This window comes from Saccopteryx bilineata, chromosome 2 (genome assembly GCF_036850765.1).
Source record: "Saccopteryx bilineata isolate mSacBil1 chromosome 2, mSacBil1_pri_phased_curated, whole genome shotgun sequence".
NCBI lineage: Eukaryota > Metazoa > Chordata > Mammalia > Chiroptera > Emballonuridae > Saccopteryx > Saccopteryx bilineata.
This window is the reverse complement of record NC_089491.1, coordinates 388,378,891-388,496,903: the sequence shown is the minus strand read 5'-3', so window position 1 is coordinate 388,496,903 and position 118,013 is coordinate 388,378,891. Positions and strand designations below refer to the sequence as shown.

At 45.7% G+C, this 118,013-nt stretch overlaps 2 protein-coding genes across 2 annotated transcripts; both read left to right on the top strand.

The window, feature by feature from the left end:
• The first annotated feature begins 15,883 nt into the window (after positions 1 to 15,883).
• Positions 15,884 to 50,427, top strand: LOC136327243 (myosin-8). Its single transcript, XM_066264241.1, has 40 exons — positions 15,884 to 15,905; positions 16,007 to 16,050; positions 17,502 to 17,735; positions 18,400 to 18,543; positions 18,628 to 18,784; positions 21,713 to 21,740; positions 21,837 to 21,951; positions 22,040 to 22,132; positions 22,233 to 22,296; positions 22,951 to 23,049; positions 23,147 to 23,250; positions 23,397 to 23,535; positions 24,699 to 24,817; positions 24,931 to 25,080; positions 26,368 to 26,538; positions 28,282 to 28,591; positions 28,700 to 28,767; positions 30,774 to 30,861; positions 30,947 to 31,064; positions 31,430 to 31,553; positions 31,655 to 31,791; positions 33,450 to 33,705; positions 35,375 to 35,617; positions 35,929 to 36,105; positions 36,185 to 36,330; positions 36,412 to 36,502; positions 36,588 to 36,977; positions 37,383 to 37,509; positions 37,873 to 37,991; positions 38,113 to 38,309; positions 39,383 to 39,566; positions 39,651 to 39,816; positions 39,911 to 40,035; positions 41,601 to 41,909; positions 43,728 to 43,931; positions 47,933 to 48,058; positions 48,148 to 48,318; positions 48,507 to 48,611; positions 49,173 to 49,268; positions 50,196 to 50,427. Exons 3-40 carry the CDS (start codon positions 17,532 to 17,534, stop codon positions 50,346 to 50,348), a joined length of 5,817 nt encoding a protein of 1,938 aa, XP_066120338.1. The 5' UTR covers positions 15,884 to 15,905; positions 16,007 to 16,050; positions 17,502 to 17,531; the 3' UTR covers positions 50,349 to 50,427.
• Positions 50,428 to 63,592: 13,165 nt separating this feature from the next.
• Positions 63,593 to 115,019, top strand: LOC136327245 (myosin-13). Its single transcript, XM_066264244.1, has 40 exons — positions 63,593 to 63,640; positions 67,555 to 67,770; positions 70,456 to 70,599; positions 70,987 to 71,143; positions 72,120 to 72,147; positions 72,238 to 72,349; positions 73,359 to 73,451; positions 77,664 to 77,727; positions 77,819 to 77,917; positions 78,037 to 78,140; positions 80,963 to 81,101; positions 84,123 to 84,241; positions 84,945 to 85,094; positions 85,262 to 85,432; positions 85,774 to 86,083; positions 88,321 to 88,394; positions 88,514 to 88,601; positions 89,537 to 89,654; positions 90,004 to 90,127; positions 91,389 to 91,525; positions 93,134 to 93,389; positions 94,865 to 95,107; positions 96,680 to 96,856; positions 98,594 to 98,739; positions 98,839 to 98,929; positions 100,524 to 100,913; positions 102,080 to 102,206; positions 102,338 to 102,456; positions 103,938 to 104,134; positions 104,501 to 104,684; positions 105,467 to 105,632; positions 106,208 to 106,332; positions 107,394 to 107,702; positions 107,783 to 107,986; positions 109,361 to 109,486; positions 109,789 to 109,959; positions 112,156 to 112,260; positions 112,361 to 112,456; positions 114,043 to 114,177; positions 114,960 to 115,019. Exons 2-40 carry the CDS (start codon positions 67,567 to 67,569, stop codon positions 114,972 to 114,974), a joined length of 5,817 nt encoding a protein of 1,938 aa, XP_066120341.1. The 5' UTR covers positions 63,593 to 63,640; positions 67,555 to 67,566; the 3' UTR covers positions 114,975 to 115,019.
• Positions 115,020 to 118,013: the final 2,994 nt, after the last annotated feature.

Here is a 118,013-nt window from a genome sequence, read left to right as displayed (position 1 = left end):
CCATTCTGACAGGTGAGTTGATATCTCATTGCGGTTTAAATTTGTATTTCTCTGAGTTTAGTGACATTGAACACCTTTTCATATGTCTACTGATCATCTGTATGTCCTCTTAAGAAAAGTGACTATTCAGGTCTTTTGCCCATTTTTTAATTGGATTGTATGATATTGGCTGGGGGTTTGTCATATATGGCCTTTATAATGTTGAGGTATGTTCCTTCTATTTTTATTTTGCTGAAGAGGTTTTAGCAAAAATGAGCACTGAATTTTATCAAATACTTTATCTTTCATTTTGTTTATGTGGTGTATCATGTTAATTGATTTGTGGGTGTTGTTTCAACCTTGCATCCCAGAATAAATCACATTCAATCATGATGCATGATCTTTTAAATATATTGCAGGATCCGGTTTGCTAATATTTTGTTGAGGATTTTAGCCTATATGTTCATCAGGATTATTGGCCTATATTTTTCTTTCTTTGTAGTGTCTTTATTTGGATTTGAAGTTAAGATAATACTGGCCTCATAAAATGAGCTTTTTCTTCCCATTTGGCTGACTCTTTGGGTCTGTTTCTATGTATTAGATAGATCTGTTATGATGCCCAGTCTTCATGAGGTGGCATTAGGTAGTAGGTGCTCTGTTGGGTCCAGTAGTGCAGTCTCCTAGATCACCTGAGCTGGGTGCTCCAGGAATGTCTCTTGTGTGAGTTATGTGGGCCCTCCTGTTGTAATTGAGTCTTGATTGCTATTGGCTTGTTATGCATGGGATCAACCTTCAGGTCAAGGTTGAAGGATCTACCCCAGCAAAAGCACGCTAGCTGCTGTGCAGGTTTCAACCACAGGAAGCTGAATTTGCCTTAGCTGGGTTGCTGCCTGTTGAGCTCTCCCTTTGGCTATGCTGCTGTGAAGCTAACTGGATCCTGCTCTGGTGCTGTCTGAGGTTGGCCACTGGGTGTATTGGTTCTGGGCCTCCTGGGAAGAAACCTGTTATTGGCCAATGTAAGACACTGGCCCTCAACAACCTGTTTAGAGCTACAAGCAACCCACAGTTTGCTATTACCTATATTGAACTAGGGGCATGCAGGATGGACCAAGCTGCACAGCAAGGTTGGCTCTTACCAGCACCAGGCCCAGGGGCAGGTCAGCAAAAGTTCCAGGCACCCTGAGATCTGCCACCAGCTGGCTCAGCCAGCTCTTGTGGAATTGGGATAATGGTTAGTCTATCTCCCCTGAGGATGAGATGCCAGTCAGGCTTCAGGAAAGGTGGCAGGTGTGACACAGGTCTCAGTCTGTCTTAGAGTTTTCCCTGATCTCAGCAGGGTGGAGCCACTAGGGGTCGTGCTGTTGGAGCCTCTGGAATCCACAGGGTGGGTCTACCAGCAGCCAAGAGAGTGGTTCTACTAACTCTCCTATGAGGGGGGAAGCACCAGTTCAATTCACAGGAAAAATGGGGTTAATGGCCCCCCACTCAAAGCCATACAACTGAGTCAATGTCATCCCCTTAGTCTGTCTAGGCCTCTGCTCCCTGGCCATGGCCACTGACTCCTAGCAGGGCTTAATTTCTGCAAGGTCGGGCAAGAAGGAGCCTAGCAAGTGGGGTGATTGCTTTCCCCCAGGATGATGCCAAACTGAAGGGACTGCTCCACCCAAAAAAGATGCCACTGCAGTACTAGAGAATGACTCAGCACAGAGCCTGGGGGCTGTTGCCCCCATGTTTCTGCCCAGAGTCACAAACCTCAGACTCTCCTCATGCAATTCTAGTCAGCACATCCCTCCCTCTGCCACAGGTAAAGGTAAGCGGCTTCAGTTGAGATTCTGTGAATGGGCCCTTTAAGAGGGTGGGTGCCTGTGTCTCTGTGGACTCGTCTCTTTCTGACAGAAACCTTGCTGCTTTTCACAACCTAATGCTATGTGGGCACCTCTTCCTAACTCTGGTGCTCTCGGCTGAGGAGCCTGGCTTGGGGTTTAGGCCCCACACCTCTCAGAGGAAATCCCCTGATGCTGAGATATCCCTCTGGAACTTTAGCTGCTGCTTGAGTGATTGGAGCCAGTCATTTTCAAGTCTTTACCCTTCCTACCAGTGTCAGTGAAGCTTCTCTGTGAGTCCTTGTTTATAAGACTCCTCTTCATTTAGTCTTGAGTTAGTTTTTCAGGATGATTGTTCTTAAATTTAGTTATAAGACCACTTTGGTCCTGGGAGGAAGTGAGTGTAACATCCACCCACTCTACCACCATCTTGGATCATTCTTCTATATATGATATCCTATAGCCCCATGTTGACACCAAAAATTCAGCCAAATCCCTCAGGACCTCAGTTTCTTTATCCATAAAATGAAGAAGTTGAGTTAAATAATTGCTAAGATCCAAATTAAAAGCCTTGGAGTCCAAGTTGGGCAGTACTGTCTGCAATTATATAATTTAATATGTTAAATTGTAAGACCCTTTGTTTTATTTACAAAATGTTTCAATGTACAGTTTCCCAGTCACTGGACACTCACAATGATGTGAAACAAACAGAATCTTCTAGGAAAGACTTAGATATAAAAACAATAGTGGTTTGTCAACTGTTGTATAACTAATAAATGATAAGCCAAGACCCAGACCAAGATCGTCTGATTCTTCATCTTGAAAACAAGGTATTGTCCAGGACTTCTGGAGTAACCTGACCAGTGAAAGGTTCTGATCATATTCTTCCCCTAGACGCAAGGTCAGTATTCTGTCATTTTTGTAGAAGAGAAGAGCCCATACTCTTCACCTGGATATCCATATGGCTTGCTTCTTACTATGCACAGGATTCTGGTCATATTACATCTTAATAGAGAGTCCTTCCCTGACTACTCAATATCTAAAGGCAATCCTTTATCCCTGCCCTGATAAGTATACTTCTTATCTCCTTGATTTGCTTTAAATCTTTCTATGCAACTGATCACCAATTGATCATTAATTTATTTAATGTCCATCTCCCTCTGTAAAATATAAGCTCCACAAAGGGCAGGACTTTGTTTTGTTCACCGTTGAATGTACAATGAGTTGAACATTGCTTGTCATTTAACAAGTATTCAAGAAATATTTGTGGAATGCATAATGAATAAGAATTTAATATGTGCCACATTAAGTTCTAGGTATTTTACATGTATTATCCAAAATTATTGTGTAACTGACAGAGCTAAAAATATTCAGTAAGGAGAATTCTGTTTCCAGGAAGATCAAGTTTTCCTTATTCTTTCCACTAAGAACAACTAAACTCCTGGACATTATAAATGTAACAAAAGTATATATGTATCAAATAACTTTGTTGTATATGAAAAATAAATATAAAACAATAAAAGAAAACAATACAGTCTAAGGGAGCAAAAGACTGATAGACACTTCCAAAAGAAAGTATGTGAAGGTCCAATAACCAGATTAAAATATGCTCAAGATCACTGTTCTAGAGGATTAAGATTAAAACCAGAAGGAGATTCCACTACACATCCATAAAAATGGCTAAAATTGTTAAAAACTGACGACAGATGTTTACAAGGATGCTAGGCAACTACAGTGTGTGTGTAAAGTCATGGTGCACTTTTGACTGGTCACAGGAAAGAAACAAAAGACGATAGAAATGTGAAATCTGCACCAAATGAAAGGAAAACTCTCCCAGTTTCATACCTATTCAGTGCAGTTCGATGTGGGCTCACGCACAGATTTTTTAGGGCTCCTTAGGTAGCTATCCCGTAGAGCCTCTACAGACTCGTCTCGTCACTGACTGATGGCCTACCAGAACGGGGTTTCTCCACCAAACTGCTGGTTTCCTTCAACTGCTTATCCCACCGAGTAATGTGATTCCTATGTGGTGGCACTTTGTTATAAACGCGCCGATATTCACATTGCACTTTGGTCACGGATTCGAATTTAGCGAGCCACAGAACACACTGAACTTTTTCCTCTGTACCGTCCACATCTCCACTGGCATGGCCGTGGGCTGCTCCGCTGTATACATGGTATTACGTCATCATCTGCGCATGCGCACATGCTGCCACATCATCCTACAGAAACTGGGAGGGTTTTCCTTTTATTTGGTGCAGATTTCACATTTCTATCGTCTTTTGTTGCTTTCCTGTGACTGGTCAAAAGTGCACCATGACTTTACGGACACACTGTGTATTTTACACACATTGCTGGTAAGGATATAAAATGCTTCAACTCTGGTTTTTAAAGTGTTTTGACCATTTCTTACAAATTAAATACACACCTAAATACCGTCTGACATAGCAATTCTACTCCTTTGGAATTTAACCAAAAGAAATGAAAGTTATGTCCACAAAAGAAGAATATCAGCAAAATAGTAGATGAATGCAACATGGTATATTCTCACAATGGAATACTATACTATTAAGCAACAATAAGAGGAAATGAACTATGAGAAATAACATGGATACATCTAAATACCATTCCTCTTTGGTATCTTATGAAAGGCAAGTTGTTTCCTTTGGCTGAGAATGAGATAATTACAGAGTTTCATATTAGTAAAGGTAGGGATGCCTTAAGTGGCTATTATTCCTCTGCTATTCCTCACTGGAGAGAGAAAACAGGGACATTGTTAGGCCAAAGGAAATCTTAGGAATTGTAAGCTAATTTTTGGCAAGAACTCACAGAGCAAAGGATCATTAGAAACAGTAACTTAATGCTGCCCTGAGCTTAATTGTAAGTAGATACTAGCAAGAAGATCATGGACAAGGGATATAAACCTGACCTTGGAAGAGCTTGACTCTAAATTAAAAGAAATGTGTTATCACTCAAGAATTGTGTAAGAGATCTGCACATTGGAAAAGGGTTGGAATATACCAATAAATAAACTTTAGCAGAATATATTTCACAGTTTAGTTCCCTTATTTATTTATCTGTACTTCATTGTTGCTATTTTAAATAAGGTTTTTTATTTTTCTTTGAGGGTTATACCTCAAATAAAACAAGTAGAAAATGCGTTATGTTGATCCTAATCTCAGATTAAGGTGAGTCTCAGGTTTCAGCCACTGACCTATAACCAGATCACCACCACAGTTAACAGGTGGCCACTTAATACAAGTTAACTGTGAATAGACATTTAAGTTGTTTCCAAAGTTTTGCTATTAGGATAGTGCTAAATGCACAGCCTTGGCATACCTTCTTGTTCTTTTGTGCTTCTCTAGGAAAGACAGTAAGAAGGGAAATTACTGAAATTTTATATTTCAAAAAATGCAATTTCCCTGTAATTTTACACCCTTATCCATAACATATCAGAGCATCTACTCCCCCACACCACTACCTATAATCTATCAAAATTTTTTATGTCAACCTGATAAGTGAGGTATACAAGTTGTATTTGATCTTGCACCTCCTGAAGTTGGGTATGTTTTGAAATTTATTGGCTATTTGTATTGCCTTTCCCACAAATTATTTTTGGGTTATTTTTTTCTATTTACATGTATCTCCTTTTATTCTTGATTTGAGGGGTACACACACACACATTAAAGTTTTGTTTTGTCATAAGACTTCAATTGATCTAGAACTTCTCTTTACAAATGTTTTCAGGCCAAAACCCAATTTAATAGTTTTTCAAAAGATAATTCTCATTCATTCATTGAATAGTCCTTTCTTTTCCCAGTGATTTGAAATGCTACCATTCTAATATACTAAACTTCTATCCTTGCAAAAACCCATTTTGATCTACTTGTCTTCATCTACACTAATTTTACACTGTGTTAATCACCATATTTCTAAAACATGTTTGCTATCAAGTAGCCTATTATTTCATTATCTGGTAAAAGCTTATTATTCCTGGAAATGAGTGTTCTTTTCCTACAAATTCTAATATTGTCATTCTCCATCATGTTATGTCTCTAACCTTTCTATTACTTCCAAGTCTATTCCCTTTCCGTGAAAAAATTACTTTGAGAAATTCAGTTTATTTTTAGCTGTCTTGGAGTACAATAAATTTAAATGATCCTTGAACATCTGAAAATATTCTTATCTTACCAGCAGCAAGCAGAGTCAAATCTACAACCTAAATACCTCCTGATCTCACCCCCTCTTTTCTTTTCCAAGAGCTGTTGGCTTGGTTCAGGTCCTCAACTCTTCCCTAAAATAGCACAACAACTGCTTGAGTGGGTTCCTTATCTCTGTCTCAGCCCTCCAATTCATCTTCCATGCTGCTGCCATAGTTGTGTTTAAAGCACAGATCTTATGATATCAGTTCCTTGTTTAAAAGACTCTAGTAATATCCCATGACTCACAGTGATAGAGCCCTACCCCTTACATAAGTTTAAATAGAGTGATAATAGCCAATGTTTAACAAATACTTTTTACATTGCCAGATAACTATGCTAGATGCTTTACATATGTTTCTCAGTGAATACTCACATTAATTCTGTGAAGCGGTGAAGAATTATCATTTTCCTTTTTAACAGAAGAACAAACTGAAACTTACAGATGTTAGGTGACTTGCCTAAAATCATATAATATAACATCTGGCTAGTTACAGTGATATTTAAAACATTGTGCACACCATAAAAAATATGCCAAGCAGTTTTCTGCTTCTAATATTTACCTACTAAAAAATGACCTCATAATAGGTTTTAAAAATACTTACATTTTCAAAGTTTGATGCAAAATAAAATAACTTAAAATGATTGAAAATAAAAGTTTGGAAAAAGATAAATTGCATATATTCTACCAAAAAGTAAAAGCAAATACAGAAAAATATTAGAAATATAATTCAAGGTCAAACAATTCAAAAAGTGGCAGAGACAATTCCTATGCTAATTTCAAAAGATATAATCTATGAGAATGATACAATGATCACAATTTCTATGGAATTCACAAAAATATTTGAATTATGCAAACAAAAATCTGACAAATCTGAAAACCATCACAGTAGAGGATTTTAACTTACAGATATAGAAAAATAACAGATCAAGTAGACAAAATTAAAAGCATCAATAAACAAGTTCAATTGTAAAGATAAATATAAAATTTTATTGTCAACTTTGAGTGACTGCAAATGCTTTTTCAAACATTTAACATATGCTTTTTCAAGGGAGATAATATCACTCTTTTGACAGGTAAAAATTAGGTCTCAGGAGTGCAATAAGAATCCTGAGATAGCCTGACCCGGCAATGGCGCAGTGGATAGAACATCAGACTGGGATGCCGAGGAACCAGGTTCGAGACCACAAGGTAGCCAGCTTGAGCATGGGCTCATCTGGTGTGAGCAAAACTCACCAGCTTGGACCCAAGGTTGCTGGCTCGAGCAAGGGGTTACTCGGTCTGCTGAAGGCCCGTGGTCAAGGCACATGTGAGAAAGCAATCAATGAACAACTAAGGTCTCACAATGAAAAACTGATGATTGATGCTTCTCATCTCTCTCCATTCCTGTCTGTCCCTATCTATCCCTCTTTCTGACTCGCGCTCTGTCTCTGTAGAAAAAAAAAAGAACCCTGAGATATTATAATAGCTTTTGACTCCCTAAGCTCAACTCTACCTTTTAAAAATATCTCATTACTTTTCTTATTAGAGAGAAATTAAATTAAATGAAAATTTATGTAATTAAAATCTTATTGCTTAATATTTCATTTCTTAGAGAGAAATTAAACTTAACTAATAAATTTAAGTATTTTTTTTTTCTCCTCAGAGAGCAGTAATGAAAATACAGTAAGAAAGACAATGATCTAAAGCCTTCATGGCCCTGGCCAGTTGGTCAGTGGTAGAGCGTTGGCCCAGCGTACAGACATCCCAGCTTCACTTCCCAGTCAGGGCACACAAGACAAACAACCATCTGCTTCTCTCCCCCTCCCTCTCTCCCTTCTCTCCTTCTTCCCCACCTGCAGCCAGTGGCTCCAATGCTTCGAGTGTCATCCCTGGGCACTGAGGATAGATTGTTTGGTCTGAGCATCAACCTCAGGTACTGAGGATAGGTTGGTTGATTTGAGCATCAGCCCCAGACTGAGGTTGCTGGGTAGATCCTGGTTGGGTACCATGTGGGAGTCTGTCTCTATCTCCCCTCCTCTCACTTAAAAAATATTAAAACTATAGCAAAAAACTGAGACCAGCAATTTGTCTATAGAGGAATAAAAAGCCATATAACCATATAAGGTAATAACGTACAATAATGAAAATAAATAGTTATACACAACTTCATGGGAAAATCTTATAATAGTAATGCTGGGCAAAAGAGGTGAGATACTGAAAAAAATGAAGTTGTATTTATATGAAGCTCAAAAACAAGCAAAAATAGTATCCATTGTTCATGGATGCAGACATAAATAATAAAACTATAAAGAAAAGCTGAGAAATTATCCTAAGAGTAAAAATCATAGTTACCTTCAAGCAAGTAAACTAAAAGTTATAATGAGGGAGATCATGAGAAATTTATGGGATGCTGATAATATTCATATCTGGATGTTATTAAATTGTTTTAGTACCTACACACTTGCATACATAGACCCATAACTACATCTCCTAATCCCATTGGGACTGCTAGGGAACAAACTGCGTGCGCGCGCGCACACACACACGCACACTAAAAGAAATAACAGCAAAAAGAGAACCCTCTTTTGAAATAGAAATTTTAAAAGAATTATACTTGAAGGACTATCAGAGAATTACATTTTAACCTGTGGGAATCAGCCAAAGTAGTAAATAAAAAAAAAAATTATAACCTTGTGAAACCATAAGAAAGAATGAAAATAATTGAAGATTTCAATTCAAGAAGCTAGACATAGACCAAGGAAATAAACCTAAAGAAATAAAATGAAGAAATCAAAAAGATTAAAAGAAGAATACAATAAAATTAAGTTATATAAAGAATAAAAAGAGAGGATGAGTAAACAAGAGTTTTTCATTGTAAAATTATGCATAAAAATGTCAAAAATTCTAAAATCCTACATGAAACGGGCAATTTTCTAGGAATAGAAATTTTCCAAATGGGCCACAAAAAAGAAAATACAAATAGGAACTCTGAACAGACTAATAGACGGTCATGAAAAGAAGGAGATAATAGTAAAACGTTTATCCTCCAAAGAGGCGAGAGGCCAAAACCGTCCGTGAAGGAACGCTACCACACTGTCATGGAACAGATTATTCACGTCCTAAACACACTGTTGTAGAAAATAGAAACAAATGGGAAGCTACTCATTTTACAAGATTAGCATGATCCTGATATCAAAACCAGAAAAGGATAGCAGAAGAAAACTATGGCCTGGTCACATATGAACTCAGATGCAGAAATTCCACATAAACATGAGTAAACTTAAAGCAGTAGAGAATTAACAATATTACATTAATAGGTTTTATTTCATGAACTCCATAACGGTAAAAGTGAGAAAAACCTATCACAAAATTCACACTAACAAATAAGAGGAGAAAACATAGTAATCTCAATAGAGGCAGTAAACATTGATAAAGTCCAGTGCATTTTTAGATATAATTCATATACCATAAATGTCACCATTTAAATGTACAATCCAGTGGTGATTCACAGAGTTGTGAAAATTAGATTACAAACTAACTCCAAAAGAGTTCATCGCCTCAAAATAAAAACACTCATTAGCATTCACTATCCATTCTCTCCTCGCTCCATCCTCTGACTACTATTAATCTACTCTACGTCTCTATGAGTTTGCCTAGTCTTAACATTTTTTTTTTTTTTGTATTTTTCTGAAGTTGAAACAGGGAGGCAGTCAGACAGACTCCCACATGTGCCGGACTGGGATCCACCCGGCATGCCCACCAGGGGGCGATGCTCTGCCCATCTGGGGCATTGCTCTGTTGCAACCAGAGCCATTCTAGTGCCTGAGGCAGAGGCCACAGAGCCATCCTCAGTGCCCGGGACAAATTTTTGCTCCAATGGAGCCTTGGCTGCGGGAGGGGAAGAGAGAGACAGAGAGGAAGGAGAGGGGGAGGGATGGAGAAGCAGATGGGCACTTCTCCTGTGTGCCCTGGCCGGGAATCGAACCTGGGACTCCTGCACGCCAGGCTGACGCTCTACCACTGAGCCAACCAGCCAGGGCCTTAACATTTTATATAGATGAAATTGTCAACTATGATTACATTATGCCTGTGTTCTTTTACTTAGCACAGTGTTTTAAAGGTTAATTCATGGTGTATCATGTATCAGTACTTCATTCCTTTTTATGGTTGAATAGTTTTTCGTTGCATGAATGTATCACATTTTGTTGATCAATTTGTCAACTGATGGACATTTAGGTTGCTTTCACTTTTGGCTATTATGCATAATACTGCAAAAAATCTGTTTACAAGTTTTTGTGAAAGCATGTATTTTCAATTTTCTTGGGTAATATACTTAGAAATGGAACAGTTTAATTCATTTTTATAATCCAAATTGACAAACTAGATATAAAGTACATAGCAAATATCATACTTGAAAAACCATTAGATGTGCTCCAATTAATGTCAAGAATAAGATAAGGATCTCATATCTTGTATAGCAGGGGTCCCCAAAATGCGGCCCCCTGAGGCCATTTATCTGGCCCCGCCGCACTTCGGAAGGGGCACCTCTTTCATTGGTGGTCAGTGAGAGGAGCACATTGACCATCTCATTAGCCAAAAGCAGGCCCATAGTCCCCATTGAAATACTGGTCAGTTTGTTGATTTAAATTTACTTGTTCTTTACTTTAAATATTGTATTTGTTCCTGTTTTGTTTTTTTACTTTAAAATAAGATATGTGCAATGTGCATAAGGATTTGTTCATAGTTATTTTATAGTCTGACCCTCCAACAGTCTGAGGAACAGTGAACTGGCCCCCTGTGTAAAAAGTTTGGGGACCCCTGTTGTATAGAGTATGTATAGAAGTAGTCTAGTGTCAATAATATACTAATACTATTCAACATTGTCCTAGGTGTCTTAGACAATATATTCACAGAAGGAAAAAGAATGTATAAATTATCCAAAAAAAAAAAAGAAAGAAAATACAGAATTGTTATTATTTGTGCATAATACATCACAGACCCAAGACAATCAAATCAATTATTAGAAGTGATAACAAAGTTCACTGAGGGAGCCAGATAAAAGAGAGTAGAATTGTTACTAACTTTTGGAAAGACCACACATCTGTTAGGAACTATGTTTGTATATAACAGAAAATCTGAGTAAATAGTGCCTTATAAATATTAGTTTTTTGTCTTCACATACAAAATTCAGCTCACAAATATCAAATCTAAGGTCTGAAATTTTCTTGCTCTTTCTTTCAAGGCTATAGCTCTGCCATTAGACCTGTATTCTACACAGAAGAAAAGGATTAGAGAGAAAAGGGAAAGGTAGTACCAGAGTCTGCTCTTTTTTATAAAAGAGCTTCTCTGGAAGCCCACGCCTGCAACTCCTGCTTGCATTTCATTGGGCAAGACAGTGGCACATGATTACTCTATGTAAAGAAACTTGGGGAATAAGGTTTAGTTGGCATATTGTTGCCACAAACAACACTGAGGTTCTGAGGAAATGAACTAATCTGCCGCATGTCAGTAATACCAAGTAGAAAGTATAATAGGAAAAATAATTCTGTTCACCAGAGCAACAAAAACTATAAATTCCTAACAAATAAACCTAATAAAAATATATAAGACCTTCATGAAAAAAACTATGATCTTAACATTATTATGCTAAGTGAAATAAGTCAGACAGAAAAGGAAAAGAGCCCTATAATTTCACTTATATGTGAGCGATAAAACAAAAAGCAGCAAACAAAACACATAAAAAAACAAACTCATAGATGCACACAACAGAATAGTGGTCATCACTAGAGAAGGAAGGTGGGGGGAAGAAAAAGGGGACAAAACTGTGAAATATAAGATGACAAAGAGGGACTTGACTTCAGGTGGTAAACACGCAGTGGAACACACAGAGGTCGTAACAGAAAGTTGTACAACTAAAATTTACACGACATTATTAACCAATGTGACACCAATAAATTTAATAAAATTTAAAAACTAAAATAATGTCTGAAGAATATTTTTTTAAAGACTTGGACTAAAGAGAAAAATATACTTGTGAATTGAAAGACTCACTATTATAAAGGTTATCATCAAATTTATTCAATTTACTCATAGAATCTGATTCTAAACTTCATACAGTAGACTGTAAGAGTTGTCAAGACTACTTTGGAATAATTAGGGAAAATCTGGCCTATCAGATATCAAAACATATGTGCTATTGGTATAAAGATATAGTACAAAATATGGAATCCAGAAACTGATTATATATAGTCTCTCTCTCTCTCTCTCTCTCTCTCTCTCTCTCACACACACACACACACACACACACACACCCCACACAGAGCTAGATTACAAATCTCAATATTTTCTTTAAAAAATTTGCTTGAAACTACACAACATATTTATGACCCTGTTTTAGGGAAGGCCTTCTTTTAAAATACACACTAAAAAAGCAAAAATATAAAGAAAATGTTTTTTATAACTTTAGTAGATAACACCCTATCCTATCTTTGGTGATGGTTAAAGAAACTGATGTACATGTAAAAAACCATAGAACTAGACAACAAAAAAAGTAAATGTTATTTCAAAGTTTAAATTTTCTTTTAAATAGAAGCCAAAAACCCACACACAAATGTCACTTGAAAATGGTGATTTGGCCAGTGTACAAATTATAGCTCAATATGCCTGACCTTAGAAAAAAAGATTTTATAAGGTACCTAGAAATAAATTTAACCAAGAAGGTAAAAGACCTGTACTCCAAAATTATAAAATACTAAAGAAAGAAAAGAGGAAGATAAAATTAATGCAAGTATATACCATGTTCATGGATAAGAATTAACATCAGTGAAATCTCCATACTACCCCAAACAATCAATAGATTCAGCACAATTTCTATCAAGATGTTAATGGCATATTTCACAGAACTAGAATATTCCAAAAAATTGTTTTCATTGTTTAAATTTATTTAAGAGAAACATCAATTTGTTGCTCCACTTGTCTATGCATTCATTGGTCGACTCCTGTATATACACTGGCAGGGGATCAAACTTGCAACCATGGTATATCAGAACAACGCTCTAACCAAATTTATATGGAAGCACAAAGATGGCAAATGGCCCTAGCAACCTTAACAAAAAATATTAATAAAGTTATTGGGTGATGGGAATGCAGCGTAATCAAATGTCAAAATAACCTGGAGATGTTTTCTCTGAACATATGTACCCTGATTTATCAATGTCACCCCATTAAAATTAATTAAAAAAAACAAAGTTAGAAGAATTGTGCCACCTGATATCAAACTATACTACAAGGCCATCGAAATCAAAATCGCATGGAACTGGTATAAAAAAGACATATCAATTGAACAAAATAGCCCAGAAATAAACCCATGCCTTTATGGGAAATCAGTATTTGACAAAGGAGGAGATAACATACAATGGGGTAACGACTGTAGTCTATTCAATACATGCTGTTGAGAAATTCGAATAAATATATGCAAAGAATGAAACTAGATCACTTCTTACATGATACATAAGAATAAACTCAAAATAAGTTAAAGACTTAAATGCAAACCTCAAAACCATAAAAACCCTACAACAAAATATAGGAGAAAAATCTCAAACATTTCTCACGCTAACATTTTTCTGATACATCTCACTGGACCAGGGAAACAAAGAAAAAAATAAACAAATGGGACTACATCAAACTAACAAGTTTTTGCACAGCAAAGGAAACCATCAACAAAGGAAAAGACAACCTATTGAATAGGAGAACATATATGCCAATGATACATCTGATAAGGGGTTAATATCCAAAATTGATAAAGAATTCAAACAACTCAAAAGCAAAAATACAAACTATCCAATTAAAAAACGGGCAAGGGACATGAATAGATACTTCTCCAAAGAGTACATACAGATGGCCAGTAGACATGAAAAGATGCTTAAGGTCACTAATCATAAGAAAAATGCAAATTAAAACCACAAAGAGATATCACCTCACATCTGTCAGAAAGGCTATCATCAATAAATCCACAAATGTCAAGTGTCGGCAGGACTGGAGTAAAGGGAACCCTCGTGCGCTGTTAGTGGGAATGCAGATTGGTGCAGCCTTGTGGAAAACAGTATGGAGTTTCTTCCAAAAATTAGAAAAGGAACTTCCTTATGACCCAGTGATTCTACTTCAGGGAATATATTTGAGGAAATGAGAAACACTGATTTGAAGGAATATATGCACCTCCATATTCACTGCAGCGCTATTTAAAACAGCCAAGATTGGGAAGCAGCCCAAGTGCCCATCAGTAGAGGAGTCAATAAAAAAGTTGTGGTACATTTACACAATAGAATACTATTCAGTCATAAATAAGAAGGAAATCTGACCTTTCATGCAGCATGGATGGATGGATCTAGAAGGTATTATGCTAAGTGAAACAAGCCGGTCAGAGAAAGACAAATACCAAATAATTTCACTGATCTGTGGACTCCAATGAACAAAAGAAACAAAATGGAAACAGACACGTAGATGCAGAGAACAGACTGACAGCTGTCAGAAAGGAGTGGTACTGGAGGGCTGGGTGAAATAGGTTAAGGAAGAAAGCCAAAAACAAAACAAAAACTCACGGACACAAACAACAGTGTGGTAATCACTAGATTGAGGGGAGGTAGGGGCAGGTGGAAGAGGGTAAACAGAATGAACAGTGATTGAGACTAGACTTTGTATGAGGAGCACACAACGCATTGACAATATATCACAGAGTTGTACACTTGAAACATAATTTTACTGACCAATGTAGCCCCAATAAATTCAATAAAAATATTTTTTAATTTAAAAAGAATGATTATGATATGATTTGTTTAAAAAGAAAAGAGGGGTGAGGGAGGGGCATAAAGAGGAACAAATATGGGGTGACGGAGGAAGATCTGACTTTGGGTGATGGGTATACAGCATAATCAGTGTCCAGATGATGTGGAGATGTTTTCTCTAAATCTGTGTACTCTGGTTGACCAATGTCATCTTGTTAAATTTAATTAATTAAATAAAAAAATTAAAGAAGAATAAGGTATAAATTATAATACATTGATAGTATGTTAATTTAAGAAGATTACAAGACATACATATATAATATATATCACATGTGTATACAGTATGACCTTACTTATATGTCTATACATTATTTTATTGCTGCATATTGGGAGTATAGACATTTTCTTTTTGCTTTGCTTTTCTACCATGAATATATATTATTTTCTAATTAAATAATATTTTTTTTCAGTGTTGAGTATGTAGGCACAGGCCCAACGGTGGAGACTCAGTGCAGGATCTCTCCTCACACTGGCCCTGCCGTCCAAGTCCAGACTCCCAGGGTGAGCCTTGGCAGTGAGCCATGAAGATGAGCCGGGGGGCTCCTGTGGTGTCAAATAAGGAAGAGTGGTCAGGGCCCTGACAGTGATGTGTCGCTGAGTATCTGATCACTGAGTTACTGCAGGCATGCGTGAAAGAATTTGCCAAAACGAATATAGCTCTCAGGAACTTTCTTTGAGGCCCCACCAGGCACTGTCAAAGATTACCTTCCCAGCATACTAGAAAGCATTCCCTGCCAGCAGATTGGCTCTTGTCGCATTATTTATAGGAGATTGGTTCACATACCCAAAATGATATGAATACTTCTAATTATATCCAAACATGCCAAATGTCAGTACAAATTATGCGGAGGGTTCAGGCTGCCAAATGTTTTGCCCTAACAAAGAGAAGATAGCTGCAGCATCAGCACGTTTGTTCCTATATAAGCCCAACAGATCCCAACCGCCTTATTGCCAAGAGCCCAGAGGTAAGTGATGGGGACCTTGGGACATGAACGACCCCAGGAGGCAGGAAGACCTAATCCCGTGACTCATCTCTGAGCAGGAGACGGTTCTTCCCACCTTTGACTTTTATTTCCATAGAGTTAAGTTTTGGATCAGGGAAATTTTTAATTCCGTACCTATTTTACTGGAATTTCAAAGCTTAGCTAATTTAAAAAATAAATAAAATTTGTTGTTTTACAGTGTTAGACACTTCTGATCCTGAATTTTCATCTGTACCTCCAGAGGTAAGTTTATTTATGACATAGGGAATGTAGTCTAATGAAGCTGGATACCTCTCTTAATTATACATCATTTCTATGTTTTTGCAACTATGTTAAATGGTGCTTCTGAATGAATGACTGATTATAAATGCTAGCAGGTCATTTGTTCAGAACGTCTTATTCTCAGAGACTACCCTCGTTTGAGTTCCAGGATCTGACCATTTAGGCCAGAATGAATTTTGACAGTGAACTCTCAGCTGCACTTAGACCAGTCCAGGGACAATGGTCCATTCCATGTCAATTTCCCTCCACTGCCAAGTGTTTAACTCTTAAACACTTTACCAAGATATTTTAAACACTTTGGAAAAAATCTTATCAAAAAATTTAACAAATACCTTGTTAAAATCATAATATCTCAGCTACTTTCTAATGATGTACTGTTATTTGTTTTTAGAAAGATTATTGTTCATTAAAAAGTTGCAAGTATTACATCCACAGAGTGCTAAATATAACACCTAAATGGGAAGAGCGCCTGGCCCTTCCAAAGTAATGGATACTTGAAATAAAGGAAAGCCTCAATCGAGCACACCAATGGCGTAGGATCAAAGGGCAACTGCTTGCATGCATGTGATGAACTCTTAAATTTGTCTCTTTTCTTTTTCTTGACAAGAAGAAAAGCAGCTGAGGAATTTATGTGGGAAGAAGGGGACTTATTCATGTTTGAAGCTCTCATTTCTCTGTGGTTGGATCTGTTAACTAACAGTTGAAATATCTCATGCCAAAAAAAAAAAAAAAAGAGTGTCAAAGAGATTTTGGAGTTAAGGCGATGCTAACTCTTTTAGTAACAAACCAAATTACAACAAATCCAGAGTACTGACAATTTATTGTGAGGTCCTTTTAATGACCCACTGAGAGATATAGCACCAAATATTAACACAAAGCAGAAGTCAAAAGTAACTATTTGGCTTATGAGTTTAAAAAGGGCCATCTAAAAAGGCAAGGGTGTTTGGATAGCTTTGAAACCATCAACTTTCAATTGCACAAGACAAACTTTCCTTCCCAACTCTATGATTGACGGAGCGTATGGCAGATGGAAACACTATGCAGGACAAAGGTGGGGATTAAGGTTTAACAGTTGCTACAAAACAATCCACCTACCGTTTTAGCTATGGATACTGTTACAGTTTAGAGATAAAAACATGCAATGATTCCATTATTGTTCAACTGTAAGTACCCTAGCCCTAAGGATCAATATACATACAATCTGGGAAGGGTTTTTCCAAGTCCTAAAACCAAAGACTCAAATGACAATCTCATTCCAAACCTGTCCGGTGTTAGTGTCTCTGTGTTAGAACACTGAGAACAACAGTTTGAGAGAATAGTTACAGTTGAGGCAATAGAGGCTCAACATCTTCTTCATTTCAAATCCTAAGTGACTTGTGTTATTTTGCCTGCTCTCCCATTTCTTCCCCAAGGCTGCATCCCCTGCTAAATAAACTGCAGCCATGAGTTCGGATGCAGAGATGGCTGTTTTTGGGGAAGCTGCTCCCTATCTTCGAAAATCGGAAAAGGAGCGGATTGAGGCCCAGAACAAGCCCTTTGATGCTAAAACGTCAGTCTTCGTCGTGGAGCCCAAGGAGTCCTACGTGAAGAGCATCATACAGAGCAAGGAGGGAGGGAAAATAACTGTAAAGACAGAAAGCGGGGCAGTAAGTACAGACATAGGAGAAAATACTTCCCGTTTCACTTCCCTAGCTCCTCACTTCAAATTGCAGCCTCACTTGCTGGCAATCGCTGAGCCCATTGCCCATGCAAGCCCCCTTCTAGTCCATGCATGAGCACGAGATTTGGAAGGCAAATGAAATGCTCAGCAGCAACCGCACTGTGCCTTCCCAACTCCCACAGGACTCGACTCCCTCAGTATCGGCCTCCACCATTGCCCTTCCATGCCCCAGTTCCCGGTCTAAGTCTCCACACTGGGGGAATAAAACGAACTTCTACTATCAGAAGAAGTATTACTTACTAAGTTAAATGATGTGTGAATATCTCCATTACTTCCTCCTCAAATTGAAGTTTATTGTAATGAATAGAAAGGAAAAATGAGAAAATCAGACAATTAGAAGAGTGAAAGGGATATAACCTGATAAACCTGGGATGGGTAATCTGGGAGGAAAAAACCTTTTTAAAAAGGTAGTGTCCAAGTTCATCAGAAGAAACAGACTTTCTTAGCAGCAACCCCTTAAATAAGTATGCTTTTATGAATTTATTTAAAGGCCAGTGTCTGTAAGCCTAGGTTATAACAAAAACAAACAGATAAACATAAACCCTACCTCCAACTACGAACACAAACGGGTCTCTTACTTTACTCGCCAGACTCTCACTGTCAAGGAAGACCAAGTCTTCCCCATGAACCCTCCGAAGTATGACAAGATCGAGGACATGGCCATGATGACCCACCTGCACGAGCCCGGAGTGCTGTACAACCTCAAAGAGCGTTACGCAGCCTGGATGATCTACGTGAGCACCCCCTTTGACATGTTTATTCCATTTAGTTCTCTGCCTAAAAACCTGACCCACATGTAGCTTTTCTGATTGTCTTAGACCTACTCGGGCCTGTTCTGTGTCACCGTCAACCCCTACAAGTGGCTGCCGGTGTACAACCCCGAGGTGGTGTCCGCCTACCGAGGCAAAAAGCGCCAGGAGGCCCCGCCCCACATCTTCTCCATCTCCGACAACGCCTATCAGTTCATGCTGACCGGTGAGTGAGTGCTTTATCTGTTAACAGAAATGTGGCAATAGGATCCTTAATGAGCAAACAGATTTTGTCTGGGCCTGATTGTGATCACACACTGTAGCCACATGGGGCTTCTCTGCTTTCAAAGAGCGTTCAGGGCAGTAATGTCACACATTCTTCCCAGCAGTCAGCCTCCTCCATTTTCCAGGTGCATAACGTGACACTCGTGGGCTGCACGGACCTTCCGAGGCTAACCCAGACAGTAACTGGAAGCCTCGTTGAAACCATTAACAAAACTCTGCAAACATATCTGTTGCTTTCCATATTTTTTTGTTTTCTGATTTCAATAGAAAAGTGTTCAAATAATTTTCTAAAATATTCACATCCACAGCAATCAGGGACATTAGTTACAATCTGGAAAGCTTTCTGAATTCTCATCTTTACATTTAAATGACACAGCTAATACTGCTAGACTTTGGGGTAGAACAAGAATAAATAAAATAAAAACAAACAAACAGAGCTATGACTTTCTTCCTAAAGATTTTGAGTTTTCTGTTAAAATGGAAAAATGAAAATCTTTCTTTGAAAATATTTTTTAAAAACTATTTCAAAGTCTGTTATTCCTGCCTTATTAAAATATAAACAAGAAGCTTAGATAAGTATAGGCCCGAATTCAGTGTTAAGAACTTATATCCTCACACAGCAAATTTTTTGCCTTTGGAAATAATGTAAATGCCTGCGTTTCCTGTTGGCCCATGGCGCTTTGGAAACTGAGAGGGTTTTGCTATTTTCCCTGTTTTGTGTTTGCTTTGTTGCACTCGTTTTTACATTGTCCTTTAAAGGAGAAGAGAAAGAAATTAAATAGGAGATCTTCTATTACAAACTGGCCAGCAGTTCCGTAACGATTTCATCCCAGCAAACCGTTCTTTGGTTGTCAACAGACACAAACTACCCTTCAGAAATTACCCAAATGCTGGCTCACTCCAGAGGATTTAATACTCAGCAGCTGCACTGACATGGCCACCACCCCTACCAGGGTTCCCCCCCCCCTGCTTTGGAAATACTCCACATTCATAATTATTTGTGGATTCCAAACATGATTTCCATGTAAAACCATGTAAAACGGTGGCGTTGGACCTCACTGATGTTATTTTAGCATTTCGGAAAGAGCCTGTGAAGTTCTTTCCTCATCTGTGCTCCTAATTGATGTGATAATGATCTTTCAGGATTTTTCTTCTACTGGAAAAAGAAATCAGTCTGAGTATGTTCCAAAATCTGCATATACGTCCCTAAATATTATAGGACTCTAAAACCTGTACCCACATCTCAAAATATCCAGCTTTATATCTATTCCTCTGAAAGGATTTTTAGATTTGAGAATTCCCTAAAATCCATAATCAGTACAGAATTAGAAATTTAACAAATCAGAAGATTGGAACAGGTTAACATATCCATCATATAACTAGTGACAATTTTTGTTTTTATTATTTAAAAATGTATATGAGAGCCTGACCAGGCAGTGGTGCAGTGGATAGAGCGTCGGACTGGGATGCTGAGACCCAGGTTTGAGACCCCAAGGTCGCCAGCTTGAGCGTGGGCTCACCTGGTTTGAGTAAAAAGCTCACCAGCTTTGACCCAAGGTCACTGACTTGAGCAAAGGGTTACTCGGTCTGCTGTAGCCCCATGGTCAAGGCACATATGAGAAAGCAATCAATGAACAACTAAAGTGCCACAACAAAAAACTGATGATTGATGTTTCTCATCTCTCTCCATTCCTGTCTGTCTGTCCCTATCTATCCCTCTCTCTGACTTTCTCTCTCTGTCTCTGTAAAAGAAAAAAAATAAAAATGTATATGAGATAAAAAGGGAAATAAAAATAAATGATAAGGCTTTGTATGAAGCATTTTTAGGATCCTTCAGTAGAGGAACAATTCTGAGCATTTTTATAGTAGCTTTATCAACCACAAATATGATATGCCCACATGTCCCTCTTACTCTCATTAGTCTATATGGTTCTCTCCAAGAGACCGAATGAATCCATTAGGCAAGTGGTGGATAACTAGCCACCACTTGAGAACAAAACTTGAGAATGCAGAAACTCATTGCCATAGAAACATACATAGGATATCTTTCCCGGATTGGGTGGAATTTTTCCCTTTTTATGTGGGATACTAGTTATTTGTAACCTAAGAAAAATTTCTGAATAATTCTACTAATATCAGCTCTGAAGCTAGTTGTACTGATTTGAGGTTGTGTTTATTCATAATAAAAGTGAAGTGAATCTCTAAAACAGGCCTTCAAAAAAAAAAGTAAATAAACACAAATATTTACAATTCTGGAACCCTTCATTATTTAATATTAACAAGCAGTCAAATTAATGATATCAAGAACTGGGAAGGGCCAGGTAGCAGAAAAATATATAAATTGAAAGTCAAAAGGCCTGAATATCTTAGACCTTAACAAGTTAGGTAATTATTAGAAATGTCATTTAATCTGCTCTGGGTCTCGTCTTCTTTATCTATTAGAACTTCAAAATTCTGATTCTTACTGAAGTACTTCCATACGAAATTACACGATGCCTGAGATTTTCTCTAAAATAACTGAGTGAGATTTGGGATGGCGGTACAGATTACATAAAACTGACCAAACGATACCTGTTGAAGCTGTACAATGGCAATATGTGGGTTCTTTATCGCCTCTACCTTCTATATGTTTGAAATTCCCAAAACAAAAGTTATAAAAATTAATAACATACAAAAAAATAGTTCTTTGTCTCTTATTTTTACAAACTTTACTCCAAGAGGCAAGTGCTATTTTGGAGGCTAAATACATCCTAAAGACAGGCAACTCTTCAAAATGTTAAAAAGGACAAGCTGTGTTTGATCTGACCTGATTCATAACCTTCATATTGACATTTATTTTTAACTGATGCTCTTGATTTTTCTTTCACAGATCGTGAGAACCAGTCCATCCTGATCACGTATGTGATATTTTTCTTCTCTGGTTTATGGTGATTGCTTAGATGTTGACCATGTGAGCTGTAATTCTGACCTCTTTTCTGGTTTCTGTTTGACAGCGGAGAATCCGGTGCCGGGAAGACTGTGAACACCAAGCGTGTCATCCAGTACTTTGCAACAATTGCAGTTACTGGAGACAAGAAGAAGGAGGAAGCTACTTCAGGCAAAATGAAGGTGAGTCTGAGGCCCAGCGTCAGAATCCAGACTGTCCGGGCTCTCAGGAAGCCTGGGCCCCGGATGAGCACTGCTCCTGTTTGTGCAGGGGACGCTGGAAGATCAAATCATCAGCGCCAACCCCCTCCTGGAGGCCTTTGGCAACGCCAAGACTGTGAGGAATGACAACTCCTCCCGCTTCGTAAGTCTCTTGTTCAGAGTAACCACGTCTGAATTATCATTTCAATTGCATCACTGTGTGCTTCAACTTTTTAATACTAAACCATCTGTCTTTTTTTAAGGGTAAATTCATTAGAATCCACTTCGGTACTACAGGGAAGCTGGCTTCTGCAGACATCGAAACATGTGAGTATTAGGGCCACTGAAAATCAAAACAAGACAAGTGGTTTCATTCCAGGAGTGTTTTGCAGCAGTTGGTGCACAGTAAGCCTCTGCCAGTGTGGTGTGAGCCATGCCAGGCCTACCTGTAATCTACCGTGTGCTCCGTTTACCTCAACCTCAGAAGGATGGTTCTGTAGCACATTCTGGAAGTTCTGCCTCAGAAACAACGATGACACCTTTTTTCCAGGACAAACACTAGGGTTATGTATGGATTCCTACAAGTTATCTCTAAGTTCATAATAGGTCTCTAATTTGTCCTTGATCTGAGCTTTGGTAGGTGTTTCCAAGGAAGCCCCTGACAGTAGAGTCGGAGGTGATTTAAGGAAGGAAGGGATGTTAAGGAACATTTCTAATACAGATGCCACAGGTCCCCATAGGAGAGTTATTTCTCTTAGCACGTATGCTTCGGTCCCTGCTCTTAGATGGTAGGACCTTGAGCGGCTGCCACGTGTATTTGAAACTCATATATGTAACACCAACAGGATCAGTCACCAAACTGAAATCTTAGTGCAGCATGTATAATGCCCCTATATGTAGCAAAGACACTGAAATCCATTTATTATCTCAGCCGTATTTATATTTTCTTCTAATTCAGTATCTATTGCCCTTTCTTTCCAGATCTTCTAGAAAAGTCTAGAGTCACTTTCCAGCTAAAAGCAGAAAGAAGTTATCATATTTTTTATCAGATTACTTCTAATAAGAAGCCAGATCTGATTGGTAAGAAAGAGCTTAAATTTACAGATGAAAGCTAGTATTTTTTAATTAACAACTTCTAATGCAAAACATATCCCCTGCCTGAATTCTGTGTACCCAGAAATGCTCCTGATCACCACCAACCCATACGACTATGCCTTCGTCAGTCAGGGGGAGATCACGGTCCCCAGCATCGATGACCAGGAGGAGCTGATGGCCACTGATGTAAGTCATGCACACACACACACACTTTTAAAATATCCATTATGTATGGGAGTGACAACAGCAAACTCGCTGCAGTGTGGCTACCTCAGGATATAGTACACATTCTCCTAAGTCAGTTACCTTTGTCCCCTCATTGCTTCTGGCAGAGCGCCATCGACATCCTGGGCTTTTCTCCTGAAGAGAAAGTGTCCATCTACAAGCTCACAGGGGCAGTGATGCATTATGGGAACATGAAATTCAAGCAGAAGCAGCGAGAGGAGCAGGCCGAGCCGGATGGCACTGAGGGTACGAAATGAACCCCCCCACACAACACACACTTGGGTTCAAACTCAAGAATATGGCAAGAAAAAAAAACCTTATTCTAAATCAAAACTCCTTTGTGGCTGGACTTCTGAAGGGCATATACACATTTATACACTCTGCATGCTTTTCTCACCCCCTCTCCTTCTTCACGTCTCCATATTTCCATCATCTCTCTCCAGCCCAAATTGAGTTAAAATGAACCCTAATAAGCCACAATGAGATATGTAAAAAAGCGCCATGAAGGGAAGATAATTAGATGCCACAGAGCTCCTGCTTTATCTTAGCAACGGCGGGTAGGTATGTAAGATAACTGATGTAGCGGGCTACCGCAGCACTGGATAGGTAAACCCGAGGGCCGGGAATCCAGGATCTGCCCAAACACAGCTGAGGGGGAAGGAAGTTCCTAGACATCTGTATGTGTGCGCACGTTGTCTACATAGAAACCTGTAGATAGTGTAGGCAGCAAATAAGGTTAAAAAAAGAAACTAAGACAGAAAATCATATAATCTACTATAGAAAGAGCATGGAACATACAGGAACTACCACGGAAGCTCAAGGTATCTGCTCCTTGAAGCCCTTTCTGACCTCCCAGTCTGACATTCTCGCTCCTTCTCTGAACTTTTTAGCAGCTACTTTAGCACCTAACATGTGGCATTTATATTATAGTCAATGACATTTTAGAGACTCTGTAGTGAAATGTAATTCCCACATTTTCAGATAAAGAAACGGATCCAATGAGATGAAATTGGGAAGAGCAAAACTAAGATAAGGATCCAGATATTCTTTGCCCACCTTAACAGGGAATATTAAGATGTACTTATCTTATCCTTCCAACTGTACCAAATGCATCTTAAGGACCATGGCTTGTGCCTTACATAAAAATCTCCATAAACACTGAACATACGCTTACTGTCGATGAATTTCTCAAAAGCTGCTTGCAGTTAATTACCAAAGACCAGTGTAACGGATTGATCACTTACTATCAAACACATCCTCTAATGTGCAGACAGCCTAATCTGATCTTCTATAGAATTATTTATAGATTTTATTTAAATAATAAAGAAATGGCCTGGAGAAAAATGGAAAGATTAGGTTAAAGAGGATATCTCCCATTAAACAACACTTCTTGAATTATGTCTCTGCAGTGGCTGACAAGGCAGCCTATCTCCAGAACCTGAACTCTGCCGACCTGCTCAAAGCCCTCTGCTACCCCAGGGTCAAGGTCGGCAATGAGTACGTCACCAAAGGCCAGACTGTGCAGCAGGTGAGTACACTACCTCAATGAATTACACGCATCTCATTCCTTTAATAATGCCAGAAAACATTTCCTTTAATAATGCCCTTAATAGCACTAGAAACATTACTTTGTCCCTGAAGGTGTATAACTCCGTGGGCGCACTGGCCAAAGCCGTCTACGAGAAGATGTTCCTGTGGATGGTCACCCGCATCAACCAGCAGCTGGACACCAAGCAGCCCAGGCAGTACTTCATCGGGGTCTTGGACATCGCGGGCTTTGAGATCTTTGATGTGAGTTATCTTCATATTAATTAGAAGTGAGAAGAAGGTAATGTGGACTTTGATATACTAGATGTTATCATTATTGACATTGGTAGTTTCTACATTGCTTTCGCCAACACTGCTTCTAGAGTTACCTTCAAAATATCTAGGAGGTAACAGAATGTAATAATAATAATAACTAACATTTATTGAAGTCAGTGTATTTATGAAACTATGAAACTATACTAAGCACTTCAAAATGTTACTTCAGCCCTGGCAGGGAACCTCAGTTGGTTAGAGCTCCTCCCAATATGCCAAAGTTATAGGTCGATCCCCCAGTAGAGCACATACAAGAAGCAACCAGTGAATGTATAACTAAATAGAACAAATCAATGACTCTCTCTCTCATTTCCTTCTCTCTCTGAAAATCAATAAATAAATTTTTAAAAATTAAAAAAATGTTACCTCATTTAATCTTCAGAACTCACCAAGAAATAATTAATATTACTGCTAATTACATGTGGAAAACTGAGATCAGGAACATCAAAACACTTGCTAAAGATCCTACAGTCATATAAGGCAAAGCCAGGTCAGGAACCCAACTCTGTAGCATTTGGTCCAAAAAGCATCTACCATAGAAGAATAAAAATCTAAAGTTAGAACCATAGAGTGTTCATAGTCTTTTCTCTCCCAGGTTCATGTAACACAAACTATTTCCTTTCTATGGGCATCAGCTTCAGCATCTATAAAATGAGAATGGAAATTGTAACAAAGATTTAGCTCTCCATTTTGTTATATGACATCAGGTCCCTACTTTCATAGACCTGACAGTGATGATTTGCTAAATTTTGATATGAAGAGAACAGAAATTAGATAAGCTTTCCTTAATATTGTTGACAGTCAAAAAGTGAAAATATGAACTTTGTCTTGAACTGAAGAGTGGGGGTGGTAAAAGAAGTGAGGTTTTCCAATACATTACTTTTACCCTTAAATCTGAACCACAACTCATAGGATCATGGTTGTACTTTTAATGAATATTATCATCCATACAATCTAAGAAGTAGAAGACAGATTTTACCAGAACTCTCGCTGTGTGACTGATATCTCTACACCTTTAAATAATGCCCAGAATTCATAGAAAGGATTCATGTCAAAAAATAATCATTTTTCTCCTTGGGATTTTTGAAGTATAAATAACAATTTATTTAAATTTTATTTTATTACTATCTTCCATGTGTTTTTCAATAAAATATTTTTTCATTAATAAATTTCACTATAATAAAATCCATTTAATGTTATAAATTTTGTTCTGTGCAGTACAACAGCCTGGAGCAGCTGTGCATCAACTTCACCAACGAGAAGCTGCAACAGTTTTTCAACCACCACATGTTTGTGCTGGAGCAGGAGGAGTACAAGAAGGAAGGCATCGAGTGGACGTTCATCGACTTCGGGATGGACCTGGCTGCCTGCATCGAGCTCATCGAGAAGGTCTGTTTGACCTCTAAAGAAAGGCTACATGATAAGGATAATTTTTTCAAGTGTCTTAAGCAACTCTTTAAAGCATTACTTAAAAAGACTGATTTCAGAACCAGTTAGAAATTACTATTTAGAAATAACTTCTTTTCAACTTTCACATAAGAGGGACCAGAGTGTTTAGTTTCATTTTGTTCCAACCAGTTTCATTCTAATACTGAATTAAATCCTGTTTTATAGCAGCACTGAAGACATCATTGATATGGTCTGCTTCACTAGAACTACCTCGTTCATTCTAAATCTATCATGACCTAATAGAAATTTCTTTTTCCTAAATAAAAATTAATGTACAGGCAACACAGGTAGGGCCTATATGAAAGTTAATCTGTTTGGAAGCCAAGAAGTCACATTGATTCCTCATAATCTATCTTTAAGGAGGTAAAGTATACAACCTGTCTTACATAACCGTTTGAGTTATTTATACTATTTAATAATTGCTTATAAAACAAACATCATTCTAAGTCAGTAAGTCCTTTTCATAGCAAAATAAAATATTGACAATAAATTAATTAACTCAATAGGGAAAAGAAGTATGATAAATACAGAACCTTTTAACAGATCACCCCCCACTCACATACTGTGCTGATATTTGGAGTTTGTATCCAGCTCTTATTTTAATAAAAATGTACTGTGCAAAAATAAAAAAAGAATCTCAAAAAAATGATGGTAGTATAAGGAGCCTCTGGGACTTTAAGCATACCAAAATTTGCATCATGAGGATGCTGAAAGGATAAGAGATAGAGCAAGAAATTAAGAATCTATGTGAAAAAATGACAGAAAACTTCCTTAACCTGGTATATAAAATAGACATACAAGTCTAGGAAGTATAGAGAATCCCAAATAAGATGAACTCAAAGAGACCCACACCAAGACACATCATAATTAAAATGTCAAAGGTTAAATACAGAGAATCTTAAAAGCAGACAGAGAAAAGTAGTTAGTTACCTACAAGGGAGCTCCCATAAGACTGTCAGCTGATTCTCAACAGAAACTTTGCAGTCCAGAAGGGCGTGGCAAGCAATATTCAAAGTGATGAAAAGCAAGGACCTACAACCGAGATTACTCTACCCAGCAAAGCTATCATTTAGAATCAAAGGGCACAGAAAGAGATTCCCAGAGAAAAAAAGCTAAAGGAGTTCATCACCACCAAACCAGTATAATGTGAAATGTTAAAGGGTCTTCTTTAAGAAAAAGGAGAAAAAAACAATTAAAAATATTAATAAAAATGGTAATGAGCACATATCTATCAACAACTGAGCCTTAATAAAAAAGAAAAACAAAATAAATGAACAGCAGAAAATAAACAGATTCACAGATACAGAGACATTTTGACAGTTGCCAGATGGTAGGGGGTTGGGGGAATGGGTAAGTATATTTGTTGATGATCAGTTTTTAAGTTATATAATGTCTAATCATTGGGGTGTGTACCTCAAACTAATATAATATTGTATGTCAACTGTAGTTTTAAAATAAAAAAATTGTTTAAAGTAAAATATATGATGATGTGGGTTGAATGTGAGAAAAAAATGGTGGACAAGTCATGTTAGTGATAACAAAAGGACTTAAGCTCTGACTCTGTTTTACTTCATAAATATAATTAGTTGGGGAATGGTCATAATTTGATCAAATGATAGCCAGTATCTATATCTTTCAAGAGAAGACAGATTGACACACCAATGTCTACTTTTTTGAATTCAGCCACTGGGCATCTTCTCCATCCTGGAGGAGGAGTGCATGTTCCCCAAGGCCACGGACACCTCCTTCAAGAACAAGCTGTATGACCAGCACCTGGGCAAGTCTGCCAATTTCCAGAAGCCCAAGGTCGTCAAAGGCAAGGCCGAGGCCCACTTCTCCCTGGTGCACTATGCGGGCACCGTGGACTACAACATTGCTGGCTGGCTTGACAAGAACAAGGACCCCCTGAACGAGACTGTGGTCGGGCTGTACCAGAAGTCTTCGATGAAGACTCTGGCCAGTCTCTTCTCCACGTATGCTGGTGCTGAAGCAGGTATTTTCTGCTCTTTAATCTAATTTGAACCTATTCCCACACAATGTTCACATACCATCCTAGCCTCTGGGATTCTACTTTAATTGACGGGTTTTCTTTTTACCTCAGACAGCGCTGGGAAGAAAGGGGCTAAGAAGAAGGGCTCCTCTTTCCAGACTGTGTCAGCTCTTTTCAGGGTAAAGTACAAATTTAATTCAAAAATCTATTAAGTTTCTATGAATTATCATAATTACAGGATTCAGAATAAATTAGGAGAAATAGAAAGTTAATAAAAATCACTTCAAATAAAATTCACTCTTGTCAGTGTAGAGCTGAAGCAATTATCCTGTCGAGTCAGCACCTTATCCATTATTCCTCATTATGAACACTGATGTATTCAAGAATGCCAGAAAGTCCATAGAGGCTTTCTTATTATACAATAAGGCTGATTTTTAAAAGAAGCACCGCTGAACTTCACTGCTATTCCTGTGGAAGACTGTATCTCTATTCCACTAACATTGCCCTTTAGAATATTCCTGAGTTCTTTATGAATGAGCCTGAGATACATTCTTTAAAACATTCTTCTACCAAAACATCTTTGTCCTTTAAGCTGAATTTAACTTTTTGTAATAGATAAAAATAACCAAAAGCCAAGCCTAGTGGTTTACACGGATGATGAAGCTGGAAAATATTTCTTGGTATTAAAATAGCAATAATAATAATGTGGCTTTCTTAGGAGGCTTAAAAAGGGGCTCTTCTAATTGGGAATGGGTTCAATACTGGTCTAATGGCTGCTCTGTAGGAATTTGTATGGCTAAGTTGCATGGCTGTTACAACTAGAACGCAGATCTAACCTGTGGCCTGAGCAGGAAAATGGCCCTGTTCTTTCTCTTTCTCAGTTCTGGTCTGCACTATCTCACCCAATAGACTCTTGTTTCATCAACTTATCCTTGAACCTGTTTTCAAGATTAGAAACTCAATACTTTTTTTAATTTCCTGATAGTAAACTGAGATGGTGGGTGGGAGCAACTCTGCCTTCTCAAATGGTATAGCTAAGAAATACTGAGAAATATTTACATGTGAGTTTTCTTGGGTTGAATAACACAACATCATCTGTCATAACTAATTACTCTATTTCTGGAATAATATACCCCCCCCCATATGCTTCAGACTGTGGATCATTTTCAGGTACCTAAGATCCACCTACACAAGGTCATATGGTCTCATGATTTTAGACTCCACAAAAGAAAAAAAATAGATGTTACAGGTCCAAGGGAGTAATAAACTCAAGGAAGGAATGGCAAAAGTTGAAACAATTGGCAACCTAGGTTTACCACTCTAAACCACTGCTGTGAGGACTATTAGCACTGAGAGAGATGAACAAGACCTTAGAGGCAACCTCAGTCATTTTTAGATGGGGTGCAGAGAGACAGAAAGAATTTGTAGCATTGAGCAAGCTAATTAGTGTCAGAGAAAAGCCATACTCTTTTGTCTCCTGGTTCCCAGTCAAGAACACTTCTTGCACATCAAGGTTATTGATCAAGTGTTAGAAATTAATACCTTGGGAAGCTGCATTTCTTCCCAGCATTTTGGCCTTTTGGTTACTTGGTAGGCTAGAATCTTTTTTTTTATTTTTAATATTTATTATTTTTATTTAATTAATTATTTACATAGATTCTAGGGTCACCCCAAATGCATCCCCCCTCCTCCATATTCCCTTCAACATCTCCCTTGCCCCCTTCCCTACAGCACCCTCCCCCCTTCCCTTCAGGTTTATCCCATCCTATCATCCCGTTTCCCTCTGTCCTCTTTTCCTCTGGTCCCTTTGATCCCTCATCTGTCTCAATTCTGTTCCTCGGTTCTCATTATTCCTTGGATTCCTCAAATGAGTGAGGACATATAATATTTTTCTTTCTCTGCCTGGCTTATTTCACTCAACATAATAGTTTCCAGGTCCTCCATATTGTTGCAAAGGGTAATATTTCCTTCTTTTTCATATACATATATGTACCTCAGCTTTTTAATCCACTCGTCCACTGACAGACACTTGGCTAGAATCTTGATACCTTCAAACTACAGAGCAACTGAAGCCTCACAGATTTATCCCTAATAGTTAAGAGAGTATATAAGGTAGCTCCATATAATTACAAAACAGAAATCTGAAACGACTTTCTCATCAAATATTTTCTATCTGGTTTTCTAGGAAAATTTAAATAAACTGATGACCAATCTGAGGAGCACGCACCCTCACTTCGTACGGTGCATCATCCCCAACGAGACCAAGACTCCTGGTGAGTTATGAGAACATGAAGTAATCAAACAGGCAAATGCTTGAAAACACAGTGCCCAATAGTAAGTGCTCTGATATACTTTCAGGGGCCATGGAGCACGAGCTTGTCCTGCACCAGCTGAGGTGTAACGGGGTGCTGGAGGGCATCCGCATCTGCAGGAAGGGCTTCCCCAGCAGAATCCTGTATGGAGACTTTAAACAAAGGCCAGTCTCTTTACTGTATTTCACTGAGTGCTGTGGATATTTAATCATCTTAATTGTTGTCCTCTGTTGATTTTATTTTGTGTATCCTGCTTAGTAAATATTATAAGATTAATAAGCCAAATACGATAGTCTCGTGGTGGTCTGACAGAATAACAGATCAGAAGAGGTGGCATTTCTTAAAATTAGGAAGGAAGCATGCGTCAGACAATGGGGAAATTGTATTGTATAACCCTCTGAACTTAAGACACAGCTGGATTTTCTAACTTCACCTTTTCTCTGATATTTTTATGGATGTTTCTTTTTGGTATAATTTGATTTCCATATATGATCACACCTTCCTAACCTTTCCTCCTCTGACTGAACAGATACAAAGTTCTAAATGCAAGTGCTATACCAGAGGGACAGTTCATTGACAGCAAGAAGGCTTCTGAGAAACTTCTAGGGTCTATTGACATTGACCACACCCAATACAAGTTTGGACATACAAAGGTATGGCTATTACTAGTCACACCTGACCCAATTTCCTTCTGCCATCTCTGTGTTTCCTGCAGTATGAGAGATGCTTTGTGACTCTTACTTTCTCTTCAAAGGTTTTCTTCAAAGCAGGCCTTCTGGGTCTTCTGGAAGAAATGAGAGATGACAAATTGGCCCAGATTATAACAAGGACTCAAGCTGTCTGTAGGGGATTCCTCATGAGGGTAGAATATCAGAAGATGCTTCAGAGGAGGTAAAACTATACAGACTACCAAAACTGTAAGGTCCCTTAGGGCAGCGGTTCTCAACCTGTGGGTCGCGACCCTGGTGGGGGTCTAACGACCAAAACACAGGGGTCGTCTAAAGCATCAGAAAATACATATTTATTATACAATACATTTTTAAATAAAATATGTATTTCCGATGGCTTTAGGCGACCCCTGTGTTTTGGTCGTTAGACCCCCGCCGGGGTTGCGACCCAAAGGTTGAGAACCGCTGCCTTAGGGGCTATCTATTGGCCTTCTTCACCCTTTCATTTTGTGGCTAATACATGCTTCTCGCCCAGTTCAAAGCTCACTCCTACAACCCATCAGCTTTCTTCCTCTTACCCTTGGATTCCCTCCAAAATGTCTCTCCTCCCTCGTTTCTTCCTTCCCCTCATCTCACATACAGCTGAGAAAGTGGCGTGTGGTGAGCGCGGTTTCCATCAGGCCCTATCTCAGCCTCTGCTTCCCCATAGTCTTCCACTCCAAATCCAGATTCCTCGTGTGGCTGTCGGGCCCTCTCCATACCCCCCTCATCCATCATTTCCAACCACGCCACCTTTCCAGCCAGGCTAAACAATTTGCTTATCTCTCATTTTCAGGTTTGCAGAAGCCCTCTCCCCTCATTTCAGTTTACCTCCTTATGAATTCAGACTTCCATTCCTCCTTTCTCTAATGAACCTCCTTCGGTCCTAGCTCCACAGCACTGTGTTCTCTGTGCTCACACACATTTTGCCTTCATTCTGTTCACTGGGTACTTACTTAGCTCAAGTTTTTTACATGTGTCTACATTACGAGTTGTGTCATAGTATCTGCCCTCTCAGCCTACTCTTATGAATTGGATCTATAAAAATAGAATTTCCATTTTAGAAAGCCTGAAGAAACATAGACTTTGCTACCAGGTAGTCAAACCTTGCCAGCCTACTGCTAGAGTTTGCAGAAGAGGTGTCTTTTATTACTACTTTACAATTTTATTTAAATAAAACAGAATTTGGACCTCAAGCTGTGCTCAATTCCCTGCCGATATTAAAAATATAATTGAAGCAAGTAAGCATGAGGCGTTTGCTAGAATTTGAGAAAAGCCAGTGTATCCTCTGAAGAAGCCAACAAGAGAAGGTTACAGAGTGGATAATTCAGTGGTGAGTTAAATAAGAGGAGACACTCCCAGGAAGACGTGGAAAACCATAAGCTCCATCTCGGTGGGGCGATTGGGAGAGCTGCTTGTGCTGTTTCATAGGTCACATCTATGTGCCATCGGACAAGCAGCACGATCAATTTACAACTGCCACACTCATTCCCAAAACACTGATGCTGCAATATCTCAAATAATCTTAAAATGGTACATGATGCTGATACATGTCAAGTATCCCCCTCTAAATTTAGTCAGCTTGTTAGTTTGACGGGAACTTGACAATCTAGGACCATACAGCCTCCTCAGCACACAGTAGCAAAGTGGTAATACTGAGGATCACTATGAGTGTGAGCGTGAAGATGTGCACATGCATGTGTAAAGTCTGCATAAAACATACAGAATTTGACATGTGATTTATATGTGGAAGGGGGTCTTTAAGGGGAGTTTGCATATACAAAAGAATACTAACACTGTCTCTGGTAGATCAGTCTACACTGATATGTCTATGTCATTCAGGGAGGCCCTCTTCTGCATCCAGTACAACGTCCGTGCCTTCATGAACGTCAAGCACTGGCCCTGGATGAAGCTCTTCTTCAAGATCAAGCCCCTGCTCAAGAGCGCGGAGACCGAGAAGGAGATGGCCACCATGAAGGAGGAGTTTCAGAAAACCAAAGATGAACTTGCCAAGTCGGAGGCAAAAAGGAAGGAATTGGAGGAAAAGATGGTCACTCTCTTAAAGGAGAAAAATGACCTGCAGCTCCAGGTTCAATCTGTGAGTACTCTGCATTCTGAATGCACCATGTTACTGGGGCTTTTCTGGGAGTCACACATACTTTGGGGTTACAAATGGCTTTTTCTTGAAAAAGAAAATCTCAACTGTTTATTTTTTAAGAATTTTATTTAACTTATGATATTCCTATGAGGAAGGCACAATTACTTCCAAATTACAAATGGAAAAGGAAAGATTTAAGAAATGTATTTAACGTATCACAAAGTTAACACAAAGAAAACAGTTTAAGGGCAAGCCCCAAATCCCATTTGCCTTGCCTGCTTCATCCCAACCTTAAAATAGTCTTATTTTCTGAATGCAAGCGTATGAAATTGTATTTAAATTCAGGAAGGAAAGTTAATTCTTATTCCTCCCTGTACCTCCTTCCTCAGCCCCCAGGGTTTAGCTAAATCAATTTATTTGCGGTTCTTGAGCTGAACGCCCGGAGAACAAGGCAGAACAACATGCCATCTAGGATTCCTGCTTTGACACAGAAGCCGAGTTCTTAAAGCCTCATCTGATCAGTTCAGAAAGGAGTTGTCATCGGAGTGGGAGGAGGCTGGGCACCTCCACTTCGGCTAAGCACAAATTTACTTCGTCCAATCAGTGCAATAATGTCGTGAAGAAATCTGAAAAAGGATAGTTTTCCTGAAATTTTTAAGCTATTTTCAATCTTTCCTCCTGGTAACTTTACTTCTATGATAGGTATAGTTTCCCAAAAGCATAGGATTACAGTCCTTTCATCTTAACTTTTTTGACAGGTATTATTATCAGTCAGTGAGTACATATTTATTGACTGTGTCACTGTTAAAAAGAGTTTCGCAGGAAGGAACCCTGGGATATCCTGTTACCGTCCAGTTAAGCATTTAAAAAACTTATGATGAGAATAAAACAAACAGAAGTTAAATATATTCTCCAGGCCAGTATAATCTAAGAAGTGAGTAGTGGAACTGATTTTTGAGTTCTTTAATAACTTATAAAAAGTTATTGAGCCCTATGGTTTCTCAAAATTACATATTCTTATGTATTCTAAAATTCACTTTGAGACTAAAGTAATTTATAAGATGGAAATAAATATTTGGGATAATTATAGCACTGTTATGGACTGTCAGGAAGGTTTTGAGTATATAAAAACATTGCATGGAAATGTATTTGTAAGCACAAAACAAGTGTTTTTGTCTCTTCTTTTTAAATCCAGTCTAGTAACCAGTTGCTTGAGGTGAGTAGGAACTGCTTAAAAACAAAACCAACTCATTTGACTTAGTCACACTCTTTGAACATTACAGTGCTCTTAGCAATCATTGATTGCACCCCCAGGTCACATATGAGACCACTGCACATAGGTGTAATAAAAGAGTAAAAGGTCAGACACATGGAGGCAAGGATGAGTCAAGAACACGCTGCCTCTGGTCCTTCCACTTTTCTCCACACTGCTTTGAACAAGAGTCAGTCACTTCAGTCTAGTCCTTTTTCAGACTAATTTGCTTTTAAATCTATAGTCTTACTTCTAATTAGCAGCATTTCTCTAGGCCATGTAATATTTAGTTAAGTTTTAATGTATGTATATTCAGGCTGCAAAATTCATCTAACTTCAGTGAATACTTATTATTTTGTGTCAAGAACAATCTCAAAAGAAGTAAGAGATTCTCTATCTTCCTGAATCTCCCAACAGGAAGCAGACAGCTTGGCTGATGCAGAGGAAAGGTGTGAGCAGCTGATCAAAAACAAAATCCAGCTGGAGGCCAAAGTCAAAGAGGTGACCGAGAGAGCGGAGGATGAGGAAGAGATCAACGCGGAGCTGACGGCCAAGAAGAGGAAGCTGGAGGACGAGTGTGCGGAGCTCAAAAAAGACATCGACGACCTCGAGCTGACCTTGGCCAAGGTTGAGAAGGAGAAGCATGCCACAGAGAACAAGGTACAAATCATGACCCATTTTAGAGTATTTACAAGTGCTAGGTTGTAACTAAAGTATTTTAATGGAAGGTTTATCATAAAATTATTGAATAGGAAATGATAACACTGTCATACTATGTCATCTACTTAGTCTTTACCATTCCTATGCATTCACCTTGACCTTGACCTGCCATACTTTTCAGCTACAGAGCCCTGGGTTAGCTTGTAGTTTCCCTGTTCCATCAGGCTGACGTTGTCCTAAGATACTACCATGGTTTTCATCAAGATGACAGGATGTCATTAACATTTCTGTAATTTCCTTCAAATCTAAAGGTGAAAAACCTCACAGAAGAGATGGCAGGCCTGGATGAAACCATCGCCAAGCTGACCAAGGAGAAGAAGGCCCTCCAAGAGGCCCATCAGCAGACGCTGGACGACCTGCAGGCAGAAGAGGACAAAGTCAACAACCTGACCAAAGCTAAAATTAAGCTAGAGCAGCAAGTGGATGATGTAAGTGTATTTTTAATACCCATGTGAAAGATTTTTTAAATATATTTTCAATTTTTAACAAATTGTATTTTCTCATTAGCTTGAAGGATCTCTGGAGCAAGAAAAGAAACTTCGAATGGATCTAGAAAGAGCAAAGAGGAAACTGGAGGGAGACCTAAAATTGGCCCAAGAATCCACAATGGATGTGGAAAATGACAGACAGCAACTTGATGAAAAACTTAAAAAGTAGGCACTCCAGAAAAAATTTTATTTGATATCATATTTAAATTCATACGGCTACTAATATGCCTTATTGTCCTTTAAAAGGAAAGAGTTTGAAATCAGCAATCTGCTAAGCAAAATTGAAGATGAGCAAGCAGTAGAAATCCAACTACAGAAGAAGATCAAAGAGTTGCAGGTGAGTCATCCATCTCCATTTTCCTCAACGCAGGAAAATCCCGAAATTGAGATGGATTTATGTTAACGTGTTTGTGTCACGCCAGGCCCGCATGGAGGAGCTGGAGGAGGAGATCGAGGCGGAGCGGGCCTCCCGGGCCAAAGCAGAGAAGCAGCGCTCCGACCTGTCCCGGGAGCTGGAGGAGATCAGCGAGCGGCTGGAGGAAGCCGGTGGAGCAACCTCCGCCCAGGTCGAGATGAACAAGAAGCGGGAGGCCGAGTTCCAGAAAATGCGCCGGGACCTGGAGGAGGCCACCCTGCACCATGAGGCCACCGTGGCCACTCTCCGGAAGAAGCACGCGGACAGCATGGCCGAGCTCGGGGAGCAGATCGACAACCTGCAGAGGGTCAAGCAGAAGCTGGAGAAGGAGAAGAGCGAGCTGAAGATGGAGATTGACGACTTGGCCAGTAACTCAGAGGCCATTTCCAAAGCCAAGGTGCCCAGCACTGTCTCATACTAAGGCTAACTGATAACCTCTGAGAGCTCTTATTGTTCCCTGTCATTGAACATTGTTTGCAGGCACTCATCTATTTTCCATTCCAATATATTCCATTCTATTTCATTTTTTAAATGCTGGAAATGACTTATTAAGATTACTTCAAAATCCACTTTAAGCAAGTGTCAGTCTTATTGGGATAAATGAATGGGCTCCAAAAACGGCCTCTTAGGGACACTACACTCTCACCATGCTTGAATCCCAGCATGTTCGATAGAATTGGTGCCATAACCTCCTATTCACACACAACATAAATGTATTCACTCTAAAAATATTTTAGGAATCAAGTTTTAACTGTATTTACTGCATGCAGTGTCTCATCCTTCACTGCCACACGTCCCACAGGGCAACCTGGAGAAGATGTGCCGTACACTGGAGGACCAGCTGAGTGAGCTGAAGTCCAAGGATGAGGAGCAGCAGCGGCTCATCAACGACCTCACGGCGCAGAGGGCCCGCCTGCAGACGGAAGCAGGTGGGACCTCTCTCTCGGGCGTGAAACTGTGCTCGATGAAAGCAACTCCAGGAGCCCTTAGTAAAGAGCAGTACTCCCCTGTCAGAGGGGGATAAACCAACCATAAGAATTGGCTGAGCAGGTCAGAAAGAAAAAAAATGAAGCAAGAATCAGTAAGCAAGTTTACTTGTTACACTCCTATGGCAACCCTGCTCTCTGTTCTGCAATTCTAGCCAGTTCTATAATACTCAGACGTGTGTGTGCGTGTGTGTGTGTGTGTGTCTGTATTGTGTGTGTGTTTATATATATATATAAAGCATATATATATGCTTTAGGCTAATTTTAAATGCCATTAACCAATTCCTTTACTTCTGTTGTTCTCAGGTGAATGTTCCCGACAATTAGATGAGAAAGATGCTTTAGTCTCTCAGCTCTCAAGGAGCAAACAAGCATCTACTCAGCAGATTGAGGAGCTGAAACGTCAGCTGGAAGAAGAAACTAAAGTGAGTTCCACCTAAGATCCTCTTGGCTAATCAAATAGAAACATGGCCCGTTAGCTTGGGATGTGCAAATTAAATGTCACTGAATAAATGAATTTATGTCACTGAACTGGTACTTCCCCAGGCCAAGAACGCGCTGGCCCACGCCCTGCAGTCCTCCCGCCACGACTGTGACCTGCTGCGGGAACAGTACGAGGAGGAGCAGGAAGGCAAGGCCGAGCTGCAGAGGGCGCTGTCCAAGGCCAACAGCGAGGTTGCCCAGTGGAGGACCAAGTACGAGACAGACGCCATCCAGCGCACGGAGGAGCTGGAGGAGGCCAAGTACGCACTGTGAACTCTGGGAACAAAAATGACACGATTTCTTAGCTGTCCAACTCAGCCACTCCCAGAAGCAGTTGTGGTGATATTGGGGAAGGTGGTCACATAATAGAAGCTAACGTTTACTGAGTATATACAATGCTTCAAATACTATATATATTATTAGCTCATTTAGTTTTCATAGTAACATTATTTTGGGATTATTATTCTTATTCCTATTTACAGATGAGGAAATTGAGGCCATGAGAAGTTAACCAACTAACCCAAGGGCCTTTGATTAATCCCAAGGATATATGGTAACCAGGCATTCTGAATCCAGAGCCTACCTTAAGCACTGCTATGGAAAGAGCTCTTCAAACCCATGTTAGAGGCCACTGAACAATAATGTCCAGGATTGGTGTAAATCAAGTAAAGGCTTAGTCCGTGTACAGACTAAAGCAGACTTTCAAGTAGATCTTCTTGGGTAACAGGGCTAAAGAACTGTCTGAACCTTAAAGATGTAGTGTTAGCACACTATTGGGAATTAAAACTGTAGGTGATTCAGAAGGAAAAAACAGTCCTGCCTTTGCTCAAACGGCATGAGATGTCCTTATTCATCAACTTCTTTCTCTGCTGAAATTGTTTAAATATATTTAGGAGAAAGTGGCTATTTTTCTTTAAAGATAAAGTACACAAAATGAAATGGAAACTTTGAGAAAGCAAACTAATGTGCTTAGTACATTTCTGTCCAATAAAACATCTAGTTAGCCTTAAATACTCTTTGGAATTAGAGATAAAATCAATAAACTTGTCCTAGCCACACATTTGCCCCCATCATACTCAACCAGAAGTCTTGAAACTTCTGAATTAGTTATGTAGTAAGATAGATGGAACACTAAGAATTCAACAGCATATCAAGGACTTGAATCCAATTTTTCACCACTTTGGATCTTTTCATATAGTTTAGCAATCTAGAAAGCAGTTCTGGCTACCAGCTTTGCCAACCATGCTATTTGTCATGGACACAGGACTGTTGAGAGGGACCGGAGAGCTTCCTGCTTGCCCAACTCTCCTTAAATGCCTGGTTCATTTGACAGGAAGAAGCTGGCCCAGCGTCTGCAGGATGCTGAGGAGCACGTGGAAGCCGTGAATGCCAAGTGCGCCTCCCTGGAGAAGACCAAGCAGCGGCTCCAGAACGAGGTGGAGGACCTCATGATTGACGTGGAGAGGTCCAACGCCGCCTGTGCCGCCCTGGACAAGAAGCAGAGGAACTTCGACAAGGTGGCCCAGCCTGCTGACACTTCAGCCGTGTGTCACTTGGTCTCCCTGTCTCCTTGCACTGGCTGATGATTTACTGCTTTTCAGGTCCTCTCAGAATGGAAGCAGAAGCAAGAGGAAACGCAGGCTGAGCTCGAGGCCTCCCAGAAGGAGTCCCGCTCTCTCAGCACTGAGCTGTTCAAGATCAAGAACGCCTACGAGGAGTCCCTGGATCACCTTGAAACCCTAAAGCGAGAGAATAAGAACCTGCAACGTGAGTCCTTTGAATGTCCCAACCCCATATTGCCCTGCTGGGTCCTTCCATGTTGCCATCACCTCACAACTTCTCCTTGACTGCTCACCCACAGAGGAGATCTCTGACCTCACTGAGCAGATTGCGGAGGGGGGGAAGCATATCCACGAGCTGGAGAAGATAAAGAAGCAAGTGGAACAAGAAAAATGTGACATCCAGGCTGCCCTAGAGGAAGCAGAGGTGAGTATTACTAGGATATAGGGAGGGAAATCAAAGACAAACATCAGTGAAACACTCCAAGGGAGCAATGACACTGAAACATATACCTTACACCAAGTTGGTGAGAAGTTGAACTTGTATAACCTCTATGAAGGGCAATCTGGCAATAATAATCAGAAACCTTAAAAATATATGACCCATCGGCCTGACCTGTGGTGGTGCAGTGGATAAAGCGTTGACCTGGAATGCTGAGGTCGCCAGTTTGAAACCCTGGGCTTGCCTGGTCAAGGCACATATGGGAGTTCATGCTTCCTGCTCCTCCCTTCTCTCTCTCTCTCTCTCTCTAGCTTTCTCTCTCTCTCTCCTCTCTCTAAAATGAAGTATTTAAAAATGTAAAAAAAAAAGTCTATTAAAAATTGTATGACCCATCAATTCTATTTTTAAGAAAAGACTCTTAAATGGAAGTAAAGCTTTGAGCACAGGACGTCTAATTCAAGAACAAGATGAAGAAAATGATGTGCTCTGACTGAAGAGCTCAGTTGGATAGAGCAGTGTTTTTCAATCCCCAGTCAATGAACGGGTCTGCGAGAAATCTCATGCTGTTCTGTGAAGGAGTTAACCACCCTGATGTTGTAAAAAGATTGTAGACTCAATGACCTTAGTCGAATTCACTTATGCTCAGTGTGATTTCTACCTTAGCGGTCCCCAAAATAATCTTCCTATTTTCACCGATCCCCAAGTATAAAAAGCACTTGTCCCCAAGTGGTTGAAAACCAGCAGGTTAGAGCACCATCATGGTATGCCAAAGTTGAGGGTATGATTCTCAGTTTGGGGCACATACAAGAATCAACCAATTAATGCACAAATAAGTGAAACAACAAATTGACGTTTCTTTCTTCCCCTCCCTCCTCTCCCTCCCCTCTTCCTCTTTCTAAAATCAATAAATTTAAAAAAAGAAAATTATGGAACATCCATATGATGCAATTTTATACTGAGGTTAAATACAATTAATACAGAGAAAGATTTATGACAGTTTTAAAAGTAACATATATGTGCATATATAGCATAAATTTATTTTGTAGAAATATATATAAATAGAAAAAAGACTAGGAAAAATGCGTAACATTAAAATGGTTACCTCTGAGTGGGGGCACAACATGAAGTTTTTTCCTTTGTTTTTATATATCGCCCCATGTTCTACAGTGAACATGTATTATGTAATCCGATTAAAAAACATTTTAAAATTGAGAATTTCTACAACAGAAATTAGAATATCACACATGAACATTTTAATTTATGAAACAAGTTGAGTTTACATAAGTTTAATTATATAATTTTTGATAGTATTTACATAAACATTTCTACATAAATATTTCTATATTTACAAAGCACCTTTATTACAGAGCTGCTGTGTACAATCCATGACTGTATAAACAAAAGAATGATTTACCTATCAGGTTCCTGGAACTATTGTAATGTACTTTTTAAAATTACATAAACTGGTATTAATAAGAGTTTGGCTTACAAGAAATATATGCCAAACATTCAAGTTCTTTTCCAGTATTAATGAATCACTTTTTTTTAAGGCATCTCTTGAGCACGAGGAAGGAAAGATCCTTCGCATCCAGCTGGAGTTGAACCAAGTCAAGTCTGAGATTGACAGGAAAATTGCTGAAAAGGACGAGGAAATTGACCAGCTGAAGAGAAACCACATCCGAGTGGTGGAGTCCATGCAGAGCATGCTGGACGCCGAGATCAGGAGCAGGAACGATGCTCTGAGAGTCAAGAAGAAGATGGAGGGGGACCTGAATGAGATGGAGATCCAGCTGAACCACGCCAACCGCTTGGCTGCAGAAAGCCTGAGGAACTACAGGAACACCCAGGGCATCCTGAAGGTAAACGTGTCCACATTTAACGGTCCAGATAAGTCAGACAAGTTACTGGTCTTCCATTTCCCAAAACACCTTCTGCCGCGGACCAGCACGGCTCCTAATAACGGTGCAGAATTAAGGAAACACACTTATTAAGAAAAAATGGGACCGGGAGGACTCTTCAAATACTGATGGCAATATCCGAGTGCCCCGTAGCCCCAGTTTGCTTTATTATATAGCCATATGCAAATCAAGGAAGTCCTTGATACAAAGTTACATATCCAGGCTAAAACAGGAATTCTCCCAAGGCATAAACAGGAATCCCCCTACCATACATAAGTGAAATCGACCAACATCTGAACAAAGAGTAAGAGGAAGGGCATGGAAATTGCTTCCAGCAACTTAAGAAAGCAAGTGAAGCAGGTGCAAATACTCAGCATCATAGCCAATATGGAGGTGAAGGGGGGAGAACTTAGCCTTTTGCTAAGCCTCGAATCTACAAAGGCTTTTTGCCATTTACGGTCCACAATAACCTTCTTGTTAAAACATCCTTTTTTTCTTTCTTTCTTTTAACAAATTATAGAGCTCATAGTATGGAGATAACTAAATTAAACACAGAGAATAAAATTTTTTATTTAGCAATTAAATTTAATGGGGTGACAGTCAATAAGAATACATAGATTTCAGATAAACATCTCTGTAGTTTGAATGTTTGTTGCGTTGTGTGCCCACCACTCCAAGTCAAATCATTAACCGCCACCGTATATTTGACCCTCTTTATCTCCCTCCCCCACCATCTTCCTCTGGTAACCATTTTACTTTTGTCTACAAAATAAGAGTGAGACTACCCCCTCATAGGGTTATTATGGGGGTCAAATGAGACAATAGATATCAAGTACTGGGTAGAGCAGGGGTCGGAAACCTATGGCTCATGAGCCAGATGTGGCTCTTTTGATGGCTGCATCTGACTCACAGACAAATCTTTAATAAAAAAATAACGTTAAAAATATAAAACATTCTCGCCTGACCAGGCAGTGGTGCAATGGATAGAGCATCGGATTGGGATGCGGAGGACCCAGGTTCGAGACCCCGAGTCGCCAGCTTGAGAGCGGGCTCATCTGGTTTGAGCAAAAGCTCACCAGCTTGGACCCAAGGTCGCTGGCTTGAGCAAGGGGTTACTCGGTCTGCTGAAGGCTTGTGATCAAGGCACATATGAGAAGGCAATCAATGAACAACTAAAGTGTCGCAATATGCAACGAAAAACTAATGATTGATGCTTCTCATCTCTCCGTTCCTGTCTGTCTGTCGCTATCTATCCCTCACTCTGACTCTGTCTCTATAAAATAAATAAATAAATAAAAATAAAACATTCTCATGTATTACAATCCATTCATTTCCTACCGCTCATGTTCATGGTTGCGGATGGCTAGAGCCAATCACAGCTGTCCTCCAGGACAATACCAAATTTTTATTGAATAATGTGTAACGTGCATGGGTCGTTGTATGGCTCTCACGGAATTTCATTTTAAAATATGTGGCGTTCATGGCTCTTTCAGCCATAAAGGTTCCTTACCCCTAGGGTTAGAGCATATGGAAAATGCTCCATAACTATAGACGTTAGGACTTGCAAGTGTAAAATGTAACCAGTTAATGTCATAAATAGAATAATCTGATTCCCAAAAAGTCTTTTTTATCCGAGTTAGTGGCATCACCATATTCGTGTTCTTTCCAGTGACAGGTCTGTTACTTCCTATTCCTGGTACCAGTACATTCTTCCAGTTCATCTCCAAGGATGTTCACATCCTCTTCACAGTATCTAAGGCCTTTTTTTTTCTTTAACAGGATACTCAGCTGCACCTGGATGACGCACTCCGGGGCCAGGAGGACCTGAAGGAGCAACTGATGATGGTGGAGCGCAGAGCCAACCTGATGCAGGCCGAGGTGGAGGAGCTGCGGGCCTCTCTGGAGCAGACGGAAAGAAGCCGGAAAATCACAGAGCAGGAGCTCCTGGATGCCAGTGAGCGCGTCCAGCTTCTGCACACCCAGGTGGGACTCTCACATCAAACAAATGCTGTTGTACTGTCAAGTGGTGAATGTGAATTATACATTGAAAGTATTGGGGGTTTTTTTGGGTTTTTTTTGCATTTTTCTGAAGCTGGAAACAGGGAGAGACAGTCAGACAGACTCCCGCATGCGCCCGACCGGGATCCACCCGACACGCCCACCATGGGGCGACGCTCTGCCCACCAGGGGGCGATGCTCTGCCCATCCTGGGCATCGCCATGTTGCGACCAGAGCCACTCTAGCGCCTGGGGCAGAGGCCACAGAACCATCCCCAGCACCCGGGCCATCTTTGCTCCAATGGAGCCTTGGCTGCGGGAGGGGAAGAGAGAGACAGAGAGGAAGGTGCGGCTGAGGGGTGGAGAAGCAAATGGGCGCTTCTCCTATGTGCCCTGGCCGGGAATCGAACCCGGGTCCTCCGCACGCTAGGCCAACGCTCTACCGCTGAGCCAACCGGCCAGGGCAGTATTCTGTTTTTATAAATAGGCTGTTCACAAAAATTAGGGGACATGTTATTGCTTCATATTCATTTTGAAATATCCCCTAATGTTTTTGAGCAGTATATATTTTTGAATTAGGGTTTTGCTTTTCTTCAGATAAACACCCGGAAGTGGAATTTCTGGGTCCTTCTTTGTCTCTTGTTATAGCCTTTGTTTTAAAGTCTATTTTGTCTGATTTAAATATTGCTATCCTAGCTTTTTTTGTTGTTTCCATTTTCATGAAATATCTTTTCCACCCCTTAATGTGTCTTTCCATCTAGGGTCTCATGTAAGGGCCTTGTTTCTTAATTCATTCAGTCACACTATGCTTTTTCAATAAAGCACTTAGCCAATTTACATTTAATGTAATTAATGATAGGTATGTGCTTATTGTTATTTTAATTATTTTCATACTATATTTATAAGTGGTTGGTCTACTATGTTTATTGTATGTTTGTCTTTACTAGTAAGAATTTTTTCTTTCATATAGTTTCTTCTAGTTTTAGACTTTTCTTTTCCACAAAAGAATTCTTTTGAAGATTTCTTGTAATGCTGGTTTAGTTGGGGATGAACTCCTTTAGCTTTTGCTTGTTTGGGAAAATCTTGATGTCTCCTTCAATTCTGAATGACAACCTGGCTTGGTAAAGTATTCTTGGTTGTAGGTTTTCTCCTCTCATCATGTAGAATACATCCTGCCACTCCCTTCTGACCTTCAAAGTTTCTTTTGAAAAGTCAGCTGATAGTGTTGCAGTCATTCCCTTCTATGTAACTAGTTGTTTTTTTTTTCTTGCTACAGTTAAGATTCTCTTTTTAACTTTTAAAAATTTAATTATTGTGTCTTGGTGTTGGTCTCTTTGGATTCATCTTATTTGGAACTCTCTAGGCTTCCTGGACTTGGATGTCTGTTTTATTCACCAGGTTAGAGAAATTTTCAACCATTATTTCTTCAAATAGGTTTCCATCCCTCTCTTTCTTTCTTTCTGTTCTTTCTGGAACTGTTACTATTTGAATGGTAGTATGCTTGATGTTGTCCCAAAGGTCCCTTATGCTATTCTCTTTCTTTTTAACTCTTTTTTGATCTTTCAATTAGGTATTTTCCACTATCCTGTATTCCTGATTGTTGATCCATTCTTCTGCATCATCTGATCTGTTTTTCTTACAGTGTATTTTTCATTTCAGTTGTCATCTTCTTCAGTTCTGCCAGGCGTCCCCAAACTACGGCCCGTGGGCCACATGCGGCCCCCTGAGGCCATTTATCTGGCCCCCTGCTGCACTTCTGGAAGGGGCACCTCTTTCATTGGTGGTCAGTGAGAGGAGCACTGTATGTGGTGGCCCTCCAACGGTCTGTGGGACAGTGAACTGGCCCCCTGTGTAAAAATTTTGGGGACCCCTGTCAGATAGGCCCTTTTTTTAAATCATATTTTATTTCACTGTCAAATTTTTCACTGAGTTTACCCATTTGTCCACAGAGTTCAGTGAGCATCTATCTTTAAAACTATTACTTTGAGCTCTTCATCTAATAGACAGCTTACCTCAGTTTCATTTAGTTCCTTTTCTGGGTTTTCAGCCTATTTTTTTGTTGATTTTGTTTGTTTGGAATGTATTCTTTTCTCACATTTTACCTGTTTTTATGTATTAGGTAGATCAGCTAAATCTCCTGCTGTTGAAAAAGTGCCATTATTTAGAAGGTTTCCTATGGGACCCAGTTGTGGAATCCCTCTTGCCACCAGAGTCAGGTGCTCCATAGGTATCCCCTCGTTGGACTAGTGTAGCCTTCTGTTGTATCTGGTCCACATCTTTTGTGGACACACTGGTAGGTGAGGCTGGTCCCTAGCCTACTGGCTGTGAGGCCAGGCCACAACTTTCTCAAGCTCAGTGGTATGCAAGTTAAGCCTTCGGTGTGGCTGGTTGTGAGGCCCAGCCACACTGTTGCAGACATACTGGTGTATACTGGTGCTGAAACTGTCCACTGAGTGTGGCAGGACAAGAGCCACTCTGGAGGGGTGTTAACCTCAGTAGGTCCTCAAGGAAATGTCAGGGGTGAACAGTGTTAGCAAAGTTACCAGAAAGCGTCAAAAATAGTGCCTTCCAGTTAGGTTAAAAAAGGGGAAGAGGGGAACAGCATCTGCCAGCACCTCTCAAAAGAAAGTTCCAACATATCTTCATCCTCCAGCACACACCCTAAAATTAGTCAATGTATCATCTTTGTGTATAGCCTACGTGCTTTTCATATTGCTGCCTCCATGCCAGGACTCAGAAAGAATGCAACCTGGGTTTCCTACAGCCCTTTGGCTCCCCCAGACGTAAGACCCACTGATTTTTAGAGCCATATATAAAGGGCTCCTTTTCCTGGTGCAGGTTTCCTAGGCTAGGGCCTTGACCCCTCACTCTTCGGGATAACCTCCATAGTTGTGATCCTTCTCACATGTGAGTCACTGCATGGGGAGTCTGGGATAGGAGAGGTCTTGACTAGACTCAGTCTCTACCTGTCTTACCTATGTCAATGTGCCTTTTTCTTTACATCCATCACAGAAAATCTGTTCTGCTAGTAGTCATGTCATTCTCAGAGACAGCTATTCTATATGTAGCTGTAGTTTTGGTATCAATGAGAGTAGATGAACTTGGGAACTTTCTACTTCACCATATTAAACTTGAAGCCATAGCCTCACTTTTGAATGTCAGTTTAGCTTGTCTGTAAAATGTTCCTGTGGTTGGTGCAGAGCCCCCACAAAAAACTAATTCCAAATAGGATTGCTGAGTCACTCTCTGTCTTTTTTAGATTTTCTACCCCCCCCCCCCAAAAAGAATATTACTTTTTTATTTAAAAATAAGATTTGGTTCTTTATTTTGAAAACCATGATGTGGAGTAAACATGGATAAAGATATCTGTTAACTCCAAAATCTGAAAATGTTCCATGAAACATTTCTTAGCATTGTTGTGTTTATTGTCCCTATGCCTTGCCCAGTCAGTAAATGCAGTAGCACCCTCTAATCATTTTGACAACCAAACATATCTATGCCCAAACATTTCCAAGAACCCTCTGAGGCAGTAGTGCTTCCCTTTGAGAACCACTGGGTTGAGATTTTAAGAAAATGTTTTTATAAGACTAATGTAGCATTTTTGAAAGGACCAAAGCATGAAAATACGCAGAGAATAGATTACTTCTAAGTGAGAATCTCCCAGTGCCGGGCACTTACAAAAGGATCTATTCTTTTCTAATATTTCCAACCTATAAAGATACAAGACTAGTGAGGTCCATTTGAAATAGAACTGAAAGAGCAATTAATTTAGATATTCTTATATCTCAGAAGTCCTTATGCATAAATCAGGTGACACTTGTGGCAGCAGTGAGGGGGGTTTACAACCTTGTAAATAATTACTTTGCACTGAATAAATATTTAAAGTTGAGTGAAATGTTGCCATTAGTCCCTTGTATGAGCAAATAAATAAGACATTTATAAAGTCCCAAAAGGGCATGCTAATTCACACTGACTGGTTTTTAACAGAACACTAGCCTGATCAACACCAAGAAGAAATTAGAAAATGATGTTTCACAACTCCAGAGTGAAGTGGAAGAAGTAATTCAAGAATCACGCAATGCAGAAGAGAAGGCCAAGAAGGCCATCACTGACGTGAGCAAGATGAGCATTTGCTTTACTAAAACACATGGCTACCTGCCAATGCCAGGCTTCCTTACTTTCTTGATCTCCTTACTAATCAGGCGGCCATGATGGCCGAGGAGCTGAAGAAGGAGCAGGACACCAGCGCCCACCTGGAGCGGATGAAGAAGAACCTGGAGCAGACGGTGAAGGACCTGCAGCACCGTCTGGACGAGGCGGAGCAGCTGGCCCTGAAGGGCGGGAGGAAGCAGATCCAGAAACTGGAGGCCAGAGTGGGTGTCTCAATCTCTCCAAGTCTGAGAAAAGAAAAAAAGGAACTCCCTCTACCCTTCTCTCTTCCTGCATATTTGACTTCCCTCCTTGTTCTGAGGCTGGGGACATCCACGTAATACCTTCAGTAGGTCCTGAGCTAATTATTATCCTCCAAGACTGACTCCATAAGTATCTTGCTTGGTTGCAGGTACGTGAACTTGAAGGAGAGGTTGAAAATGAACAGAAACGCAATGCTGAGGCTGTTAAAGGTTTGAGGAAACATGAGAGAAGAGTAAAGGAACTTTCTTACCAGGTAAGGAAATAGCTTCCTAGAATATCCGGACTTCCTGCCAGTGGAAAATTGGAAACCTGGTGGTGATTCATGTGTCACTCACAGATAGATATCACTAACTTTATATATATAAGAGGAAAATGACATAGTTGCCTATCACAGACCTATACTAAGCTTGAAAAATCAGGAAGGCCTTTAGCATAAGAGAGGAAAGAATACAGGTTTTAAAGCCAGATAAATGGGTATTAGCCCTCATCTGGCCTCTCTTATTTTTTAAACTTGGGTAGATTACTTAACACTCTAAACCTTAGCTTCATCACCTATGAAATAGAACAATAACATCTACTCTCCATGGTAGGAAGATAAGGGTTAGAAAGGTTGTGTACACACAGTTATCGAATACAGTGCCTGCACATAGTGGACATTTAATAAGAATGGTGATTGTTATTACTATGAAGAAAGCCTCGGAGTTGACCAACTTTACCCTAGGCCCACTGCCATCAAAGCAAAGTGACTTATTTTACTACCTCTAGCAGAGTTATTTTATTGGGTTGACTGCAGATCGTTTTTTCAAACTTCCAGACTGAGGAAGACCGCAAGAATGTTCTCAGACTGCAAGACTTGGTAGATAAATTACAGGCAAAGGTGAAATCATATAAAAGACAAGCAGAGGAGGCTGTAAGTATCTTTATGTCTTGGGGGTGGAGGGAGAAATCTTTTGGAGAGGTAGAAAATGTATAAAGAAATCATGTTAAATGAGAAAGGATATAAAGTAAGAATATATAACTCATTTTTAGAAGAGATGATTTTATAAATACAAATTTACCCCCAAATCCTAATTACAGAATAAGACTTTAAGAAGAGATATTTTATTATTAAACAATTTGTAAGGTTTGCAGGAAAAAGAAAGTTCTAACTAACTCACCTTATCTGACAGCTGAAAAGAATATATAGTAGAAACTAACCCCATAGTAAGTATTCCTCTCCCTCTAGAAATGAACAAACTCAAGTGTTTTTAAATGCCAAACTTACATCTTGTACCCCAACTGACCTATACATTCACTACCAGTATCATCCTCAGGGGCTCGTCTCTCCACATTAAGGACATGTTGGAAGCTTCTTCAGCTTCACTATTTCTAGTTTGTTCCAATTCTTCCAGACACATGAAGTAGGCAGGAAGCAAGGCAAGGAAAGGAGAAGCACAAACAGTAGGGAGTCCAAACAACAGACATACTTTCTTCCTAGCCCCATTTTCCCTTTTTCTGTATACCGGAGTAAAAATACATGGCCAAAAATAAAAATAAAAATGTTTTAAGTGGGATTTTCCCAAAGTTGTAGTTTGACCTTAGATTTACTTACTAAACTCTGTAACGGAGAGTACCTGGGTCCCTCCCTCCTTTCCACCCAGCCCATGCACTACAACTGGATTTCACGTTTGTATGAGTTTGGCATAATAACACTGTGACTTAAGTTCTGTCCTGACTTGAAGTCAGATACGGCAAACTGACCACAAGAAATATTTCAGTTGAAAAAATAATCCTGTTTGGTGACAAGTGCAATGAGAACCACAAAGTGTAATTCTTACATTTTTATCTCTCTTCCCAGGAGGAACAATCCAACGCCAATCTCGCTAAATTCCGCAAGCTCCAGCACGAGCTGGAGGAGGCGGAGGAGCGGGCCGACATCGCCGAGTCCCAGGTCAACAAGCTGCGGGTGAAGAGCCGCGAGGTGCACACAAAGGTCATGAGTGAAGAGTGATCAGGCCCTGATGCTGTGGAATGACTGAAGAGAGGCACAGAATGTGCTATTTTTGGTCACTTACTTTCCTACGTTTAATTTTCTCTTACTGTTGAGTAAATAAAAGTAAACTTATCAATTAAACCAACTGTCACTTTTATTTTCAGAATTACTTCCTTTAAAATGCAATTCTCACTTAGCTATTATTTTCAATAACATATATGGCTTTGCGGAGCCTTCAATATTCTTATCTCCGTCACCACCCAGCATCCCCTTTTCCAGACTCCTACCATACTATTCTCTTTTGCTGGTCTTTATGTTATTAAATCTTTCTAGATGGTTAAAAATTACAAGGAAAACACTCCCTGAGACTGCCTTTTCAGACAGGACACATTCATGTATACACTGCACAGAGTTATTGAGCATCTACTATGTGCCACTGGTCAACATCCTGAGTCATTAGCAAAGTAAGAATTAAAACATAATGAGCTATCACTACACACCTATTACAATGGCTAACAGTCCTAGTGCTGGCCAAGAGGTGGAGGAACTGGACCCCTCATATCTGCTAGTGATAATGTGAAATGGCACAACCATGTGGGAAAGTTTTACAGCTTCTTTAAACGTTAATTGTCCATTTGTTCCAGTCATTCTATTTCTGTTTACCCAAGAGAAATGAAAACATACATACATACAAAAACGTGTACACAAATAGTCACAGCGTATTTATCTGTAATAGCCAAAACTGAGCCCTGGCCGGTTAGCTCAGTGGTAGAGCGTCGGCCTGGCATGCAGGAGTCCCGGGTTTGATTCCAGGCCAGGGCACACAGGAGAAGCGCCCATCTGCTTCTCCACCCCTCCCCCTCTCCTTCCTCTCTCTCTCTCTCTCTCTTCCCCTCCTGCAGCCAAGGCTCCATTGGAGCAAAGTTTGCCCGGGCACTGAGGATGGCTCTGTGGCCTCTGTATCAGGTGCTAGAATGGCTCTGATTGTGGCAGAGCGACGCCCCAGATGGGCAGAGCATCGCCCCTGGCGGGCGTGCCGGGTGGATCCCAGTCGGGCGCATGTGGGAGTCTATCTGACTGCCTCCCCGTTTCCAACTTCAGAAAAATACCAAAAAAAACAAAAACAAAAACATATGCATAAACATTTATACACAAATGTTTACTAGACTATTAAAAAGAACAAAAAATTAGAGCACCCTAAATGCCTAACAAAGGAAAACTGGTTAAATAAATTACAGTACATTCATAGGATACAATGCTATGTAACTTTGACAATTCATGATGTAAAAGAAGAGTTAATACCATGAGGAAATTTTCATAATCTGTTAAGTTTTAAAGGCAGAACACTAAACCATGCTTATGAGCTGATACCCCAAGTGTGTGTTTAAAATAGATTGTGTATGTGTTTACGGAAACCTGGAAGGGTAGGCGTGAAAGGGCTTAAACCAAATTTAGGTAGAGATGACTTCCACGCTAAAATTTTAGGGGTGATCTTAAATTTTCCTTCAGCAGAGTTGAATATATTTTGTAATATTTCTACCAGATGTATATACTATTTTTGGAATTTTTTTTAAAAGGCTCATGATTTTTTTTTTAACTAACTCACTAAAAGTAAGCTGCTTAAGACTTCATAGACACTTCTCATCAAAGACAAGGATCTCCCTGACAACAGAAAAGCGAAGAAGAGGCAGCAAGGGTCATTTGATGGATGGGACCATTAGCGCAGCTGCTCAAAGCTGTTGCCTTTCATCCAAGCTTTCGGGAAGGATTAACATTCCAGGGCTAACCCAGCAGCTGTCCCCGCGCGAACGTCAATCAGCCTCCTGGCCGTGGCGGGGATCTGGGCACATGTTACCCACACCCGTGTCCCCAGGCACCTCCGCGGCAGACCTCCTAGGACCTAGGTCGTGCTTTTTCCTAAGTGGGAAGCAGAAGCATCAGCTGTGGGCAGACGGAAAGAACCTACCTCACTTACGAGTGGAATTCACCGACTTGTGTCCTCCCTGCCTGGTTCCAAAGGCCACCAAGAGGTGGCAGCTGCCCAAGCCCAGGAGGAAAAACAAAGCCTTGCCTGTCTGTGATGCAGGAGAGAAAAAAACAAACAAAAAACCAGTCCCCTTGGGGGGGGGGGACGCCCAAAGCAGGGCGAAGCTTCCATTACAGCAGCCTGACCTTCAGGACCATTTCCTCAGCTCCTCACAGACACTACTGGGGAAACTGAGGCATGACCCGGCGGGAGGGCTCGAAGGATGGGATACTTTGTTAAGGACATGGATGGGAAAGGTCATACCTTCTTTTTAGCAAAAGAATCGTAATGTTTTCTGGTAGTCTAAAAATAATAATAATAATTCAACGAAGACCCACAGACTGTATGTAGCACCCAAGATGAAGTCAGCACAGCAGAATGTACAGGAATATGTCTGTGCAAACCTAACAACACACTTCGAACTGCACGGAAAAACTGCAACTGCAGTTCCGCGACGGACGAGTTTCTCAAAACTGGCCTTGTGGCCCAGTCACGTCGAGGGCCCTGCATCCAAGATGTCCTCTCCCCCTTCAATTTCAGCCTCTCCGCCCTACAGCCTCACACAGCCACTGTCTGGAATCGACGGGCCTCCCCCAAAAAAGTCACGGGGATGGCCACGGCCTTTCTTACCCACAAACTGGCTACCCCGCACTTCCCGCTGGGTCACACAATCGCCGCCAGAGGGGGCCCAACATGGTGAGGCCACGTCCTGCCTTCCTTCCTCAGCAGCCTCGCTCTTCCCGTGATGCCCCGGGACACACCGGAAGTGACCCCTCTGTTCTCGCGAGAAGTTGAAGCCTCGTTTCTCTCCAGGAGTCAGAGCACAAGGTTACCTGAAGTCTTTTTCTGCGTGATCCACCCACCCACCCATCCCCAACTAAATCCTCAGCTCATTTTGGGAAAAACAACTTTTTATCCCCAATGCCCGGAAAAAGTGTCTTTAGAAGCTGTTTGTTATATGGAGAGCAGACACTCAATAAGTTACTTGTGTTGGAAGGTATGAAGCAGAAGGGAATAGAAAAACATAGCAGATAATAGGGCCAACACTTAGCGCGCGCACACACACACACACACACACAGAGAGAAAGCTGCCTTTATAATAATAGCTGACATTTAAACCTCCAAATCTTTATCTTACTTTTCCAGTCTCTAACCATTTGGCACCTAGCCTACCTGGGTCAGTTCATTCCTTCCTACTGTTTCTTCACCCCCTTTGCTCTGCCCTACTGGCTTCTGTTGTTGTTGTTCCTGTGCTGGTAAACTTACCTCCCAAAGCCTTCAGATTTGTTTCCGCTGCCTAGAACACTGTCCTCTGTTCATATTCTCATGGCTTGCTCCTTCACTTCACTAAAGTGTCCGTTTAAATATTATCTCTTCAGAGAAACTTTTCCTGATTTATCTACTTAAACACCACATAGCCATTATTGTCTTATCCTGATTTTCCATTCCTTCAAAGCATCTGTCACACACACACACACACACACACATACACACTACAATAGAATTTCCATGAGGACAGAGAAGTTGCTTGTTTTGTTCCCTAGTACTTAAAATCCTCCCGGGACAGAGTAGGCTCTCAATGGATATTTGATGAATAAACAGTTAAATGAGTGCATGCTTCCTATGTTGCTGGCTCTGTGCATTACAGTTTTAAAATTAGGACTAGGTGTGAATTTTTGTCATCATCCTGGCTTAGTGGGAGATCTCAAACTGGTCCCATTCAACCTCATGTTAGTCAAGCTTGAGGATTTTGCAATCATCCCCCCAACCGCCTTTCAGGTAGGGTGATGAACTTCTCTAGATTTGCCTGGGACTCTCCTGATTTTAAAATCGAAAGCCACAGGAACTTCTTCAATTCTACGCAAAGTAGCATGGTTGGTCCCCCTACTTCAGCTATCCATGATCCATCTTTTTTGTTTTGTTTAATTGTTGTTTGTGCAAGGGTGTGGGGGGGGAGTGAGGAGTTGCCTGAAGAGTGTTGTGAGCCATCTGAACAGGAAATTAGCCATATGCAGTGGGTAGGATAGGAGGATTGGATAGGCCAGTGGTTGAACTGTGGTCAGCTCGTGGGGCTCACCAAACAGCAACATTAAACACATGAAGGAGTGACACAGATGATGCTGTCCTGACTTCCAGAGCCCTCTGGCACTGGCAGTGGCAGGTGCTTTCTCTAGAGAAAGCCCCTGGTTGCCACACCTGAGGCTTTCTCCTGTCACCATGGCCCTTCCTGCTCTCCCTTCTTCCAAACCACCATGTCAACTCCAAATAGAACCCTTCCAGAATTTCACAAACTCAGTTGTCACAAGAACTCATGAGATAGGTATTGTTCTGAGCCCATGTCACTGATGAAGAAATTGAGGCTCAGGAAACTTACATAACTTGACCAAATTCACATTGCTTAGATGGTGGGTGGAGTCAGGATTTGAACCCCAACATTTTGAATCTCAAGGTCCATTCTGAGTTACTATATTAATCATGAAAATTCTAATAATATAAATGCATATTTTAGATGTTCTGTAATGAACATATATATACATTCAAGGTGAGGTAAAAGTAGGTTTACAGTCGTTTGTGTGGAAAATAATACAGTGATTAACAAATGAGAATACAAGATCAAACTCAGTGTTTCCCATGCTCACAACTGTAAACCTACTATTGTCCCACCCTGTATATATTTAGGATACATCATTTAAGACCCCAGTAATAGTAAATGAAAGGGATTGCTCATGCTTTTCTTAGTTCTAATGAGGTTTTAAGCAACCAAAGTAAACAATACAGGGCTAATAGACAGGAAAAAAACAAATTACAGAGGCCGTAAGTCTCACAGGAATCAGTCAAGGTTATGAAGTCGGGCAGGGAAGTATCCAGTTTACTGAGTGGACTTGGCTGGGATTTCTTCTCCGAACACAATGTTCCCCGGCCATCCAACCCCTCCACGTTGCTTTGGAGAAGGATGCCTGGTTTGTGTGTCATTTGGAGAAGCGTGTGTAATTCTGAGAGCATTAGTGTCTTACAGGATCTTGCAAAGCCTGAAGCAGCTGTCTTAAAGTGAAAAGACAAACCGGACTTGGAGTCAGAGATGTTTGTTTGATTCCCATTTTGCTACACACTAACTGTATGACTAGTCACTTAACCTTCCCAAGCATTGGTTCTCCCATCAGTAAAAATATCAGGCTATCTCTTCATTGAGGTTTAAAGAGAATCAATTTAAATAATTATCTTGATAGCCCCCTATCAACTCTGCCTTGCAAACTTTCAGTGGACAAATGCCAGCGGCGAAAAAGGTTATGTATTGCATTTGAAAGGGCTCTGAATGACTGGCCTTGGGTTTGAAACTAGAAGGGGAAGGGGTCTGTCTCTACCGTGGGCATAAATTAGGTTGTGTTTTACAGCCTCAATTTCTGATTCTGTGTGGCCAGCATTAGATTAGACAGTATTCAAGACCCCACTTTAGTTCTAAAGTCTAAGAGTCTCACTGAAATCTTAAATCTTTCATTCAGTTCATAGATGAATTAGTGTCATTCACTAATGTACCAGTCCTGTGACTTTCACCCAGAAATTTCTGTTGCTGGCGAGGAACTTCCTGCTACTTTCTGAAATTTCATCTGTTACATAAGCTCTTAGAGAGTTGTGAAGAGTCAGGTGTGATCCTGCCATCGGCACAGCTAATTGCCCTTTCTTCTCACGTAGCCCTCTGAGGAATGACCTTGCTCACACTTGTTTCCTAGTCCTCTCTTTGTCCCTGCCAGTGTCTTCTATTTTCTACATGGTCTGTATCTACATGTCCACGGAATGCATCATATACAGTCATCAGTGGAGAAATCTGTTCCTAGGAGAGTCAGGAAAATGTTTTTTTCCTCTTTAACACCTACTCAGTCCTAATCCCTTACCTTCAAAGCTTCCACCCCCACCATACTGCTGACATTTATGTCAGGGTCACCTCCCTGTGAATCAGTACCCTGTTCATGCCGCCTTCTCCTCCTCCTCCTCCTTCTCCCACTCTTCCTCTCCTTCTTCTTCTTCTTCTGTGTAGTGTTCTTCATTATGTCATCTCTCTTGCAAATATCACCTCCCTTGCCATCTCTTGACATGAAAGAGAAAGCTCCCTTCCCTTTAGAGTGGACAGAATGATTTTGTAACACTAATGGAGAAAACTTTCATTCATAGAACCCCTCTCAGGTTTGAGTTGGAATGGCGGTGTGGGCTGGGAGCTATAGACTCTGGGGCATCGTGCTGGGGTAAAAATAGGGTTCCCAAAAGGACATACGTAAGAAAAAATAGGCAGTTACCAAACTTACTAAGGATAAGGATGCAAGTGGTCTTCTTTACTTGAACACTTTTATTTTGCTGCATAACCAGATGAGCACAGCTAAATGACTCCCGTAATAGAGGAACAACTGAGTACCAGTAGGAGTATGAAAAACAACTCAGGGAAGGAATGGAAATGAACCACCAACGTCAGTGTGAAGAAAAATAGATTCTGTAGAACTGACGTTTCTGATAGAAACTGCGTACTTTACTCTAGGGTATGTAATATTTTCCTCTTCTACATCTTCCCCAACAAAATCTTCAGTGAAGTCCACATAGATCACTTATATTTTGGCGTTGATGGGTTATTTTCAGAAGTCTTCATCAAGGTTGATATCGATTCTAACATACTGTTTGGTATGGGCTAGACACCGCTGCATGCAGAGACAGCGACATCTAGATGGTGAAGATATTATCTCCTCTGATCTCCACACTATCCTCATGACTTGGACAGAAACAGAGTTATTTTCCTGATTTTTCAGCTGAAGGGAGAACACAGTTGCTGAGACAGATGACGTGACTTGCCACAGTTAGTGTGCGGAGACATAAAATTGGACCCGTTTGGCTCTGCTGGCTCCCACGAGATCCCACGCAAGTATTTCCTTGCCAAAAGAATGAACTTTTCCTTTCTTCACTCTTTGTATCTTCATTTACTCCTCCCACTTCTTTTTTTTTTTTTTTTTTTTTTCATTTTTCTGAAGCTGGAAACAGGGAGAGACAGTCAGACAGACTCCCGCATGCGCCCGACCGGGATCCACCCGGCACGTCCACCAGGGGGCGATGCTCTGCCCACCAGGGGGCGATGCTCTGCCCACCAGGGGGCGATGCTCTGCCCCTCCGGGGCGTCGCCATGTTGCATCCAGAGCCACTCTAGCACCTGGGGCAGAGGCCACAGAGCCATCCCCAGCGCCCGGGCCATCTTTGCTCCAATGGAGCCTTAGCTGCTGGAGGGGAAGAGAGAGACAGGGAGGAAAGCGCGGCGAGGGGTGGAGAAGCAAATGGGCGCTTCTCCTGTGTGCCCTGGCCGGGAATCGAACTGGGTCCTCCGCACGCTAGGCCGACGCTCTGCCACTGAACCAACCGGCCAGGGCACTCCTCCCACTTCTTAAACGTGCAGCCTTCCTCTGAGAACTCAGCCTCCCTAGGTTCAAGTGTTGCCTTCATACAGTCTCACACACACACACAAACACACACTCACACACACACACACACACACAGTGCGCGCGCGCGCACACACGAGCGCGCGCACATACACACACACATATGCGCGCGCACACACACACCCCTACAGCTCCAGCCTTGACCTCTGCTTTAAATTGCAGATCCTTATCTCTCCTGATAGCTGGACATCACCATCCTCTCAACCTCGATATGTCTAAACTCTAAACTCATCCTTCCCCCTTCGGGATTTCCTCCTGCCCGGTCACCTGTCCGAGACTCCCAGGCTGAACTGAGACCTCGCTAAAGGCGGAGTCTCTGACTCCTGCTCCGCCTCCAACCCAGCGGTCAGTCATCTAGCTCCATGGACCCCACTCTCTGCGCATTCCCTTTCTCTCTCTTTTTGAGTCTCATTCTATCCTACTGAATCAAGGCTCTCTTTGTCTTACACCATAATTATTATTTGTTATATTCAACGCAAGTAGATGTTAATATACATTGAGTGGATTTTTATATATTGATATAATGTGAGATGGGGCCTCAGAAAATAAGGCTACCGCTCACAGAGGGTATTTTCACCTCCTTGGATTTAAAAGCTCTCTTTTCTTACTGGGCCTAAACGGGAAGATGCAGAGGGCCGAGCGCACACCACACTTCCCTTTGAGTCTGCAGGGCGGACTTAGAGTCACCTGGGCACACCAGTGGAAAAGCCAGGAGTCTGCTGCTATGGGGCCTTTGAATACAGATCTAAATTCATAGGCGCATCTGGGGGTTCATTCAAACCATCTAACTATGGTCATCAGGGCCTGTGTAATCATCTTGGAATTTTATATCATATATATATATTTATTTTACCATGTGTATGTATATTTTTATATATTTATTTTATATATATATTTATTATATATATTTATTATATATATATTTATTATATATATTTATTATATATGAATTTATTTTACCGTGTGTATGTATATTTACATGTGTGTGTGTGTGTATGTATTTTACTATTGTGCTCAAACACCTCAGAAGATTCCCCAATGATTTTAGACAAATCTCCCGAGCCCCTCACTGGCAGTGCACGCTCTGCACAAACAAGTGTGGCCCGCTTCTCCAGCCCTCACCTCCGCACTGCCCCCCAACCTTCCAGCGCTTCACGCCAGGCTTGCCCGGTCCGCCTTTCCTGACACCTTGGAACGTCTTGTTTCCAAGTCGTGCTTCCTCAGCACCTCCTTCTTGTCCCTCCCGCCCATGTAAAGCCTGCCTTCTCTAAGACAGAGTGTAGGATACAGGTAAAAGCCAGGCTTTGGATGGAATCAGAAAGCCTGGATTTCAATTCTGGCTCGTTGCCTATCAGCTGTGGGGCCCCTGGCCAATCACGTAACTTCCTTAGCCCTTGGTTTCCCCAAATGGACAATAAGAACAATAATAACATAAATACTATAAACCCCTCAGGCTTATAGCAACATAATAAACTATACAAAAAAAATGCTAGGTGAACAAGAAAGATGGCTTCTCTCCTTCAAAGCAATAAAATTGTCATTCATAACCATTCTGATAATATTTTACATATACAGCATACTTTATGGGGTCTCAAATACCACGTACATGCATACAATCTACTGGGCTTCCCACTCACCTTGGCTCTTAACCTTGGAAAAGTGATCTACCCTTTTCCAGTCTGTGCACCCCCTGCACAATTCCATTATCAGCTCCTTTGGGGCCGTGACCTTATTTCATATCCCCATTCCCCGCTTTCAGCACAGAGCCCTGTACCGTGAAGGCACTCAGAAGTGATGTGCTTGTAGAAGGGAAAGGTTATAGGCACAGGATCTAGAACCGGAGAGGATTGTCCCTTCTGCCACTTACTACAAGTATGGCCTTGGGAGTTATGTACACTCTCAGCGACCCAATGTCCTCAGCCATATAATGGGAATGATATTCACACCTAACTCACAGAACTGTTATGAAACTCCACTAAACAGACATGAACAAAGCCTGAGTTCTTGATAAATGTTAAGCATTACTATTAAGTGAGACTCAGTCTGATTCCATTCTGCCTTATCCCTTCCGCTCTCTTTCAACCCAGATTTCCCATGAATCCATCTTGATTCATTTATTCACCAAATATTGACCAAGTGTCTGTTACGTCCACAAGTCTGTTGAATAAAAGCAGTCATGTTTGTGTCAGATACCTTTTCTGTTGCTTTCTTCTGGGACAAATGGTGCTAAGAAACAGACTCTCCTCTTGTTTCCTGGTGTTGGAAATAAGATGGTTCTCCATATTTCTTTACTGAAAGAAAGGGGTTTTCTCCAATCCCTTCCTAGGCTATAATTTATGGTGAAACTCTAATAGCAAGGAGTAGAGTTTGCCACTTTCCTAAACTCATTCAGCTGCAGGACCATTTATTTCACCGTTTCTCTAAGAATCAGCTTTCTGTGAAATGTATTTTGGAAAGCATTACATGGAAGTCCTATTCTCACCTATTCCTCCTCTGCCCACATTTCATTTAAACTCACGCAAACTGGCCTTTGGAAACGCCCCACTGACAGGAGACTAGGCTTTGGAGGACTGGGTGGGGAGTGTGCATTCGGCAGATATTGAACTTATACGATATAAACATGTCAGGCTGTATTGCTATAAATGGCTCTTTTACATGTATGATTGTTCCCACATACTCAAACATCACTTAGGTTTTAGCAAAAAAAAAAAAAAAAAAAATTCCCCCAGGCATCCATAAGAATTGCCGCAAAGATAACAATTTTCATTAAAACCTTCTAGAACTTCACTTGGAACTTGTTGATCTTTCTTTAGCCTGATCTTAATTTTGTAGTCTGTGTCCCAGTCTACAGAAGATTAGAAAAATAAATCAGACTACTAGAGGTAGACATACCAACCATAGAAAGAATCATCACATCTGAGAGGCTGGCCTTGAAAGTGCAGATATAAAACGTAAATAACAGACACAAAAATTCATAGCAATCTAGGAGCAGTCAATGAGAGACAAAACCCAGTAAAAAGAACTGGTATCCCTGACGACTTCATTATGTCACCTCCCAGACTCCTGAGTGATCAAGATAAAGTTGAATTCTATTCAAGGCACCAGATTAAATAAAACAAGATAACATGCAATGCATTTTTAAAAAGCTTTCCTTCATCAATGGGTTTTTTAACAATCAACCGATCAATAACAATAATGTGTTAATTTTCCAGAAATTTCTCAGAAGAGGCACACACCCTCCCATACCCCTTAGCAACTCTGGGTCGATAAGATGTCATCACTGCCCGTGCTATTGATCTGCCATTGCTTGACAATCCACCCTGTGGTTCTGTCCTTTACTGACCTTCTCAGCACACTCTGCCCCAGTTCCACTCAGCCCCTAGGGCTCTCTAAGTCTCAAAGATCTGTGTCCAACGTCAAAATCCCTACGCAGCTGACTTGGCATTATGCAGCCTCCGCTGGTCATTTATCCAAGTAACTTAACAAGAGTGAGAGATCAGGGCAACGACACATTTACATCTAACGAGTCAAGGGTGATCTCCCCCAAATATAGCCAGGAGAGAGTGCTGAACTGGCAGATTTGGGAGTATAAAGAGAGCTTTGGGGGGGGGGGGGTCTGCTCTTAAAACTGCTCCGATCCAACATCTCCAGGTAAGTGCTCCCAGTGCCCGCTTTGTTGTTCCGTGTAGTTCAGGGGTCCCCAAACTACGGCCCGCGGGCCACATGCGGCCCCCTGAGGCCATTTATCCGGCCCCCGCCGCACTTCTGGAAGGGGCACCTCTTTCATTGGTGGTCAGTGAGAGGAGCATAGTTCCCATTGAAATACTGGTCAGTTTGTTGATTTAAATTTACTTGTTCTTTATTTTAAATATTGTATTTGTTCCCGTTTTGTTTTTTTACTTTAAAATAAGATACGTGCAGTGTGCATAGGGATTTGTTTATAGTTTTTTTTTATAGTCCGGCCCTCCAACGGTCTGAGAGACAGTGAACTGGCCCCCTGTGTAAAAAGTTTGGGGACCCCTGGTGTAGTTGTTATTCAACCGGATGAAGTGACCAGTCAAGAAGGAAAGGCAACGTCGTAGCCTTTACTAGAAGGGCTTCTACGTGGAAGGCCCCTGTGTTAAGGGCAATATGGGAAGCAGTACAGCAAGAAAGATCTTTGCCTTTCATGAAGATGGGTTTTTTTTGTAAGGAGTAAAAAGATAAGCATATAAACAATTATGATGCAGAAAATGTTAGCCTAGAGACTACTGCTGAGTATGATGCCCATTCCCCCCTCTAATTGTTTAGGTCGGCGTTACACCAGGCCATCGGCAAATAGACATACTACTGTGTGATGTCTCGTCTGTAATTGTCTTAACCTATTATTTGAAAGTTGTATGGCTATTTAAGTGTTTTTCTCATGTCACGTTTTCTGGGAGAGGATGGCAGGGAGACAGTCCCCCAAGCATTTTCCCCGTCCTATCCATCACCGTCTGGTTATTACTGACTGGCTTCCAGACTGCCCTTGCACGGCATGCTGTGTGGACTTTAGGCTGGGTCACGTCTGACACCGTGGTAGCGGCCCTCAGAGGGACTTCAGCTTTGGGAGACTTGTGACACTTTCATATCAGGTCATCATCTCCACCGGAGTGCTTTCCATCAGGATTTACAGGGCTAAGAGGAATCCTGGAGACTTTTTTGGTGCATTTGTCTTATTTTACAGAAGGAAACCAAAGCCCAAAGAAGTAACACCAGCTACCTAACAAAACTGAGGTTTGAAAACGGAGGTTGTGTCTCCAAGTCTTATTCCTTTTGAATTAAGGATTCAGATCTTTATATGTAACTATTTCCTTTTTCCTGAGAAATTTGTGAGACTCTTTGGCATAGCTAGAGAGTTATTAGAGCCTCATAAAAGAAAGAGAGGGAAGGAAACAATGATAATATTGATAGTAAACCAACTGTTTAAGTGTGTCCTCCTGCCTACGTGGCATGTGGTGGAATGTTCCCCTGGTTCCGTAAAAGCAAAGCACAGTAAATGGGAAGTTTGTTTAAATTAAAATTTGTGGTTGAAAAGTGTTCAGACTCCATGGCTCCATGAGAGCTCCTGGACCTCAGAGTCCTTAGTCCTAGGTGAGCTTTCAGCTGTCCTGCCTGCTTCTGTCTTCTCCAGGAGAATTTAGGACATTTAAGAGAGTGCTTTTCCTAGACTTCTTAGAGAAGTTCTGCCTACAACTCACAACTTGACTCCAATTGTCAGAGGGATTCAACTTTTGCCTCTGAGCACCCAGGTTGTAATCTAGATCGGTCCCTTCCCTCCTTTCTTCTTTTCCCGATCCCACTGCCCCCTTCCTCTCCGGCCGGAAGCAGTCGAAGTCCCCACAGCACTTCCTTTAGACTCTTACAGAATTGTCTTACTCTTTCTTGTTTAAAGATTTATTTGAGCATTTTTCTGAACCCTTACTAAGTTTTTCTGTAGAGTGGAGACTCTTTCCTCTACCTTGTAACCCCTTAAGAAGCAGACATGCTACTTTGCACACAAAGGAGATACTTAAAAAAAAAAAAAAGCATTAATCCAATGTTGTAATTGATCAATTCTTTAAAGAATGATAATTAAACAAAAGGAGAAATGGCAAAGTTAATTCCATCCTATACCATCTACTGTGTATCTACTTAAAAGTGCTAAATTTAGGGGAGAAAAACACAGTTTCTATATTTACGTAAACTCTTTGTAGTTCACTTGTTCTTTGTCTTTGCTTTGATTTGATTCTGAAATAACCTCCAGGAAGACACTTCATTCCTGAAGGACACAGACCACCACTTTGGGAAGTCAAAAGGTAAGAGTCACTGTCAACTTGATTGGGAATGCAATAATTGACATTAGCAAGCACTGTTGAACACATTGTCACTCCTGCTGCACTCATAAGAAGCTGAAATTGATGAAGTGAAAATCAATTACTTAAGTATCCTTAAGGGCAGGTTATAAAATATGCAGGTTTTATCAAAACAAGGATGAGCCCCAACTTTGCTCATGGCGTTAATGAGTATGACACACAGGACAGACGCACAGGGCAGACTAGATCAACTGCCAGGTCAATCTAGTTCGTCGGCCTGAGCGTGATGCTTGTAAGGTCAAGATTCAGGCTTCGCACACACAGGAATTTTTCTGTTGTCCGAGCAGAGCCTGCACCCCTGAATCTACCCAGCTGGGCCTCTCCTCACAAGCAATGCTGAGAAAATACAGAGAAACCAATTCAAACCTGTTCTCAGTGTGGCAACAAAAGCCTTCCCTCCCAACCCCCCTTCTCCTGAAAAACAAAACCTGTGTGGATTAAAGGTAATTCTAGGTAAATGAGGACCAAGAAAAGAAATGATCACTGAGTCATAATGATCATGCCTCTACTGGAAAGATACAGTAGCTGAGAGACTCCCAGGAGAGGATGAGAGTCAAGAGCTGCGTCAGGTACTCTGACAGCTAAGGGGTCGGGGGCGGAGGGGAGGCACGCAGAAGGTAGTGATCGAGATTAGGAGGACTGGGGTGGCCTTCTCAATCAGACGATCCCTAAAGACAGCGGCAGAGTTGGTGGCAAAGGGACGTCGCTATGTAGGGTGAGAAGCAGGTCAAGGTCTCAGAACAGAGAAGAGGCTCGTTTAGGGACTTTCTGGGGGGGGGAGGGGGGTACAGGGGCACCATGAGTCACGGCTGGATCAGACGTAACAAGGTGAAGTCTGTCACCAGAACGCAGAGGCACACGGACAGCGAGAAGATCCAGCTTAACGACGGCACACGTGCCGGGGATTGAGGGGCTTTGCTCACCAGTGCGCGGTGAGTCAGCAGGAGGGACCAGGCTGCCAAGAGGCAGTCACCACCTCGGGCACTGCCCCCAGGTCAAGGGAGGTGAGGGCACATGCTGCAGGAAGACGAGACATGGTTTGGATGCCACACTTTGACAGATTAACGGCAGCGGGGTCACCGTGATAGTATAGATTCAGAAGCACCTCACGGAAGAAGCAGACGAAGATGGAGCTGGGCCTGTTTAGCGCGGAGCAGATAAAATGATGGACCACGCGGAGCAGTCATCAAACGGGTGCAGCGGTGTCTTCACGGGAGGAAGGCCTGAGCTCTCCCTGCGGTCACCGAGGGCTGGAACGAGGACCGGTCACCCCGAAGTCACAGAATGGCAGGCTTTAGTGTACAGCAAGGAGAGCGTTTGACCTGTGAAACCTGCTCAGAAAGGAAAAGAATTCATCCCTGAAGGTGTCAAGTAGGCTGGACAACACCTTTGCAAGAAGAGTGCTGAGAGAACTCTCTCATCATATAAGCAGTGAAACGAAAGCTGCAGGATTCTGAGTCACTGTTAGAGAAATGCAGGAAAGGAGAAAAGTCTCCACCTCAACACTGGTAGCGAGGTGAAACCCAGACGGAGACTTGTGTTTGTCTAGGGTGCCTAAAAGCATAGTTTGACCAGGAGCCACCGCAGTCTTCCCCCAAAGTTCATTCTGATCCCATCTTCACAATGTTGGCAATACCCTTTCAACACCAGCACTGTTACTTCATTTGATATCTTCATTTACGTTGATTCCTTTTTTCCTTAGGTTTGTTATTTGTAAGTTACCTTCTATGCTTGCTCTGAACATGGGGACCACCAGCATCCGCTAGATACTTGTTAAATACTCAGAATCTCAACAAGTGACTACAGAGGCAGACATGAAGATCTAGCTATCTTTTATGAATAGTGGATGTTCAAGAAAGTTGAAAAAAATGGAAAATAATGCTATGCTTCTCGCTAATTTTTTTTTTTTTTAGTTTTGGAAAACAGTCATTTTCATAAATGTGAAGTTATTTATGTTAAGACGTAATCGATGATACAGTAATGTTAAATGCATTAATACATAGGTTAACATTTACTCCATTTTAATTTCTCATATAGTAAATACCAGTAGATATGACTGACTTAAACCAAAGCTTGTTGTGTTCTCATCATTAAGAGTGGGAAGGGATTCTGAGGACACAAAGTTTGAGAATGGCTGCTGCAGTGAAATCCATTTAAACCACAGCGCAAGACACCCCCTTCAGAGAGGGGGAAAGCAGCGTGGATTAATTCCTCCCCATCCCGCAGGTCGTAACCGAGAACATTTAAACCAGCCTGAGGGCTGCAGGCCTGGGGACCCTTTGTGGGTGATGTACTGAGTTCTAATCTCTTACTGTGAAAACCGTGAGTCCCAGGTGGTTCCGCAGAGCCACTGGCCAAAGTGAAACTCAGACAACGGACCTGAATAAAGCCCAGAGAGAAGCAGGGGCTTCTCTTTCTGGAGGAGCTGCAGGGAGGGTCCCACTGCAGCAGTCACCAGGGAAAGGCCCTTTCGTGGAGGGGGGGGGGCGACTTCCAAGAGAGAGCTGGAAAGTGTTCAACTGCCCCACTTTCACAGGGAACATAGAAGGCCTTATTCAAAAACTGACTTTTCTTAAAAGAGGTATGGGGGTGTGTGTGTGTGTGTGTGTGTCTGTGTGTGTGAGCGCACGCGCACACGTGCGTGCACGTGTGTAAAATTTAACTCCAGGCTTTCTTCTTCATTTTAGGTGGAAACAGACAAGGGTTGGGAGAGGTTAAGTGGTTTGACCACATTCACTGACTTTGAAGCCAGGTGTTTCTGGCTTCTCAGTGGGGAAAACATGCAAAGAGAAGGGCCCGTGATGGGGGGTGGTTTGGGGAGAGCGTGACGGCGAGGGTAGTGGGACGGTAGGGGAGAGAGACACTTACACGCCACACGCACACGCACACCGGGCAGCGAGGTCCAGGGCACGCGTGATCCCACTGAGCGTGGTTTGTCACGCCCCAACCCGGCTCCACACAGCTCAGGTTTGGAGACCCCTGCCCCAGGCCCAGTGTATCTCAGCTCTGCTCGGGCACAGAAATCCTCCTGCACAGAAAATGCAGGTTCTGATTCTGTCATCGGGTGGGTCTGAGACTCTGAATTTCTGACAGGCTTCTGGCTGATGCTGTCTCAGCAGGGTCAGGCCCACACCCGGCAGGAGGAAGGCTCTGAGCCAGCAGTTCTAGAGTGTGGCCCCCGGGCCAGCAGCGAGCACACGGCCTAGCAACTCACAGGGAGGGCACCTGGTCAGGCCCAGGCAGATGAATCAGAGACTCTGGGCCTGGGGCCCTGTGACCTGTGTTTCAAAGGCCCTCCAGGTAACTCTGGGGACCAGTGCTGCAGGCCATGCTGCCTCGTCACCTTGCTCCCTGAGATTAGCTAAACACGTGCGGCCACACCTTCTGTGCAGCTCACTACTTTTCACTGAGCTGTCCGGAATTCCTACTAGGAATTATCAACATTCTTTTCAGACACCTTTAAGATGGGGTGTCTTAGAAGATTTTGGGTGGTGCTGAGATTACAGGGCTCCAACATGACGTAGGATCAAGGAAGGCCGCCTGAACGGGGCCTCACCTTGACTTGACTTCCAGGCCTGGGGTGAACGAAGATTTCTACAACCAACACTCGTAAATGAAACCAACTCCTCAGACTTTTTTTTTTTTTAGAGTATAATGTCCCCTTGAGCTCATTCCCACTCGCCCACTCGACGCCCACGGACCTGGTTCTAGATTCCCCAGGAAATGGGTTCATCTCCGGACCTCGTGGGTCTGGCTCCCTGTCTGGGTGGAAGTAACAGGGCGGGGCCCCTCAGGTCCCCTGTGCCCGAGACTCCAGACTCAGCTGTCCACCCCACCCCCCCCCCCCGTCTCCCCAGCCCCCTGCCACCATGAGCTCCGACGCGGAAATGGCCATTTTCGGGGAAGCGGCTCCCTACCTGCGAAAGCCGGAGAAGGAGAGAATCGAAGCTCAAAATCGGCCGTTCGACTCGAAGAAAGCCTGCTTCGCGGTGGATGATAAGGAATTATATGTGAAAGGTACGATTCAGAGCAGGGAAGATGACAAAGTCACAGTCAAGACCCTCGATGACCGGGTGAGTACTGATTTCAGGGGTCCGTGGTAAGGGGGGCTCCGCCGTTTTCCTTTGGGGTGGGCTACCCGGCATTGCATGCTGGTGCCGAGGAATCGGACGCCCACCCGTTCTGCGGCGAAGCCTCAGGTGAACGCTGCCATGGCGCACGCTTTTCCGTCTCCTTTTCTTCTCTAAGGACTTGGCCTTTGATTGTTTTTGTGATGTCCATTTTGGGGAAAGAGGAAGGTGAGGGTGGAAGAGCTTGAACTATTTAAGAAAAAGATTCCTATTGTTTGCTCCTGGGTGGGATGACCAGATAGAACTCTCCAGGCTGCAGAGCGACTCACTGACCAGATAGAACTCTCCGGGCTCCAGAGCGACTCACTGACCAGATAGAACTCTCCGGGCTCCAGAGCGACTCACTGACCAGATAGAACTCTCCGGGCTGCAGAGCGACTCACTGACCAGATAGAACTCTCCGGGCTGCAGAGCGACTCACTGACCAGATAGAACTCTCCGGGCTGCAGAGCGACTCACTGACCAGATAGAACTCTCCGGGCTGCAGAGCGACTTACTGACCAGATAGAACTCTCCGGGCTGCAGAGCGACTCACTGACCAGATAGAACTCTCCGGGCTGCAGAGCGACTCACTGACCAGATAGAACTCTCCGGGCTGCAGAGCGACTCACTGACCAGATAGAACTCTCCGGGCTCCAGAGCCACTTACTGACCAGATAGAACTCTCCGGGCTCCAGAGCCACTTACTGACCAGATAGAACTCTCCGGGCTGCAGAGCGACTCACTGACCAGATAGAACTCTCCGGGCTGCAGAGCCACTTACTGACCAGATAGAACTCTCCGGGCTGCAGAGCCACTTACTGACCAGATAGAACTCTCCGGGCTGCAGAGCCACTTACTGACCAGATAGAACTCTCCGGGCTGCAGAGCCACTTACTGACCAGATAGAACTCTCCGGGCTGCAGAGACTCACTGACCAGATAGAACTCTCCGGGCTGCAGAGCCACTTACTGACCAGATAGAACTCTCCGGGCTGCAGAGCCACTTACTGACCAGATAGAACTCTCCGGGCTGCAGAGCCACTCACTGACCAGATAGAACTCTCCGGGCTCCAGAGCGACTCACTGACCAGATAGAACTCTCCGGGCTGCAGAGCCACTTACTGACCAGATAGAACTCTCCGGGCTGCAGAGCCACTTACTGACCAGATAGAACTCTCCGGGCTGCAGAGCCACTTACTGACCAGATAGAACTCTCCGGGCTGCAGAGCAATCTACTGAGGAAGCTCTGGGGACAATGTTTAGTTTGATGCAGAGAATTATAGTGCACTGCCCCATTCATCGTTTTCTGCACACCCACCACGTCTAGGTCGCAGTGCCTGGCATGTCCCAGACATAAGCAACCCTTAGCACCTGTCCTCTAAAGTTTATCAGGTAGGGCAGACGAGGTCCATAAACGCATTGCCGTGACGAGTCTCAGATCACAAACTCGGGCTTACGAGACAGGTTTTTCTTTTTTTAAGTTATTGAACTTGATCACTGATGTCAGCCTCTCTTCCCTGGGATAGTATACATTTAAAAAATAAGTTTTCTTCTGTCATCCTTGGGGTCTCCCTCAGGGTTGTGCTATGTTTTCAGAACCTTACACAGAACCACACCGGGGGTCTCGCCGCCCCCCTGAAGGGTCTGCTAAGACGTCAGCCCCGGAGCCTGAAGCTTCAGGATGCACACACGTCCTCTCCCCTCGGCGACCTTAGCTGTCTCTCTAGTGGGAGTGGAAGTCTTCATGCCTTAAGAGATTGGATTTGTACCAACGAATGCCCTTTCTTTCACCTTCTCAGTAAAAGCCTCAGGGTCTTTCTAATGACTTCGGCTTTCCGAAAACAAAAGCCAGGGAGCCTTACAGGCTCGTTCTCTTTGGAGGCCTATTTTTCACCTCTCCTTTGTAGTGCAGTGCAGAGCAGAGCCAGAGCCGGCGGTATGCTGGAGTGGAGGAGAAAGGTGGGAAAACGCAGAGGAGACGGTTAAGTAACAGTCTCCGAGTCCTGTTCAGCCATGGAGTCTGTCTGAGGCAGGTTCAAAGGCTTTCTCTAGTGGAGCAGAGGTGTAGAATATTAGGAAAGCCTTGCAAAGATTGGGAGAGAGGAAGCACGACATGGAAGAGATGGTGCTTGAGTTGAACTTTGTGATTTTTCTAGACATCATTAAAAAAACTAAACAAAACATTGCAGAAAAGGAACCCCTGTGAGCAGAGGTATGGAAGGGAAGTTGCACGGACTCTATTGGAGTAGCTCTTTCCAACCTTCCAAGCTTTGTCCCCATCCCAGCACTCACAGCAAATGGAGTAAAACAGAGGCCATCTGCCCAGGCCTTGGCCAGGCTAAGTCCCACCTGCAGCCCGAGGGCTGAAACACTCTATCACTCTGCCCACCTATAACCCGCTCCTGCCACACAGAGTGGCATGCTGGCTGGGGGCCTCAGGCCTGAACTGGTTATGCAGGTTGACCAGTGTTAGGTTAGCCAAGGACAGTTATTTACGGGGCACCGCTGGGCAGGAAGTGAAGCATAAAGCCATCCACGTTAGTGGAGTGGCCGCTCCGTAATCTCTCCCCGCTCCCTCCACACCGACAGAGTGGGGTACGCCTCATCTGTGCCACACTCACCGGGTGCTCTTCCTCCCAATGCCCAGACGCTCACTCTGAACAGTGACCAGGTGTTTCCCATGAACCCTCCCAAATTCGACAAGATCGAGGACATGGCCATGATGACCCACCTGCACGAGCCCGCCGTGCTGTACAACCTCAAAGAGCGTTACGCAGCCTGGATGATCTACGTGAGTGCCCCCTTCGATGTTACTTTTCCAATATTCCATGTACTGTACCGTGTTAGCTAAAACAAATCGCAGACTTCATTCTCAGACTTTGCTAAGGCAATGCTATCTCAAGACCAATCATTCGGTTCGGGTTATAAATTCTGATGTGCTTGAAAATATGCACGTGGAAAGCCATCTACTCAATACCGAATTCGCTGGCAAACTGAGGCGTTTTGTGCAGCAGTGGGTTTTGGAGGGAGGGAGGCAACAAAATAAATGAAACTATTAAGCCTCACAAGAACCTCAGGCTTGGGTTCCTTCGATACAGTGCTTAGTTCCCTCACTCCATAATCCCAGCACTAGTTCATGAGGTGACTACTGACTGAGCAACCTTGTCATTTCCCGCAGACCTACTCGGGCCTGTTCTGTGTCACCGTCAACCCCTACAAGTGGCTGCCGGTGTACAACCCCGAGGTGGTGTCCGCCTACCGAGGCAAAAAGCGCCAGGAGGCCCCGCCCCACATCTTCTCCATCTCCGACAACGCCTATCAGTTCATGCTGACGGGTGAGCCATTTATCCCATCTATAGTTTTACAAACAATTCATAGTTCATGATGTGAGCCCTTCACAGGCCTCAGTCACTTGAATGGTGCAATGCTCGGTAACCTTAGCAGATTCAGGTGACCTCATAATGGAAAGCTAGGAGAGAGGCCATGACCAGTCGTGGTGTGTAGACTGAAGCCACATGGAGCCCAGCTTTATCTGGTGGAAGGAGGGACAGAAGGAGGCACCCTGCTCCCACTTCCAAAGAGCCCCCCAACGTGGGCACACCTGAGAGACTGTGCCAGCAGCCACTTAGGAGGAAGGCAAAGTTGGGCGAAGAGGCACAGCAATGTCCCTTCACCTTCTCCTCCCCAAACTCAGGCTGGTCTTTCTCTTCACTAAATTTCCAGAATGACTCGAGAAATTAAAGATGCGGTAATACTACCACACCACCAGGCCCAATATTCTTCCGTCTGCTCAGCTCTTACTTGACTTGGCTCAGCGCAGATATAAGTAGAAACACGTGTCTAGGATCAGACAGCACTTCAAAGTCATCTGTTATCATGTTGTCCAAACTTCTGTCGTTCCTAGCTCACATTCACAATCCTGGCCATTTCTGCATACCTAATATCTTTCTTCCTTCAAATGGACTAAAGTTATATCAGTTTTAAAGAGAATATCAATATCACTACTTGTAATAGTCTCCCGGGGCCGCTGAACAGAGCACTCCAGTCTGGGTAGTTTGCACAACAAGAAGATATTGGTTCATTTTGAGAACCGAGAGGGAGAAGCTGTTCCAAGACTGTCTGCAGCCTCCGGTGGTTCGCTGGCCATCTTGGGAAACCCGCACGAATTGTCTCAAGGGAGATCAGACCTAAATCATCACACCTCTAGTTCATGGCAAAGCCAGACTCTAACTACCTGCAACGTTGCCCCGTTTTTATCTTCCCTGTGTTTATGGTTCACTTACCGGACTTTGCTTCCTTCTGCATTTCCAGACCGAGACAACCAGTCTATTCTCATCACGTGAGTAACCTGGCGCTGGCACCATGATGGCGTGGACCCCTGAGCCGCCCCTGCCACTCCCCTTTCTCGTACTTACTTTTAAATCAACAGCGGAGAATCCGGTGCCGGGAAGACTGTGAATACCAAGCGTGTCATCCAGTACTTTGCAACAATTGCAGTTACTGGAGACAAGAAGAAAGAGCAGCAGCCAGGCAAAATGCAGGTGAGCGGCCTCCTACACCCAGAGGCTTGCTGAGTGGACGTCAGGCGTATGCAGGGCTTTGTGCTCGGCAGAGCTGCACGGTCCAGGCTTGCCCCAGCAGTGCCTGTCGGGCTCCACCTTGTGGACTCGGGCTCTTGCAAAAACTCCTTCAGTAACAGCCGAGTGACCTGGAGCAACTCAATACCCTCTTCTGGAGAAGGAGTGGTTTGGGCCAGTGGTTCTCAAACCCAGAGCACACATCAGAATCGCAGGAGGGCTTGCTGACAACCCATGGCTGAGACCCAGGCCCGGGATTTCAGACTGATATTTCTATCTCACATTTACAGTCCTGCTATTCTGCGTTTCTAACGTATTCCCACTGTCCAAGCTCTTGGTCCAGGGAGCAGACTTTGAGAATCACTGGGCTGGATGGCAGTTTCCAAACCTCTGGAACCAGACGATATGCAATCATGGGGGATGGAGGGTTAAGGGGAATTATCCTATTTTTTATAAGTAAATTTCTGAAGAATTATCCGCCTGAAATGCATTTTGCCCCTTAAAAAATTATCTTTGAGAATTGAGAATCACTGTTTCTATCATGTGATCTCTTGGGTCACTTTCATGGCTCACGTTCTGTTTAGACGCCTGAACCGAGACGTCTGTATTAGATGGGTCGTGATGCATGTAGTCACGGAGGTGTGTTTTCTAAGAATCCATGGTCTGTAGTGAAATGTTATCAGAGAGAAATCAGCTGGAGAAATCAAGATGGAGCTTGAAACCTGGTGTGGGAGAAGTCACTTCGATGCTGTGCAAAAGAGACCTTCTCTAGCGGTGGGGAGGGGGGCCTTTGAAGACTCCTTGGGTGGGACGGAACTGTAGGTAACTTCAAACATCTATGCCAGCCACCCGGCTGGCCTGGTCAGTCTCTCTCCCTAGACCCTGCCCAGAGCATCTACATTTTTGAGTCACTAAAGGGCTATTTCAGAAGACCTTCTATGTCCTCTCTTTTCTTCTCATTGTTCATTGTTAGGGGACCCTGGAGGATCAGATCATCAGCGCCAACCCCCTGCTGGAGGCCTTTGGCAACGCCAAGACCGTGAGGAATGACAACTCCTCGAGATTTGTAAGACCCAGTCCAATTTCCAACTATTGCCCAAACCAGGCCCTTTCTTCCAATGCTGGATATGAAAATAGTCACATAAACTAGAATGTCCCTGACCTTATTCTATCCCCAAGTGATTCAGATCAATGTACCCAACTGGGATATTCTCATATACATTGAAGCCAGTGTTGGCTTGTTCCAGGCAGAGGGAAGATTTGATGGTTCTTCGCTAACTAGTCAATATCATCTTTGAAGTCACAGTGACTCAAATCCCACATGTGGAGAGCAATTCTTTTATGCTAACCAGTAGCGTTTCTCAGTGAAAACATGATGAAATACAGAAATCTACTGAGCAATATCCATTGACTTTGTAGCCTCAGAAACCTCAGTATGAATTAAGTTAGCAGATTAAACTCTACCAAGTCAGGAGACATTGGGGGTAGGAAAAACCTCTTAAAAACAAATGAGCTCAAAAATAGGAACTGAGGTGATAATGAAGATATTGAAGGGTATGTTCTTCAATACCATCAACAGTTCACTTAAGATGAGCTCAACCAAAGAGGTATTTATTTCCACGAGGTAGGGGGAGACGGACAGGCAGCCCTCTACCTAATTTCATGGGCTAGTGGAGCAGGAATGTTAAGGTGAAGCCTTTACTTGCGCCTATAGTTGCAAAAGTACATCAAACTTCACACACGTCAATAGCGGGACGATCTCAAGCCCGCATGTTCTTGCTACCTCTACAAGATAGAATCCTATTTGATGAGAAAGTAGATGAATGAATTTCAGACTGTGGCTCCAAGCCCTCACTTTTCTTTCCCGTGGTCCTCTGTGCATCGCCTGTGTACACGTCTGTCTCCCCAGTGCACACTTAAACTTCCTGGGCCCATGGACACATGTGACCCAGCACAGACAGGTTACACATACTCGGACCAAGTTAGTTGTTCTGCTGATCTGGTGCCAGCTTCAAGTGGAGACAATGCTTTCAGGCACTCCCTGCTCTCACTCCCGTTTATCTTGTCCACAGGCCTGTCCTTGTGGCCTTGTCCCAGAAGCCACGGTGGTTTGGTTATTCTGTTTACCTTTCACCCTTCAAACAAACATGTGCAGACATGAAGTGCCATCACCTTCCCTTAAGCAGATAAAAACGCTGAAAATCCAACACTCTTCATTCACACCCACCTCCACTGACCTCTCACTAATTCATCTTAAGCATCATTCAGAAAATATTGAGAATATTCTTGAGTACTAACTCCATGCCAGACTCTGGGAAACAGGGAAGGAAACACTTTTGCCCTCAAATTTGCTCACGGTGGGAGAGAGACCACTCAAGCAAGTAAGAAAAGAAGCAAATACATGCATACACACACACATGCAAAAAAATTTACCTCTTGCTCCTCGAAAAGGGGAGAACTCAGACTCTGAGTGAGTCTCTTGGGAGCCAGAGAGCCCGGCCTGAGCCCGGTCGATAAGTTTGCCTACAGCAAGTAGTAAGGAAACTGAGGCAAGAAATCTCAGAATTAGCAGCCAGAGGCAAAAAAGAAGTCAGACAGATGGTGCAACCAGGCTGTCGGAAATGTTAGAAAGAGTTTGAAAATTTAACCAAGGATGCAGAAGACTCAGAAAATTATAAAACCCCAAAGGAAAAAGTTGGAGAAAAGACAAATAAGTAGAAGCACAGACTGTGTTCATGAATGGGAAGAATTAACATCATTAAAATGCCCACACCGCCTGACCAGGCAGTGGAGCAGTGGATAGAGTGTCGGACTGGGATGCGGAGGACCCAGGTTCGAAACCCCAAGGTCGCCAACTTGAGAGCGGGCTCATCTGGTTTGAGCAAAGCTCACCAGCTTGGACCCAAGGTCACTGGCTTGAGCAAGGGGTTACTCGGTCTGCTGTAGTCCCATGGTCAAGGCACATATGAGAAAGCAATCAATGAACAACTAAGGTGTCACGATGAAAAACTGATGACTGATGCTTCTCATCTCTCTCCGTTCATGTCTGTCTGTCCCTATCTATCCCTCTCTCTTTCTCTCTCTCTGTCACTGTAAAAAAAAAAAAATGTCCACACTACCCAAAGAAATCTACAGATTCAATGCAATTTCTATTGAGATACCAATGATGTATTTTACAGAACTAGAACAAATATCCCAAAATGTATATGGAACCACAAAAGACCCTGAATAGCCTCAGCAATCTTGAGGAAGAAGAAGAAAGTTGGAAGAATCACACTACCTGATATCAAACTATAACTACAAGGCCATAGTAATCAAAACAGCATGATACTGGCATAAAAACAGACATGTAGATCAATGGAATACAATGGATACCCCAGAATCAACCAATGCCTGTATGGCCAATTCACATTTGACAAAGGAGGTAAAACATTCAATGGGGTAAAGACAGCCTATTCCATAAGTAGTGTTGGGAAAATAGGATAGACATATGAAAAAAAAAAATGAAACTAGAGTACCTTATTATACCATTCACAAGAATAAACTCTAAGTGGATTAAAAACTTAAATATTAGTCTTAAAATCCCAGAAGTGAAACATAGGCAATAAAATCTCAGACATTTGTCACAGCAGCATTTTTTTTCTGATACATCTCCTCAAGCAAGGGAAACAAACAAAAATAAAGAAAGAAAGAAATGAGACTACATTAAACTAACATGTTATTACACAGCAAACTACCAACAAAATGAAAAGACAACCCAGTGAATGGGAGAACATATTTGCCAATGATACATTTGGTAAGGGGTTAATATCCAGAATGTATAAAGAACTTATACAACCTAACATCAATAAAACAAATGATTCAATTTAAAAAATGGGCAAAGGACTTTAATGATAGATACATCTCCAAAGAGGACATATTGATGGCCAACAGACATGAAAAGATCATCAGAGACATGCAAATTAAAATCACTATGAGATATCACCTCACACCTGTCAGAAGGGCTATCATCAATAAATCAACAGAAAGAAAACAGTAATTGGCCAGATAGGTGTGGCTTGATTTCTAGGGTCTCTATTGTATTCCATTGACCTACATATCTGTTTTTATGTCAGTACCATGTTGTTTTGATTACTATGGCCTTGTAGTATAGTTTGATATCAGGTAGTGTGATTCCTTCGATTTTCTTCTTCTTTCTCAAGATTCCTGAGGCTATTCAGGGTCTTTTGTGGTTCCATATAAATTTTGGTTGAAGAAAAGGGAACTCTCGTGCACTGTTGATGGGAATGCAGACTGGTGCAGCCACTGTGGAAAACAGTATGGAGTTACCTCACAAAAAGGAACAACAGAACTGCCTAATGACCTAGGGGTTCCACTTCCGGAAACATATCTGAAGAAACCCAAAACATTAATTTAAGGAATATATGCACGCTTATGGTCATTGCAGCATTATTTACAACAGCCAACATCTGGAAGCAGCCCAAGTGCCTATCAGTAGATGAGTGGATAAAAAAAAGCTGTGGTAGAATGGAGAATGACACAGCCATAAAAAAGAAGGAAATATTACCTTGTGTGAACAGCATGATGGACCTGGAGGTTACTGTGCTAAGTAAGATAGGGCAGTCAGAGAGAGACAAATACCAAGTAATTTCACTGATATGTGGAATCTAATCACAAAACAGACAAAATAGAAACAGACTCATAGAGACAGAGAACAGACTGATATCTAAGCAAACACACACACACACACACACACACACTCCTAGACAGACAACAGCATGATAATGACCGAAGGGAATGGGGGTGGGAGCTGTTAGAAGAGATTGAAGGGGACTGAATGGTGACAGAGACTTGACTTTGAGCGGTGAACACACAATACTATAAAGATGATGTATTTATAGGGTTATTTACTTGAAACCTATATCATCTTATTAACGAATGTCACCCCAGTAAATTTAATAACAAGTGAAAATAAAGAGTTTGAGAATCCAGGTACATAAGAGAGGACCAACCAGGGAAATGGGCTGCAGTGAGGTGGTCCCCAGCAGAGGGCTGGAGAGGGGGTCCTCCGGACCCCCTGAGCTGTAGGTGCAGGGCCAGCCTGTGATGGAGCTCCCAGAGTCCTGGCTTCCCCAGCTTGGGGACTGTGGGTGCCAGGCAAGCAGAGTGAAAGGGGGTCCTCCTGCTTCTGCCATTGCTTATTCCCTGGCTCTGCACGCCCACCCGCAGTAGCACATAAATACAATGACCGTGGTGTCTGTCACCTGCCGTTGGACAGGGCAAGTTCATCCGGATTCACTTTGGAGCCACAGGAAAGCTGGCATCGGCGGACATTGAGACCTGTGAGTCCAAACACTCCATTGGGTCCCTTGGTATTTGGCCACAAGGACATCTCTCGGGAACCTGAAATTACATCATTGTTTGTCACCTTAGATCTCTTAGAGAAATCCAGAGTGACGTTTCAGCTATCCAGTGAGAGAAGCTATCACATTTTTTACCAAATCATGTCGAACAAGAAGCCAGAACTAATCGGTAAGTTCTTAGAAAACTGTTCTCATCTTTCAAATCAGTTGTGTTAAAAAATAAAACACACAAAAAACAGCAGAGGAAGTTGTGCATGAGACACTAAAGGGGGTCTTTGTGTCTCGCAGACCTGCTTCTGATCTCGACCAATCCCTTTGATTTCCCCTACGTGAGCCAAGGCGAGGTGACCGTGGCCAGCATCGATGACAGTGAAGAACTGTTGGCGACAGATGTAAGCATGGTGTTCACTTCTTTATTCAAGCGGAGGATGATTGTGTTTACAAACGAGGAGGCACCCCAGAGATCCAGTGAGACAGCCGGGGTCCAGGGCTCCTGAGCGGTGATACCCAAGAGCTCAGAGAAAGAACGAGGACTAGGACGGCGCCCCGCCCCACGCCGCCCCTCCGCGGGGGACTCCGCAGTGGGAGCGCAGGAAGTTCTCCAAAACGGGTCTTCAGTTCCCTTCTCGAGCATTTTAGAGTAAATTTGCATGTGCCAGGTGTTTAAAGGGTTGCTTGGGAGTTTTCGGGTTACAAAACCATCCACCTGGTTCTTGAAGACAATTTAGAGAATGCAGGAAAGTATAAACCAGGAAACAAACAAACAAACAAGCACCGCAGTCTGGAGCAGCGAGTCCCTTCCTCTTTGCTGCCACATCCGTGAGTTCGTGTCAGGCACCCACCTCCTCGGCAGGCCTGTCAGGCGTCCAGCCTTGAGCCTGGCGGGGTCCCTACAGGGTAACTGTCATAACAATAACTCAATTCATCGAGCACCTGCGTGCTCCAGGAACAGAGGTACGAACCTTTGATGGCATGGTCTCCTTTCAGCCTCAGAAACCCTTCTGGGGTAGGGACCCCTATGACCCCCATTTTACAAAGGTGGAAACGAAACCTTAGGGGGGAAATGCATAATTTGCTTGAAGACACAGTTTGTACAGGACAGAGAAAGTGTTTGTGCCCACATCTGCTCACTGACAGGATTTGCATTTCTAACTATATAGAGCACACCATCTCTGAGCTAGTCCTCTCCGCCCGGGCTGGCCCTGCCCGCGCGGCAGCGCTAAGACCTGCGGAAAGGGTGGCGGTCTCGTCCAACGTCCTAGGGGCATTGGCTAGTGCCCAGCTTCTGGCCCTTCGTTGTGTGACATTTCCAGATGATGCTAATTCCTTTAAAGCAAGTAGAAAATGGTCGTGATCAAACAAACTTCAGTTCACTTCAGTCTAACCATGACAAACTCCCACTGGGTTTCCCCAGCCTTTACCAACTGATGGTACGGGAAGCGCAGGTGAGTGACAGACGCAAGGCCTGCCACCCCTGAGAAAGGGGCTCCCACATAAGTCTAAAGGTCTCAGAGGGTTTCAGGTCCTCCCTGGAGACCCCCTGCTCTCAGGGGCCGCGATGATTTCCCCTCCCAGGGGCCTTCCCCGGAGCGAGGGGGGCCTTCTCCTAAGCCAGCAGTCCCCCCAGGTAGTGCTGTTTTCACTTGGTTCCTTTGAATTTCGTGCAAGTTCTTTCTCTTTTAACCTACAGGGACCCCTCCCTAGGACACAGATATGCATCTGCAGGGGTGGGATGTGGATTCACCGTGGTCCTGGTGGTGGTAGGGGTCATCATGGCCTCGGAATCTCTGCTCCCCTTAGTCACCTCCTGATGTGAGCTCTTTCTTCACCAAAAGGGGGTGCCCTGCCAAGAGTATCTCATGTCCCAGTGCCGTCTTGCTGACCCTGACCTCCTGGGTCTGTCCCACCTGCTCACCAGACGTGTCCAGACGTGTTTCAGCTCCAACAGTGGCCATTGATTAGGCTCAGCCTGCAAACCTGCTGTATATAAACAACATGTCTAACCCAGAAAGGATTTTCTAGTTTAAATCCTTGTAGTAGAAGATGGGTCCAGTGGTGATAAAACCACGTAGCAGCTGCTGTAAGCTTTGAGGTGCCCCAATGCCATCTCCAGGCCTGGTCTTACCCCATCCCACCTGTGTGCCTTGGGGCAGATGCCTTCCCCTTCTGACAACTTCTATTCTGCACCTGGAAACTGAGAAAAACCTGTACACCTGTAAGGTTTTCCCAGGGGCTTAAGGAGATGGCAGGTGTGTGGTCCCTAACACCACGCCGAATACTCTCAGGGGCTTTGCGAAAGTTAGTTCTTTGTCGTTTGAAAAAGGGTGATGTTTTCTTTGCTCATTAGCCCTTCCAGTTCTAAATGTGCTATGCTGCTACACCGTCTTTATTCTGAACAGTACTGCATTTCCTGGATTACAATGCCCAGGTCTCGAGCCGTTGGACACTATTTCTTAGACACCTATCTATAAGGCTTCCTTCTCCCCGTACTTCCCAATGGCTCCCAATGGCTCCCAATGGCCTCATCTAGAAAATAGTCCCCCCAAATCTAAGTACAGTAGGAAAGAATTAAGAATCAGTCTTCGTCAAACAAAAGGAAAGTTATTCACATTTCCTTCCAGTTCTCTCCACCTGCCCACGCAAACATGTCACGTTAAAGAAATATTGTGGGCCCTGGCTGGTTGGCTCAGCGGTAGAGCGTTGGCCTGGAGTGCGGGGGACCCGGGTTCGATTCCCGGCCAGGGCACACAGGAGAAGCGCCCATTTACTTCTCCACCCCCCCTCCCCCTCCTTCCTCTCTGTCTCCTCTTCCCCTCCCGCAGCCAAAGCTCCATTGGAGCAAAGATGGCCCGAGCACTGGGGATGGCTCTGTGGCCTCTGCCCCAGGCGCTAGAGTGGCTCTGGTCGCGGCAGAGCGACGCCCCCTGGTGGGCAGAGCGTCGCCCTTGGTGGGCGTGCCGGGTGGATCCCGGTCGGGCGCATGCGGGAGTCTGTCTGACTGTCTCTCCCCGTTTCCAGCTTCAGAAAAATACAAAAAAAAAAAAAGAAAGAAATATTGTGAACCTCAGACTTCCGACACCCCGGCTGTCATCCACTCATCTGGGCAAATCCTCTGTCACATGCTATACAGAAAGTTGGAGAGCTTTGCCAGGGAGGAGGGGCCTTCGGATCCCCGAGTCCTTCGGTGACGGCTGGCCTTTTCTCTCATTCCCAGAACGCCATCGACATCCTGGGCTTCAGCGCTGAGGAGAAAGTGGGGATCTACAAGCTGACGGGCGCCGTGATGCACTACGGGAACATGAAGTTCAAGCAGAAGCAGCGGGAGGAGCAGGCCGAGCCCGACGGCACCGAAGGTGAGGGCACCCTGGGGCGGGGCGGGCCTGGGATGTGACTCTCCGCCTGTGTTCACGTGGGAGATAAACTTTGCGTTCATCCCAAGAGCGGCTGGTCCAAAATGATACCAACTGAATTTCAGTTGTCCAGAGCTCATGGTCTGCACACTGGGGAGGTTGATGCACTCGGTCAAAGAGCCCTCTAGTAGCGAATCCTTGAACAACAAAAAGCATCGTTCCCATAAATGCTCTCTCTCCACCCTGCCATCTGTCACCGTCACAGCTGATGTGTCATTTTAAGGTTCAGTGAACTTCATTTTCCTCTGTGCATATCATTACTAAATACTCAGAATACTTTACTAGTCACCCGCCCCTAAAACAAAGCCTTGGGTAAGGGGGCAGCTAGGTTCCAGGCTCCCCTCACTTTCTCTTCTGCTCTGACAGCTGTTGAACTTGGCCCTGAACAAGAGACTGGTGTGCAGATCTTCCTGCCCCTGACTTCCATAGGGATAATCTCACCCTTCCCCTCGGCCTCATGGCCAGGAGACTTGGATGTAGAGCTGGAGGGCAGTGGGCGGGGCTGACGGCAGCAGAACACGCCTACCAGATGCCCCGCCCCTGCGGCCTCGTGTCTCTGGTGCTGCGTTCTGTGAGACGCAGTGGGTAGTGGACCCTGGATGATAGAAGGAAACAATAGCTTTGAATTAAAGTCCAAGAATGTGTGTGTGTGTGTGTGTGTGTGTGTGTGTGTGTGTGTACATACCTGGAGCAGACCATAGATAGATAGATAGATAGATAGATAGATAGATATAGATATATGGATAGATATATAGACATATGACTTTATCACTGCCCATAAAGGGCCCACATGATTAGATTAGGTTTGCTCAAGAAAATCCCAAACCTAAGTCAGCTGATTAGTGACCTCATCACAGGAATAATATCCTATCACATTCACAGGTTTCACCCACAGGCAAACAGAAGGGGTTATATGTGGAATGTACACTAGGGGACGTACATCTCGGGCACCATCTTGGAACCTTGCCTATCACCACAGTGCATGTGCTGCTAGGTAACAGGAGAGAGGCTCGGAGTGTCAGCGCATGAAGCACTGCTGACCAGTGTAGTCAGGGAGGCTTCCTGGGGGGACGGGGGCACTGACACGGACTTGGAAGGGTTCTGAACGGTGAGGGTGAGAAGGCAATCTAGTCAGAAGGGACATCGTGAACAAGGTGGCCCAGGAAGGAGTGTGCTGAGGACTGAGGAGTAGAGAGTGGTCCACCACAGCTACAGAAGAGGACACATGTAGTGGATGTGTAAGAGATAGGAATAAAAAGAGATCATTGTGGCATCAATTCGAGAAGGCGCTGGGTGCCAGGACATACTTTGGAATGCATGTGCTAAGCACCCAGAGCCATGGATGCTCCACACAGCAGAGGTCATATGTGTGACCACCTGGAATTAATTTGTAGGCATTCAATCTCACCCACAGTATGGAACCTTGAAAAAAAAATGTGTCGGACTCCTTAGCAAGAGCAGACCATATCAATCATGGTGGGGTCCCAGCTCTCTTCCAACCCTGGTAGCCACATGCTCAGTGTTCGGGATCAGAAAGAGCCTGGCCAAGGGGAAGGGTGGAGGGTTGTGAGAGGGACCTTAGCTCCTCTGATTAATGCCTACCAGTCCAGTTCCCGTTCACCAGGTAGTGATCACTATGCACAGGCCTGCTTCACAACAACCCAACCGATCGGGCACCGTCACACTCCCCCAGTTTACAGATGACAGAACTGAGGCATCAGGAAGCACAAACAAAATTTGAACCCAGGCAGACTGACTCTAGATAGAGCCCAGGCTCTGTCACCATACTATTCTACAACTCTCAGGAACAACGGACATGCGGGTATGTTGAAGGTGAAGCGAGCTGGATTTGGTGTCTGTCCGAATACCGGCCTGTCGGAAGTGAGAAGGGAGGATGCAGTCACCGCAAGCTTTCAAGGTTAAGTGACCAGAAGGCTAACGGTACCATCCACCAAAACAGACACAGCAGGAACAAAGGACAGGCTGAGCAAGGAGTGCAGCGTGCTTTGGCCTCTTATTAAGGACTTAACAAAGTTGCCTTGGATTTGTATTAACTTGTCTCCCTAACCAGCAATGAGGTGATGATCTTAACCAAGGAGGAGCTGTCCCTGGGGACAGCATTGCTCTACTTCTCGATGACCAGAATGCCAGGAGCCAGGTTCATCCCAAAGTTAACTGAATTCCCAAGGGACTATAAATTGCCAGTAGTCAACTAGTTCTGACCATCTCCAAACACGTAAAGACTGGATCAAAGTTTCACACTTCTCTCTCTTCTATTAGTACAGCGTCTTGCACACATTAGAAAGGTACTTGATCGTTTCTTGTAATATCAGACGCCAATAACACTATAACTGTACTTTTAAATAAAATTTAAATATATATCAGTAGATCATGATCGACCCATAAAGATTGTATCTAGAGGCAAAATGAAAAAAATTTTTTCAACCTGGAGCCTTAGACTATGGAACTGAAGCCTCTTTGGACCAGTATTGGCCTGGTGCACATAGGAGAACATATAAACATCAAGAAGGACTGTAGTGCCTGACCAGGCGGTGGCGCAGTGGATAGAGCGTCGGACTGGGATACAGAGGAACCAGGTTTGAGACCCCGAGGTCGCCAGCTTGAGCACGGGCTCATCTGGTTTGAGCAAAGCTCACCAGCTTGGACCCAAGGTCGCTGGCTCGAGCAAGGGGTTACTCGGTCTGCTGAAGACCCGTGGTCAAGACACATATGAGAAGGCAATCAATGAACAACGAAGGTCTCACAACGAAAAACTGATGATTGATGCTTCTCATCTCTCTCCATTCCTGTCTGTCTGTCCCTGTCTATCCTTCTCTCTGACTCTCTCTCTGTCCTTGTGAAAAAAAAAGGACTGTAGAGGTCACTTGTGGGAGGATGCAGGGGCTAACTGGACACTTTAGCAGCTGCTGCTTCTGCGTGACACCATCTCCCCTCTTCCTTCAGTGGCCGACAAAGCCGGCTACCTGATGGGCCTGAACTCTGCAGAAATGCTGAAAGGCCTGTGCTGTCCACGGGTGAAGGTTGGGAACGAGTACGTCACCAAAGGGCAGAATGTCCAGCAGGTAATGGAGCTGCGCTGAATCCAGATGACTCGAGTGTTTTGCTATTTTAACCTTGATCTTCAAGTTGTTCTGGTTGCAGGTATCAGAAGTGCATAGGAAACTGGCCTCTTCCACAGCAAGAGGGAATTCATTCTTAGGCTTCGGGGTAAATTAGGGGAACAAGTCAAGGGCGCCCTCTGGTTGTCACAGAGCCTGGAGCCAAGATTTGAAGAGCCCTCTCTCTAGCTGCTTTTCTGGGACCCCTTGAAATGTCATTACTCTTTGTTTCTGTTGTGTCCTCACTGGGCAGACAGGTTTTCCCCACATTTCCTGCCCACGGCTACCCCATGACTCCCAACTTTCTATCTCCATAGTTTCAGTCTCACCCTGAGACTGACACCAGTGTCTTTTTATTCCAATTCCAAATTCCCAGGAGAGACATTCTTTTTGGCCCAACTTGGATCAAATATTCACCCCTGACTCAATTAAGTGTAGCTGGGAGGCTAAAGTGACATCTATAACATGATGTGGTTCTCATAAAAGGGGAAATGTGACAAGCTGGACATAAGCCTTGAGTAATATTTAATATTAGGTTAAACTATATGAAATTGTCAATTTCCAACTGCTTGATTTCTTTAAGACGTCATCTTCATGTGTTTCAACTTAATATAGCCATAAAAACAAAACACTAACTTGAGGGTTGAGTAGGTGATCCTTCCTCAAGGTGATCAACTCCGTGGGCGCGCTGGCCAAAGGCGTCTACGAGAAGATGTTCCTGTGGATGGTCACCCGCATCAACCAGCAGCTGGACACCAAGCAGCCCAGGCAGTACTTCATCGGGGTCTTGGACATCGCGGGTTTTGAGATCTTTGATGTGAGTAGTTTGGGTAAATGACTGGCCTCAAAAAAAAAAAACAAAAACAAACAAACAAACAAAAAAAAAAACAAACAAAAAAACCCCCTTCTGCATAGTGTCTGCTTTGCTGAATCCACACTGAAATCCCCCAGCTCACTCAAACGGCTCTTGTTTGAAACACCCAGTACAACAGCCTGGAGCAGCTGTGCATCAACTTCACCAACGAGAAGCTGCAACAGTTTTTCAACCACCACATGTTCGTGCTGGAGCAGGAGGAGTACAAGAAGGAAGGCATCGACTGGGAGTTCATCGACTTCGGGATGGACCTGGCCGCCTGCATTGAGCTCATCGAGAAGGTAGAGAGATACATGCTACTCCCCAGGCAGGGGTCGTCAAACTTTTTATAAAAACCGCCCAGTTTTGCAGTGCTGGTCAACCTGGTCCCTACCGTGCAACCAAACAGTGCCGCGATTGGCCCATCATGAAAGTTGGACCGCCCACTAGTGGGCGGTAGGGACCAGGTCTACCAGCACTGCAAAAGTGGGTGGTTTTTATAAAAAGTTTGACGACCCCTGCCGGGAAGCTCTTCTTTTATTGGGACCATTACTAGAAGTTGTCTTTGGCTCCTGCAGATAGTAGAGTCACTGGGATATACTAGGATTAAGCACTGAGGTATAGCCTGTTATGTTTCTTATAGCCGATGGGCATCTTCTCCATCCTGGAGGAGGAGTGCATGTTCCCCAAGGCCACGGACACCTCCTTCAAGAACAAGCTGTATGACCAGCACCTGGGCAAGTCCAACAACTTCCAGAAGCCCAAGGTCGTCAAGGGCAAGGCGGAGGCCCACTTCTCCCTGGTGCACTACGCGGGCACCGTGGACTACAACATTGCCGGCTGGCTTGACAAGAACAAGGACCCCCTAAACGAGACGGTGGTCGGGCTGTACCAGAAGTCCTCACTGAAGCTGCTGTCCTTTCTCTTCTCCAACTATGCTGGTGCAGAAGCAGGTAAAATTCTTTTTTATATATATTTTTTCTTAACCTGTGGAAATCTCTGCTCAATTATTCATAACCATGCAGCTTATAAAGAATCAATAGTCTCACATAGCTTCAGCCTGAGCTTGCTTTCTTTGTGTCCAATCTCCATTTTTCATTCTCTGATTCTTCTTCTTTAAGGGACTGAGTTCTAAGGAGCTAAACAAAACCACTCTGTGGACATGATGGCCAATACCACATTCTTCCACAATAGTTGGGGTTTTTTTTATTGAGATACAATTCAAATACTATAAAATTCATCTTTTAAAAAATTTAGTGGTTTTTTTACATATTGACAGGGTTGTAAAACCATCACCGTGATGGAAGTCAAGGACATGTCTATCACCTTTGTAACCCATTAGCGATCACGTCCCACTCCCTCTCCTTACCCCCCCGACCCTAACAACTAATCCCCTTTCTGTCTCTATGGATTTGTCTATTCTGGACATTTTATATAAATGAAACCATATACCAGGGGTCCCCAAACTACGGCCACGGGCCACATGCAGCCCCCTGAGGCCATTTATCTTGCTCCCGCCGCACTTCCAGAAGGGGCACCTCTTTCATTGTTGGTCAGTGAGAGGAGCATAGTTCCCGTTGAAATACTGGCCAGTTTGTTGATTTAAATTTACTTGTTCTTTATTTTAAATATTGTATTTGTTCCTGTTTTGTTTTTTTACTTTAAAATAAGATATGTGCAGTGTGCATAGGGATTTGTTCATAGGTTTTTTTTATAGTCCAGCCCTCCAATGGTCTGAGGGACAATGAACTGGCCCCCTGTGTAAAAGTTTGGGGACCCCTGCCATATTCTATAAGGTCTTTTGTGTCCAGCTTCTCTCATGTAGCCTAATGTGTTCAAGGTTTGTTCACGTTGTCTTGCGTGTAAGTACTTCACTCCTTTTTAAATTAATGAATAATATCCCATCGACTCATGAACTGATGGACATTTGGGTTGTCTCCACTCCTTGGCTGTTGTGTGTAATGTGCCCATGACTAGCTGTATACAAGTTTCTATGTGGAAATACATCATCAGCTCTCCGGGTGTCTCCCTAGGAGTGGAATCACTGAGTCATATGGTAACTCTATGTTTGATTTGCTTGAGAAACTTCTAGACTGTTTCCAAAGTGGCTGTGTAAGCCAGTGTCACTTTTTAAGGCTATGCATATACATGTGTGTGTGTGTGTGTGTGTGTGTGTGTGTATATATATATATATTCAAATAATGGGCAAAAGAGGGTTTAAAAGCCATGAGTTGCCTTAAATACCTAAATTTGACAAATGTATGTTTTTTGTTTGAAAATAGATGCAATATAATCAGTCATTCTATAATTAGGCCATTTTTAAATGTTAATCTCTAATGTACATTGAGTGGTAGAATATGAAAAATGGGCACAAGTTTAAACTTGAACAATTAACGCCATCTTATTTTAGGCTAAACAGGGTTCCCTGTAACTGCATCGCATAACCTCACTTAGAGATAACATCGTGACTCTGAATCTAAGGTCCTAAGTGCGTGTGATCTGGGGAGGTGACTGTCCTGCCTCTCTTCCTCCTGCCCCCACAGAACTCATGCTGGACCCTGGGACAGGAGAGCGGAGGGGGAGGCACACAGGGGAAGCTTTACAGCATGACCTTTCCCCCAGGATTGCACCGTGATTAGCTTATCAGAGGCTAACTTTGAAACGGGGCCATTCAGAAAAAGTAGACCCAATATCACTGGCTCCAAATTAAGTTTCCTTTTTGGTTTTAGAAAAGAAAAAAGGAAAAAACAATAAAACTACCTGTAAAATATTCTTGGGAATCTTCAGTTATCATACTCTCGTTACTTCTTCATTGAGGTAAGCAGGGACTCACACACCAAAGAAGATTACCTCATGAAAGAGACTTCCGTCCTCAAGAGGGACGTCTCACTCTGGCCGAACACCTGGTTGAAGCTCATGTCTGATTCCTAAAGGAGAAGGTTCCTCTTGGACACCGAGAATCCATGTTATAATCTCAGTTAAAGGCCGCCTGCATCCCACCCTGTCCCTTTCCCACAGTGCTGAAGATGTGCAGCCCTAAATCCAAGTCGTTTGGAGGCACATTAAAGAAGCAAACACACAAATAGCAACCCTCAAGTCTCTTAGGTCAAAAGAAAAGCAAACCGCGCAGGGCTGGGCAGAGGCGGCGTCCGCAGCGCTGCACCTGACACTTCTCCGTGTCTGTCGCCAGGTGACTCCGGGGGAAGCAAGAAAGGCACGAAGAAGAAGGGCTCCTCCTTCCAGACCGTGTCCGCTGTGTTTCGGGTCTGTGTGTTGGCAGCTTCCATGTCTGATTATTATTATTATTATTATTATTATTATTTACCCAGGGAAATAACATTCACTGATGTAATGTAATGTGCGTATTCTGGTTTGCATTACAGGAAAATTTAAACAAATTGATGACTAACTTAAGGAGCACTCACCCCCACTTTGTACGATGTCTGATCCCCAATGAGACCAAGACTCCAGGTGAGCGTGAGTCCATCAGAACAGGACTCCCTGAAATGCAAGCAGAACTCTGTGGGTGTGCGAGCACATGTGGGCATGTGTGCAGGTCTGTGTGTGTCCACATGCATGTGTGTGCTTCCCTGAGGAACGATTTCTAGTCATTGTCACTTCTCTAGGCAGTCTACAAAATAGAGCTGTCAGAGTTAGCAAACAGAAATACCAGACGCCTCGCTCAATTTAATTCAGATAGACAATAAAAAAAGAATGTCTTCATATAAGTATGACTCATGCAATATTTGGGATATACTTACACTAAAAAAATTATTTACTGCTTATCTGAAATTCAAAATCAACTGGGCATCTTGTGTAGCTTTATGGCACTCTGACAATGAAATCATATTCGAAGTATTGTATATACATACACAGACATGTTAAACCCACAACTTTCACAGTGTTCTTAAAGGTCTCGGTGGGTCCCTTTCCCTCAAAGTGAAGAACCACTTGAGCCGGTAAATAATTATCTTAGATATGCCATACAAAAACAGCATCAATAGCAACTGTTTTCTAAGCCTACACTCTATGCCAGCCACTTAATAAATATTATCTCTACCGCTTACAACAGTTTTCTGCAAGGTAAGTGTACTGATCTCACAGATGAGAAAGCTGAGAATGAGACCACGTGTATAGGGAACACCGGGAGGTCCAGTAGACCTCTAACCACCACCCAATCTTGGATGCACAAATATTTTTATAGCCTAGCTGTGCTTCAGGGTGTTTGTCACAAAGAGAAGAACTGTCACCAGAGCCATGGCTACAGGTAGCTCACTCTCCACCCTAGCGCTGGCACCAACCCTTTCTCCTCAAGTCTGGGTGTGTCAGGGTGTCTCACGGTGCTCAGACCACCGAAGGAAACTATGAGAAAGCCGCCAGCCTGCCTGCGGGCCCTCTCTCCGCAGGCGTGATGGACCACCACCTGGTCATGCACCAGCTGCGCTGCAACGGGGTGCTGGAGGGCATCCGCATCTGCAGGAAGGGCTTCCCCAGCCGGATCCTCTATGCGGACTTCAAGCAGAGGTTGGTAGTCTCGTCTTGGCCTCTCTCTTTTTTGAGGACAGCTTTTGCATTGCCCTAAGGTACCCCTGGGGCTTGAGGTATGGTGGGGTCACAGGCCTAAGGCTCAGCCTCTCTGGGAGTCTGTCTTCCTTCAGCTTCCCACTCCCATCCCAAGAACAAGCGACACCCCCTCCTCCCTCCCGTCCCAGCCGGATCCCTGGGAACGCGGAGGGCGTGGCCTCGCTGCTCTCCAAGGGCTCTGAGGCCCCCCAGCCTGAGCAGTGGGGTGCGGGGTGCAGCCTCCCCCCAGGGGCGGGGCCTTCTTCCCCTGAGACCACTCACACCCGGCGGCCACGCCCTCCCTCCTCAGATACCGGATCCTCAATGCCAGCGCCATTCCCGAAGGGCAGTTCATCGACAGTAAAAACGCGTCTGAGAAGCTTCTGAGCTCCATTGACGTGGACCGGGAGCAGTTCCGGTTCGGCCACACCAAGGTGAGAGCAGGTGGAGCGGGGACGGTCGCACCAGCTTCCTGCCTGCCTGGGCGACCACAGCCCTCTCTGCTGGTCAGCTGCGCGGAGGAGAGGGGTCTCCCCGTCTGGTCGACCTGACTACCCCTAGTCTAGTAGCCCGGCTGGAGGGAGCCCTGGCTGGGTGCGGAGCGCTGTCCTCGCGCTGGTTCTGGAGAGTCTAGAGCAGCGGTTCTCAACCTGTGGGTCGCCTAAAGCCATCGGAAAATACATAATGCATATCAGGTATTCCGAATCATAACTGTAGCAAAATTACAGTTATGAAGTAGCCACCAAAATTATTTTTTGGTTTGGGGTCACCACAACATGAGGAACTGTATTGCGGGGTCACGGCATTAGAAAGGTTGAGAACCACAGGTCTAGAGGCTTCATTGGAAGCCAGAGCCCCACCAGCCACAGAAAGAGGCGGCGGAAGTCCTGGTGTCCTGGGAGGAGCGGAGTGAGGACACCCTGAAGGAGGTGCAGGAGCCCAGGGGAGAGGGGGACACAGATTTCAGGGACAGGGAGGAGGATAGTTGTAACCCATAAAAGCGGGCTGCCAATACGGGACGGCATCGAGCCTGGGGTGCGTCCTCCATGCGTCTCACTGACCCTCCCATCACCTGACGCTGATGGCGGCAGTGCTGACCTGGAGAGGTTGTTGGGAGGCTGAGGAAATGTAGGCTCACGGTCAAATGGCCATGGGGTGGCAGAGACCGGCTTCCGATCCCGGCCTGACTCCAACACCCCCCGTCCGGGGAAGGGGCAGGCTGGGGCTGGAAACACCCACCTGCCGGGGAGGAGCCTGCCGTCCCCAAGGGCACCCTGCTTCCCTGGTTCATCAAGGGGGGCGAAGAGGCTCTGTCTATGCGGGCAGCGCGCCTGGGCCTGAGGTGGGGCCAGCCTTCTCCGACAGGGAGGTAGAACTCTGACACTTAATCTGGGCACAGCTGAGCTCCAAGGTCACTTTCTAGACTCGTCTTTGCTTCCCGTGTGTGAACTCTGTCAGAATCCGCCCACGTGGGTTGGTGGGGCCCGCCCCGCAATATGCTTTGGAATGTGACACAGGACGGGGCCCTGGGGAGACAAGAGCCGCTGAGAACTGAGTCCTGGGAGCCAGGGGGCCACGGGTCCCTACCCAGGGCTGGGAAGTCGGGGGTCGGGGTGGGACAGAAGCAGGCTGTCCTGTGGGCGGGGGGCTGGGGGCCTGCCGAGAACGAGCAGGGCCATCTCTCCTCGCATGCAGGTGTTTTTCAAAGCTGGGCTCCTGGGACTCCTGGAGGAGATGAGAGACGAGAAGCTGGTGACCCTGATGACGCGCACACAGGCCCTGTGCCGGGGACACCTGATGCGGGTGGAGTTCAAGAAGATGATGGAGAGGAGGTGACGCAGAGTCTCACCTCCGCCTTGCCCCGCCCTCCCCACTTGCAGGCCAAGTACTGTCCCCTGCGCTTAGTCTCGGGATGTCAGTGGACCACGTCCATCCACTTCTCCAACGCTCACTGAGCAGGAGCTCCGTGCCAGGGTCCCAGCCTGGCACCGGGGATACAGAAAGGAACGCTGCCCATCCAGGAGCTCACAATGCGTGGGAGGGGGACACGGGCATGGCTGATTCTGATGCCTGTGATCAGTACAGTGTCAGAGTTATATCCAGGACGTTGGGTTGGGGACTGGGGTTGGCATGAAGGGGTCAATGCGATGAGAGAAGTTTCTGAAGTCAGCTCTGCATGGCCTGAGAGAGTGCGTCTGGGCAGGGCGACCGACAAGCAGGTCACGGTGTTTGAAGCAGGGTGTGTCACAAGGATGAAGGTGTCCTGGTTCATGAGCCCATACTGGGTCCTCCGGTCGGTGGGGAGCAATAGAAGCTATGTGAGGAGACAGGTGAGAGGTTCCGGTTGGCAGCCAGGGAGGTCACTCTGGCAGCTAGCTACAGGGCAGCAGAACTGAGGGGACAGGGGAGGCCACGGCCAGACTGTGACAGAAGCCCAAATAATAGATGACAAGGACCTAAACTAGGAAATGGTGGGTAAGAGAAGAGAGGACGGATTGAAGGCAGGTAGGAGTCTTATCACCTCCCCATTTCAGCAGCAGGACTAGCAGCGCAGATGGCTGGGTGTGTGGGGGAATTTCAGGGAGAGGGGAGTTTGGGTGGAAGCTGGTTCTCCCAGACACCCCGAGACCCCGTGTCGCTCTAACATTAGCGCTGCCATATGGCCTACCGAAACGTGTTAGTCAGAAACGTCTCCCAGACAGCCGGCGCGGGGAGGCGAACGGAACCCAGTGCAGAAAGGGAAAGTACCCACAGACCGGTACAGCTGAAAGGAAAGAAGTCCGCTTCTCGGCTATGTGTGTTTCTGAGCCACGTGACAGGAAGCTGTGGGGGATGACGGGTAGGGGACACTGCAGGTGTCCCCGGGATGTCGGCTCTGGTCAAAAAGGGAAAAACAGATCCATTGGACGAGGGCAGGAGTCTGGGAGAAGAGCCGTGGACCGAAGACGGGTCCTGGGTGCACACCCACACTTAAGCGTAAAGAGGGATCTTATAACGGCAAAATACTATGAAACAGGAAAGCTGTTTCATCACGAAATCAAAGGCAGAGGGGAGGTTCAGAGAGGTGAGAGTTAACAATTCAAATGTGGAAGAGAGAAACGAAAGAATAAGGAGAGAAAGATGCTTGCTGCGTTGGTCATCGGAAGGCGCTGACCCGCGTAGGCCGGGTACTTTCAGGAGGGTGGGAGGCGGGAGCCAGCGAACAGGAGACCAAAGACAGCCCATGCCCCCTCTCGCCTCCCAACTTTTGCACGTACTGCTCCCTTCGCCCCATCAGCAGAACCGACTCTGATGTCCCCAGCATCTGACGGCTTGGTTCCACCTTCTTCCCACCTCAGCCGGGAACGGTGCAGGTCCTGGGCTCCATCCACAGGGAACCATGGGGGCGGAGACGGGACCTTGCTGGCGGTTGGTTAATCCCAGTCCTCACTGATGCACAGGGAGGCCCTCTTCTGCATCCAGTACAACATCCGTTCGTTCATGAACGTCAAGCACTGGCCCTGGATGAACCTGTTCTTCAAGATCAAGCCCCTGCTCAAGAGCGCGGAGGCAGAGAAGGAGATGGCCACCATGAAGGAGGACTTTGAGAGGGCCAAAGAGGAACTGGCCAGGTCTGAGGCTCGCCGGAAGGAGCTGGAGGAGAAGATGGTGTCCTTACTGCAGGAAAAGAATGACCTCCAGTTGCAGGTCCAGTCGGTATGTACCTCCTGGTTCAGAATAGAAAAGGAGGAGCAGCTTTGAGGCCCCCATCAGGTGTCTATTTGAGGGGCACTGGTGCCACCCAGTGGTCTTACGCAGTATTGCAGCACCCCGCTGGCAGAAGCGGAGTGGGCTGGAAAGCACCTTCATGCGTTTGTGCTCGCCTGACTTGTCCCCGTCTTTCGTGGTGGCGTTAGGCCTGTTCTGCTGTGGGCATGTGTCATCTTCACAAAAGCTATCAGGAACGTACCAGGTATTTTAAATGTTTATAAATACAAACAAAACTCTAAAATTAAATCATTCAAAGTAAAAAAGAGTAATTTTCTATACATGCTTTTCGAGAATATGGCCACAATCCAAAAAATGCTTTAAAGAAACGCATTTTCTGACCGTGTAAATGTATCATTTCACCGAATTAAGACGTTTGTCATTTGCACCTTTTTAAACTCCCAGATACCTGGGCCTTGTTTGTGCCTTATGCGAAAAGCGATTTCTCCCCCCTCCCCTTTTTCACGTTCCCTGTCAGTACAAGGTGGTCATCAGGAGTGCGTTCTCTAGCGCAGCGGGCAAGAGGGCAAGTTTTAGAACCAGACCGCCAGATTTAGATCCAAGGTCCTTCCTTCGGTCGCCATGTGAGTTCTTGGGCAAGAAGAACACTCATCCTCTTTGTGCCTCAGTGTCTTATCTGTAGAATGGGCACAGTAACTGTACCCCCCCCCCCATAGAGGTGGCTGGAAGACTGAATGAGCCCATACATATAAAGTGCCTAGCACGTGTTCAGTACACACAGACACCCGTTCTTGCCAGTCCCTTTTCATTTAAGACCTTGAAGGTGGGTCCAGCCTGTACGATATTCTTGTGCGTGAGAAGCTATAGCCCAGGTAAGTGTAAGAACTCATCTTGCCCGGCCCTGCAGACTCATCACGGAGTGTTCTGGGGCAGGGCATTCAGTCCTTGTTTGATCACGTCTTCCCACCTCCTTCGGATTTTCTGTTCTGCAGCTTGAGGGAGCCTGGCGGAGGGCATGTAGGCAGCCCTGTTCTGTTGAGAGTTACAAGGCAGTGACGTCCTGAAACTATCAGTTAGCTTGTGATAACATAGGGGAGATGAGTCACTTTCTAGCTGGTGGCGATGCGAAGCGTGAGACGGTGAGATGTTCATGCGGGCGCCCAGAACTGGCCGATTTCCAGAGGCTTTATTGCCTTCACGAATGCCTTCGCTTGAAATTGTTTAAGTAAATTTTTATTATGTGGATGATGCCCTTAGTGGTTTAAAAAAAAAAAAAAAAAAGGATGTGGATAATCTGTGTGCGTGTCTGTATGTGCACGTGTGTGTGTGTGTGTGTGTGTGCACGTGTGTGTGAGTGTGACCCATGCCTCAGGTCCAGTTAACGGGCTTTTGGAGGGTACGGTCCTTCCCTTCTGGGGTTTGCCTGCAGGCTGATCGAGACACGAGGCTCGCGCTCGTTTCAGGAAACAGAAAACCTGCTGGACGCAGAGGAGCGGTGTGAGGGGCTCATCAAATGCAAGATCCAGCTGGAAGCGAAAGTCAAGGAGCTGACTGAGCGGCTGGAGGAGGAGGAGGAGCTCAACGCCGAGCTGGTGGCGAAGAAGAGGAACCTGGAGGATAAGTGCTCTTCCCTCAAAAGGGACATCGACGACCTGGAGCTGACCCTGACCAAAGTCGAGAAGGAGAAGCACGCCACGGAGAACAAGGTGGGCAGACCCCCGGGGGCCCCTCACGTTCCTGAATGAGCCCGACTCCCTCCCTGTCAGGAGGAGACAGGCGGGCAGGGCCCCCCTGTGCCCAACAGTCCCTGGAAGGGAGGGGCAGGCGCGAGTGGGCGGGGCGTTCAGTCCCTGCACGTTCCGTCCTCCGTCTTGTTCTCGGCTCTGAGGGCTTTGTCCAGCCTCCTACTGCCCGGCCGATCCGACCACAGACTTCCAGCCCCAGCACCTCCTCCACAAAGCTGGAGACATTCAGTGCCAGTCATCTCTGTTCTTGACACGGGAAGGGCAAACAAGAGTGCCCACAGGGGCCAGGCAGAGAATGAGGGAGGTGGCAAGGACTGGCAGGGAGGTGGTGGGGACACAAGGACCCTCCTGTGTTACTTGGCAGTGTATAGACTGAGGCAGCCTTCAGGAAAGCCATCTCCATCAAAGGAAAGACTTGGTCAAAGTAAGAACCCAAGTATCCTTCAACCCCGTGCTTCTGCTCCTCGGTGTGTGGCCCGGGGAATCTTCCATCCAGTCCACACAGGGGTGTGGACGGGGCTGCTCGTGGCAGCCCTGCCTGTGGCGAGGGAGAGATGGAGGCTGTATCAGGGTCCACGCAGGGGAAGGAGGGGTGAGGTGTGGAGGACACACACCAGGGGGTGCTGCACAGCCCTCGGGGCAGCAGGCTTGGGCACATGGAGCAACAGGAAGGCTGTAAAAGGACGAGTGCTGAGTGGAGGAGAGGTCGGACAATGAAAGACACGGCCATGATACCATAAGTAGACTAAAGTTTCATGCGCACAAAATAGTAATTATTTTCCAAAAATAAATGAAGAGCACAACACACGATTCCCTTCATCAATGGTTGCCAATTAGGTAGAACAGAGGATGAGACTGTCCAGGTGTGAGATGACTCAGTCAGTGTTAGGTAAACAATTGGGAGAAGTGGAAAGAGACAATAGGGAAGGGTAGAGACTGTGGCAAACTGGAGAGCTCCAGCCAGCTGCTTCCAGGTGAGGATGGGAACTTGGCATTGCCAGGGCTTCCTCCTTTCTGTAAGAAGCCAGATATCCAGATTTTGGGTGAAACCTCAACTTTGTCAATGTTGATAACTTATTCAAAAGTTGTAAACCGTTATGAAGAATAACGAAAGAGGTTGGTGCCAGATTCGGCCTTGGGGTCAGGAGTTAGCGGCCTCTGATCTGAAAGTTGCACAGGGGGAAAGTTCACTTTCATGCTTCAAAGCTCCATGTTTGTGCCCTTGTCCTGTGTCCTGGCAGCACAGGACCCCTATCGTGAATTTTCCTGAGGGCACCTCAGGCTTCTCCTTCCCCTTCCTGCCTCATTCTAAACCCCAGTAAGCCAGCCTAATAATACACCAGCCCCGGGCATGTGCTCTGATTACAGCAGGTCGATGTGTTACCTTTCAGAGGTAGCCTATTTACATTCAACAGTGTCCTTCCATAAAAGGACAACATCTGACAACGTCCTTCAATAAAAGAATCAATAGCTTTTGCTGGAAGCTCCTGGTTTCATTGTTTGAACACTCAGTTAGTGTTGCTATTTCCTTAGGTGAAGAACCTTTCGGAAGAAATGACAGGCCTTGAAGAAAACATTTCCAAACTGAGCAAGGAGAAGAGACTTCTGCAGGACGCCCATCAGCAAACCCTGGACGATCTCCAAGTCGAGGAAGACAAAGTCAATGGCCTCATCAAAACAAATGTCAAGCTGGAGCAGCAAGCAGATGATGTGAGGGTGCTTCACGGGGAGGCTCTCGCCAGCATTGCTTGCAGGGGGGCTGGGAAAAGACAGGGTCCGAACGGGAGGCGGTGGTGAGCGTTCAGACCCTGGAATCAGAATCACCGGCCTGCGGGCTCAGCCCTCTCCAGACGCAGCTGGGACGCTAAGCAAGCCATTTACACTGTGGAGCCTCAGTTTCCTCCTTGTGAAATGGTACCACTAGCTTGACCTCGAGTGTTTCCGTGGAAAGCTCAGCACGTAGATACAGAGTGTTGGTAAACCATTAGCTGCTGATACCATCACCCTCATCATCTTTATCACCATCACCCTCACCATCATCATCATCATCACCATCACCCTCACCATCATCATCATCGCCATCATCATCATCACATCATCACCATCACCATCATCATCATCATCACCATCATCATCATCACATCATCATCATCACCATCACCCTCACCATCATCATCATCACCATCATCATCACATCATCACCATCACCATCACCCTCACCATCATCATCATCACCATCATAATCACCATCATCATCACCATCACCCTCACCATCATCATCATCATCATCACCCTCACCATCACCCTCACCATCATCATCACCCTCACCATCATCATCATCATCATCACCCTCACCATCACCCTCACCATCATCATCACCCTCACCATCATCATCATCATCATCACCCTCACCATCACCCTCACCATTATCATCACCATCATCATTATCATCACCCTCACCATCATCATCATCATCACCATCATCATCATTACCATCATCACCATCATCCACACCATCATTATCATCATCATCACCATCATCACCATCACCCCCATCACCCTCACCATCATCATCATCATCACCCTCACCATCACCCTCACCATCATCATCACCATTATCATCACCATCACGATCACCCTCACCATCACGATCACCCTCACCATCATCACCATCACCCTCACCATCATCATCATCATCACCCTCACCATCACCCTCACCATCATCATTGTCATCACTGGCCCCCATTTCTAGGTCTCTTGGGTTCCAAAAGCTTCAGTCTTGTACTAACATTGCCAAACATGAGTTCAATCTGTGTCCATGAAAACGACCAGTTCTCTCCCTCGTGCTCCATTTTGTTCCTAAGATAAGAACTAGGTTCAAAGTCTTCAGCTTTCATTCCCCATTGTGGCTAGAACTTTGCCAGATGTCCTTAATTTCCCTAAGGACAGAGAAGGTGTACTCCTGCCCCCCGCCCCGCCCCCTTCTTTGCCTAAGGCTCCCCACAGCTGCTCAGTGTAAGTGGGACACGGAGAGACGGTGTGCAGTGTAGACCTTCCCGGGCACCACTGTGGCTGTGCCCGTCCCTGGAAGTCCTGTTTGTCCCAGTCCGCGCCAGAGCATGACCCTCTGGGCACCTGTTTCTGTGGGGAGCCTGGCCCGGGACCAGGCATGTGGGAATCGGCTGAAAGGGGCACCCCGGAGTCCCTGAAGGTGGTGCCAGCACTCCGGGGCTGCCTCTGCCGAGAAGAGGGGAGAGAGGAAGGAGGAGGCAGGAGGGAGGAGGCAAGAGGAAACCCTCTCCCTCCTGGACCAGGGTTGTGCCCCCCCCACCCTCAGGGAGCCCGGGGCAGTCACGAGCACGTGTGCGGTGGCACCGGTCGAAGGGGCCAGCTCGCTCTCCTCGCAGGGTCTCAACCCCCTCCCCTCCCCCCACCATGTCTCGCCAGCTGGAGGGCTGCCTGGAGCAGGAGAAGAAACTGCGGGCCGACCTGGAGCGGGCGAAGCGGAAGCTGGAAGGGGACCTGAAGCTGTCCCAGGAGTCCGTGATGGACCTGGAGAACGACCGGCAGCAGCTGGAGGAGAAGCTGAAAAAGTGGCTGTTTCGTTCCCGAGTCTGAGCCCGAGAGCCCACGTCCTCTTTTGAGAGGCTTGTATGTCATGTCCCTTTCAACACATCTCTCTCTGTCTGCAGGAAGGAGTTCGAAATCAGTCAGTTACAAACCAAAATCGACGACGAACAAGTTCACAGTCTGCAGTTACAGAAGAAGATTAAAGAGCTGCAGGTGGGCTGAGGGGACTCTGGCCGCGGGAAAGCCCTGTGCCTTGCTCCGCCTCTTTAAACGAGTTCATTTATTACTGTTTAGAGAAGGAGAGAGGGGGAGAAACATCACTTTGTTGTTCTACTTATTTATGCATTCATTGGTTGATTCTTGTACGTGCCTGCAATCTTGGAGTATGAGGACAACTCTCAAATCAACTGAGCTACCCGGCCATGGCCTCCCCTTTGTTGTTTTAGCTGCTTCTCTTCTTCTTGCCCTGGAGCTGAAGAGAATGTCTCCTTCCCTTTATTTTTTAAAGTTAATATCTTACTTTTCTAAGTAACACATAGATAGATTTCCTTGGAAGCCATGAACAGATTACCAATAAGGCTAAATATTATTGATAAGGGTGCTTTGGTCACCACCCCTAAGAAGTCAAGGCCACCTTCAGTTGGATGTGCGTCCTTCTGTATGTTTGGCGATGAAATCACGTACACGTAAACCCCCTCTTCCCACAATATATAAGATATTATATACTGCTCACAAAAATTAAGGGACATTTTATCGCTTCATATTCATTTTGAAATGTCCCCTAATTTTACACATGTATATGTTTATATATATACACACACACACACACACACACACACACACACACACACACACTGTGTTCGTAAAGTCATGGTGCACTTTGGACCAGTCACAGGAAAGCAACAAAAGACGATAGAAATGTGAAATCTGCACCAAATAAAAGGAAAACTCTCCCAGTTTCATACCTATTCAGTACAGTTCGATGTGGGCTCACGCACAGATTTTTTAGGGCTCCTTAGGTAGCTATCCCGTATAGCCTCTACAGACTCGTCACTGACTGGTGGCCTACCAGAACGGGGTTTTCCACCAAACTGCCGGTTTCCTTCAACTGCTTATCCCACCGAGTAATGTTATTCCTATGTGGTGGCGCTTCGTTATAAACGCACTGATATTCACGTTGCATTTTGGTCATGGATTCTAATTTAGTGAGCCACAGAACACACTGAACTTTCCTCTGTACTGTCCACATCTCGACTGGCATGGCCGTGGGCTGCTCTGCTGTATACAGGGTGTTAAGTCATCATCTGCGCATGCACATATGCTGCCACATCATCCTACAGAAACTGGGAGGGTTTTTCTTTTATTTGGTATATATTGATATATACTTATATATAAATATATATACACACACATATAAAATATAAAGAAATAAACATTAAAATATATGTAGTTATAGATAAATATATATTGATATATAAAACATGCACATAGAATCTACATTAAAATGTTGCCATACTGAGACTATCGTTCTGCGACCTGTTCCCTTCTTGTCGCGATATGTCTGGCAGAGCTGTCCACGGCAGATACGGGCTAGCTGCTTGGTGGACTCCTCAAGAGCCCGGCTCCACCACAGTGGACCCGACCTCCTCCCTACTGATGGACATGTGGATTGTTGCCAAACTGTTTCATTCATTCAATCTTCTCGTGTATTCTTTAGTCTATTGATGCCCACCCTCTCTCCTCCCCTTCCCGACTTCCCCACGCGGGCTGCTGCCCCAGCAACACGCTGACACAGAGACCCTTTCAGGCCCGCACCGAGGAGCTGGAGGAGGAGATCGAGGCGGAGCGGGCCTCCCGGGCCAAAGCCGAGAAGCAGCGCTCCGACCTGTCCCGGGAGCTGGAGGAGATCAGCGAGCGGCTGGAGGAAGCCGGCGGGGCGACCTCTGCCCAGATCGAGATGAACAAGAAGCGGGAGGCGGAGTTCCAGAAAATGCGCCGGGACCTGGAGGAGGCCACCCTGCAGCACGAGGCCACGGCGGCCGCCCTCCGGAAGAAGCACGCGGACAGCGTGGCCGAGCTCGGGGAGCAGATCGACAACCTGCAGAGGGTCAAGCAGAAGCTGGAGAAGGAGAAGAGCGAGATGAAGATGGAGATCGACGACCTGGCCAGCAACGTGGAGACCGTCTCCAAGTCCAAGGTATCCGACCCCCTGCTCTTGGCGGATGGGAGGCCGCAATCTTCCCCTGCTGAGTCGGCATGGATCGTTGGATACCCCAAACTCTCTGCATGTTCTAATCCAAATCCCTCCCCCACTCTGCCGGCTCCCAATCCCAATTCTCCAGATTAATTCAAGTCAGTCAAGCTTGATCCAAAAACCTGCTATACTCAAGGTCTCATCATCCTTCCAGAGTTTTTCAGAGAGTCCCCAATCCTTCTGCCATTTTCTAGAATCAACCCCGTGGGTGGATCTCACCAAAGGGCCTTGGTAGATGTGGTTATCCACCTGCCACCTTTTTGGCCCACGATATCCGTCTCTGCCAAGCAGGGCCAATGTGCGGTGACGCACGTGACCCATGGCGGACCCAGGTTTCACTGCACTTGGAGCACATAAAACTCGGGAGGGGAGGGGTTTTTTAAGAAAATATACGTAGATGAGGAGTATAGAATTAAGCATGACCGTCAATATTTGTTTAGAATGAGAAAAATAAGTCACTAATCCCCGGCACCTTGGAGACTAAGGTCCGAGTCTTCTCAGATCTCTTTAAGCCATTGGTCAGAAACGCCTACCGGAGACTCTTGCTTGTGATTGGCTTTCCCTTTAAGCCATTGGTCAGAAACGCCTACCCGGAGACGCTTGCTTGTGATTGGCTTTCCCTCCCGCCTGGCATGGACAGCTCCCTGCTGTGGGGGCCGTGCAGATGAGGCACGGAAGCCTAAACCGCACCGGCTTCCCGGTGAACTGGCCTCTGAGTACGGCCACAAAGCACGGTTTCCTCGGCGAGTAACTTGGTGCTCCTAGAGTCAAGCGCTGCTTTTGTGCAGGGAGCTCAGAGAGAGCTGCCCTTGGGGCCGCTGGCCGGCCGGGCTGGAAGAGGCGATGTGGGGCTGTGGACCCCCTGAAGAGGGTTGCCCCGGAAGGAAGGTCAGGGTGTCTGCGGAGGAGAGGAATGCAGATAGGGTCAGAGAACCACTGTGGTCTCCAGGGTGCCTCGTCTTCACTGAGCCTCCAGGTTCGCACCGCCTGTTCATGCTGCTGATTGTTTTCGCCGCTGCAACGTTTCTGCCTGTCTTGGTTTTTTTTCCCTTTCCCTTAAGAAGTTCATCCCTATGTACTCCCTCCTCCATCCCTCCTCCCTTCCAAAGAGTAACATGGAAAGAATGTGCCGGACTGTGGAAGACCAATTTAATGAAATCAAAGCCAAGGATGACCAGCAGACGCAGTTGATCCATGATCTGAACATGCAGAAGGCGAGACTGCAGACCCAGAATGGTAAGAACCGGCCAGGGGCCGCAGTCCGGGGGCGGGGGCGGGGGACGGGGAGGGGGGAGGGGGGAGGGGGAGGGGGAGGGGGCGGGAGGGGCCGCTTTGCAGACACCGCACCGCTTGCCTGCGTTTGTTAGGGGAGCTGAGCCACCAGGTGGAAGAGAAGGAGGCTCTGGTTTCTCAGCTGACCAAAGGCAGGCAGGCCCTCAGCCAGCAGCTCGAGGAGGTAAAGAGGCAACTGGAAGAAGAAACCAAGGTAAGGACACCCCTTCCCGTCGTGGCCAAGGCGTCTGACCAGACCTTAGAAGCCGAGAGGCCACAGGCTGCCCGGAGGTGGTGTTGCCTCACAAGAGCGGAAGCTGCTCCTCTCTGCGTTGCAGTACCAGTACTGGTACCGTAATGGGAGCCGGGCCTTTGAGGTTCCGAGACCTTGGCATCCGCTCTCTGTCCTCGGAGCTGGAAAACTCTTACAGTGTGCTCCAGCCTCTGGGTCCCTCTGTTCCCCACAGGGTGGTCTGATAAACCCCCTTCCCCACCAGGGACACCCCCTGTCCATCACTACCCCAGCGTGACCATCTCTGCCTCTGTGCGTTGTGTGGCACTGCTCAGACACACCCCCGGCCCCTTGACATGCCTGCGTCTTTCTTCCTGTCACACTGTGTGTGTAAGAAGGCAGGCTCACTGTGGTGCTCTCGCCTTTGCACCTGCTTATCTTCCTTATTAAGACATATGGGCGTAGGCCCTGGCCGGTTGGCTCAGCGGTAGAGCGTCGGCCTAGCGTGCGGAGGACCCGGGTTTGATTCCCGGCCAGGGCACATAGGAGAAGCGCCCATTTGCTTCTCCACCCCTCCGCCGCGCCTTCCTCTCTGTCTCTCTCTTCCCCTCCCGCAGCCAAGGCTCCATTGGAGCAAAGATGGCCCGGGCGCTGGGGATGGCTCTGTGGCCTCTGCCCCAGGCGCTAGAGTGGCTCTGGTCGCAACATGGCGACGCCCAGGATGGGCAGAGCATCGCCCCCTGGTGGGCAGAGCGTCGCCCCATAGTGGGCGTGCCGGGTAGATCCCGGTCGGGCGCATGCGGAGTCTGTCTGACTGTCTCTCCCTGTTTCCAGCTTAAGAAAAAAAAAAAAAAAAAAAGACATATGGGCACCTTATTAAGCCTCAGGCACCGAGCCACATGGGAAAGTCTCTGTAGTTAGAAGACAATGACATCGTTTTTGATGATGTGGCTTTATTTCTTTTACACTTATTTTCTAATTTTTAACTTGTATTGATTGATTGACTTGAGAGAGAGAGAGAGGAAAGGGAAGAGAGAAAGAGAGAGAGATTGATTTTTTTGTTGTTGCTGTCCCACTTATCTATGCACTCATTGGCTGATTTTGTACGTGCCCTGACCAGGGATCAAACCTGTAACCTCAGTGTATTGAGGTGACACTCTGACCAACTGAGCTACCCAGACAGGATCTATTGCATTTATTCTTATGGCTACCTTTCGATTCTGGCAAATATTAATGGTGTTCCATTTACTAGAGTGTACTAGTGTACTTTTTAGGTATAGTTACATATAATAAACGAACCTTTTTTAAATTTACATAAGTAAGGCAGGTGATCGCATTCCAGCCAAGTTTGCAAAGGCAGCACGGGAATGCTTCAACCCGGGAAGTGCTGGTTGAAATGAAAACGCCTCCACGTGGAGAACGGCCAAATATGTTTGCAGTCTGTCACCACTGTCCTTCTCCAGGCCAAGAACGCGCTGGCCCACGCCCTGCAGTCCTCCCGCCACGACTGTGACCTGCTGCGGGAACAGTACGAGGAGGAGCAGGAAGGCAAGGCCGAGCTGCAGAGGGCGCTGTCCAAGGCCAACAGCGAGGTTGCCCAGTGGAGGACCAAGTACGAGACGGACGCCATCCAGCGCACGGAGGAGCTGGAGGAGGCCAAGTAGGGGCCCCCGGGTTGCAGCAGGGAAGGGGACCCCAAGGCCCACGTCAGGGAATGGAGAATTCGTCCTGGAGCACCTCCCTTCCAGACCTGCGGTTTTTCTTAAGCCTTCACGTAGGGTGCTCCTGTCCTTCTGTGGGGTACCACCCACTCCACCCAGTTCCCTTGGTGCCTCTTTGGTGACCAAGCTTTGCCACTAAGCGCTGGAGGATTCTCCCAATATTACTTAAATCCTCTCCACGCATCAAACGCTAGATCTTGGGCTTCTCAAGGTCCAGTCTCCGTAGAGACCTTTTGTTTCTCTTCTGACGTGACACTTCTGAGGCAGCCCGCCCCTGCCCAGGGAACAGAGTCTGGTTCTCTCAGGAAGAAGCTGGCCCAGAGGCTGCAGGAGGCCGAGGAGAACACGGAGGCGGTGAGCTCCAAGTGCGCGTCCTTGGAGAAGACCAAGCAGCGGCTCCAGGGGGAAGTGGAGGACCTGATGCTGGGTCTGGAGCGCGCTAACGCCGCCTGCACCACCCTGGACAAGAAGCAGAGGAACTTCGACAAGGTCTTTCCCTAACACCTGACGGTGGCACTGCTGAGAGTGGCAGCCCTCCCTGCCCGCCTGGGCCAGAGGGCACACGGTCTGGCAGCCGTCGGCCAGAGCATAACATCCCAGGTCGGGGAGGTTCAGGGATCTGCAGTGTCTCTCTTTCTGTGACAGTCCCTCCAAAGGAACTGTACTTTTAGTTAAAGCGACTTTGGTTTACCTGGAGGTGCAAACACCTTTAAGAGTACTATACAGTGAGCCCTGGTCGGTCGGCTCAGTGGTAGAGTGTTGACCTAGCATGTGGATGTCCTGGCTTTGATTCCCGGTCAGGGCACACAGGAGAAGCAACTATCTGCTTCTCCACCCATTTCCCTGCCCCCCCTTTCTCTCTTCTCTCTTTCTCTCTCCTCCTCCCACAGCCATGGCTTGAATGGTTTGAGTAAGTTGGCTCCGGGTGCTGAGGGTGGCTCCATGGCCTCACCTTAGGTGTTAAAATAGCTCGTTTGCTGAGCAACAGAGCACTGGCCCCAGCTGGGCAGAGCATCACTCCCTAATGGGCTTGCTGGGTGGATCTTGGTCAGGGTGCATGTGGGAGTCTGTCTCTGCCTCCCTGCTTCTCAACTAATAATTTAAAAGAATAGAAAAGAATACTGTACAATGGATCATTGTAGGGACATCAGAGTGTGGGGGTCCCTGACCTGGAATAGGGGCCCCTGTTTCTCTAGTCTTAAGGATGGAAGGATAAAGCCTTGGTCCCCTGGCCCTTTCTGCTTCCCATGTGTCCCTTTCTCATCTCCTAGGTCCTTGCAGAGTGGAAACAAAAGCTGGATGAGAGCCAAGCAGAGTTAGAAGCCGCTCAGAAAGAGTCCCGGTCACTTAGCACTGAAATCTTCAAGATGCAGAATGCCTACGAGGAGGTGGTGGATCAGCTGGAGACCCTGAGGCGGGAGAATAAGAATCTGCAAGGTGAGCTGCCTCCCCAGCACAGGTGTGGAACATGCCCCTTCTCTCCTGCCCACGCCTCCTCCTTCCCACTGCCCCACCACGTCTTCACCTCCACTCGGAACCCTGAGGCCTGAGCCCTCCTCCTAATGGAAGGCACAGTAGCAGCAACATCACAGGCTCAAGAGCAGAGGGCATGGTGGGTTGCTAAGTTGACTGTCAGAGATCCTTTCCCCGAATTCCGTTTCTATGTGGCTTTGTGTCCTTGGGCACGTCACTAAGTCTTAGGACCTCAAACATTTTTTCTACAAAATTAGACCACACCCAAAAGTCCTGAAAGACTCTGATTCTCTAAGCATTTTCCCCACAATTGTCTTCTCTGGTCCTCTGGACTGTCGTGTTGAGTCTGAGAAGTTTTAGGGCATGCGGTGGTCTTGTCACTGCTCGCTAAGCACAGTGCTGGTGAGGCAACCCACCTGTGCCTTGCGGACTCCTCCAGTCTAAATGTTGCCAATGAACCGCCAGTCAATCCCTCCGCTGCCTGACACTGTCACACAGAGCCCGTGGCCACAGCCGAAACCCAGCCTGTCCTTTTGCAGAAGAGATCTCTGACCTAACCGAGCAGATGGCAGAGACGGGCAAGAACCTTCAGGAGGTGGAGAAGACCAAGAAACAAGCGGAGCAAGAAAAGTCAGACCTCCAGGCTGCCCTGGAGGAGGTAGAGGCAAGTGTCCAGGATGTGACCCAGGGAAGCTCAGGAGGGCGGCCCCGGGGGCAGGGGGACCGGCTCCCTCGTGGGAGACCCCGCCCGGAAGAACGATGGCGCCCAGGGGAAACAGCGGGCTCTGCTGCTTCCTCTCCCCATGTCTTCTAGTTCAGCGTCTTTCCCCTTTTGAAAATAAATTTACTTGTGATTTCCTCAGTTTTTCCTCTTGAGAAGCAAGAACTCATTCACCAAATGTCTTGAAAGCTCTCTCCGGATCCCTTGGTTTTATCCTAGGATCACACGTGATCATCTTTGGGTACCTGGAATCCTGTGCAGTGGAAATAGTGCTGTGTTCAGCTGTGGCCAGTAGGGGGCAGGTGATGGAGATGTGTCTATGAAAATTTGCGTCATGCTGGATAACTAATGCGAGAGCAACTGCCCCGTCATTTTAGAGACTAGATTGGCTCCTGACTTAAGGCCTTGTTAAAATATACACACTCAATAAAATGCTCACTGATTCAAAAAGACGCTCTGTCCCCCTCAAGACCTGTCGATAACAAAGTTTTAGTCCCAGTTTCATTGCTAGTAGGGACATTTGGGAGCAAATCGTTTGACCTCTTTGGGTGTAGTTCTATTCACCTGTAAAAGGGGTATTATTATCATTCCCACTTTATCCTGATGGGGATGAAAAGACCCATTGAAGCCTGACCAGGCGGTGGTGCAGTGGATAGAGCATTGGGTTGGGACACAGAGGACCCAGGTTCGAGACCCCAAGGTCACCGGATTGAGCGTGGGATCATAGACGTAACACCATGGTCGCTGGCTTGAACAAGGGGTCACTGGCTCAGCTGGAGGCCCCCAGTCAAGGCATGTATGATAAGCAATCAATGAACAACTAAAGGTGACACAACAATGAGTTGATGCTTCTCATCTCATTCCCTTCTTGTCTGTCACTCTCTCATGCTAGAAAGAAAAAGAAAGAAAGAAAGAAAGAAAGAAAGAAAGAAAGAAAGAAAGAAAGAAAGAAAAAAGAAAAGAACCCAGGAAAGCACTTGTAATCACCCCCTTGCTTCTGTCAGGGTTCGCTGGAGCACGAAGAAAGCAAGATTTTGCGCGTCCAACTAGAGCTGAGCCAGGTCAAGTCCGAGCTTGAGCGCAAGGTCACGGAGAAGGATGAAGAGATCGAGCAGCTGAAGAGGAACGGCCAGCGCGCGGCAGAGGCCGTGCAGAGCGTGCTGGACGCCGAGGTCCGGAGCCGCAATGACGCCCTGCGCCTCAAGAAGAAGATGGAGGGTGACCTCAATGAGCTGGAGATTCAGCTGGGCCACGCCAACCGCCAGCTGGCAGAGACCCAGAAACACCTGCGCGGAGTCCAGGGCCAGCTCAAGGTGACCGCGTGGTCCCTGGCGGGCCTGGATGGGCCCTCCGCCGGCCCTGGCGCTGACTTCACTCCCAGTTTCCCTGGCAGGACTCCCAGCTGCAACTGGATGACACCCTGCGGAGCAATGAGGACCTCAAGGAGCAGCTGGCCATCACAGAGCGCAGGAACGGCCTCCTGCTGGAGGAGCTGGAGGAGATGAAGGTGGCCCTGGAGCAGACAGAGCGTACCCGCAGGCTGTCGGAGCAGGAGCTGCTGGACGCCAGCGACCGGGTGCAGCTGCTGCACGCACAGGTGCATCCGCGCTCCCTCCGCAGGGGGTGGGGGGTCACGCATGTTGCGGGGAAGTCAGAACAAGGATGGATGCTCTATTGCGTAAAGGCGCTGGAGACGGCTTCCCAGGAGACACTGCGTTGAAGCCGTCGTGGTGGCAAGTGAGGGTTGTCTTTCAAAATAACTACGTTTGTTGTTTATGAAGGCTTTAAAAAATTCCTTCTTGTTAAAAAGTAGAGATGACAAGCACACAACAAGAAGAAAAATACCAACCATATCGTTAACATTTTGAGACCTTTCATTCTAAGCCCTTGTCTATATACGTAAATATTATGTGGGTTTTTTTTTGTAAAAATGGGACCAAACTTTTTGCAACTTATCTTCATTTAACAGTGGGTCATGAACATAGTTCTACATCTTTAGATGGTCTTCAAATGACTAGTTTTAATGGCAGGAAAGTAATCTGTGATAGTTGTGTATTAGAGCATTTTTATTTAACCAGTTTTTAATGGTTGGATAATTTTAGATTGTTCCCTCCCCCCAAAAAATTTTGCTGTTAGAAAAACTGATATGACAAACTACTTTGTAACTAAGTTTTCACATGTATTCATTATTATTATTTTCCTAATATTCCCAGAAGTAAATAAATTCCTAGAAGGAAAACCTCATGGTGCAGACAGGAAGGACATTGTAATGTGTCATAAAGTGATCTTTAAGTGAGCGCTCCCAGTTTTTATTGCCCATTGGGAAACTATCTGAACGCTCTTTCCTGTAAATTCCCAAAGACCCTAGGTATTATATTTTAAACTTTACCAATTTTATTTTTGAAAATATCTCTTCAAAAAAAAAATTTTTTTTTTGGTTCTAATGAGTCAGAACATTTCATCATATATTTTTGCCACTTGGATTTCTTCTGTTGTGTCTTACCGATTTGTACTTTTTGCCCTTTTTTTCTATTGACTTGTCTTACATGTTAAGGAAGAGAATTTTTCTCGGTAATATCCATTGCACATGTGTTCCAGTTTGCCCCCATTTTTGCAATTCCATTTGTGGTATATTTTGACCATCAAAATTATTTTTCATTTTATATAGTCATGCCTACAAATCATTTCCTTATTACAACACCTTTTTCCTTTTTTTTTTTTTTTTTTTTTTTTTTTTTGAGTGATCTATTCTTCCTCGAATATTGGAAAGTCTCTCTTGATCATTTATGCGGTTGTTTGCTACGCAATCCCTGGGCCTCCAAGACATTCTGCTAGGTTCATCCCCATGTAACAAATGAGAAATGGAACATGATCGTGGTTTCTTTCCTCAGCCCACCCAACGCTCTCCTTGCCAATTGTTTTAAGTGTCCAAATATAACCCACACTCCTGGTATCTAACTTTGTCTTCTAGAACACAAGTCTGATCAATCTCAAGAGGAAACTGGAAGCCGACATAGCGCAGTGCCAGGCAGAGGTGGAGAACTCCATCCAGGAATCCAGAAATGCGGAGGAGAAGGCCAAGAAGGCCATCACGGAGGTGAGCTCTGTTTCCTTTGTTCTCTTCAGAGAGGCTGTTGGGAGATGAGAAACGGGGCTTCTAAGCCTGGGCATGACGAGTAGCTTTCATCCTCTTAAGACCTGAGTCAGTCCATGGTGGCTCTCCGGAGAGACGGGATGAGCGGGGACAAGGTGGGGAGGAGTGCGTGCACCCTCGGTGGTGGCTGAGCGAGGGAGCCGCAGGCCAGCGGGGGCAGGGCCCGCCCAGCAGCACCTCCCCGACGCTCCTGGAGGGATGCGGTGGGCGCATGGCCCACTGCCGTCCCCTGTGAACTTGACCAGGCGGCCATGATGGCCGAGGAGCTGAAGAAGGAGCAGGACACCAGCGCCCACCTGGAGCGGATGAAGAAGAACCTGGAGCAGACGGTGAAGGACCTGCAGCACCGTCTGGACGAGGCGGAGCAGCTGGCCCTGAAGGGCGGGAGGAAGCAGATCCAGAAACTGGAGAACCGGGTAGGGTGGCTGGAGAGGACTCCCTCTCAGAGCGCACCCCATCCAGCTGCCCCGGGCAGAACCACAGCCTGGATGTGCAGGCTGGGAAAGTGGTCACTCACTCAGCAGACCGCGAAACTCCCTGTGGGCCAGATCTCCCACCCGTTACTTTTCCACTGGTCCCTACACCCCAGCAGGCACGAACCCACGTTAGAATGCTTATGCCTCAATAACTGTAGCGTCATGCCAGTTTTACATGCTCACATTCTGGTTTTATATATAGTTTCAGATCCAAATAAATGGGTGAGACGGGGAGTGTACATTACAATCATAAAATTACACGTGTGAGCGGAATTGGAATTTTGGACCAACCTCTGCTTTGATAAACGGCGGCCCATCCTCTGTAAAATCTGGAGTTTCCCTCCTTCATCTCCCACTTCTGGGTCTGGTTCCCTTCCCTGACTTCCTAATCTCTGAACGCTGCCTGCGCTTCTGGTATGTTCCTGACCGCATCCTAGCTGGGGGTGACCCGCGCTCCCTCCCGGCCAGCGCACCAGGACGCCAGCACCCCCCCGGGGGACAGCCCTGCCTTTTCCTCCACGGGGAGTATAGGTTGTCCTTGTGCTCTTTCTTTGCCGACTGTTCCCAGTGTCTCTCGTTTGCCTCACTTTCCCCTGTAGGACTGCGATGGGGCATGTGATTTGTCTTTAGAATGGGCTCCACTACCAGTTAGCATTTTGAAGAAGGGCTGTGCGGAGGAGGTTGTCAGAATGCCTCTGTTGTCCCCAGGGGAGGGGAAAGGAACGAGTGTGGGAGGGAGAGAGGAGGAGGGGGAAGAGGTGACAAAGAGAAGGAACCCACGTCTCCCGCACGAAAGACCCAAACACAGCCGCTCTTCACGCCGGCCTCCCGAGGCCGTGCACCCGCACTGGCACGCTTTAGATGGGGAAGGATTATTTTTGGTGAAAAGGTAGAAGGTCTAAGTAACAAAAGTAAACACCAGGGAAGATAGTGCTTCCAAAAAATCAAAAAATCATTAAATGCTTAATTATTCCCAGTCCCGTTATATTAAAATGAGCTTAGGCCCATCCTTCTCGTGTGTGGATACCTCCCTCCCTCTAGGGTGGGACAGAATCTCTCGCCACCCCCTGAGCCTTTGAGACCTGAGTCAGCAGGGAGCCCTCGGCCAGCCTCCCCTCACCTGGCGAGGAACCTTCCGAGTCGTCCAGCTGCCAGCTGCCGGGTTATCTTGGTTTCCTACACCTGACAGAGGCCTGGAGAGCACCCCGGGGAAATAATGTTTGTAGCCCCGGAGAGAGGACAGCTCCCCAGGACTCCTGGAGTTGGGGGTGAGGGGTAGGGACCCAGTTTGGAACAGCGCCCAGAGTGCACCTGTCCCACCGGTAGATTTCAGAGTTGACCTGGTCATTCTGCAAACTCAGAGCTGCCGCCGGTCTGTGGTGGCCCCAGTGGTTCCCAATGGCTGCCGCTACCCCTCACTTCTCGGCTCCTTCTGGATTATGTAGCCGGGGACACCATTGGTGACCTGAGTTCCTAATGGCTGTCCTCTGCCATCAAGACTTCAGGAAAGGTGGAAACAGCTACAAAACGAACGACTGTGTAGCACTTTATTTAAAAAAAAAAAAAATACTTCCACACCTTTTTCTGATGTAAGCCCATCTTGGAGGTAGCTTGGGCAGGAATCCCAATCTCCACGAAAACTCATTCCCAGTGAGGGCAGCTGCTTGGCCCCGGCCCACTCAGCCAGGCCTGGACCCTGAGCACGCCCTGGGCCGCTCGTGGCACTGGCTCTCTCCGTGACCCTGCCTGTCTTCCTCGATCGGGAAGCAGGCCCAGCACGAGCAGCCGTGCAGGTTACCCCGCGGGGCGAGCTGGGGTGCATGCCGCCCTGTTCTCGCCGAGCTGCACGGCCCCAGAGGAAGCAGCATCTTTGCAGAGCCGGACCTGGCAGCCAAGCCGTGTGCCCCTGCGGCCATCCCTGACCGAAAAGGGTGTCTTGTTCTCATTTGCATAAAACCGCTGCCTGTGCCAGGGGTGGCCCTGTGGATTAAATGTGGTTCCGGCGTTGTCCTCGGAGGAGACGCTTTTGCAAAAGAATTGGAGGATCTTGAGTTCGCCCTGGAGTGACAGACACAGGAGCCCCCGGGAAGCCTGGGGGACGGAGCTTGACCCCTGTGCTCTCTCCGCCACACGCAGGTGAGGGAGCTGGAGAGCGAGCTGGACGCCGAGCAGAAGAGGGGGGCCGAAGCCCTGAAGGGGGCCCACAAGTACGAGCGCAGAGTCAAGGAGATGACTTACCAGGTAGATAGCAGTCCCAGGGCCCGAGCAAGCGCTCTGCTGCTGGGGAGCGGTAGCAGGGTCTGGGGCCGCTGGCACGGACCGCATGGACGCTGTGTTGCAGGCCGAGGAGGACCGCAAGAACGTCCTCAGGCTCCAGGACCTGGTGGACAAGCTGCAGGCCAAGGTGAAGGCGTACAAGAGGCAGGCGGAGGAGGCTGTAAGTAGGGGAGGTCTCGGTGGCCCACGCTGGCCTCGGCATGCCCCGCCCTGGGGGAGTGGGAGGGTGTTCCTGTTTCCTGTAGTCCACGGAGCCCGAGGTCTAAGCTTTCACAGAGGCTGCAAAAGCAGGGAGCCCTGTACTCCTCCCTCCTGGTCTGTGATGCACAATCCTGGCCCTCTGCCCCCTCCTTGGTGGCCTGCCCTCACCCCGTGTGACCCAGCCCTCCTCACACTATTTCACCCCCCCATCCCAGAGCACCTTAGCCCACCCACGGCCTCTCTTCACCCGGCCTCCCAGACCACCATGGCCTGCCCCACCAGCCCACCTCGACTGTGACCTGACTTTGAACATCTACTCCTGGTTCACGTCACCCAACTCCCCCACTTCCTTGTCCCTTCGCCCCCTCCCCGGTGTCCTCATCTGTCCCCTCATCCTTCCAGCCTTCCTTAATGCCCACCACTCCATTCTCTACTCTTTGCTCTGCCCTTGCTTGGTCAAACAGGGAAAACCAACAGGGGAGGAATGGAGCAGGATGACCACGGGGTTTCCGAACTGTCTTCTGGGGACACTGGATCTGGAGGGGGGGTGACTAGCAGGAAGCTGAGGCTGGAGGGGGCAGGGGGAGGGATGTTCTCTTTTATAGGGAACAGATTGCTGAGGGGAAAGGGGGGGAGGTCGAGGGGGAAGGGGGATGGATGGGATGGAGGGAGACTTGGCTAGGGGTGGGGAACGCATTATGCAATACACAGATGATATACTATGCAATTGTGGACCAGAAACCCGTGTGACTTTATTAACCAGTGTCATTCCAATAAAGTCAATAAAAATTTTGAAAAGTAGAGGAGGAAATGCTGAGTTGAACAAAGTTGGACTGGCTGCTTCACTTCTAAGATTGCTCAGACTTTGTAGGCCGTATGTAATTGACTCTTCCAAGCGGAGCACGCGTTCTGCAATGTAGCAGAGCGTCCCACAGGACTAGCGTTCGGAGGAACCGAATTGGAGGGACCCACGTCCTAAGTGACTTAACATCCGGCTTCTCTCCTTGTCCTTTTCACTTCCTGCCCAGCAGGCTGGTTGGCTCCCTCTTGATGGCAGGGAGGCATCTGAACTGGTGACACAGATTGGTGCCCACTGCGTTAGTGTAGCGGCCGCAGGGCTGGCCGGCCCGGAGGGTGTCGGAAGGTTACCTTTGTCGGGGACCCTTGACCCATGCTGGAAGAGCAGGAATTGGCCAGAGGCAGATGATGCTGGGAGCAAGGACAGGGCAAGGGGGACTGTGGCCATGGCCTCTGACACCCCCCCCCCCGGGTGCCTTGGGACGACTCTGGACTCGGGTCTCTTTCTAAGAGCTCCAGAGGGGGAGACGGCCCTACAGCGGGGTGTGTGTGTGTGTGGGGGGGGAAACAGGGCTGCGGGCTGCATCCTCACCCCTGAAGAGCTCGGCTTTCTCTCCCCTGCCACCAGTGAATCCGAGACCCTAGTCCTCCTCGTTCCCTAGTTCCCAAGAGGCCTGTAGGGGCCCGGGGCCTCGGAGCCAGAGTAAGGGGCTCCCTCAAACTCCCACCGCTCCCGTCTTCTGTCAGGAGGAGCAGGCCAACACGCAGCTGTCCCGCTGCCGGAGGGTCCAGCACGAGCTGGAGGAGGCCGAGGAGCGGGCCGACATCGCCGAGTCCCAGGTCAACAAGCTGCGGGCCAAGAGCCGCGAAGTTGGGGGCCAGGTGAGAACCGCCTTCTCCCCACCCCCCGGAGGTCCTGAGCCCCAGGACCATGGGTGTACTGCAGAGAATTCGGAGGGTCTCTGTGAGTGCCTCTTCCCTGCTGCTGGTCACTCACTCACAAACACCCCTGCTTTACCCAGAACCCCATGGTTCCCGGATCAGAGGAAGGAAGCCCCGTGGGGCCAGCGGCCACACGTCTTACCCTGACCACCCCTCCCAGCTGTAGCAGGCCTTGCCCAGCAGGCCCCTTCTTTTTCTTTTTCTTTTCTTTTTTTCTTTGTTTTTTTTTTTGGGGGGGGACATAGACAGAGAGTCAGAGAGAGAAACAGACAGACAGGAAGGGAGAGAGATGAGAAGCATCAATTCTCTGTTGCGGCCCCTTAGTTGTTCATTGATTGCTTTCTCATATGTGCCTTGACTGGGGGGCTGCAGAGGAACAAGTGACCCCTTGCTCAAGCCAGTGACCTTGGGCTCAAGCCAGCAACCTTGGACTTCAAGCTGGTGAGCTTTGCTCAAACCAGATGAGCCCACGCTCAAGCCGGCGACCTCAGGGTTTGGAACCTGGGTCCTCCGCGTCCCAGGGTGATGCTCGATCCACTGCGCCACCGGCCCCTTCTTTCCAGGGCTATACCCCTTCTCCGGGGCCTTGGTGGCTTCATGGCTATAATACCATTGCTGAATATTCCTCTGGAGTTCCGTCCTTCCCAGCTGCCCCACTTCCCAGACACTGGGCCTCGCTTTCCTTTGACTCCCATCCTGGGTGCATTTTTCTTTCTCCACAGAAGATGGAAGAATGAGGCCCTCCTGTCGCCCGTTACCATGGGCACCTCTGGGAGAGTGGAAGGAAGACATTGTGAGAAATAAATTCTCCTAACGCCTCGGACACTCGGTTCTCCTGTGTTCATTATCACGGCCCATTCCTCTTCTGGGGGGGGGGGAGTTAGTGTTTAGATCCTTGCCTGATCTCTTGTTCATATAAAGGAAGTAAGGGGTGGGCAGGGGAGCCCCCTGCCCCGAGTGGGAGGGTTGAGGGCCAGCCACTGCCGGGTGCGTCGCCAGCATCCATGGCACGGAAACGCGGAGACTCTGGTCTGATAACTCGAGCACATCTCCTTCCTAGGGAGTCACGATTCTTTCTGGCTCAGTTCCCCGATTTCTCCCCAAATTTACAGCTAGGGGATGTGGGTCCAGCTCAACTAAGGACTCTGACTATAGCTGTCCAGGGCAGGGTGCAGACTGACCCAAAGGTCCAGACTCCAAGGCAGAGCTCTTTCCGCCAAGCAAGTCCGCTTCCCACCCCGCCCTCTAAGGACCGTGCCTGCTCTCCTCTGTGACCCCCGTCACGCCCATGACGTCTGAGGGCACTGGGTGCTCTGAGACGCACGTCCCTGGGGGTGGGTAGTGGGTGCTCTGAGACGCACGTCCCTGGGGGTGGGTAGTGGGTGCTCTCAGATGCACACGTCCCTGGGGGTGGGTACTGGGTGCTCTGAGACGCACACGTCCCTGGGGGTGGGTACTGGGTGCTCTCAGACGCACACGTCCCTGGGGGTGGGTTGTGGGTGCTCTCAGATGCACACGTCCCTGGGGGTGGGTAGTGGGTGCTCTCAGATGCACACGTCCCTGGGGGTGGGTAGTGGGTGCTCTCAGACGCGCGCGTCCCTGGGGGTGGGTAGTGGGTGCTCTGAGACGCACGTCCCTGGGGGTGGGTAGTGGGTGCTCTGAGACGCACACGTCCCTGGGGGTGGGTAGTGGGTGCTCTGAGACGCACACGTCCCTGGGGGTGGGTACTGGGTGCTCTCAGACGCACACGTCCCTGGGGGTGGGTAGTGGGTGCTCTCAGATGCACACGTCCCTGGGGGTGGGTAGTGGGTGCTCTCAGATGCACGCGTCCCTGGGGGTGGGTAGTGGGTGCTCTCAGACGCGCGCGTCCCTGGGGGTGGGTAGTGGGTGCTCTGAGACGCACGTCCCTGGGGGTGGGTAGTGGGTGCTCTCAGATGCACACGTCCCTGGGGGTGGGTACTGGGTGCTCTGAGACGCACACGTCCCTGGGGGTGGGTACTGGGTGCTCTCAGACGCACACGTCCCTGGGGGTGGGTAGTGGGTGCTCTCAGACGCACACGTCCCTGGGGGTGGGTAGTGGGTGCTCTCAGACACACGTCCCTGGGGGTGGGTAGTGGGTGCTCTCAGACGCACGCGTCCCTGGGGGTGGGTAGTGGGTGCTCTGAGACGCACGTCCCTGGGGGTGGGTAGTGGGTGCTCTCAGATGCACACGTCCCTGGGGGTGGGTACTGGGTGCTCTGAGACGCACACGTCCCTGGGGGTGGGTACTGGGTGCTCTCAGACGCACACGTCCCTGGGGGTGGGTAGTGGGTGCTCTCAGATGCACACGTCCCTGGGGGTGGGTAGTGGGTGCTCTCAGATGCACACGTCCCTGGGGGTGGGTAGTGGGTGCTCTCAGATGCACACGTCCCTGGGGGTGGGTACTGGGTGCTCTCAGACACACACGTCCCTGGGGGTGGGGGGTAGTGGGTGCTCTCAGATGCACACGTCCCTGGGGGTGGGTACTGGGTGCTCTCAGACGCACGTGTCCCTGGGGGTGGGTAGTGGATGCTCTCAGATGCACACGTCCCTGGGGGTGGGTAGTGGATGCTCTCAGATGCACACGTCCCTGGGGGTGGGTAGTGGGTGCTCTCAGATGCACACGTCCCTGGGGGTGGGTACGGGGTGCTCTCAGACACACACGTCCCTGGGGGTGGGGGGTAGTGGGTGCTCTCAGATGCACACGTCCCTGGGGGTGGGTACTGGGTGCTCTCAGACACACACGTCCCTGGGGGTGGGTAGTGGGTGCTCTCAGATGCACACGTCCCTGGGGGTGGGTAGTGGGTGCTCTCAGACACACACGTCCCTGGGGGTGGGTAGTGGGTGCTCTCAGATGCACACGTCCCTGGGGGTGGGGGGTAGTGGGTGCTCTCAGATGCACACGTCCCTGGGGGTGGGTAGTGGGTGCTCTCAGACGCACGTGTCCCTGGGGGTGGGTAGTGGGTGCTCTCAGACGCACGTGTCCCTGGGGGTGGGTAGTGGGTGCTCTCAGACGCACGTGTCCCTGGGGGTGGGTAGTGGGTGCTCTCAGACGCACGTCCCTGGGGGTGGGTAGTGGGTGCTCTCAGACGCACGTGTCCCTGGGGGTGGGTAGTGGGTGCTCTCAGATGCACACGTCCCTGGGGGTGGGTAGTGGGTGCTCTCAGACACACACGTCCCTGGGGGTGGGTAGTGGGTGCTCTCAGATGCACACGTCCCTGGGGGTGGGTAGTGGGTGCTCTCAGATGCACACGTCCCTGGGGGTGGGTAGTGGGTGCTCTCAGACGCGCGCGTCCCTGGGGGTGGGTAGTGGGTGCTCTGAGACGCACGTCCCTGGGGGTGGGTAGTGGGTGCTCTGAGACGCACGTCCCTGGGGGTGGGTAGTGGGTGCTCTGAGACGCACGTCCCTGGGGGTGGGTAGTGGGTGCTCTCAGACGCGCGCGTCCCTGGGGGTGGGTAGTGGGTGCTCTGAGACGCACGTCCCTGGGGGTGGGTAGTGGGTGCTCTCAGATGCACACGTCCCTGGGGGTGGGTAGTGGGTGCTCTCAGATGCACACGTCCCTGGGGGTGGGTACTGGGTGCTCTCAGACGCACACGTCCCTGGGGGTGGGTAGTGGATGCTCTCAGACGCACACGTCCCTGGGGGCGGGTACTGGGTGCTGTCAGATGCACATGTTCCTAGAAAGACAGCTGCTTTGAAAGACTGGGGAGGGGCTTACCTGTCTTGAAAACCTTACTCCTCCTTCTGGCCGGGGTCA

Coding starts and splice junctions, on each gene's coding strand:
- LOC136327243 (XM_066264241.1), top strand. CDS start 17,532: ATGAGTTCGGATGCAGAGATGGCTGTTTTTGGGGAAGCTGCTCCCTAT. Junction 18,785..21,712: donor CTATCAGTTCATGCTGACCG/GTGAGTGAGTGC, acceptor TTTCTTTCACAG/ATCGTGAGAACCAGTCCATC. Junction 49,269..50,195: donor AAAGACAAGCAGAGGAGGCT/GTAAGTATCTTT, acceptor CTCTCTTCCCAG/GAGGAACAATCCAACGCCAA.
- LOC136327245 (XM_066264244.1), top strand. CDS start 67,567: ATGAGCTCCGACGCGGAAATGGCCATTTTCGGGGAAGCGGCTCCCTAC. Junction 71,144..72,119: donor CTATCAGTTCATGCTGACGG/GTGAGCCATTTA, acceptor CTGCATTTCCAG/ACCGAGACAACCAGTCTATT. Junction 78,141..80,962: donor AAGAACTGTTGGCGACAGAT/GTAAGCATGGTG, acceptor TCTCATTCCCAG/AACGCCATCGACATCCTGGG.